The following is a 116,038-nucleotide window of genomic DNA, read 5'->3' on the forward strand; positions in this document are numbered from 1 at the left end:
GGTTCCCAGGCCGGCGCTCAACCCACTGAGCTACACCTGCTCTAGCTCGCGCGGGTTTTTTTTTTTTAAACGTCACAGTAAAACGCTTCCAGCTGCTCAGCAGAGGTAGGACACCTGTTCCCTGACACCTGAAATCTGGGTTTTCAGTTTCTGGCAGACTTGACGAACAGCAGTGCTTTTCAGTAGCGGTAGATGGCGCCAGAGACCACGTTATGTAGTCAAACCTTCCGGTAGTCGTTCCACATTCTTCTTTCTAAGGAACACCTGCCGCAGAGCAGAGGGGTGTGGGGGCCTGCCCTGGGCTCAGAACCTAGAACTCAAAGGCTCGTGGTGGGTCGCTAATCTCCCCAAATCTCTTATGACTGAGGGTGAATGCTAACATCAGAACCCCGCGGTTCCCTCCAGGGCCACAGGAACACCATTCCAGGTCTTAATTGAGTTTCCAGGACCAGAGAGAAAATGAGTATTTGCTCCTGGAATTTGATTTTCTGTCTTCTCACATTTGCCCTCCCACGTCCTACGTCCTCCTGGCATTCGCTCCCTGGATCATTTCGGTTATCAGAGGGTGACGTGGTGATTAAGAGCTCCGTTTCTCTTGTTGCCCCGGCACTATTTTGGGCTTTCTATTTGTAGTACTTAAAGAACTGAGCCCTGGCTGATGCAGCTCGGTGGTTGAGCGCCAGCCTGTGAACTAAAGGGTCGCTGGTCGCTGGTTTGATTCCCAGTCAGGGCACATGCCTGGGTTGCAGGCCAGGTCCCCAGTGTGGGGCATGTGAGAGGCAACCACACAGGATATTTCCCTCCCTCTCTTTCTCCCCCCTTCTCTCTATTAAAAAAACAAAAACAAAAACCTGAAAGGACCCTGGCTGGTGTGGCCCAGTGGATTGAGCGAGGGCTTGCAAACCAAAGGGTCACTGGTTTGATTCCCAATCAGGGCACATGCCTGGGGCGTGTGAGAGGCAACCACACATTGACGTTTCTCCTTTCCTTCCCCTCTCTCTAAAAATAAATAATATTTTTTTAACTGAAAAGAATTATTTGAAACCCACATGCAGGTCGACATACAGGTGAGCCTGGGCAGTGACTGCTCTGTCCACTCCGCCTCCCACTCCCCCCCGCTCCACTCTGATTGCACACAAACGCACACCAAAAGCAGCGGTGAGTGATATAAATATTACTAAAAACAATTCTGAGTACGTGGTGGAGGGGATGACACTGTAACCAATCACTGCCCTCCCCCAAATTAAACTCAGTGCCTTCATGAGACGATGTATCGCTCTTTCAAGCACATCTGCTCCATGTCATTGTCCACCCCAGGCTTTCTGCCAACAGAATCCTTTTTCTCTCCCATCCAGCTTTCTCCCACCTTCATGTTCTAGCAGTTCAGCCCTTGAACTTGGCTTCATCCTCTTTTGGCAAAACAAAACCCTGTAGTTCTGTTACTGGAGGAAGATGGGGACCGGGGCAGGTCTACCAAAGCATGATCCAGAAACAGGATTCTTCCGTGGTGTCGCAGGAGAATTTTGGGGACGTACACACAGCAGGATTTTAAGCCGTAGTGGGTTACTCTACGGCTCCATAATTTTAAGATTCGTTCACATTGTTGCATAAAGTTATTGTTTGTCCATTTTCAGTGCTACTTCACACTTGCTGGTGGAAATAAGCCACAATGCACTTATTTAGAGTAAAGTTTTCACTTCCTCAATACTGATCCACCTTGATACTTGACAGTTACTTGAGTGGCAAATACATTCTTGTAGCTGTGGTTTATCTTTACACCTTTTCGATGCTGTTTTATATACATGTTTATATAAAACGTATCAACTTTGGAGACACCATTTCCCATGTATGTTTGGTTTTCCATGGTGATCTCAAGTCAGAACAGATTTCTAGGGCTGCCGTGCAGGGGGTTGAGGGGTGGGCGCTGCGGACGGGCTGAGCTCCAAGGGGCCATCCCCTCTGTGGTCACTTCCACAGTCTCACATGTCTGCATGTCTCTCCCAGCTGCCCAAGCTGACTGCAAGGACTAGGGGCGCTGGGGATGCGCCTATGCACACGACCCCCGAGCAGTCAGCTGCTTCACACCAGTCATGCTGGAGTTCTCCGGGGGCCACCGCTCGTCTTGAGGGGCCCCCTCGAACTCCTCCAGAGATCTTTAGTCACCTGAGAAGACCTGAAATCTGAGCTGGAGGGAATAAACAACCCATCTGTCTGGAGTGGAAGAACTTCGGATTCTTCAGGATGTCAGGTTTCGTTCATTGAAAAGCCAGAATTAGACCCAGCTGCCCACGTCCACGCCCATCCTTTCGCGCCACGGCAGGGCTTTCTAGGAACAGTCGGGCTGGATCAGGCCCTTGGCCCCAAGTGAAGGGGGAGGCCTAGGAGCAAACTCGCCCTCTGTCTCCCCAAAGACACACCCCTGCAGCCTCCCCGGGAAGGGGCCCAGAGGCGCTGGGCTCGGTGAAGACATGGCTGGCAGCCTGTCACCCTCGGGCTGAGCTCAGCAAGCCACTGAGAGGTCAGAGCTGAAGTGAAGCCCAGGAGGTCCTCTGCCTGCCAGGCAGCAGCAGCTGGAGCGTGGCCCCCTCTCAGCATTCTGGTCCCAGAGAGGCCACCCTACCCTGGTGCTGGTCTGCAGGGGGCCGTGGCCGAGCTCCCCCCGCCACCCCACCCACAAGGACACCTGCGACGAGATGACCCATCAGGGCTGTCACACCAGTCTGCACCCCGCACGCCCACAGCCGCAAGACGTGTGGCCACCCCAACTACCTGCACCCCAAAGAGGAGGTAAAATAAGGCCTTTCCAACCACCTCCTCAGCCGCAGGCTGGCCTCCTGCCTGACCTCCACCGCCCTGGAACTTCAGCTGTTTCCCTTTCTTTGACTGAGCAGTAAAACAGTAACAACTCCAAGTTCACACAGTGGGCCCCTGCCGGGCCCCAGAGCTGGGTTGGGGCTTGTGGACAGGGGCGTGGGGGGGAGGGTAGGTGGAGTAGGTGAGCTTCTCCGTGTGAAAATCAAGGAAAGAATGTCGGCAGGAACAAGTCTCTTAGGAGTATATCTGAGCAACACCGATTGCAATGGCCAGGAAGCGAAACTTCTGCAGCTGAGAAAATCTGAGGACCGCAGCGCAGCCGCTCATCTCACCGGCCCCGACCGGGCAGATGATGCCAGGGGAACCCAGGCACTTCGCTGGCGGCGGGTCAGGGAGGAGGAGGAAGCAGAGCTGAGGATCTCTGAGTTCGGATAGAACACAAAGCAAGGGTACACACACCTGTTTTACACACGGGTGAGTGCACGGGAGAGGTAACACTTAGAGACATAGGGACGGTGTGCCGCAGAGGGGTGGGGGTAGGGGAAAGATGACAAGGTGGCCTCGTGCTCTGGGGCCAGCCCGCACCTTTAGGGGTCTGGAAGAGAAGATCATTGACGTTTTTAAGGCATGTTATTTAGACTCAGCGACTACAAAGTATTTAGACTCAGATATTTAAGATTGAATGTAGCACTAAGACTGTCTTTAAAGTGAGTGAGCAGTCACATATGTTGAAGTCCAACTAAATTTGGACAGAAATGTTCTATGCATTAGCTCTAGCACATACAAAATAACTAAAAAGCGTATCTAGGCCTTTAATAAAACACTTATAAAATATGTCATATCCATAAAGTTTATTTTAAAAAATTGTTAAAAACTAACCATACAGGAATATTTATTAATATACTTAAAAAGTTTGCTCCCCGTGTTGAAGGAAAATACATTAGCAACATCTTCCAAACACCATCTTTATAAAATTAAAACTTCTAGATGCTGAAATGCACTACAGTAGATTCTATAGTTCACACCCTCACCCGCAGGACGGGAGGCCACCTCCCTGCAGCCCACCGCCCAGTGGCAGTTAATGCTCTGAAGTCAGCGACACGCGGTCGATCGTGTCCCGTGACCACAGGCCTTCCAGAGAGCACACACCGCACACGCACCCAGGGGGCGTCCTCTCTACGCAGGGCCAGGTGGTGACTTTACACAAGCACTGGGCATTAAGGACAAGCAGAAGCACACCCCCTGCCTGTAAACATTCACCAAGAGCTTCCAGGGCAGCAGGAGGGACAGCTGCGGCCCAAGCGCCACGCAGACGACACTCCCTCCGCTATTGCTGAGAGTAGGTAGGTTCTGAAGGCAGACGCCGCAAGCCTGACTTGGGTCTGTGAGAAAGTGGGTCTGCACGTGTACTTCAGCCAGTGGTCTGTAGTCCAGAGACTGTGTGTGATAAGCACCATTTTCACTCACTCAGATGCAGAGGTAAACTCAGCAGTACACGCGTGATCGTCAATGTCAGAAATGAAAAGTAACTGCGGGTCTCCGGGCCCCTTCTGTGGGCACACGCGGGGCACACGGAGGCCAGCGGGGAGCGCGCACGCACCCAAGGGCAGAGGCTGCCCGGGGCCGCGTGCGACCCCTGAGTCTGAGGCACAACGATTACGTTTGTCCGTAGATGCTGTACGAGCAGATTTAAGGCTGTGTTTGGCTCTAAAGAGTTCCACCTCCTCTTTAGTACCCTCCCTACACTCGTCTCCCACACAACTCCCAAGTTCATGGGGGGAGGTGAAAAGTCCCCACACACTTTTTCAATAGTATTCTCCATAAAATTCATTGTCAGCATATTTACACAGGGGGAGTGTTCATAATTAAAACCATTTTTTAAAATGCAATCATATTTTAAAATTCTTATTTATCCCAACTTCCCCAGGATTATCCTCATTCTTGTTTCCTGACTTCTGGCCTACTGCACACTTGTCGGATTGTCCCCTCGGCCCTCAGGCAATTCGGACGTTGCTCCAAAGGCGAGCGCCACTCACATTCACTGCCACCCGCTCTGGGACAGGCCTGGCTGCAGGGAGAAGGGGGTGCCCGGCGTGGAGGGGTAACCGGGAAACCCGTCCGGTTGGGCGGGGTAGCTGTCCAGCGCGGGGGCCGCGTGCACCTGCGGAGAGAGGACGTGCAGGTTAGCGGGGCGAGGGGAGGAAGAGCGGTTGGGCAAGGTCAGTCTGCTCGGTCTCCGAAAATTGGTAGGAAATGTTCAGCTTCTGAGGGTGGCGGTGCCCAGAAATGCCATTAAAATATTTAACGTTCTTTTAAAAATTAAGTTCAGTGTGAAACACAAGGCAAAATTTAACCGTCATGTGTAAGGTTCCAATTGTAACCTCTTAAGACTGAGACTGAAAGTACATAAAAGCAGGAAGAACCCACACAGAGGAGACATCCTAGCACCCGTGTCGGAAGGTGCTAGAGGAAGACAGGAACGAGCTGTAGATCTGGGGGGACTCCATCGTCAAACCTGCAGACAGGACGCTAAGAGCCTCGCTGTGCCGGGCTGGGAGGGACCGGCCTGGAAGCCGCGCGCGCACCTGCTGCAGCAGAGCCGGCTGCGCCGCCGCGCCGTGCGGCAGGTCCTGCAGGGCGGGCTGCGCCGCGCTCTGGGAGAAGCCGGGGACGCCCGGCAGGGACAGGAGGCCTGGGAACACGGAGCCGCCCGCAGCCTGGAGTCCGGACGACAAGCTGAAAGGGCAGGAGCACAGGTCAGAAGGCCAAGCCGGCTCCGTCGGTCACACGCGCGCGGACACCCCCGGAATCTCCGTTGGGAGGAGCCGCAAAAGCCAGCCACTTACTCACATGAGGCTACTTTCTATTACAAGGTCTATTATTTGAATTCCATTACGCCTATGTTTCGCATTAATTTATTAAGTACTTGTTTTATAATTACGGTAAAGTACCGAACACAAACCCCAACATCATCTCAGCGGGCGTTCAGACTTCACACATTCACCCCAACACGACTGAAGGCCAAAGAACGTCCTACGTGCTGAGGTTTCAGCCAGACAACCACGCTTCAGCACCTCGGAACATCCCTCCCTGCCCGTCACTGGACCGACACCGAACTGCAGGCCCTGCGGGGGACGGTCCTGCTTCCAGGCGGCCCACCTACCTGGCCTGCGCGACGAGGGCAGAGTTGAAATTGGAACTGAAGGCCGAGGCGAAGCCGGGGAGGACGGGCGCCGGCGCGGTGGCGGTGACGGGCAGCGGCGCGACGGCGGCCACCGTGGAGGGCGCCTGCAGCCCGGCCAGCGAGGGGAGGGCGGGCGCCACGCCGGGCGTGTTGGAGACGGAAAAGCCCGGGTAGGCGGCGTTGGCGGAGGAGAGAGGCCCTTGGGCGACGGAGAAGAGCGAGGGGACGGCAGTGGACAAGTTCAGGGGGAAAGGCGCGGCCGAGACGGGCGCTGCGCCGGGGAGCCCTGAGAGCGCAGCTGCCGTGGAGCTGGGGTGAGGGGTCGCCACGGAGGCGACGGCCGCAGACGAGGTCACTATCAGTGTCCCTGGGAGGGACACTGAGGGACTGAGGGACGGGTTCCCTGTCAAAGGGAAGCTGCTGGTCAGCGAGGTAAAGGGAGGGAGAGCGGTGAACACGGGCGCGAGCGGAGCGGCGGGGCCGTGGGGCGCGAGGGCGACGGAGGCCAGGGGGTTGGAGACATTCACGGGCGCGCTCAGGCTGGGCAGCCCGGACAGGGCGGGATTAAGGCAAGTAGATAGGCTGATGGGCACCGATGTGGACGGGTACGCGTGGCCGAGCGTCCCCGACAAACCTAAAGTGCCGTGAGAGGGGGTCACGGAGTGAGACGGGCCTTTGAAGGCGGAGGGGGGGGGACTCGTGGGCTCCGTTTTGATGGTCACAGGAACGGCGGTCGCAGCGGGGCTGGGCGGCACAGGCTCGGCATGCGGGCCGTGCAGAAGCGGGGCTGAGGAGCCGGCGCTCCCGGGCCCCGAGCTGGAAGCTGGGGCTGGAGTCGTCAGAGGGGACTGGACGGGCAGCGCCGGGGGCGAGGACGTGGAGGTGGCCACGGGGGAGGGCAGGCCTGGGAACACGGCCAGTCCGGGGGCGGCGGGCCCCTGGCGGCCCGGCAGGGCTGAGGGAGGGTAGCCCTTGCTGGGGGCCAGCGCAAGGGAATCTGAGTTGTGGGTGGGGAGCGAGGAGAGTGGGGCCAGCCCACTCGTGACAGCAGCGGGCCGAGCGGAGGAGCCGATTAAACTGGTGTCAGTGGACGTCAGGAAGCCCTTCAAAGCGGACAGAAGGGGACTGCCGACCCCGAGGGGACATGCCACGCTGGGGGCGGCCCCGCCGGTGATCACTGAGTGGGGCGGGTGGGACCCGCTGTGGGAGGCTGGCGGCAAGGGCAAGGGCAGACCTGCGAACACCGAAGACAAGGGCGCAGGGCCCGGGTTGCTGGTGGAAGCGGCCGTTGCGGGCGCAGCGAAGGGGAGGCTTACGAAAGGGGCAGACGTAGAAGCAAAGGCTTCACTGGGAGCGGGTGGGGCCCGAGGGGCGGCAGCCGCACAAGGACCTGGCAGCGGAACGAGGCCAGGAAAAACGGAGGGAACAGGCGTGGACGTGGCACTGTGGACCGACGTGACCGGGGTGGCCAGCAGGGAAGGGGTCCGGATGACTGTGGGGTTTGGCGCCAGCGGCTGCATCGCAGGAGCAGCAGAGGAGACCTGCCCCGGGAACACAGGCAGGACGGTGCTCAGCAGGCTCAGCCCGGACCCGGGGGTGGCGGCCGATGCCGGAGGATGGCCTGCTGCCTTGACTGGGGACACAGTGGGGACAGGAGTCGCGGCGGGTGTGGCGGGGTTAGACCCGTGCGGAGTGAAGAGCTGACTTGCTGGGGCAGAAAAAGCTGTGGGGAAAAAAAGCAAAAATTTACCATCATGCTGAGATGTCAAGTTTTAAATCTAAACAAATGCACAACGCCCTCTGCAATAATTAACAAACACGGAAGACAATCAGTGACAGGGGCAGTGACATCTCCTCCCCTGTACGAACAACGACACACCACGGTGGCGACTTCCACCATGAGGCCCCGCCGCGTGGGCAGAGACTCCTTTCATGGGTCCCAGTTTGTAACAATGCAAAGAATCTATTTTAACTGCGAACGACGTGGCTGTGCTGACCTTCCCTTTGGTGCCACGTCCCTGGAGCAGACCGACCAGCCACGCCCCCTCTTACGAGCTTTCACGACACCGCAGCCCGCTCAGCGGCCTTCCTTCCGGCCTCCGCACGCAGAGCGAGTCCCCTGACTCAGACTTCCGGCGTGCGTGGCCCGTTCCTTCCCGACCCCGACGCCTGCCTAACTCCACGCGGCTTGTCCTCGCAGCTCCGGCGGGGACGGGAGCCCCATCTGCACCCCTCAGAGCCCCCGCGCCTGGCGCAGCGCCCGACATACCGGCGCGGTCACCTCAACTCCAGCCCCGAGCCCGCGGAAGGCTGCCTCCTCGAGGTGTCCGGAATTTGCCGTAACACTTTCGTTCTGACAAACTGTAAGAAACTAACCTAAGCAGTCCCAGGGATGACCTGGCTGTCTTCCCCGAGCCCACAGGGTGACACGCACCCCCCTACGGATCTGCTGGGTGCCCGCCCGCATTGGCGTAGGTGCCGGGTGTGTCCAGTGTGCCCGGTGTGTCTGGTGTACTCGGCATATCCGGTGTTTCCAGGGTGACGGGTATGCCGGGTGTATCCGGTATACCCAGTGTTTCCAGGGTGCCGGGTGTGTCCGGCGTGCCCGGTGTCTCCGGTGTGCCGGGTGTTTGGTGTGCCCGGTGTTTCCAGTGTGCCGGGTGTGCCTGGTGTGCTCAGTATATCTGGTGTTTCCAGTGTGCCCAGTATGCCGGGTGTGTCCGGTGTATCCAGTGTTTCCAGGGTGCCGGGTGTGCCCGGTGTCTCCCGTGTACCCAGTGTTTCTGGTGTGCCCGGTGTGCCGGGTGTGTTTGGTGTACCTGGTGTGCCCGTGTTTCCAATGTGCCAGGTGTGTCTGGTGTGCCCGGTGTATCTGGTGTTTCCACTGTGCCCGGCGTGTCCGGTATGCCGGGTGTGTCCGGTGTATCCAGTGTTTCCAGGGTGTCGGGTGTGCCTGGTGTTTCCAGGGTGCCGGGTGTGTTTGGTGTACCCAGTGTGCCAGGTGCGCCGGGTGTGCCCAGTGAGGGCGGAGAGCGCGCCTGCTGCAGTGACCGGTGGCTGAGGGGCGCCTGGCGGACTGAGGCTGCGGTTTTTAAGCTCCTGCATGGTGAGGGCTCTTCTGCCTCAGCGAGGCCAGGCTGCGCTCGGCCCGGGGGTGGGACTGCAGGGAACAGCCCAGACGTAACCCAAGACACGAAGTGATGGCCAGAGGGCACCATGCGGGCTATAGAAATCCAGCAGTTGTTTTAGAGAAGAAATATGGCAAAGAACTGAAGACCATAATATGTAAATACACAAAATTCAAACTCAAAAGGCCTTTAATCTGCACCATTCCATACTGTAAGCAATAATTTAGTTTTAAGAAACTGACAGTAGCTATCATTTTAAATTTAGAGTACACATGAAAATAGATTTATACTTCTTTGGTATTTATTTTATAAGAACTAGAATCACAACATATGTATAACTATTTCTGTGTTTATAAACAATGTACAAAAAACTACTTAGGCATTGCTGGTTTAATTCCCAGTCAGGGCACATGCCTGGGTCGCAGGCCAGGCCCCCACTAGGGGGCGCGTGAGAGCCAACCACACATTGATGTACCTCTCCCTCTCTTTCTCCCTCCCCCTCTCTAAAAATAAATAAATAAAATCTTAAAAAATTAGAAGCCATCACAAGACCGGAGGCAAAAAACCTACACTCAGAAAACTGTAAGTCACTGATGAAAGACAGAGAAGATACAAAATAAACAGCAGCATCTGGGTAGAAAGCGTCAACATTGCTAAAATGTCCATGTTAGTAGCAAAAGCAGTTTACAGACTCAATGCAAATCCTATCAAAATACCAATGGCATTTTTCACAGAATTAGAACAAATAACCCTAAGATTTATATGAAATTAAAAAAAAGACTCAGATTAACCAAAGCAGTCTTGAGAGAGAAGAATAAAGTTGGAGGTATCGTACTACCTGATATCAAACTATAATACGTAGAGATCAATGAGCCAGAATGGAGAGCTCAGAAATAAACCCACACCTATATGGTCAGTTACTGTAACACAGGAGGCAAGAATGTACAACGGGGTAACAGCCTCTTCAATAAACAGTGTTGGGAAAGTAGACAAGTAACGTGCAAAAGAATAAACTAGATCCTTTATTACACCATATACAATAACAACTCAAAATGGATTAAAGACTTAAATACAACACCCAAACCCATAAAACTTGTAGAAAGAAACATAGACAGTAAACTCTTTGACATTGCTCTTAGAAATATTTTTGGGTATGTGTGCATGGGCAAGAGAAGCAAAAGAAAAATAACAAATGAGACTACATCAAACTAAAATGTTTTACAAAGTAAATCATCAACAAAATGAAAAGATAACCTACTGAGTGGGAGAACACATTCACCAATATACATCCAGTGAGTGGTTAAATCCAAAATATATAAGGAACTTATACAACTTAGCACTAAAAAAACAACCAACCTGATTAAAAAATGGGCAGAAGCCACAATATAATATACAGGTGATCTATTATATTGTACACCTGAAACCTATATAATTTATTAACCAATGTCACCACAAAAAAAAAAAAAGGGCAGAAGACCTGAATAGATATTTCTCCAAAAAGCACACACCAGAAAAGATGCTGAAGGTCCACTAGTCATCAGAGAAATCCAAATTAAAATCACAGTGAGCTATCACCTCACACCTGTCCAAATGGCTACCATCAATAAATCAACAAACAAGTGCTGGTGAGGACGTGGAGAAAGGGGAACCCTCCTGCACTGCCGGTGGGAATGCAGACAGGTGCAGCCACTGTGGACAGCCGTGTGCAGCTCAAAAAATTAAAGACAGATCTACCACGACCCAACAATCCCACTTCTGGGTACTTATCTGAAGAAATCCAAAATACTAATTCAAATATTGGGTTGGCCAAAAAGTTCACTTGTTTTTTTCTGTAAGATGGCTCTAGTAGCATTTGAAACAATTTTGTTAGACTGTATTATGACAGCTGGCATATCAGCATGCATGAAAAAAAGTGATCAAAATTGGTGAATTTTTGTGCAGCCATTTTAATATTGAAGATGGAAGAAAATACACAACATTTTTGGCATATTATGCTTATTATTTCAAGAAAGGTAAAAACACAACTGAAACACACACACACACACAAGACTCGTGCGGTGTGTGGAGAAGATGCTGTGATTGATCGAAGGTGTCAAAAGTGACTTGTGCACAGATGCGCTCACAAAATGTTAAAATAAAACTGGCAATAAAATGAAGGAAAAAAAGTGGTTTGTGAAGGTTCATGCTGGAGATTTCTCGCTGGACGATGCTGCACAGTCGATAGACCAGCTGAAGTTGATAGCAATTAAATTGAGACATTAATTGAGAACAATCAATGTTATACCACACGGGCCATAGCTGACATATTCAAAATATCCAAATCAATAAAGTTATTGGTAAAAAATGAAAAATGTGTCTTTTATTTTACAAACCACCCTAAGCGGACTTTTGGCCAACCACATGGTATACGCATCCCTCTGTTCGTTGCAGCACTACGTTCAACAGCCAAGAATGAAAGCAGCGTGAGTGTCCACAGACAGAGAAATGGGTAAAGAGGGTGTGGTAGGGATATACAGTGGAACACCACTCAGCCGTAAAAAACCCCCACCAAAAGCGAAATATTAGCCTTTGTGACAACATGGATGGGCCTAGAGAGTATCATGTTAAGTGAAATAAATCAGTCAGAGAAAGACAAATACCATGTGATTTTACTTCTATGTGGAATTTCAAAGTAAATGGACAGGCAAAGCAGAAACAAACTCACATATGCCAGGAGTAAACTGAGGGTTGAGGGTAGAGGGGCCCCGTGAAAAAGTAAAGGGATTAAGAAGTAAAGCTTAGCTGTTACCAAGCAGGCCCAAGGCTGCACGCACAGCACAGGGAATGGGGTCAATAAGACGGTAACACCTGCGTGCGGTGCCAGGTGGCTCCTGGACTTACTGGGGGGGGTCACTTCGAAAGTTACACAAACGTAACTTTCCTCTCCTCTACAAACCACTCTCCCCTACACTTGAAGCTAATAGAATATTAAATGTCAAATGTAATGGAAAAACGTTTTTAAAAGCACCTGTTTTTAAATTAAAGCAGTATCTGATATAACATTTTCTTTTTCTCACAAAGGCTTTTATCACCCTATGTGTTTATATCCAAAAGGAAATGAGGCTTCCAGTCCCACACGGTGCAAAGTGACCAGATACAATCCACACAGTTCGACTGCGGTGAAAACTGGGCACATTGGGCTATTTAAATCCAGTCAGTACCTGCATTTCGTGTTGTGTGTGCACCACGTGCCCTGTGAACCTCTTCCAGCAAGTGCTGGTGCGCTCAATTCTCTAACCAGGGGCTCTGCCCAGAGCATAAAGATTGCAGACACACTCCAGGCCAGCTGTTACCAGCGAGGAACAGCGGAACAGACTATCAAACCGACATCAGGTGTCTCTGAATCAACTTTGGTACTTACTTTGATTCTGTGTAGGTTTTGATGGATTGGAAAGGTCTTCATTTTCTGTATGAAAATAAGGAAAGAAAGAAAAGTTGATCCATGCTTTAGTCAAATTACTTACCACCATAACAATAATCAGCGATTGGGGTCAATTAGAGAAAAACCCAGGATATGTAGGTAGGTATTATACTATGTTAGGAAAAACAATGTATGCCTATGGGGGGAAAAGGGAAATCAGCAAAATCATGGTAGTAACTATATATAGAATGACAGGATTATGAATAGTTGATCCTTACCGTGCCCCCCCCCCATTTTGCCTTAACTTACAAGGTTTTGAATGAGCACAGTTATCTCAAAGACACATTTAAGAACCCCTTCTGGAAAGATGGTGGCCTCAGTGTGCCACCCAGGAGGAAGTAAGTGCAGCCTGCCTGTGCAGTGGCAGGAGCAACCATTGTCCCTGCTGAGCGGACAGGTGGCCACTCCTGGGCAGCACTCCTGTGCGGTCGGAAGGGCCCACCTCACAGGCCCCTGCCCGGGGGCGGCACTCTGCGTGAACAGGCTCCGTGCTCAGGCCACCAGGGAGGGCCAGCCCGGGGAATGACTGAGGTCAGTGCGGCTGACCAGCAGACACAGCCTCCTGCACCCACCGTGGGAAAGGGCCTGTCCAACCCACCGTCAGTCACAGACACGGTGTGGAAAAGGTGACCTCTCGTGGCTCAACAGTAACCACCCATGGAGTCGACACCGTGACGGGCCGAAGGTCCAAAGGGAACCCACAGCCCCAGCTGAGTCGGAAAAAGAACACGTCTTGTTTAAGGACCTAGAACAAACATCTGCAGCAGAGGGTGTCTGTCAGCGGAGATCCCACGGAGGAGAGAAGAGCTGCACAACCTTGCAATGCCGACTAAGACACAAGCGGAGAGGGCAAAGACTTTTAGATACAAAAATCTGACTCCAAATTAATAAATGCACAGAATGGTAAAGAATAGAAATAATATTACTTACATTACTTAGGTAGAAAAAAAATCCCATTAAAAATGGCAAAAATACAAAAAAAAAGAATACACAAGCAACTTAGAAGACAAATATAGTGCAAAATAAGAGTACCAGAGAAAAAGAACAGGGGAAAAGCAGTAATTAAAGGGACAATAAGGATCAAGCTTCCTAAACTTCAAAGACTTCAGCTGTCACACCCAGAAGGCCTGCGGAGCCCCAGGACAGACTGGTGGTAAGACCCACTCCCGGATGTCCTAGGGAGTCAGCTGAGCTCCAAGACTGATGACTTCTGGGCTCTGGAGGCAAGGACACATCTCCTGGGAAGCTCACAGAAAGAGCCAAGTTTCTCATAAAGAAAATAAAATTAACTGGGATTGGTTTTTCAACTACAGCCCTGCATATGCGCCCTTCCTGAAGAAACTACTTAGAAAGCTTCTCTACAGTAAGAAAATGAGGATGAACATTTCAGGACAGGAAATCAAAGAACAGAGGAAACAGTGAGAAGCCCTGAGTTCAGAGGCAGAGACAAGAGAACGGGCAGTGTTCCAACAACGTGGAAATGGGTAAGAAAGCAGAGGGACACAAGGTCAGACGGTGGAGTGCCGCACAGCCGTCTGCGGTCTGTGTGTGCTGACAACCACTCAGAATGTGAAAGTAACCACTAGCAATAGTAAAGATAAAATTTTTAAGATGAAGAACTGATACAATTATGAATAAAAAATAAAATGGGAGAACTAAGAACAAATATGTAACTTTTATACTTGTTGGAAATTCCTATTCTCCCCCTCACTGGTTTAAATTAGAATCCATCTAAGTATAATCTATAAATCAAATAAACTAGTGTGAGTGAGCACGCCCTGTGCTCCGACCCCTGGCAGCCCCACGGGCTTACCTGCCCCTGCTGGGCTAGGGGTGTACGCAGGCGGAGGGGGCACACCCGGAGCGATGACACTGCCTAGCGGCACCAGACCTGCATTGTTGTAAGCACCTAAAGTAAAAACATAAAAGAAAAAACATATCGTTTAGTTGCAGTTTGTGGCCAGGAGTCCAAACTATATTAATGCACCTACTAATTTACTTTTGGAACTGTTACATGGTAGAGCTGCTTCCAGGCGCAGGCTCGCTTAACGGCCCAGGCAGGGCAGAGCCCGCACACTCGGCCATTCAGGTGAAGGGCACGGATGGCGCCTTTAAACACCAACTATCAAAAAGGGATTCGAGATGATGTACCAAAGAGAAACCCATGACGATAACGGTTAACAATAATCTGTAATTTAGTCATCAGGAGGAAAACATGCTCAACAAACTCTGGCTGTGGACCAGGACACCGCAGCTGACTGAGGGCAAGTTAAAACCCAGCACGTGTCAGAAGAGCTCAGTTTCCCCAAGAACACACGCTCGTACTTGCTGTCTCCTGAGTGAGAACATAAGGAACCAATGGGAACCTCAAAGGAGTCCTTACTTGGTGTGATAGTTGCGTGGGGCCGGCACGGAGGTATCGGATAAGGAACGGGCCTGTGTGGATTGTACGTGGCAGGAGGCTGGACGAGGGACAAAGCACAGCGGTTAGGAGACAACCAAGGACCTGGTCTGCTGGCAAAACAAGACCCAACCTGTTTCAAAATAGTCAGTGCTAAGAGGCTAAGCACGCCCTGAAAAGCTTATGCTGCTGGACTAACACATGGCACAAATAAGGAAAATGTCTTTGCTTTAAAAAAATGTGGTTCCTGTTAAATTGCAGCCTGCCAAAGACTGCTACAAAGGTGTTATCTTTACTTCAGCATTCAGTCATCTCCCGTGAATGGTCAGACTATGCTAAACAGCAAACGTCTGTCTGACCTGCCTAGTCAATTCAAGAATTCCTCTCTCTCCCTGTGCAACACAGGAAACCCACTAGCTTTTGCAACTTCAGCTACCCAGGAGCCTCCAAAATGTTCCTCAACTCAAGAGGATCTTAGCATTCTCACCCTCTCTTCTCCTCTTGGGAGGAAAAAACCACTGTTTTCTTTAGCATTCGGCATTCTGACCAATCTAACAGAATGCAGACTGGAATTATGAATTCAGTATTTCAGTCTTGTTGCCTTTTGAAATCCACAAATCTTTTGTGTCTTTGATGGAACTTATATAAATGACAAAGAACATTAAAAGAATTGCTCTCTAGCCCTGACTGGTGTGGCTCAGTAGGTTGGGCATCATCCCAAAAAGTGAAAGAATGCGGGTTCAGTCCCAGGCCAGGGGACATGCCTGGATCGCAAGTCTGGTCCCCTGCTGGGATGCATACAAGAGGCAGCCCACCAATGTTTCTCTCTCACATTGATGTTTCTCTCCCTTTTTCTCCCTCCCTTCCCCTCTCTCTAAAAATAAATAAAATCTTAAAAAGAAAATAATTAGTCTCTAGAGAACCAGAGCTGAGCCAAATATTATACTTTTAATGAGAGAGACAGACACACACACAAACATACGCTAATGCTCACAGCTGTCCCCTCGGGGCAGAGGTGCCACTAACAGTTAAGGACCCAGACTCTCCCTGGCTCCAGAAGGGCAGTCTGCACGGTAATGATTTTGCTATGAACACCTGCCACTGGAGTCCTCATCGGGAAGACAGGAGGGACTGCGGATGGCTGTGTGCAGGCCCATAGTTCTTCACCTCCTGTGACCCTTCCATCCACCAGGTGGTCTTCTGTTTGGTCTCTAGTCCAATCAGTTATTACCACTCCCTGGAAAACACTCGACCTGCTGGTTCTGTCCTGTTTCCCTAACACTAATACTAATCAGCCAAACCACAGCTTCAGTTACAGTGAACTCCACACTCCAGACCTCCAAGGAAACAGCTAAACATGGCTGGAGATAAAAAATAAAAACAAACTGTTTTCACTTTAAAATAAAACATTAAATTCACAACGGCCCTTAGTGTGTCTGCCGCCCTAGACCACATTCTGTGGGCTTTTCGTGTATTTTGAACTTCACAACACAGAACTAAATCGATACTGTGAGGAGACGGAAAGCTGCCTGTAAGAGTTGTAAGCTGTTTCATCATTTACTTTTGGCACCTACTGGTTTGGACGGTCCTAGAATCCGCGCAGCTATTCCTTTGCCTTCATTGGTACATTCTTCACCATCTTTTTTCAAAGGGGTTCCCTGTTGTAAAAATAAAATCAAATTAAAAAAAAACATAATTGAGACATAAAAAACAAACCCAGAGCAAAAACCAAACCAAACCCAACCCCTCACTGTAGAGGCCTCTCTCGCCTTATGGCACTGTCCCTTCAGCGCGCTTCTTCCACTGCAGGCTGCCCTCCAGCCACAACAAGCTCACGACCCACTTCACTGAGGTGGCCTGGAGTTGCCCCCCAAGAATCTCTGCCGTCCACCTGGATTCCAGTGAAGGGAAGGACTGAACTCGGTCGGCGTTTAAAGACTGGCTTCCAGACCCAGCCTGCCCCGGATGCGTGACCCTGGCAAGGTGGCACCGCATGCCACGGCACCTCCCACACACCACACACGTGAAGATGAGAAGAGCGGAAGGCAGCCCGTTTCGGCTTCTTCCTGCACAACAGGTGCTCCCAGAAGGGGCAGCCAGCGCTATGGTTCGCAGACCACTCAAAGAATCAGAAAGCACCTCCTTACAGTAGAAACTAGACGGCAAGAAGAGGTGCGCTCTGTGAGCATTACGTGTGAGAGTTTACACTGCACAAGGGTGAGTGAGACCATTTTGCAGAAATGCTTTAACATAGTTTGTATATAACTTTCAACCTGTCAATTAAGTTGCTGACATCATACAATTCCTCTCCTTTGTAGCAGCCCCACCCATTGGCATTTTCTTTAAATACAAGAACTATGCTGAAGTTCGCATTTAGCCACAAGAAGTTTCAAAGACGTCATAAAAGTATGCTCACTGGGAAAACTCCATTAATGCGACTCGGTTTCCCTTTGGGATACGGGTTTCCTGGGATCGTCCCACAGGAAGATATCATAGCATGAGGAGCTTTACAGCCTCCCTTGAAAGCCTACAACATGAGAAAGAACAGTGGTTAAAAAAGAAGCCAGTGGGCCGCATCTGAGAGCCCTGCTGAGAAACGCGGTTTTGGGGACGGCCTCCTGTTCGGTATGTTCTTACATCAGCCAGCACTTAGGCGGTGAACGTGACCGGGCTTAATAAGGAAAGCCACTTCATTTACATGGAGTTATTCATAAGGATAACATAGTTTTTAATGTCACAACCAGTAAACTCCTATAAGAAGATATCTTCCCAATGCGTCTGGCACACTGTGCAGAAAAGTCTATTAACCACTGAATATGCACCATTTCTCCGATGACCAAGAAATAACATTGTCCAACACTACAAACTACCGGATACAGGGTTCAAAACAGTGGGTTATAAGGAAGCTCAAGGAACCTAGTGAGAACTTCAACATCATGAAAAAAGACAGAGAAACCCTAAAAAAGAACCAGATGAAAATGAAAGATACACTAATTGAAATGAATACATTATAGAAAATCAACAGTAGAGTCGATGAAGCCAAGAATCAAACCAGCAATTTGGAATATAAGGAAGTAAAAACACCCAATCAGAACAGCAAGGAGAGAAAAGAATATCCCCCGCCAAAAAAAATGTAAGGAGCCTCTGGGATGACCCCAAGCAAACCAACACTGGCATTATGGGGGTGCAAGAAGGAGAAGAAAAAGAAGAAATTGAAAACCTATTTGAAAAAATAATGACAGAAAACTTCCCTAACCTGGTGAAGGAAATAGACACACAAGTCCAGGAAGTACAGAGAGTCCTAAACAATATGGACCCAAAGAGGCCCCCACCAAGACACGAAAATTAAAATGCAGTCCTGGCTGGTGTGGCTCAGCGGACTGAGTGCTGGCCTGCGAACTAAAGGGTTGCTGGTTTGATTCCCAGTCAGGGCACATGCCTGGGTTGAGGACCAGATCCCCATAGAGGGTGTGTGAGAGGCAACCACACATTGATGTTTCTCTCCTCCTCTTTCTCTCTCCCTTCCCCTCTCTCAAAAATAAATAAATAAAATCTTTAGCCCTGGCTGGTGTGGCTCAGTGGATTGAGCACCAGCCTGCAAACCAAAGGGTCGCCAGTTTGATTCCCAGCCTAGGAGCACATGCCTGGGTTATGGACCAAGTCCCCAGTGTGGGGCACATAAGAGGAAACCACACATTGATATTTCTCTCCCTCCCTGCCCCTCTCTAAAAATAAATAAGTAAAATCTTTTTTAAAATCTTAAAAAAAAAATTAAGATGCAAAAGGTTAAAGACAATCTTAAAAGCAGCAAGAGAAAAGCAGTTAAGTTACCTACAAAGGAGTTCTCATAAGGCTGTCAGCTGATTTCTCAACAGATACTTTTCAGGCAAGAAGGGGCTGGCATGAAATAATCAAACTGATGAAAAGCAGGGACCTACAGCCAAGATTGCTCTATCCAGCAAAGCTTCCATTTAGAATTGAAGGACAGATAAAGAACTTCCCAGGCAAGAAAAAGCTAAAAGAGTTCATCACCAACAAACCAGTCTTACATGAAATGTTAAAGGGTCTTTATGAGGAAGAAGAGATAAAAAATATGAATAATAAAATGGCAATAAATATATATCTGTTAACAACTGAATCTAAAAAAATAAACAAGCAGAAAAGAAAAAGAATCACAGATACAGAGCACGTTCTGACGGATGCCAGATGGGAGGGGCGTGTGGGGCCTGGGTAAGAAAGGTGGAGGGACTGAGAGGTACAGATTGGCATCACAGAGCAGTCGTGGGGACGTAAGCACAGCACAGGGAACGTAGTTGGTGACAGTGTAATAACGATGTGTGGTGCCAGGTGGGTACGGGATTCGCTGGGTGATCCTTAGTAAGTTACACAATGTCTCATTGCTGGGGTGTACACCTGAAACTATATTAATTATGTTAACTGCAATTGAAAATAAGATGACTAAAAAGGAAAAAGAAGTGTGGGCTCAGATACTGCTTCTGCTGCTGTAATTTATGACCAAAGCGAAGTTCTCTACTCTCCCTAAGCTTAGGAGAGGGTGCGCGTATTCAGTGCAATGGGGCTGCAAGGCCCTTGTCCTCCTCAAGCAGGTTTGTCATCACTAATTCAGTTTCCAGCCATCAAAATCCTAAGAAATAACCACCTAGATGACAAATCATGTCTAGGCTTGGACCCGTACTCCTTCTCCCACCCTTAGAGATTTTAAATGAATAAACTGGGATTTTGCTTTATTATTCTTCTGTTATGCATTTGACTAATACTTTTAAGTTTAAGGACAAAGCAAATTCAAAAAGTCAAGTTCCTAAAAACATGAAGTAAAAGACAAAAGCTCAGAGCCCTGGCAAAGCCACCAAGGGACGAGAGTAAACAGCAGGAGGCCCAGGCCAGAGGCCTCCTGGTCTTGGCTGCAGCATTTCCCCCCATTGCAGTGTCCCCCTCACTCAGCGAGGCTCCTCCAGACACAGGCCCTTGCGCTCAGTCCGGTGACTCACCGCAGTTCACACAGGAGTAGGACGGGCACCTTTTTCTTCACCAACACTCAGAAACAGCAACGCACCGCTTACACAGCATCTGGAGGAACTTACCTGTTCAAGTACTCTCTTGCACCGCTTCTTCTCAGACATGTTTATTCTGAATAAATCTTCAATGGGACGAGAATTTTGTGCATCAACAATGTTTCTACAGAAGAAATACAATTCGGCTTTTCACAGAAGCCAGCAACTTTTGTTTACTGCAAGAATATATCTGAGTAAGCTTTTTCTCCACACCAGAGAGAAGTGTGACTAATTGGTGACTCGAAGAAACATGGTATATAAAGATGGTAAGTATAACAACAGAGGTTTATCTGGTTACCTCAAAGTAACAAAACAATACTATAAATCACGTTCACTACTTTGAGTCAGCGAGCGTTAGCAGAGCTACGGCAACAGGACGAGCCCATGGATTAAGGGCATAAAAATCATGACTGACCTCAAGATGAGGTTCTACCCTGTGCTAAATTTTAATTATGTGTTTTGTGGGCATCTGTAAGTACGTGAAGGCATGTGCTATAAACAACTTGCAGGCTTTTTCATTACGCAGAAGAGCAGACGCCTTCCCTCTGCGAGCTTGCTTACATTCACTGTGACCGTTTACTCAACGCTGTGCTAGGTGCTTGTGCAGATCCTACGGTATTTAAAGTTCACACACCTACTAAGTAGGTGAGATCCTTATTTTCACAATTGAGGAAAATAAAGTCCAGAAACAGCAAGTACGTATTAAACACCCCCTCAAAAAAATACCTTGTCAGAATGTGGCAGAACTTACCCAGCTATAAACCCTACAACTGCAGCAGTGAGCCTTTCGAGTGTTCACAGTAGGAAGGCCAGGCATTAATACACAGACAAACCCAAATACACAATTAAACTTGACCATCCCCATGATTTTGTAAGTTATAATCATGCGTGATGAGTACAGTAGATATTTTGATATTAGAATTCACCTTTATGCTTTTATAGATTTTACTGGAGTTCCATGTACTAACATAAATCTGATAATTAACACTGAGTTAAAAGGTACTTCAAAAGTCCTCCAAATTCCCTCCAATGAAGTAAACAGAAAAAGAAGTACTTACGAAGCTAACAGTTCCAGGGCAACTAGTTTGTCTTTACTGAAGGTGAAACAGTTGAGTATATTGACCACTTCTGCTGGGTGAACAGCCACCATTTTCTATTAATGTAAAAGATCATTTTAATTTCAACCTGAGACATTTTCAAACCAGAACTTAACATTCTGGGGTAATGAACAGTTCTTGTTCGGAACATAAATACTTGAGGTGAAACCTGCTTACTCAAAAGCCAGCCCTAACCAGCGTGGCAGTTAAACTGGCCTCTCAGTGTCCCGGTTTCCAATGGAGACCTGCGTTCCCCTCTGTGCCCTTGGTGCTCAGTCCACATTCTCAGTGTGCTCATCTACAGGAAGGCATGCACGTGGGCTGCTTTCCCCAGAAATGTCAAGATGTAACTTACTTGAGCAAGGTTCCCTGTTTTTGAGGAGCCGGTAGAAGATTTGGCCAATTTATAGATGTATGTTACCAGTGGGGGGAATTCAAAAGCAAAGCCAATGTCAGAAGATCAGCTGGAAGCAACACCCAATAGATTCCTAAAGGAGCGGTGATTTTCCAATATTTTTACTCATGCACCACCAAAAGAATTGGTAAAACTGCATACCCCTTGCATGTTTTTAAACTGACATCTAAAAAATTCCCACAGGTTTAAATATTTGCAAAAGATTGATTTCCATATTTATAAGTTTATTATATATTTGTAAAAACCTTGGATACTGATTCAGCTCATTTATAAAAATGTATTACGTAACCTAATTGTCAAAGTCAGTCTTTGGTGTGAAAACAATACAATCAGACTTTGTCAGAAAAGGCTGGACTTAATTTCATTCAAACAAATTCATTATGCTGTGCCTGTGTAGTCTTCTTGGCCCTGAATTTTAAGTCTAAGGTAAGTAGACAGGCAGGCAGCCTTGAGCTTTGCCCGGCTTGCTGGCTGGTAGAACGAGCCAGGCCATGCTCCTTACAGAGGTCTCCACTCTGCTGTCCCTCTTAGGACACCGCCTGGCCTCTCTGGCCCTTGGGGAAAGAACCTTACCCCCAGGAAGTGGGTGGCAGGGAAGACAGCCCACTGTTTGCAAGGGAGAACAGAAGCAGTAATTGAAGAGAAGGAGCACCAACAGACCCAGACACTTTCTCAGGCAGGTTCGCTTAGGAAGTTAAGGATCGCAGACCCCGAGAGCCACCTGCGCCGGACAATCTACAAAAATCACCCTGTACAGCCAGACGCCGTCGGAATGTAGATGCCTCTGTTCTTTGAGACTCCAGGACTGTGTGGCCCACACAGCGGCCATGGGGTACCTGTGCCCATTTAAATTAAGATTAACTAAAAAAATGCGGCTCCTCAGGCAGCCGGGACATATTTTAAGTGCTCAAAGCCGCTTGGAGCCAGTGGCTATCATACTAGGTAGTGCAGTTACAAAGCATTTCTACCATCACCGAAAGGTCATTTGCACAGTGCTGGTCCAGGAAATGCAAGCACAAAGCCATCTGACTGTTCTTCCACGACCAGATACAAAAGGGAGAGGATGTCCAAAAACAGAAGTGCAGAAAAAGACTTAAATTCAAATCCTATGTTTTGCTTGCCTATAAATACTTTCTCTTCGAATGGGCCAATTAAGAACCTATGGTATTTGGTCTTAGAAGAATGGTGTACAATTTAATAGTGCAGTGCATACAATTTAAACTCTACGTTCATTCTAAGGAAAAGGAAGTCACTTACATGTTGTAATGCTTTCATGGCCTTCAGCTGAGGCTCAGCCCAGGAGAAGTATCTCAGTAGATCAACCACCTGCAGCAAGGAAGGAATTGAGCGCTGATGACGATGGGTTTGGAGACATTTCTGCCAGGTTCACTTCACATTCTGAGTTCCTATTCTGTGTGCTCCCTGGGCCCCGTGACGTGGGGGGCGCCCGGCGGCAGGGCTTGCCCTGGGTCCACAGAGGAGCCACGTGCCGCTACTTAAATTAAAATCAGCGGAAATCAATCTAATAAAAATCCACCTCTGTGCTGGCACAAGCCCCGTTTCCAAGAGCTGCACAGCCACGTGGAGCGAGCGGCTCCTGCAGCAGAGCGCAAGGACAGCGCACGGGGCAGAGCACGGCCATCCCCACGGAGAGTCCCGGACAGCACAGCACCGGCTGAGAGGTGAACAACAGTGCGAGACACGGTGACGAGCAAGCACCTGAAGGAAAGGAAGGCTGGAGAAGCCCTGGGCAGAGACAGACGTCAGCCTAAGGACATGAGGATGGAGCCTCCATGCTCGCCATTCCTTTCTGGGGCTCGTGAGGAGCGCCGAGGCGGCCTGCACTGATCGGGCAAGCATTCCCTCTGGCGGGGCAGCGCCACAACTCACAAGTTCTAGCAAGGGCGACCAGTCCCAAGCAAGCACCGAGTGCTGGAACATTTTTTTCTCATCGAAACTCAACAAGTATAGGGTTTGATGAGTTCTGAGACCAACCAGTACTGAGGTGTGACTGTACAGTGAGTGGAAAACTTTAAGAATTTAGTGAGGAGTGATGGTTTTAATCACTCACAAAAGGGTGCTCAGTGGTTAGTGTGGGCCCACTAACCTCTGTTCTTTCACTTGAACCTGGCGGGAACGACACGCACACTCACAACACAGACCCACCCTCGAAAATGTCAGAGTCCCCGTGCGTCACTCTAAACAGCAGGACGTTCTGAGAGCCTGGCAGCCAGGCCCTCTCCCTCCACCACCAGGGACTGTCGGACAAACGAGGGAGCGGGAGTGACAGCCCCTAAGAGATGAGCAGGGCACCAACGTCACATTAGTCTCTCTGTAAGGTCACTACCACCCTGGTTAAAAGCCTCCAAGACAAGCCTCCGAGGCATTCCAGGAAGAAAAAAAGGCTCAAGAAGAGAGGATAATGTAATAAAATCTGGGTTAATGAATTATGTTACTGTGCGTTCCTGAAAGTAGGTCTCAATTATTCTACAAAGCAAGGTTAATGCTGGACACTGGAGTGATATGTGTAGAAAAATAAAAATACTTTTATTCCTTATAAAGAGAAGAAACAGCAAACAAGTAGGATGTGTGCTCTCTAGATGACTTGTTAAGAGTGCACTGCACCTCCTTGCTTTCACAGGCCTGGTTTCCTGTACAGGAGCTGCTTCCTGGCACTTTACCAGCCACAGAACTTTACAAACCATCAAGTCTGATAGAGAAAGAAGGACCTTCACTATATAAAGTAGGCTTAAAGGGCACACCCATAGAAAGTGGCTTAATAAACTTTATAATGACTTTAGCAAAGTGGAACAACCACCGAGAAGTTCTGTAGAAAATTTCACATATGCACACACACAAAAAGAAGGGACGAAGGCTATTCCCTCTGAGAAATTATCCTTTCAAAACTTTTAAATTTTTAGAAAGCACAGGTGATTCTGAAAAGTAACAGCTGAAGAACAGGTGAAATGGCAGCCGTACAGACACGGCACAGAGTGCCTCTGGGAACTGGGGGGGCTGCCGCAGCCTGCCCACTCTGGACACCCTGCGCAGCAGAAGAGAAGGCGGCGCGATACTGACTCAGTCCCCGGGTTCTCCCGCCCTCCCCCAGGACTCTGCTCCAGAAGGACGCTGCTAGTGCCGCCCTGCTTCTCCATCAGACATCCATTCCCCAAGCGTCCCTCTGAATTCATTCAGTGAGCGCGTGTGTATACACAAGCATACGTGTGTTCTTAAACCAGCAAACTGCCCCGAAAGTTAGGTGAAAAGTTTTCACTAAACTGCCAGTGGTCTTCTGGCAGTTACAGAAACTACTTATTAGACACTGTATTTTTTTCCTTATTGCTAAAATTTTTACTTAGTGGCTTCATATAAGAAAACATGTCATCATTTAAGTTTTTTATAATATGTGGTGAATTTTGCAATTATTGACTTATAAATTCTATGCAAATTTGAGCACTTTTGCCACTAGAATTTTAGACATTTATGTATGATACTGTGCCCAGAATGACAAACACTTTGAACTACATTTTTTAAACACTGCATTTTAAAATCATGTTAGCATATGATGTTGTGGTACAAGAGGGTACACCTAAAATACCTAAACTATAACTTCTGTGATATTTTCTACCAAAACTAAAAGCTTCTCAAGTTCCTCCTGAATAAGGACAGCAACAAAGTAAAGCAATTCTCACCCTGACCAGCAGGTAAACAGACATTAACCAGAACATATTTAAAAAAAAAAGACTTTTTATTAAACAGAGGAATACCTGTTCACTAGAAAAATATCCGTGCACGTATTCAATTGCTTTTAATTTGTACTCTGTCAAAACAGCCTACAAAACATAGAAAAACAGCATTAATATATGTGAACCGAACAGCAAAAAAAATGCCCTCACTTTAAATGACAGTAGGGACAGCCAGTATTACCTGTAGACCTACTGTGACACCAGGAATACATTACCTGGTTTCAACTGACCCACATTGATAAAGTCTGAGGGTAACTTTTAAAAACCAATGGTAACTCTCATAATTAGATATGCCTGTATTTTTATCCCATCTTAACAGACTAAGACAATATTGAAGCATCTAATTAGTTGGCATAGACAGCAAAAGACATTTGGATTACAAACCAGAAATAACGACTTAAGTGGCTATCTTGCGTGGACATGATTTCCATCTCAGAACAACTTGCTGTTCCCCTCAGTAGTATTGACTATGTGATCTTTTCACAACTTAGGAGAGAATATGCAAAGTGACACCCTACGGCTTCCTAACAGTAGAAATCTACTGATCCACCTGAACGTGCAGATTATTTTCTCATCAACAGCAGTTAAATATCAGCTCAGAAACAAGTTGTGGCAAATCCCAAATACAGAGTTAGCAAGCTGACATTTGATTGTAAATCTTAATTGGACAAACTGTGTTTGCAAAAGTAGACGTTTCATTCAAAAAAGAACATTCAGTATCGCTGAATATGTAAATTCCACCTCACATGCAAATTTGAAAAGAAAAATGCTTTATAAAGAATGAGAAAAATACACCATTTGGCCTAACAGACAATGAAGAATAACAGCATGCCCACAGGCAATTTTATTAATAATTCCATAAGCTGAAACAAATAGTAAGCACCAGAGCACAAGGTGGCAAATCTTTCCAAGTCAGTCCCGGCTCCTGGAGGCAGGGAAATGCGAGACAATTGCCGGGAATTGTGGGCAGAGGCCCCCTATTAGCATAAGAATGCGACATTAAGTCCTTCCGGTTCTAACTAGGTAAAATCTCACTTCTGCGCTGGAGGTAGTTATGCTCAAGGCTACATTTCTTTCTTTCTTTCTTCTTTTTTTTTTTTTTTTTTTTGCTGTGTGATTCTTTCTGGGAGATAGGCTACCTACAGTAGCTTCAAAAAGAAGCAAAATCTTGGAAAGGAGGGCAAAAAATGTTTTAGAATTCAAGTTATTGAAGCCCATTCCTAAGAGTATGAGTTTAAACTTCATTTGACTTTAAGCGTAACGCCACACTTTTCATTCCGGCACTAACTTTGGCCGACCCGGGAAATAGAGTGCCGACTCAGATCTGAAAACCGGTCATGCTAACAACTACCGTAGTGAAAGACGAGGAAATGGGTTCAGAAATAGTACAATGAATCGCTTCTCCAAAACGAGAGAGCTGTTGATGATTTGTGGAGCCAGCTTCGGAACCGAGGGCTCTCTTCACATAACCTCCCCAAACTCCGCACCGATTGTCAAGACGTTTAAAGCGTTAACATAATTTCTATTTGTATCGTGAAATGTATGGAGACGTCACGTCCTACACTCGACGTTAAAATTCCAACCAGTTTTGCAATCCTAAAACCCGTTATTTTCCACAGGCTGCATGGTGCCTAAAAGAAAATAAGGCATGAGAATTCGTAGCTCATAGAATGATTTAAGGAATTACATGTACTTACCTTTCTAATTTCATCCAGCACCATTTCAAACGACTTTTTGTCCATCTTGACTACTTTCTCGACGTGATTTTGACAATTACACCTTCAACGACAAAACGTTCGTCCCGGCTTAGCTGACAGTCAAAATGTTGACAGCCGAAGAGGAAAAAAACTCCGGAGCAAGAGACAGGATGCGTAGAGGTAGACTACTTAAAACTCTGGGGGGGGGAAATTCTAAAAATGGAGGCATACAAAGATTTTTTTTTATAAAAAACAAAAATCATCAGGCTTCTGCAGCTTTTGCCACAAAGCTTCAGGACACTTTGGGGAAGAGCCGGATCCTCTCTGAGTCCCGCAGAGAAACCCGGGTGTCGGCAGCCAGGGCTGAGCGCCGGTCCCAGCAGCTCCAGGCCAGAGCCGCCTGGGGACGATCGCGAAGCCGCTCTCCCGGGTGGAGTGGCCGGGACCGCGGGGGCGCCCGAGTCCCGCGGGCGGCGAAGACAGAGGGGCCGGCCTCTCCGTCCGCCGGCCTCACCGCCGCGAACCCGGACCCTTGGCCCAGCTGGCGCTCATTCCAGCAACTGCGCCGGCCTTCTGGGGCCCCGCAGGGGCGGGTGGACGGGCCCTTTGTTACCAACTGCACGGCTTCCGGGAGTGGGCTGGCGGCCAGGATCACGGGGGCCGAGTGGAGGGGGACTCCGGAACCCCGCAGCGCCCACTCTGCCAGGAGCCCCTCCTGGCTACCCCTCCAGCTCCCACCGGCTCCTGGGGGCCTTCGATGAAGTCCGTCGCGCCCAAGCAAACTCAACGCTGCGCCGCTACTTAAGCCACTCTTTCCTGAAAGCCAACGGCGGGGGTCCTTGTGTGGGAACGTAGGTATCCACGACACATGCCTGAATACTTCGGAATCGGACGCGGATGAGACCCTGCGCAGAACCTGGCAGGCATTTTTTTGAGGGTCATACTCCTATCACTTGGGTTTGTGTGTGCTAGCTTCTGACTGTTCGATCTTAATGTCAAAGGAATTAACGTCGAGTCGTTACGGCATCGCTGTGGCCGCCCTTATTTTGGCCGACAGAAGTCCTCCGCGTAGGGCCACTTTCCCGGAGGGGCTGGAGAGGGTTAGTTCCCGGTCCGCCCGAGCGCACGTAACACGGGGCGGAGCCCGAAGGCGCGTGACAAGGGGGCGGGGCCCCAGGGACGCCCTGGGGATCCCGGACCGCCCAGCGCTGTGGTCTGTCCGGCTCTCAAACCCCGAACCTCCGAGGAAGGGCGACCGGAGACGAGCCTTCATCCCGGAGGGCAGACAGTCGCTGAGAGCCGCAGGGAACCGTGCGGACGAAGGCTGGACTTGCCCGAGCGCCTCCTCGCGCTTCCTGTTCGGTCATGGCGAGACTCTGGCTCTGCGCGGGGGGCGCGGGCTGCTTGCTTGTTTTTCTGGTTTTGCATTCGCGTCTTTCTGGCTCTCCGGTGAGTTGGAGAGCGAGGAGGTGGCTGTCTGGGGTGTGGACAGCACTTCTGCGAGGCGGCGCTTCCCTCTGCACTGGAGGCGGTGGGCGCACGACCTCGTCTCCAGCGGGGGTGAGCGGGGTGGGGGCTGTCTCTTTGGTTAAAATGTTTGTACACGCGCGGGAGGACGGAGACGTGGAGGTGGACAAGGGTATAGGGTGGATAAGTGGTGATGGAAAACAAAATATAAGTAAATTATAAAAAATAAATTTTGGGAAAAAATGTTTGTACAGAGGGTCCCCGGCGTGTGGTTTTTCCGCGCTGGGATGGTGCAAAAGCGATACCATGCAGTAGACACTACTTGGCACGGGATAGCGCTGTGCGACTCTGCACGGTACCCTGTGTTGTCAGCGTTTGGGGCTCTTGTGTGGTCGGGTCCCTTCAAGTTTATAAACACACATCAGTGTCTTCTGCCGAGAACACGACGAAGGCTTCGTGAGGTAAGACTCGAGATTCATGGCCTAACTGTAGGCTAACAGAAGTGTGCTGAGCACGTGTAAGGGAGGCTAGGCCGTGATGTTCCGTAGGTTTTGAGCAGTAATGCATTTTGGACTTGTACAGTATTTTTAAACGGTGACGGGCTTACCGGGTTTTCCGGCTACCACAACATCCTCAAATAATTTGCAGATTTGTATTTTGGTCATCTTGGTGTTTAAACAAATTAGCCCATTTCTTCCCAATCATTCTGACCTCTGTGTCAGGTGTCAAGGCATGCTTAAAAATAAGCCTTTTTTTCCTCTTCTTTTTTTTTTTTTTTCTACCTACAGTATAAACTGAATCCCGATATTCTGTCTTTATTTAAGGTTTTAAGGGAGTTTGTGTTTCCAATTTCCTGGAGAACTGAGGACGTTCTGTATAGGCTGGACGTGGGGTGGCCCAAGCACTCGGAGTACTTCACTGGAGCAACGTTTTGTGTTGCGGTGGACTCCCTGAACGGACTGGTTTACGTGGCCCAAGTGAGTGAGTCGGGTTTTCTTTAAACACTTGAACACAAAGGAAGCATCAGCCTGTTGTGTTGTACTGCACTAAGTAGCCGTATGTTTTTACATCATGCCAATTATGGAATTTGTTTTTCAAATTGCTTTCAAATGAATATGTGACTTTGCGTTTGATACCTATTAATTATTGTTAGGTTTTAAAGCTGAGTTTTTAAGCGCTCCTAAATTACTCCCTTAACCTTTAAGTTGTGCTTCTCGCTGGCAAAGTAAAGATTACTTTCTTAAAACTGATCCTATATAAGCCATTACCTTTGTGTATCTTCAGAGAGGGGATGACATCCAAAAGGTCTTAGTGTTCACAGAGGACGGGTATTTCCTGCGCGCTTGGAACCACACCGTGGACACACCCCACGGCATGTTTGCAGCCAGCACTCCGCAGGAGCCGGCGGTCTGGATCACGGACGTGGGAAGCGGTATGTGTACCAGCGCTCCAGGAGCGAGTACGGTAGCTTGCGAGAAAGTCCGTCTTTGCCCGTGTTCTTGCTTGTACGTTTTAAAACCAGGGTTGCCAAATCTAATTTGTTTAATGATTCATGAAATCACTTATTTTTAAAAATATCTTGTACTTCTGTAAAATTAAGACGTTTAAGAGGAAGGCATCATTTTTATGATCTTTAACTTGACAAGAGCTTTTTCTTTTTCTTAAAGCTTATTTTTCAGTTTTTCAATGACAGTTTATTTTCAGTGTTATTCTGTGTTGATTTCAGTTGTACAGCACGCCGATTAGACAGTCGTGTACGTTGCACGGTGTTTACCCCGGTATTTCCAGCACCCACCGGGCACCACACGTAGTTATCACAGTATTTTCGACTGTGCTCCCTGTGCTGTGCTTCACACCGGGTGACTGTTCTATGACTGCCAGTCTCTGCTTCAGTCCCTCCGCCCCTTTCACCCAGGCCCCACCCTCCCATCCAGTCTCTGTGTTTAGGGGTCTCTCTCAGTTTTGTTTGTTCCTCTATTTCGTTCATTAGCTCCCACGTATAAGTGAAATCATATGGTACTTGCTTTTCATATCTTCTAGGTCCATCCATGTTATCACAAATGGCAGAATTTCTTTTTTTGTTTTTTTTAAAGACTTTATTTATTTTTAGAGAGAGGGAAAGGGAAGAAGAAAGAGAGGGAGAGAAACATCAGTGTGTGGTTGCCTCTCACATGCCCCCGACTGGGAATTGAACCAGTGACCCTTTGGTTCGCAGGCGGGCACTCAATCCACTGAGCCACACCAGACAGGGCTCATTCTTCTTATGGCCGAGTAATACTCCATTGTACATGTGAACCACAGCTTTCTTATCCACTGGTCTCTGGTGGGCATGTGGTGTGTGGGAGAGGGACTCAGCACAGAACCCCAGTGACTGTTCCTTCAACTCTCTTCCCAGAGCCGTGTGACCCAGCCTCTCCTCACACAGGCCAGGTCTGCTCCTTTTCTTTCTGACCCAGTCTGCTCATGTAACTCTTTTCATTGGTTCCCAGGAGTCAGAACCACACGTGATCTCTTCGTTCTTTCCTTTATAGCCGCTTTTTCCACACACAGATCTGAAGACAGTTTTTGTATTCCTTCCCGTCTTTGAAAGGAGTAAATTCCTTTTAATAAAAACATGGCTGCCAATATTTAAAAAAAAAAAATTATTTACTGGTACTCTATGTCTTTTGCTAATTCTTTAGCAACTTTGGACTTTGCTTTCTTAAACAATGTTTTGTTCTCTTGCTATTGCTACAGGCTTTAGCTCAAGCCTCCAAATCAAATAGAGTGATAAACTCCATTTTCAAGACAGAATTGTAATGTAAGCTAGTTCAGTTATTTCCAGCAAGCTCAGTGTGCGTCGGTTGTCTTTGGAAGTACCACCAGTTAGTGTGCCTTCGAGTGGATATCTGTTAGCTGTTTTATGGCTTTTTCTCTATTAATATTTGATATTTTTGCTTGGAAGGTAAGTGTAACTCAGATAAATTTTAATGTAAGTGAGAAGATGAATACAAGTCATTTGAAGATTTAGTCCCTTCTTAAGGAAGAAAAGTTAATGCGTTGAATTTTGAATTTGTTTCCACTAGGAGAAAATGTAGTTTAAAACATCTGTATTGTAGAGAACTGTTTTGTTGACCTACTGAAATTTGACATCTGCACACGAATGAGTGAAGTAACAGTTTTCAAACATAACTGACTGTTTTCCGATTCCATCCTGACTTCCTTCTGTAAGTACCGCTTCCGCAAGGTCACGAGACTAAACTGGAAGATGATGCGCTAACAGTTTAACTTGAGCTGTCCGAGTGAAGAATCCGTTTTTTAAGTTTTATACGTTTGGATTTAGAATCTATTTATCTTGGAGTGCCTGAGATTTTACTTCATGAGTAGGTTTGTCTGTAACTGCCGAGGAAGCTCAGTTGCTCGTCAGATGAAACACGGGAGTGTCTGAGCCTATGAACTTTTTATGAGCGTTTCCTCTGTCAGAATTTTGCTCTCAGCTTACAGTTGGCCCTTGAACAACATGGATGTGGACTGGGTGGGTCCACTTCTGTGTGGATTTTTTCCCATAAATACTATAAATTATTTCCTTTCATGATTTTCTTAGTAACATTTTCCTTTCTTTAGCTTACCTCATTGTGAGAAGACCATATAACACACACAAACCACGTGGTAATTGTCCGTGTCATCGACGAGCTCCTGTCAGCAGTAGGCTATCAGCAGTTACGTTTGGGGGTGTTAAAAGTTTTCTGTGATTTCCGACTGTGCAGGGTTGGGCCTCTGACACACCTTCCCCACCCTGTTGTTCAACTGCACTTGGAAACCGCAAACGTTGGTACAGTAGCCACATTTGTGACACGTTCATGTCTGTCTTTATATAAAGGATCCTTTGGCCACACTGTTAAGAAATACAATTCCTTCGGGGATCTCGTTCAAGTCTTGGGGACCCCAGGCCAGAGAGGCGCTGGTCTGAATCCCCTGCAGTTCGATAACCCCGCGGAACTGTACGTGGAAGACACCGGGGACATCTACGTTGTGGACGGAGACGGAGGGTTGAATAACAGATTGGTCAAATTGTCCCAAGGTACGTGGCTTAATTTTAAATGGTGTTATGTAGGAACGTCATGTAAAAAGTTAGGTTTAATTTGTTTAATACTTGATACAAAGTTATAACTCTTGTATACAAATCTGTGTAAAGGGCTCAAGTGTGTTACTAGGAAAAAAGCGGAACAGGAGTGTGGAACGGCCGATGATAGATTTGCTTATTCTTCACCCAAAGCAGTGTTTCCTTTGAAATGCACAGGAGGCAGTGAGAATTGTGCATTCAGGGGATGACCGGTCACCCTACCCAGCTCAGGGTCTGTGGTCAGCACCCAGCCCCAGGGCTGAGTGGCCGTGCAGGCTGACGGACCAGCAGGTGTTTTACTGAGTCCCCTGCCCCAAGTCCTCTGGTCTGTTACTGAGGAGATGGTTAAATGCTACTCCGTGGTGTTGATTGTTAGTAAGATCAATAAAATGGTAAAATGAGAAGAGGAGGAAGTACCGTTGTCTGCAGAAGCACGACCAGAGCTGGAGGAGGGAACAGTTCTAGCGCTGAACGGGTTCTGATGGGTGGAGAGCAGCTGGGCGGGGCATCCCTGAGCCTGGGCCACACCAGGGCTGCCAGGGTGGCAGCAGGGCATCCTTAGGAAAGGTGCTGGGGGCGCGCTTTTTGACTAGTAGAAGGTGAGATCTGGGATGTCCTTGGGAACTTATGCTGGGAAAATGTCCCAGGGCCAAGAAACCAAAGATGGAGGCTGACAGCCCAGCATTAATGACATCTGAGGCCCATCCCCAGCAGGTGGCAAGGTGGTGCAGGCGTCCTCTGGGCTGCCAGAGCACCATAGGGAGCAAGGCAGGGTGGGTACGGTGCGGAGGGAAAGGCCCCGTGTGCACCAGGGCGGGGGCCCACCTGGTCCAGGAGCTACCTGCCCACAGGTGTGGGGGGTCGGGGGGAGGCCCAGCAGGCTGAGCCGAGTGCTGGGCGCCAGTCCGGTAGGGGTCCGGCTCAGGTCACATCAGGGCACAGTCTCTCCTCCACGGCGCATCTAAGGGTTTGAAGCTGAAATTTGCCTATAATAAGTGTGTACGGTCTTTTAGTAGGAAAGGGGTGTTATAGAAGCCGTTTTTACAAGATACGATACTCTTATCAGGATGTATTTGCAGTGAGCCCTGTCACAAGGAGGCCGTGTGGTTAATTTATCACCTAGTAACTGAAATTGGTTAGGGACCATTAAAGGAAGAAGAGGTGGGGATAAAGTAAGAGTCAAAAGTTTCCATGAAAGAAAGAGGGAAGTGAATTGAGACGGATTGAATGCAGGCACATCGTCACCTTGTGGCTCTCACAACAAAGGGTACAACTGGGCGGCTTCATGGAAAGGGACTCACCCGCGGTGGCTTTGGCATCCAGAAGTCTGACTTTTGTGGGGCAGGTCGTGTGCCCCTAAAGGCACCAGGGGAGAACCTTCCAGCCTCTTCCAGCCTCTTCCAGCCTCGGGAGGCTGCCACGCCCCAGTCCCTGCCTCTGTCCTCACACGGCTCCTCCTCTGTGTGTCCCCGTCTCAGGTCCCCCTTGTCCTCCTATAAGCACACTAGTCTTTGGCTCCAGGTCCACCCTAAATCTGGGGTCACCTCGTCTCAAATCTACACCTTCACAACCCTTGTTGAGACCCCGTTTGTAGTAGGTGGCAATCACAGGCACCGGGGGCTGGGACTCGGACTTGCCTTTTCAGGGGCCACAGTTTAGCCCACAGCAGAGTGATAGCTGAGCCAGCCTGTGGAGACACCATGTGACTGGCTCAGGGCAGGGGAAGGGCAACACCAAGGAACAGGTTACCTGGCCAGGGAACCAGTTTAAGGAAGCAGTTGACATGAACCCTAAGCAGTGATTTTGAGTGGAGATAATCATTAAAGAAGTAAGTTCATTGCTCAGGACAGAAGGATTTTTTTGTAAAGCCCAAGTGTTAGGCAAATGGGCATATACACAGCAAGCAGGGAATGGGCTTTACTTGAAAAGTTTGCATCCTGTGACGTCAGCTATGACACGCAAGCGCCGAGGCCTTCTCTGTGCTGCCCCAACCACGTGTGCTCTCCACTTACAGATTTCATGATACTTTGGCTGCACGGAGAGAGGGGGACAGGGCCCGCTAAGTTCAACGTGCCGCACAGCGTCACCGTGGACTCGTCTGGCCGGGTAAGAGCGAGGCGTCCATGCGTCTCGACCTGTGTATGTGTGTGTGTGTGTCTAGGTGTGTGAATCTGGGCATGTGCACGCGGACCTCAGGGCACCTGTGCGTTTCTGGCCATCCTGGACGTGCAGGTGTGGGAGAGCATGTATGCATCTGGGTGTGGAACCCTCCCACGGGGCTGGATGCACCCATGGACTCCCTCATGAGCGTGGGAGGGCTGTGAGGCGGTGGCAGGTCAGCCGCCCTTCGGGTCTGGTCCCTTCCTCATAGCTCTCCGCAGCCCCCACCACGTGTCGCTGGAGACAGCCTCACTGTTGCACCTCTGGTTGCCTATATCAGGTGCAACAGTCCCTGAAATGCCATCAGAGTGTGCTTCCTCATTTTACGACAGTGGAGTCTTTACTAACCTGTGGCAGCCAATCGCAAACCTGAGTTAAACCTGTTGTCAGCCTACTGTCATGCTTGACGTGTTACTGGAGTCTCCCAGGCCTCCCCTTCGTGAGCTTCGGCATGTCAGACATCCCTCAGCAGAGAGCAGGCAGAGGCCCGACGCTCCTGCGGTGCCTGTTAACCCTGGCTCCCCCGGCCCGAGTACTGGGGCCCTGCGGCCTTTCTTTGTCCTCCTTCTGTGGCCTGGCCCGGGAACTGGCAGCCGGTGGTGCTCGGCAACAGGGAGTGCGTGTGAGTGGGAGAGCCGTTGCTCCAGACCCTCTGCCCAGCCAGTCGCGTCCCCCGGCTCGGAGGCGCAGCAGAGCGGGCAGGCGCCACAGGCTTGGGGCTCAGACCAGGGCCGTGAGTGGTCCCCCACTGGTTGTAGGCTCCCTCCCAGACATCTCGGCCTTTCCAAACTTGAATTTCCTGTCTAAAAATGGGGCTTTTAATAACCCTCTTATTTTGGGGACTGCTAAGAACTAAATGAGAGATCAGATGAGAAGTTAATGAGAGTAAAGTTGCCTCCGCCCTCCTCTCCCCTTCTTCCTCTTCTCATGGTGCAGAGGAGGTGTCCCCAGCAAACCCTTGCTTTGGCCCTCAGGTGTGGGTTGCTGACCGAGGAAACAAGAGAATCCAGGCCTTTGAGAAGGACACCGGGGCCTGGTTGGGAGCCTGGGACGACTGCTTCACGGAAGAGGGGCCTTCCTCCATCAGGCAAGCGCTTCCCGGCATTTTAAAGTGCTTGTTTCACTTGCTTTATGGGGGTTTCTCCGAAGCGCTAGCTCAGAGTCTAAGATATCTGTTGTCACTGGAGCGCAAGGGGAAGGGCGGGAGACGAGTACACAGAAAACCGAGCTCAGGTTTCCGGTGCCAGGCAGCTGCGCCCGCAGGGCTCTGTGCGGCCCAGGTGGGGGCTGCACCCTCTCTAGAAATGTCCCTGGAGACGCAGTTGGGAGGTTTTTCAGCGCAGAATGAAAACGGAGACCCTGGGCCGATGATGTCAGACCCAGCCGAACGCTGACTCTCTGTCACTGCTGTTTTTATTTGTGACCTAAGTTACCTTTGGCTGTGTCTGCCATCATGCATCTCTTGATCCCACCTGAAAGAATTTGATTAATTTAAAATCCTCTTGAAAGAACCCCCACACTCGTCCCCGCCTTCTCTCTGAGCCCGGCCGATGCTGGCGCTCGGCAGCCCTGCCCTGCCTGAGGTCCTCGCCCTTAAACCCCAACAACGCACAGCCCCCCGCCCCCCAGTCGCCACGTGTCCTTCGCCCTCTGCAGGGTTGTCATGGCCCCAGCGGTGGCTTGTCATCCCTTTACCTCTGTGTTGCATTGTTTCCTCTCCCACTGGAGCGCAGAGGAGGAGAGACCTGGGTGCCGTGCTCACTGCCGTGTTCTTGGCACCTGGTGTAGGGCAGGCGCGCTGGGGACTCAGCCTCTATAGGCCAAATGAGTGAGTCAGTAGTACCGTGAGGGCTCTCTGCTCGCTCTTTGTTGCTGTGTGTGTGTGTGTGTGTGTTAACCACCAACCCAGCATGTTACAAATCTAGACGATGTGCTACAGTTTATCCACCAGAATGGCCAATAAACTAATCTGGGGGGGAGCCTTCAGCAAGCTGGTGCCTGCTGCCTTTGAGCACTGTGGGGATAGCAGTGTTGCGGGAGCAAACACGTATGTGACCTGCACACACACTGATCGTGTGCGACGCCCCCTCCCCCGTAGGTTCACCCCCGACGGGCAGCTCGCTGTGGTGGCCCAGCTGAACCTCAGCCGGCTGCTGTTCCTGGCTGCGCCCCCCGTGGGTGGCATCGGCTCCTGCTTGGTGAGACACTCCATCCAGCTGGCAGATGAGGTCTCACCTCACCTCTTAGACGTCGGTGGGCGGACCGGAGCCATCTACGTCGCAGAAATCGGAGCAAAACAAGTACAGAAATACGTCCCTTGGAAAAGCTAGTTCCCATCCTTCCGTTTCTGACGCTGGTTTGCCTGGAGATCTTTCAGGTGAAAGTTCAAATTCTCAAATTCACCATTTAAGTGCCTAAAAACAATGTTCAAGTGCAAGAATTCAGAATTCATTTCTTCATTTTTACCTGATCTGGTGTCAGAAAATTGGTTTCTATGTCATTAATAGTTGCATGTTGCATTGCCATTTTTGTGACAATTTTACGTGTAAATGCGCAAGGATGTTTTAATGAAAGAAATGTAACTCTCAAAAACGGGAGTCAAAAGAGGCAGTAAGTAACTAGGCAGTAACCTAGTTACTTGTCTCGGTAGACTATTCCTGTGGCAGGGAGAAACAGGAATAAAAGTGGTTTGGGGGGCACTACTGAATTTCTTGCGAAGAACCACAAACCTCCAGGTGGCCCAGGTTACCTCTGATGAACCGCGTGAGAGGCGGGGTCAGGCGGGCTCTGGGCGTGCGGTGCTCACAGGACGCCAGCCCTGAAGGCTCAGAAGCGAAGAGGCCGGGTTCGTCCGGGTCCCTTTGACCAGCTCACGGACCACACAGTGACCGCCCTTCACCTGTGCGGTGGGACTCCGGGAGGAGGAGCCTGCCCCTGACAGACAGGACCCCCTTGGAGCACCACCTTGAAAAGCCGGGGAGGAGAGGGACAAGCGACCAAACGTTGTGGACTTGCCGTGAGCCTGGGGGCTGCCTTTGAAAAGAGCCCGCTCCGGCCCTTCCGCTGTAAGTCAGGGAGGCGTTTTACAGGAGGGGCCTCTCCTGGGGCCTCTGCTCCTTTGAGCGAGAACTCGGTGCGTCCCCACAGTCTGTCTACCTCAAAGGGGCTCAGGACGGTTGCCACGTGCACGCCAAACTCGGCGCCAGCGAAGTGCGTCGTTTCCTGCGCGTCTGCGCTCGTCGTCACCACTGGGGTCGGACGTCGGCGCGCTCGAGTGGAGCCTGTTTTCTCCGTTTGTTAGCGCCTTCCAGCCGCGGCGAGACCCTTGACGTGTTGCCACCTTGCGGATTGCCCTTCCCTCGCTCCGTCCAGCCTTCCTCCTTCCTTCCGGACTCGCGCTCTTCCGGTCTGCACGCGGCCGGGAAGGTGAGTCTCCCAATGGGAAACCTTGTCCTGGCTTCGGAGGCCACGGCGACTGTGTCTGTGCCCCAGATCGGGCTGCGTGGTCCCCAAATGAGTAGCCCGGTCTGCTGCTCGGACGGGAGCGCCGTCCTGCCCGCCCGCAGGAACGCTTTGTTCAGATGTGAAAATGCTTTGCCTTACTGATTTGTTTTGGAAACTTTTTATAAATTCTAATTTTTAAATGTCACTATGCAATGAATGGGCTTACCATTTTTCTAAAAATGTTCTAAATTTCTCAATTTTATTTACCAATAGTAGTAAGTTCTTGTAAATATAACTCACATTTAAAAATTTAAACGCTTTGGGGGGGTGGGGCCGTGCAGGCGCGCTCGTGCACTTAAGTCGGTACCAGCGCCAGGGACTCCGACAGCATCTTACTGGGAAAGGTGCGTGTGAACTCGCCCTTCACCTCGTCCGGTCGGGTTTGCCTGGACTTCCCGTTTCGTTCAGACGTGTCCTCGTGATCGGTACAGGGTTTAGCCAATGCAATTAACTGACTTAGATGAAAGAAGGTAATTTGAGCTGTGATTTTTGTTGCTGCTGTTTCTGAGCCAGGACAAGTGCAAATGTCTCTTTGAAAGACGCAGGTGAACTGATACTGTCATTTCAAAAATGTTTCATTCAATCTTACTGTTTTACACCATATTCTTCGATAATGTTGAAAATATTCTCTTTATCTTGCTAAAAACATTTGATCAGGATTCTAGTAATGTTTCTCAATGTTTTTCCTTTGGAATAATTGTTTAAATGAATGAGAAATGTATTTTCTATTAAAATAAACAAAAGAATTTTTGAAGGAAAAGGCAGTATCACCTGGCTGTCCCATTAGATTTTATTGTTAGAAAAGCATTTTGTAAGGCCTTATTTCGTTGAAGAAATCCAACAAGCACGAACCCACAGGTTGACGCGGAGTTTTCTGCCAATACCATGCTGTTCTGGTGGCCGGGCTCTGCGGCATCTCTTCACTCCGGGCCTGTGGTGCCTCCAGCTTCCTTCTCGTCTCAGGGTTGCTGTGGCTCTTCAGGGTTGGTTGCGGTACCATACAACCCTAACGGTTTTTTGTTCCATTTAAGAAACGCCATTGGGATTCGGATGAAGATTGCATTAAATTTTGCATATTGCTTTGGTTAATGTGGCCGATTTAGCTATGTTGATTCTTCCAGCCCATGAACATGGACTGTTTTTCCATTTCATTGTGTCTTTTTCTATCTGTTGTAATTAATGCTTCGTAGTTTTCAGTATATAGGTCCTTCACAACCTTTATTATGTTTATTCCTAGGTTATTGTTTTTTAAGAAATTTGTTGAGATGTGAAAATGCTTTGCCTTACTGATTTGTTTTGGAAACTTTTTTTTATAAATTCTAGTTTTAAAATGTCACTATGCAATGAATGGGCTTACCATTTTTCTAAAAATGTTTTTAAATTTCTCAATTTTATTCACCCATAGTAGTAAGTTCTTGTAAATATAACTCACATTTAAAAATTTATTTGGAGACCTCAAAAATCAGTGTGAAAGAATCCTGAGACCTAAACGTCTGAGAACACTGGCGTACAGACTAGTCTTCTGTGTACGAAAAAGAAAAAATTATGTCTTTGTACTAGCTTATGTATGCACGCAGTCAGAAAGGATAAATAACCCAGCACCAATGGTTAGGCAAAGAAGGTAGGAGTCTATCCTTTTTATCTTTACTTTCGAGCTATGGCAAACTATTCAGAAAATTAAGTGTAAAAAAAAAAAACAGCTGGGGGCCATGGGGGCAGTGTGAGCGCAGGCGGGAGTGACTGGGACGGAGCAGGACGGCATGCGCAGTGTCCTCCCTGTGCCCAGTGCCCAGTTCGGGCCCAGTGCGTGTGGTAGAGGGGGCTCCTCTACAGAAACGCAATGAGGACCCAGGGACCCTCGCCCACACGCAGACCTGGGTGAGGGCAACGCACACCGTCAGTTTTCTAACAGTCACCCTAGAAGTGTGACGACACGTGCCACCTGTGTGCCCCAGTGGACGTGAGGTTCTGGTGCTCCTAAGGAAAGGGTGCGGCTTCACCCCAGCCAGCCACCAGCACCGGCCCGCGGGTTGCTGGGAGGGTTCTGATGTGACAGCACGTCCCCTGGCGCCTGAGGGATGCTCCAAAAATGGCATTCTGTCCACAGTGCAGCAGGAGAAGCTGAGAGTGTTGCTATGTTACAGAACGGATGGGGGGGTGGGAGGGGCAAATGATGCACTATCACGGAAAGGACCCCCCCTTTCTCTCTGGGGGTCCCCCCCCTCCCCGACCTACTAGGTTCACCTTGCCCACCGCCAGAGGAAAGACTTCTCTCAATGCCAGAGACTGGTGAAAAGGAAAGGAATTATTTAAAAGTTATACAGACTCAGAGTAATGATTAAATGTCTTCATTAAAATACTAAAGTCCTTTAGAATACCCACAGATACACAGTTCTTCCCTCTCCCTCTGCCCAGTCCAGGGTGCCATATCTCAGGAAAAGAAGTAGAAGTCTGTGATTCAGACTCCGGGCACCATCAGCTGAGTCACCACCATGGGGTCCCCACTCTGCCAAAGCAGCGTGGGCCTCTCCCCCTTCTCTGGATGGCTGCCGCGCCTGGGTTTAAATCCCAGCGCCAGTCTTTCTCTGCAGCCCCATTTCTGACTCCTCCTACAATCAGTCACACCTGCCAGCATTCCCGTATTCTTCCAGCTTTACTGGGCTGCCATAGTAAGTCCGGGCAGCTGTGGCCCCATGGCGTGGAGCCAATCTTCTCCAAGCTCTCACGCAGGCCCTGTAACCAGGGGGAGTTGCTTCCCAGTTACATTCTCCGAGGAAGTCACTCCCATCCCCCTGGCTCAAAGCAAGGCCCCAGCTATTTAACATATCCATGAAACCAGTTAAAGGTTATAGGTATGTTAAATGACCGTGCCAGAGGTCAGCTGCAAAGCTGTTGCTGTACAAAGCAGCTCTCAGTGGCCCTGCTCCATGCGTCCCATCCCCCAGCTCAGGCTTGTGGGGGTGAGGACATCCTGTATATATTTTTCTAGTATTTTCTGGACACCCCGAGTTCTGGACCCCATTACAAATCCCTATTTGGGGCCCCCCTCTTGGCTACACCCTGTTACAACTACACAATAATTTTTTTAAAAATGGACTGGTGGTTTGCCTGAGGTGTGTGGGGGGGAGGTGGAGAAATGGTGAAGTTGTTTGTTTTTAGTGTCTCAATAAATTGAATTAAAGACAAATAACACATGCCTTAAGGTTAACACCATTTAATGTGCTGTCATTTTCACCTATACACACACACTTTGCATATGCGAGGAAAATAGGTTCTGCGGGCACAACAGGACCCAAGAGACAGGGAAGCAGTTGGACAGATGGACCGAGAGGGACAGGACTGCGCCCCTGCCTGTGGTGTGTGAGCTCGGGGAGGAGAAGGAAGACGACCCCGGACCACAGCCGATGCAGGAGATCATCTTGGGACACCCCGTCTCTACGGGCCCTGGTGTGGCCGGTCCTGTGGACAAAGGTCTGGACCGCAGCCACCAGCCTCTCTCTTCTCTCTACATCCGAGCCCCAGAAGTTAATTAAAAGAACAGCTACAACACAGTCAGACCGACGTGTACAAAGTCCAGGGCCAGTTTCTCCCAGGTACAGCATTTAAAGCGCACAAGGAGAGAAAACGCTCACTCTGCCTGAAGGAGCTCCCTCCAGCTCTCCTAGGTGCCCGATTTAGGATTCCCTACGTGAAGCAATCAGCAGGGCTGGCACCTACTGAACACAGGGACAGGGGAACAGCACCTGGCCTGTCTCTGTACCCACCTGTGTTTCCTGTCAGGATAGAGTCACTAGTGACAATCCCGAGGCTGCCCATGGGCTTGTCCACAGGGGGTTGGGGGCGGGGGCACACATGTGCCTGAGCTTCAGCCCACAGCCCCGTCCCTCCAGTCAGTGGGCAGCAGGGAACTGGGAGACGTGTGCCAGGCCTTTCAGGGACATAATGCTCTGGTTCTAGGAACTCCCAAGATCAAAATGAATACCCCAAGACAACATTCAAAACTGTTTAATCTCCATAAGTAAGGGATACAGCTTTAAAAACAATTACCATCTGGAAAAACCATTCTTATCGACAGGGTGTGAAATCACAAAAGCAACACTCGCTTGTCAGGACTAGTGGGGGTACACGGCACATGTGGCAATTCTGCACCGGGCCCAACACCCACAGACGATGGTCAAGTTCACCTCCGCTAACTGCAAACGGACTCTGCAGACTCTCCAGTGTCAATGAGTGCGCACACACTGGCCAGGGAGGCAGGCCCTCAGGTTGCACAAGATGCTCCGTTCAGGTCAGCCACAGCAGTGCAGGCAGCTGCCCATGCTGGAGGGCGGGCCCACCACGGCCACAGCAGAGTCTGTGTGGCCACGAGTGTGTGTTACGGGAACAAGGGCCACAGGGAGGTGCGGTGCAGGGGCCTTCAACAGGCTGAGCTGCACTTGTGAGGGGATGTTTTCAAAGCACGCAGGGCGGAAGACAGGAACAATGAGGAGCTTTAACAATTCACGCAGTTAAAGAATTTACCCGGGTTGTGCTGAGCTCACACACAGCTGTCAGGAGTCAACACCAGGCTGGGGTCCTGGCCGGGGTGGGCGGGACCTGGTGCAGGTCACTCTCGTTCTCAGGCCCTGTTCTCCACTCTCCCCAGATGGTCCCGACAGCCCAGATCCCACGTGCCCCACCCAGGCTGCACGCCTCCCCATCCTCGGGGACAGGACACCTGCTCAGGAACAGCCTCCAGAGGCAACCCTGCACCGGGGCTCCTGTACCGGGGCTCCCGCCACGTCCTCCCCGCCACCCTGGCACTAGTCCCTTCTCAACAAGTGGAGGAAGAAGTGGTGAGCGGGCACAGGCGGCAATGAAAACACGCCAAGCCCACACCGACAACACAGCACTCTGAACAAAGCCGATGCACCTTCATCTATGTGTTCGCAACTGTTCTGCCTTCTTCAAGTTGGAAGGATAAAGCCCTGAAACTTTGAGGCTCAAAGTCAACTGCAAATGTGCTGTTTTCCAAGACCACTACCAAAGACTCGAGACACCACACCCAAGAACCTTCTCAGTTTTAAAAGCAGGGACTGCCCCTCTCGGCCACCACGCTGAGCAATCAGCCTTGCTGGAGGCCTGCCAGTCCCAGAGGCTGCGGGCTGTCACACACAGCCTCGGGGACGTCCCCTGGAGGGTCACCAGCCCAGAGCTCTGGGAGGAACAAGGCCAGTTCCGGCTCCTGAGGTTTGGAAGTTCAATCTTAAACCAAAAGCAGCAGTAGTTAGTTTTCTTGTCAGGCTCTCCCTTGCTCCTGCCTCACTGTGCAGCCAGCACAGCCCTGGACAGTGGTCTCTGACGCACCACACCACCTTCTGATGCTGTTCCCAACAGCCGCGTTCCAGTGATGTCCTCTGGGAGCTCCAGGAGAAGCCACCGGAACAAGCTGGCGCCCCAGAGAGTCCGAGTGTCAACCGAACAGCCTTCCCTGTGGTTCTTATGTGGATGAGTTAGAGCTATGACGTCACTACTTTCGAAAGAACGATGGAAGCCATCACTGAGGACGTTCACCGCACTTGTACCGCCTGGCAGTGACAGGACTGCGCAGGGGCATCAGCGGCCTGCACGTCCGGCCCCAGGCCCTAGAAGACCCAGAACAGGGACCCAAGGGCCATTCCCGTGGCGGCCCCGGCCAGCATGCCTAGAGCCAGGTCGCCGTCGCCGCCTGGGTGCCGCTCCCGGACGACGACGTGGTGGGCAGGCTGCTGCCCGTAGAGCCCTGGAAAAGAGAAAACGGGCATCTGAGCAGCGTCAGGTCCCACACCTGGGGGCGAAGACGGCTCACCCAGCCAGGACCTTCCCGGGAGCGGTCAAGGCCCCTGCTTGCTGCACTGGAGTCCCCCCAACAGCCTCAGCCTCCTTTGCACGGCAGGTGTGGGGGGCGCAGCAGTGGGCGCTCCCCGCTCTCCTCCACCACAGGCCACAGGATCAGACGTGGCCTCCTTAGAGCCCCTCGTCACCGCACTGTGAGAAATCCAGGTGCTCGGCTTCCCGAGGTCCAAAGTCCCAGACACGACCAGGGAGCAGAAGCCCAATGAAGCCACGACTCCGGCCTCTGGCATCCACTTTGGTCCACACAGCACACTTCTCGGGATGCTGGGGGCGGGAGAGTGCAGGGAGAGAGCAGAGCCCGCACTCCATGAGTTCAGGGCAGAGCCCCCATTTACGGGGAAAGCGTGTTACAGGGGAACTCCCACAGAGCGAACTTTGAAACCTTGTTACTGAACGCGTGTGGTTCAAGTCTCCAATGGGAAACGCACTGCTGGTTCTCTTCCATACGTGACAACTGTACTAACAGCCAACTGGCTTTAAAACTGTGGAAACACAGACAGTGTTCATTTCCTCCTCTGCCTGCCACCCCTTTAACCGCTCGGCTCCAAGAGGGCGAGAAACCAGCCCTGTGGCCTCATGCGCAAGGGTGAAGAACCAGAGCAAAGCCAGCGGCCACGGAGGCCGACGTCCTCTCTGCACCCCCACCAGGGCGGGCCCCTGCCAGAGCCAGCTGGGGCCGTATGCAGGTGGCACTTACTTCAATTACCTAACTCACTGAGCTTCAGGTAAATGTCAGAACGTGAACGTGAGAGGCTGAACCAAGGCAGGGAACTTGCGAATCACCGAGGAACCAAGGAACTGAGCCCACGATGAAAGGCGGGGAGGGGAGTCCACAATGCAGAGCCTGCAGCTCTGCGCTCGGACCTGCCCCCTGCAAGGGCAGTGGGCATGGGGCCCCCGTGAGGACCTTGGGCCCAGAGGCAATGACAGCTGGCCCACTGCCATGGAGGAGAGTGGACTGAAACAGGTCACTGGTGGGCACAGGGGGCACTCTGTGCACTTCCTAGCTGGCTGACTGACCACAGGTCCCCACAGATGCTGGAGGGTTGTGTGTGTCAGCCCTACGTGCCCACTGGGGACCGCCCGTCACACACTCTCCACTCTGCCACCGGCCCAGGGTGCACCCACAACTCAATGTTGCCCGCGTGGGCCATCGCCCACATCTCCAGTGTGGTTCTGGGGAGCGGAGAAGTGGAGAGAAGCCCATCGAAAGCTCAGTAAAGTCAGCCCCTTGCAGCCTCTACTTCCCTGGCAAAACGGAACACCGCCTCAGTAGTGACCATTTTCGCAGGACGCTGCCAGAAGACGTAAAGGAGAAAGAACATCTCTTCTCCCCTACGAGGGGCCTCTGGGCTGAGGTGCTTCTCCACCTACGCAAGCCCCAGTAACGACCCCTTCTCTCCTTGAGAACAAACGTGGGTGCGGTGGGGATGCTCTGACAGTCACGCCTGTCACTCCGCTTTGCAAAGCATGTGACTCTAAGTGACACTTTAAGAAAAAAGCCCCTGGCAGAGGGCCTCACAGTCTAGGACCAGAAACAACGCCAGCACTCACACCGACCCCTCTGCCGGGCAGGCAGGAGCAGAGGGCGGCAGACTCACCTGCGTAGTGGTACTGGCAGGGGACCGCGTAGGCCTGCCCGTTGGCAGCGTAGACAACCTGCGCGCCCGGCGCGTACGCAGTGCCGTATGGGCAGTAGCCATACACCTGCGGAGAGAAATAGGCCATCAACACACAGTCCGGACATCCAACCTCCGTTCGGAGAAAGGCGCTCGGCGCGGGCGCGCAGGAAGCGAACCTCGACAAGGCAGCGTCTGCGTGTTGTGGGCCGCGGCGGACGTCAGACTCCGGAGTGGAGACCTAAAAGCGCTCCCTCTGAGAACAGGGACAAAGGCGTCCACTCCCGCCACTGCTGTCTACGTGTAACGAGGGAGAGCACACAAGATCTCTCCATGCTACCTATCTGTGCGCTTTCTCCTGAATCTCTAATCATTGCAAAATTAAACTTAAAATTTTTTTTAAAGGCGGAGCAGCAGCGCCTCCCAGCCCAGGGACTCCTCCCTGTAGCACCGGACACTCGGTACCTGCAACTAGGGGACACCCCAAGGTGTCTGGTGTTTGGCATGTGATTTTTTCTGAGGTTTGGTTTCTTTTTTATTTTCAAAGCATTTTTTTCTGATTAGACAAAGAACTTAAGTCAGTCATTGAGTGTAAACTGTAAACCATAAAAACCGCGTGACCAGAGCAACCACCAAGGTCACGACCCCTTTCCAGGCCCATCCTGAAGACAAGCTGTGCATGTGCAGACAGCAGAGCAGTTGCTTTCCGACAGTAAAAGTGGTGTTTTGTTTAAGGAAGAAAGGCGTTCAGAATACATTTCTAATTTCTCTGATACCAGTTCTGTTTTTGTTTTCTTTAAAAAATATTAAGTGGCACAGAGACCCCAGCACCCTGCCGCCCCAGCCCTGTGGCTCGGAGAAGCACTCCCTCCCTACCTCGGGGTCCGGAGCAGCGTAGGCCGTGTACGGAGGGGGGGCAGCCACCGCGGGGCCGTCGTAGGGGACTTCCGCGCCAACATAAGCCTTAGGAGAGAGAGCAGAAGCCAGTGAGTTGCCACAGAGCAACTACAAAGGCTTTCAGGATGTTCCACGTGTCCTTTGTATTTAGCAAATTTTTTTTTAAAAGCCAGAATGTTTCCTGTGGCCAGCAATACAACAGCCCTCAGAAAGGCAGCAAATGGCAGGGGCAAGATCCTGCCCCTCGCTCCCGCTGGGCAGGTGTGGGGGTGCCAGGAGCCCCCACAGCTGCCCAGGCCTTTGAAAGACGGGGCCCACCCCTCAGCCCGAAGTGTGGCCGTCAAAGACGTGCTCTGCACACAGCGTCTGTTCCTTCTCTAAATTACTCCCCGTGGACGAGAAAAAGATGTGTGTTCTTTAAAGGAAAAATCCCCCTAAAGAATCGTCTGGCCCCTAAGCATGTGGGTCATCAGCGCTGATTTCCCCCGAGAAGCAGGTGTTTGAGGAAGGAGGGAGACTGCGGGCTGGCTGGAGCAGGGAACAGGGGCCCACAGTGCCTCTCTCCACTACCCTCCACGCATGCGCTTCTGTAGGTTCCATCTACCTTTTCCTCCCCCGAGACAAAGGGGGCCCCTCTGAAGGAGCACACAGAGGGCAGAGGAAGCTGTGCACACGGCCCTCATCACCAGTGGGGCTGCCTGTGGCCGGGGCCCCCCACAGCCAGAGGCAGGGCTGGAGATGAGACCGAGGGGAAACAAGGTCAATGGACCCGCCGTCCTTTCCGAGCCTACTCTGGGAAGCACAACGGAGTTCCAAGTGTGGCGAATCTCAGTGAGACACGCGTTTCCGGAACACCACCCTAGAACCGGGTCCCCTGCTGGGAGGGGTCCTCCCACCCAGCTCTGCCTGTCCCCTTGCCCCCGGCTCCCTCTCTCCTGTGTGCCACAGCGAGTCCATGGGACACAGCACTGCCAGTGCCCCAGGCCGGCACTCACCGTGTTTGTCCTGCAGTCCTGGAGCGTACACTTCCAGGCCCTGCAGGGAAGAGAGGGAGAGTCATCTGAGGCAAAATCCAACCCAGGGCACAGTGACACCCCCACCCGCCCTGGCGCCAGGGTTTCTGATAGAGCCAGTTCCAGGGCCAGCTGTGCAGCCCCGGCCGCCGGGGCCACTCAGCCGACTCAGTGGAAATGTACACTGAGAATGAGTGACGTAAAAACACGCCTGCAGTACATACTACGTATACTGTGTAAAGCATGCTCCAGGCTACCGCCTTTGCTTACCTTTCCGTAAACGTAGGGCGTACCATCTTGGTTGCAGGGTGGGCCCCCCACGGACCCACCCTACCTACTGACTGGCTACGTCCAGTTCCAGGAGAGGGGCGGCAGTTCCTTGCAATTAAATGTAAGGCTGGTACTATTTTTGCCAGCTTCAGAAACTGACATACGTGTGCGTTTACAGCACACAGATCACACGACACACACGTGTTATAAAACTGCCACAGTAAGTGAACACCTCTGCTTCCCCACCCCCATGATTACCTTGCATTCGCATGTTCTCCGGCGATGACATGGAACATCGCCTCTCTTAACTCCAAGTACCTCCGACAGGGCTGTTCATTCCACATGGGATGCCCAGAATCGTGCTGACCAACCCTGACCCCTCCCCTAAGGCCCAGCCCCCAGCCACCACCCCTACTCTCTTCTCCTGCGAGGTCAGCCCTGTCAAACCCCACATACAAGAGAGGCCACACAGTGCTTGTCTTTCTCTGACTGGCTTCGTCCACACTGCTGCGAAAAGCAGGCTTCTCCCCACCCCCCCGCTGTCGGAAGGAGTGACACCATAGTGTGCGCCCACCTGTCACCCTCCCACAGACGCTGGGCTGTGGGCACATGGCTTACGAACCCCTTCAATCACGCCCCAGTCAGGGAGGGGAGCCCCCGGGGCCTGTACGCTGACACTGCCCCAGCCCCCACAGGCAGGCGGCCAGCAGAGGCAGAGCAGGACCCGTGCACTCCTCCCCACGCCCCCAAGCCACCCTCGAGCCACCGTTCTGCCATCGGAGGGAGGCCCCACCCCCACTCCTTCCCTTCCCGACAACTGGACATTCAAACAGAAAAGGCCTCTTCAAATGAAACACTTCAGAAACAAAACTCACAGACAGTCGTCCGGGCTTTCCGCACAGAGGCTGATAGTCCTCCCCTCTCGGCAAACGACCTGCAGCAGGCAGTCTCTGGGCCTCCCGTCTGGAGGCTGAATGTCTGAACAACAGGCAGAGTAAAGGAATGTGTGTTTTTAAAGGGTTTCGTCTTACCTAAGAGCTCAGATGAGCAAAGGACCAGGACTTCAGAACACTTCCACTGCAGAACACCTTGGTTCTGCTCTACAGAACCAAACAGGCGAATCCCACTCGGCGCCAACGGAACTCCCTGCAGGAAGGGCGAGCAGCCCTCGGGAGGGGGCAACCCCCACGCGGAGACACACAGAGCGGCCCAGATGTTAAAAGGACAAGCCCCATGCAATGAAGGGCATTTACGTAGTAGCGTAAGATACCAGAATGCCTGCTGACTTTATTCACAGGAAGCATCAAGCTAGGTGACCGCTTTAAAAGTGAACTTGGAGTTTCCTAGTGCCTCTGTGGGCGCTGCCTGAGCCATGGAGACCTGGGTGTGAGGGCCCAGCGTGCGGGCGGGCATTTCTCGCAGCAAGCCCTGCCTCACACAGCGACAGCACTAATGGAACAGACAGGACTGCGTGCACGAGCCGTCCGTGAGAGCCAGAGGACTCGACGCCTGGCACAGATGGACCCCTTCCGAGTGAGGGAGGGGACTGCCCGTAAGAGTGGGCTGCAGTCCCGAAGAAGACACCGGCTGTGAGTAACAAACCTGCACTGCCTAGAGGGGCCCCAACGCTCTGGTTCCTGAAAAATGCCCACCACCTTCTCCACGAGAGAGGAAGGAGTGTGGACTGGAGGGTCTGATTCAGAGGGGAAATGAATTTGCTCCACCACCTGGCCCCCACCCTGGTCACCTCTGCCCCAGTGAAGCCCTCTGGGGCCTGTGAGTGACAGTAGGTGGGGGAGGGAGGACCCAAGCCCCCCCGGAACGGCGAGGAGCAGGCGGCGGGCGCTCACCCCGGCACTGGAGCCCCACGCGGAGGTTGATGCAGTCCACCGGCACGTGCACCTTGTCCTCCACGCTCTGCCGGCTCCCGTCGCCATAATAGACCAGGTGGCCATCGGACCAGAGGTCGAACCAGTTCTTCTTCCAACGCTTCAGTATAGTACCTGAAAGACACCGTGGCCGGCTGGCTGCCAGCTCGCCCCAGGAACGGGGGCAGAGGGGACGGTCCTGTGCGGCCCCCAGCTGCCCTGAGCAGCCCATCCGAGTGGCAGAGAACACAGACCGCAGGGGCAGGACACCCACGCGGCACAGGGACAGAGCACAGCCCGCTCCACGTCCCCAGATGGCTTTGAAACTGAACCTCTCGGGGTGACACGGGTTAATAAAGTCACACAGGTCTCAGGTGTACAACTACGTGACACGTCTGTACACGGGGTGGGCAAAAGTAGGTTTACAGTTGCGAGTACGCGAGGCAAGGTTTACCCTGCCAGTGGTGTTATTTTATTATTATTATTATTATTATTATTATTATTATTATTGCATTACTTCCCCACAAGCAACTATAGCCCTCCTCCTGCCCACACCTCCGCTGCACTGTGTGCCCACCTGCAAAGTCCCATCTTCTTCCGTCACCACGTTTGACCCCGACTTGCTATGCTCCCACCCCCTCCCTCGCTCACCACCACGCCGCCGGACACGTGTGTGTCCGGGAGTTTTTGTTTTCCTTGTTTGTTCATTTGTGGCTCCCAGTTTTATGTCCCACATATGTGAAATCACGTGGTTCTTAACTTTCTCTGTCTGACCTGATTCCCTCAGCACGGTGTTCTCACGGCGCACCTGTTGTTGGAACGGCAGCAGTTCCTCTTTTCGACGGCTGAGGGCTGTTCCACTGCAGAGGGGCACCACACCGTCATCCGGGCTGACCGCAGCTGGCTCCACGTCCCGGCCCCCCGCGGATGGCCGAAGCGGCAGGGAACTGGCCGTACATACAGGGGGGCGTGTATCTTTGCAAATGCGTGTTTTCAGTTTTAGGGGGCAGGCACCCAAAAGGCTGGGTCATATGGTAACTGTATTCTTTCTTTTCTGAAGAGCTTCCAGTTTCCTACAGTGGCGGCGCCAGCCTGCACTCCCACCAGCAGTGACTGCGGGTTGTTCTCCCCACGAGCTCTCCCACACGTGTCGTTACCTGTCGTGTGGACAACGGCCATTCTACCAGGTGTGAGGTGGTATCTCACTGTGGCCTCAATTTGCATCTCCCTAACAGCCAGTGAAGTTGGCCATCTTTTCATGTATCTGTTGGCCATTTGTAGGTCTTCTTAGGAGAGGTGTCTGTTCAGGTCCTCCGCCCACTTTTTAACTGGATTGTTTGTTTGGTGTTGAGTTGTCTGAGATCTTTGTATGTTTTGGACATGAACGTGTCGAAGGAGCTGCTGTTTGCAAGTATCTTCTCCCATCTGGTTGGTTGCCTTTTTATTTTGCTAGAGGTTTCTTTTGCTGTGTAGAGAAGCTTTTTAGTTTGATGTGGTCCCATTCATTCATTTTTGCCTTTACTTCCCTTCCTTTGGGGTCCAATTCATGAAACCCTACGACCAAGGCTCGTGAGTTTAGTGCCTGTGTTCTCTCCTGCGCACTGGAGTGCTTCAGGCCTTATGTCCAGGTCTTTGACCCGTGTCGAGATGAGTTTTGTAGACTACACACAGTAGTCTGGTTTCATTCTTTTGCATGTGGCTTTCCAACTTTCCTGGCTTGCTTTTCTCCATCGTCTGCTTTGGGCTCCTTTGTCAAAAATTATTTTTCCATCCCTGGCTGGTGTGGCTCAGTGGACTGACTGCCGGCCTGCGAACCAAGGGGTTGTTGGCTCAATTCCCAGTCAGGGCACACAGGCCTGGGTTGTGGGCAGGGTCCCCAGTAGGGGGCGCACAGGAGGCAACCACACATTGATGTTTCTCTCCCTCCCTTCCCCTCCCTCTAAAGATAAATAAAATCTTTAAAAAATATATTTTCCCATCTACATGTAGGTTTATTTCTGGGCTCTCAGTTGTGTTCCATCCGTCTGTATGTATGTTTTTCTGCCGATACCATGCTGTTTTGATTATTATCGCTCTGGAGCATAATCTGAAGTCAGGGAGTGTGACACCTACATCTCCGTTCTTTTTTCTCAGGATTGCTTCGGTATTCAGGGTCTTCTGTGGTTCCATACAAACCTGATGTTTCTTTTTTGCTCTATTTCCTTAAAACACGCCACTGGGAGTCTGACGGGGATTGCACGAAGTCTGTGTGTGTGTTAACACAGACATTTTCACCGTGTCGGTTTATGGAATCCATGAACACAGAGTATCTGTCCATTCCTTTGTTTCTTTTTCAGTCTTTATAAATAATGCTTTGTGGTTTTCAGTAGATCGGTCCTTCACATCATTAAGTTTATTCCTAGGTGTATTATTTTGTTGCAATTGCAAAAGGAATTTTTTTTTCATTTCTTTTTCTGAAATTTCACTGTTAGTGTATATAAAGACACAGGGAGTTTTGTGCACTAATTTTACACTGTTTCTAGTAGTTTTTGGTGAAGTCAGCCACACCTGTCAACCGCCAGCCTTCCCAGTTTCCTGTATCCTATCAGGCCTCCTCAAACCGAGAGGGGGCATCCACAGCACTTGCCCAAACCAACAAATGAGTGACCCAAACGCCCATTTGACTGGCAGCACCCGAGCTGAGCAGAAACCACCAATCAGAGCCACTGCAGGACGGCAGGTAGAGTCCCCATTGGTGGAGTTCTGACCACGTGTCCCCTGCCCACAAATCGGGAGATGGGGAAGTGGGGGAGTCTTCTGCACACACACTTCTCAGACAGCCAGTACTATCCCCGGTTTCAGGGGTCTGCTGGGGGTCTTGGAACAGGCTGCCTGCAGATAATGGGGGGACTACTGTTCAAAGGTTTGGTTTTAGACAAAAATATACCCTCGGGTCAAGTCTTTATCCCTATAATTAAAGATTCCACATTTCAGAATCCCAGTCCCTCGGCAGGTGAGCCAGGCGCCTCCCACACAAGAAGCAAGGCCTCCCCTCTGACTCATCGGCCCGCCAGGGAGAGGCGGGTGAGCCTCTGGAGGCCGACAGGAACAAAGCCTGCCGCTGCTGCCCAGCTGCTCTCCACACAGCCACCCACGGGGGCTCCGGGGGTGCAGAGAGGGCCAGAGAGCCCTGGAAACTCCCAAGAGGAAACCCAGGGCGACATCGTGAATACGGCTCTTCCCTGTTTTGTTTTTACCCAGATCTGCTTCAGCAGCAGAAGTACGGATGGGGCCCAGGCAACACGGACCCCGCCCAGGGGCCCCGCGAGGTACTCACTCTGGCGCAGCAGCCACCCGCTCTTCACCAACGCCATCGCCCACCTTCGGGAGAGAGACAGGCAGGGTCAGGACTGCCCCAGAGAGCAGGAGGGCCACCTTTACGCTCACCACACTCTGACACCAAACAGCTGGGAGTCTCCACACCGGCAGCCACCTCCCCAGCTCCAGGACACCACTGGACATCTCCTGATTCAACCTGATGCTGACCCTCACCCCCTGGAGTCAGCCTCGGAGCCCTGGGCACACACCTCCCCGCCAGCCTCAGTGTCCCCCCACCCTAGAAGCTCTCGGACCCTGTCCTGTGGGGCAACTCAGCAGGTTCCAGGAGGCAGCTGTTGGTGACTCACCTCCGTGTCCAGCCTCCGTCCCTCCCTGGAGGTCCCAGGAGGGATGGAAAGCTCCAACCTCTCAGCACAAGGCGGGCCCCGGGTTACCAGCCCACCCTGTGGTTCTGGGGCCCTGAGCCCGCATTAGTATGGACTCGGCCGCAGCTAAAGGAGGTGCAGTGTGAGCAGCAAGCATGCCTGCCCCCAGCCTCTCAGGAGCACCCAGGGTTTCAGAAGTCCACACATCTCATTACGTCATCAAATCACAGCCAGCTAGTCTGAGTCTCCATCCTTATCCCCTTCAGGGTCAGCGGAGGGAGGGACCAAAGCCACTTGACCCCACTGGCCACCTGGCACTCACCAAATACAGTATAATCTCAGTGGGGCCAATACAACCCCCACCCCCTCCCCCTGGAGGCTCCGCCTCCACCCCCTGCTCCCCTGCGGAGTCTAACCCCACTCAGCAGCCCATGCACACTAAGAGTTCATTCAGTCCGGGGTCATGTCTGCTCCTGACATCCCCGTTGTCCTGGGCTCTGGCGTCCAGCAACCTCTGTGTCCTCCCTGCGGTGCCCAGGTCAGGTGTGCACAGCTGTTCGCAGGTGCAGCAGCCAGGTCAGGGCAGAACACCGGAAACCAGGAAGAAAAAGTATGATAAACTGAACTCCATAAAAATGAAAGTATAAAGGACAGAAAACGAGGAAAAGGTTCAGAGAGAATGCCTACAGCCACATAGCAGCCCCGGGCTGCGTCCCTGCGCTGACAAAGCTCACGTGGGGCGGAAGCAGTACACCGTCACTGCTCACAGGAAAACACATAGGAACAGGCAATAAACTCCCAACATGCCCAATTCCCTCAACTGAACAGACCAAATTCAAACCAGTCACCAGGATTACCCATCCCCAGGTTGGCACACGTGAAAATGTGGACGCCCAGAAAGGAGGAAGAAGCCCGCGGCGGAGGAAATGCAGCCCTGCAGGAGCACTGCTGGGAGGGGATTCGAACACCTCTCCTGGACCGCTCCGCGAGAACGCCCGCGGGCCAGGAATGGCACCACCCTAGGAACAGACCTTACTCACTCACGTGTAGAGACTCACCAACACGCACCTTCACGCGAAGGCTCTTCCACTAGTGCTGCACAGGCTGGCCCGGCCCCAGGAGAATGCTGAAGGGGCGCCTGCCCACACCCCCTCCCCACCCCCCAACCCCACCCTGCAGGTCCCGGTGCAAACGTGATGAGCCCCGAGGGACAGCTGACACCGCACAACTGCACTCTGGAAGGAACCAGAGAAGCTGGTGCCCCTGTCACGGATCACCAAGGACAGGGACAAGGTGATGCTGTGTATGCTTCAGACAACAGGGTGGCGATTCGGTCCTATCACACCTGTCTGTACTGCTTAAAAGTTTTAACAATCTGCGTGTGTCCTAGCCTTTTATTTTTTGAAATCAACAGATATTAACTGGAGGCTGAGGTCACAGGCCACCTTTGTTTGCCATTTCGGTGTTTCCAAGTGCTCTCCTTCGGGAACGAGGTTGGCAAAACGGAACACCAGCCTAAGCGGGCCCCTCAAGAGAACAAATGAGCCGCCCTCATTTAATTTTTTCCCTGTCTCCATGTGGCTGAATTCTCACCTGTCTCCAAACCTTTAGAAAAAGAGCTCCACAAAGCTTTTAGTTATTGTAAATTCCAGCATCTCCAAAGTCTGGGAAGGTTCTTAACCTCTTGCAATTTCTGCCAGTTCATGCTGCCTAACCTCGCCAAGACAGGAAGTGGGTTTTGCATCCTTCCGCACCTTTCTGCCAGGCTTTTAGGTTCTCAGACACGCTTTTAGGTTCTCAGACACACGGTACCACTGGACCAGACCCGACAGTCAAGTCCCTCCCCTTCCCCCAGGGGAGGCAGGCGCTGCTCCCTGTGGCTGGCAGCCACTCTGTGATGAGGAGGGAACCAGCCTGAGGGCTGGGAACTGCAAGGGAGCAAAATGAACTCTGCTGAGCCACTGACTCAACCCACCTGTTTCTTTCATCATTGAAACTGGGTTGAACTGGTTTCCTGCAAACTTGCAGCCTTAAACATCCTAAAATAATCATTTACTTCCAAAAACAATTTGAGGCAGAGAAATAATACCATCATACAAATATCCTTTGAGCACCTACTATGTGCCCCGCCTTGGAGTAGGACCAAGGACAGAGAAGTGACGGAGCCAAAGCCCCTGAGTTTATGTAGCTTCCACTCTAGTGGAGGAAACAGGTTGAACTCAGAAATTACAAAGCTGGCCGCGTCACCCAGCACAGAAAGCTGGAAGGTGTGTCCCTTCACGCCACATCCCGGGTGTTCGTGACTAACCCTCCTGCCATCGTAACATGAACTCTTAGCCTATGGTTCACGTGAAGAAGAGAACAGCTGGGGACCAGCCCACACTTCACTGGTAGGTGCTGGGGGCTCTGGAGAGACACTGCAAACGTGAAGCCTGCCTGAGACGCGGTCACCCAGCAGCTGCCGCTGGTCACGAAACCAAGTGAACAGCCCAAAGCCGAGGAGGGACAGAATCTCTGTTGTAACTTTTTCTAACCTCTAATGATGCCTGCTACTGACTTGGCCGTGTGTGCTGTCATTGCTGAGAGTCGGTCACATGTCAGACCCGGTACACGGAGACCAGGAGCAGCTCTTCCCGGGAGGGTCCCTGAGAGTCGGGGTCCCAGGGTCTCCAGTGCTCATGAGACCACACGCACCCATGGGGCCAGAGGGAGAGGCAGGGCCCAGGTCAAACCCAAGGAGCCAGACTCCTGTTACGTGATGTTGTGCTGTTCGGAGCACAGGGACAGAACAGGCTTAAACTGGAGTTTCAATCGCTTTGGTTGCCACAGGGCTTAGAGTCAAAGATTAAGAAAGTATGTTAGCCACGTCCTGGAGTCCTAGCTGCAAAGCAAGATCCAGGAGAAAGTGTTTAAAAGTGCACTTTCTTGAGATAATAGAAAAATGCAGCTAGTTTCGCTTAAAGGAATGAGAGCTTAAGCAATAACATCGGTCACAAGACTTTTGGTTTCTCCTTTTGCTTTAAAGATAAGATCACTGACTCAGGCCCTTGAGATCTCCTGCAGAATCTTAGTTCCCCAACCCAGCTGGGTCTTGTGATCACAGTTAGGGGCGATCCACACAAAATGAGGTGGGGAACTAAGTTAATCGGGCTCAGGAAACTGCTGAAGCTTGCTCGAGACCTCGGTCGGCTTCGCCCCGACCCCTAACCACAATCTTTGTATTGAAAGACCCCTGATTAAAAAGCACCGGGAAGGGCTCCGGGCAAGATAGCCGAGCAGGTAGACACTGCACTCACCTCCTCCCACGACCACTCAAAACCACAGCTACGCTAGAGAACAATCACTTAAATAAACCATCTGAAGTCTGGTTGAACAGCAGTCCTATACCTAAAAACATACAGAAGAAGCCACTTCCAGACTGGTAGGAGGGGCAGAGATGCAGCATGAGCTGGCCCCACAGCCACATGGGGCAGTTCTGAAAGAGGTCAAGTTCAGCAGGTGCCAGACACACAAGGATAAACGGAGTGGTGGGGCTTCAGGGCAAGGGCCCTCTCCCAGCATGGCATCGGATGCCACCTTTCCTGTGTTAAGCCCTCCCTGGACATGGCCAAATCTTATTGATTTCCCAGAAGAAACCTTTCAGGCCAGAAGAGACTGGCACAAAATAGTCACAGTGATAAAAAGCAGGGACTTAGAGCAAGACTGCTCTACCCAGCACGGCTATCATTTAGAATCTAAGGAGAGACAGAAGTTTCCCACACAAGAAAAAGCTAAAGCCGTTCATCACCACCAAACGAATATTATGAAAAATGTTAAAGGGACTTCTTTACAAAGGAAAAAAAAGGAACAGAAATATGAATAATAAAATGGCAATAATACATATCTATCAATAATCACTTAAATGTAAATAGATTAAATGCTCCAATCAAAAGCTATAGGGTAGCTAAATGGATAAGAAAACAAGACCCTTACACATGCCGCCTTACAAAAGACCCACTTCAGACCCAAAGGCACACACAGACTAGAAGTAAAGGGATGGAAAAGATATTTCAAGCAGACAGAAAAAAAAGCTATGGTAGCAATACTAATATCAAACAAAATAGGCTTTAAAACAAAGGCTGTAAGAGACATTTATTTTGTAATAATCATGGGACCAATCCAACGGGAGGATACACCCTTTAAACATTTATACATCCAAGTAATACAAGGAAATAATAAAGATCAAAGCTAAAATAAGCAAGATAGAATCTAAAAAATGTACAAAAGATCAATGAAGCCAAGAGGTGGTTCTTTGAAAAGTTGAACAAGGTTGACAAACCATTAACCAGATTCATCAGAAAAAAAGAGAGAGGACCCAAATTAAAAAATCGGAAATGAAAGAGAAGTGACAACGGGGACACCACAGAAGTAAATACAAGGGATCGTAAGAAAACACTGTGATTACATGCCAGTAAACTGGACAATCTAAAAGAAAGAGATAAATTCCTAGAAACCTTCCAAAACTGAATCAAGAAGAAACAAAATCTGAACAGAGGATTACAACTAATGAAATCAAGGCCGTAATCAAAAACTCCCAGCAGCTTCACTCCTCAGCAGGGAAATGCAAACTAAAACCACAACCAGGTATCACCTCCTGCCTGCCAGAACTGCTATCATTAAATCAAGGAACCAGTGCTGCCGAGGTCGCGGAGAAAGGGGAACCCTGGAGCGCTGTAGTTGAGAATGTGACTGGTGCAGCCAGTTTGCCGCTGTGGAAAGTAGTATGCGGGGTCCCCACAAAATTAAAAATGGAACTGCCTTATGACCCAGCAATTCCACTTCTGGGAATATATCCAAAGAAACTCAAGACACTAATTTAAAAGGTAAGTGCACCCCTATGTTCACTGCAACGTCTACAACAGCTAAGACACGGAAGCAATCCAAGTGCCCATCGACGGACAAGCCGATAAAGAGGAGGTGGGATATATTGGGCTGGAACTTTCCTCCGCGAGATCCAAGTGCCCCTCCCATGGGCAGTGGACAAGCAGAGATTCTCAAGGGCCGGGAGTCAAAAGCGTTTGGAATTAACCACTTTCCTGTAGAATTTTTGAAATTGAATGTATGGGGGGGGGGGCGGGGGCTTGGTTAATAAAACTATATAGGTTTCAGGTATACAATTCTATAATACCATCATCTGCATATTGTATGATCGTCCCAACTTAACCCTTTCCTCCACTCATCCTGAAAAACTGGCACTTTTGTTATTCCCTCATTTACGAAGCCTCACCTAAGTAAGTTACTCTACATTTGAGATTTTTTAAAAAACAAAAAACTTAAAAACCCCTGACCTCTTCCGGAGTCCCCAACCTAGTTGGTGAGAGACTCAAACGTGGAAAAAAGATTTTCTCTAAATAATGTGCAATCACGCACGTAAAGCTACGGAAACTGCAAAACCGAGCGCGGGAGAGACGGAGCGCCCAGCGGCCCCACCAACCAACGGGAGGAGAGCGTAGCGGTGCCCGGGTTCCTCCAGAGGCCCGGACCCGGGAAAGCGGCGGGGGCCGGCAGCCCCGCGAGGCGGGAGCGCCGGGACCTGCACCTCGGCGAGCGGGGCGGGAGAGGTGGAGATGGGGAGAGGGCGCGAGCGGGGGAGCGAGACGGACCCTTCCGAGGGGGCGCGGGCCGGGGCACAGCCCACGGCAGTCGGGGATTGCCCAGACCACACCGGACTTTTACCTGCCAATATTCCGGCGGCCAACGTCGCACTCCAAGCTGACAAGGAGCGCAAGGTCGCTGCGGAACCCACGCTCCAGCCGGTCCTCCCACGGCCCCACCCGTCGTGGGTGCGCATGCGCACTCTCCGCCCGCGCGCGCAGGCGCGGACCTGCGGCGGTGCCCAGGCGAGCCTGGGGTTTCCGAGCAGGGAGCGGAGGGGCAGGGTCTGCGCATCCTCAGCCCTGCTTCAGTACGGGCTGAGTTTTCAACGGAAGAGGGGTCTTCTGCACCCTTTATTCAAAGGACCGTCCTGGAGCCGGGCTCCTCAGACGCTCGAACTGGAGTGGGGAGACACAGAAGCTGAGCCTGGGGCCTCCCGTCGCGCCGGAAGCGAGGAATGCTCAAAAAAATAAAGGCGAGGAGGCCCGCGCCGGGAACATGAAAGCTCCCCGTGGCCAAATCTGGAGCAATTGGAGCAACAAAATAAATTACATAGTATTAGATTATAATTTAGAGTGTAAACTAAATATATTAAAGTTCATTCTGCTGTAATAAATGATTAAGTAAATTAATGGTAAGAAGATACATGCTCCTTATCGAATTCTAATTAATCAGACCCCATTTAGAGAAGGTGTTTAATCTCTAACTTTCTCCCGTGTGGGCTGTGCAAGTGACTTCCTCCCTAAGAGTACGTTACAGGGAAGGGGAAAAATAGCTTCATCGCAGGTGGGCACCAGTAATCAGGTTCTTGGTTATCGCAAACAATGAATTGAGAGAGAGCGCGTGTGCAGGTTTATTAAGCAATAGCACACTCCACAGAACATGGGAGCAGGTCAAATCCAAGCAGAGATTGACCCTCAGGGGCCGGAGGGATTCTATTCTAAAAGGACGGATAGTTCCTGGCTAGTTTGGCAGGCTTTTATTGTGCATGTACAAGTAGTTGTATTGCTTTTAAGATACTGTGCATGTGGTCCTCCCCTGATTTTCCTTGATTGCCCACAGGGAAGAGGGTTCCCATAACGCTAATTTATTATAACGCTGTTATAATGAAGTTGGGGTCGTGTAGCATCATCTGCGCAGGTGCTGCATGATTCACCAGGATTCAGCGCTTTTCCAGAAAGTGAGGACAACCAGTCTTAGAACAGGGTCTCTGTCCTGTATCGATGTCCCTTGTCCTCGTCCTGGAGAGCTTCTGGAGTTTCCTCACTCCTGACTATCTCCTGCCTCAGTTGGGCATCGTCTGGCAAAGCGAAAAGTCAGGGCACTTACCAAGAGGCAGCCCAACGATGATTCTCTCTCATTCTTTTCCCCCCTCCCTCCTATTCTCCCTCTCCCCCGCCCCATATATACATATATAAGGAATAATTACATATGTAAAATTATATGTGAAATAATTCCCAAAGAGGTGCAGAAAAGGAGAAACTTTACAGAAGTGAATAGTTTGCAAAATGAAGAACCAGTTTCAGGTAGAAACCGACAGTGTGCTTAAACCAAAACAATCCTTACCCAAAGGCATGTTCATTGATTTTAGAAAGCGAGGGAGGGGTGGGGTGAGAGAGAAACATCTTTGTGAGAGAGAAACATTGATTGGCTGAGCATTTATCTTTTTTGATTTGGATATTATTCTGCTATGGTGTAAGGTATAGATCCACTGTTATAATTTTTCAGATGGGTCTATTTTGTCCCAGTACCATTTATTAAACAGCTCAGCCCTGGCTGGTGTGGCTCAGTGGATTGAGTGCGGGCCTGGGAACCAAAGGGACACTGGTTTGATTCCCAGTCAGGGCAAATGCCTGCGTTGCAGGCCAGGCCCCCAGTAGGGGGCGCGCGAGAGGCAACCATACACTGATTTTTCTCTGCCCCTTTCCCTCCCATCCCCTCTATCTAAAATAAACAAGTAAAATAAAAAGGATTGTATTTATTTTTAGAGAGAGGGGGAAGGGAGAGAAACATCCATAGGTTGCCTTTGGTAAGAGCCCCCGATAGGGGACCAACTGCGCCCCAGGCCCCTGCCCTGGCCGGGGATCAAACCTGCGACCTTTCTCTCTGCAGCGGTGCCCAGCCCGCCACGCCCCGCGTCCAGGGCTCTAATGTGTCCTTTCCACACCGCATCAGTGGGCGCAGCGACACCAGCTTGAGAAGAAACAGTCCAAAGAAGCGTCTGTTCGAAAAGATCAAGGGACACAGACATCCCCGCGGCCAAGAGCCTCTCGGGTTACCAGCCAGACCACCAGCCACCCGCAGGGAGCCACCATCCGCGCGGCTCCTACCGGCCTCTACATCCGGGGCCTCTCCACGCCGACGGGAGCGCGCACACCGCTCCCGCGCCCGGAAGGGGCCGCCGAGGGAAGTGACGGCGCGCCCCCGCCGTGGCGCGCTCCGGCCGGAAGTGAGGACGGAGACCCGTGGCTGCGCAGCTTCGGCTGGGAGCGCGGGCTGCGGAGAGGCGGGCGGGGCCAGGCGACGCTCGCGACGGGGATTTAGCGGCTCAGCCCCCGCGTCGGAGCAGGCCTCCGTGGTGCTCGCCCTTAGTGCGGCTCCAGCGCCCAAGCCATCCCGGGCCGGCGTGCGCTGGCCGTCCAGGCCCAGGCCGCCGCCGCGGCGCGGTGAGTGCGGGCGGGGCCCGCGCGGGGCGCGGCTGCCCGGCCGGAAGTGCGGCGCTTTGTGCAGCCAGCCTGGGGCGGCACCAAGGTCGAGCCCGCAGCCTAGGGTTCTGCGCGCCCGGGAAGGGACCGCGGGGCCGGGCGGGGGTGGGGGGCGGGGGCCTGGGACACGGGCAGGTGCGGCGGCTGCCCAGGCGGAGTCTGCACGAGCGCGTTCTCTCTGGGCCTCTAGGAGGTCGGAATGCCCAGATCCGGAAAATGGATGAAAAACGGGGAAGCAGCGGATTGTGGTTCCTGTAACTCAGGTTTAGGTTTTGAAATTTTAATAATCTTGTGTGTAAACGATTCCCTTTGCCTACCCACAGAGTAAAGATTCCGTTGGCCTGGCAGAAACTTGGTGTTCGCCTTCCTGCGTGAAAGGCTTTCATGTTTTCTAAAGAAAGGGCGTTTCGTGGCCCAGTCTGGGTCAACTTTGCTAAACACAGGTGAAGCTTTTTTTCTTTGATAAAAGTGCGCAGTCTGTAAGTGCGCACTTAATGGTTTGTATGAGTTGATGTTTAATTAAAGCCATACATAAAAATATCCTTGGGAGTTTTGGCATGCAAGAAATTTTTTATCAAATACTTTATGACAACCCTGGTGGAGTTACCATTCTCATTCATTCCTTCAAGCAAGAATTTTTTTTAAATGCAAACGTTTGTCTAGTTCCCACTCCTAAAATTTTCTAGTCATCCTTGTGTATGTAATTTGAGGTTACTTTCCCAAATAGTATATGAAAAACTAGATTAAAAGTTTTTGGTTGTAATAGGGGCCCTTTATAAAACTTTGGTCAGTGTGGATGTAGGGGATTATTTTTGCAGTGATAGCCAAGAATTGAAGAAATCAAAAAAAAATTTTCTGACGATGAAGCTCCTGTGATGCACGTTGTGGAGATTTTTTTTGTCCTAAGCCAGGCGGGCTTGCAATGCATGTTTGCCTCTGCCACCTAGGTTTAGTCGTGGTGTGAAACTAAGGTCTGGTAGAGGTCCCCTGAGGCTTATTTATTTACTTTTAGTTTATATTGTTGACACTTGCAGATGTCCCCGTTTCCCCCCCTTGGCCCACCTCCACCCAGCCCCACCCCTGTCCCCTCTGGCCATCACCCCACTCTCAGCGCTGGGTTTAGGTTCTTTGCCCCTTTGACAGCTGTCCGTTGCAGCTCGCTTTCTGCAGTCCTGTGGGGTGGTGTTTGTGCAGCAGTGGCTAGAAGGCCCTGCAGGGAGCTCCCCCTCTTCCTGCCCCCTGCCCATCGGAATAGTGGGAGGGTTGGGCCCCTCTGCTGGGCAATGGCTCCACCTGCCGCAGTTGCCACCTCTGCTGTCCTACCGGCCTCCTGCATTTGTGAGGATTCTCGGTGAATCCCAGAGAGCCGCTCACAGTTCCCAGACCTTGCCTTGCGTGGCCGGGGCAGGCCCGTTGGCCCCGTTGGAGAGGGAACTATGACGTGGCTTCCTTCAGTCCTGTTACCATGTTCCCTCACCTGTAGTTTTATACTCATTAGGACTCTTTAATCATGAGGAAATATTTATTTTTTTCCTCTAGGGAAGGAAAAGTGTTTTCAGGAAAGGTAACCTCTGGTTAGTTTGGAATTAATGGTAGCTTTTTAGCATTCAGATGCAGTCCTGTGGGGCTCTAGTGGCAAATGTAGGGTGCTTTTTTACTGGTTCAGACGACGGGCCAGGTCACCGGGGAAAGAGGCCTGTGGGGCCTGCCCTTTCCACTGTTTGCAGCTGTGGGCCGAGAGAAGCGCTGCTTTACCAACACTCCTGCACACCTTTCTGTGGGGGTGTCTGTTTCACTCCCCCTGGGCAGTTTCCACCTGGGAACGGCGTCGCCAGGCCACCTGGTGACTTGTCCTCACCGGTTGTGCCGTTCCTGTGCTTCCCTGCCTACTAGGAGGTGGCTCCTATCACCCCACATTCAGGGGTTTCCACGGGGTGCTCCCACCCTGACCCGGGTCTGCGTAGTCACCTGCTGGTTCCCTGCACGCGGCCTGGGCTCCACATCAGCCCTGTCCCCGGTGTTCCTACAGTGAGTGTGCCTTGTACTTTCCCACTTCCGGGGCTTTGGGTCCTGCTTGCTTTTAGAGCTTTTGGAAATACCTCTGTAAGTCACGTTTTCCCTGACCAGTCTCCCTCCTCCACTCAACCCTGAGAACTCTATTTCGTAAAGATTTTGTTTATCCATTCATTTATTTACTCGTCGTCAGAGAGAGGGGAAGGGAGGGAGGGAAACATCAGCGTGTGCGAGAGACATGGATTGGTGGCCTCTTGCATGCCCCCAACAAGGGACCTGGACCGCACCCCAGCATGTGCCCTGACCGGACACCCAGCCACACCAGTCAGGGCTCAGAGCACTGTGTTCATGGCTCTCAGCGCTCTGCCCCGTCTCACCACTACTCACGGGCTGTCTCACAGGCCTCTGCTGTCCAACACAGTAGCCGTCACCTACAGGTGACTGCTCGCTTGAAACACAGACGGAAAAGTAGCACCTTAGAAGCCACATCGACGTGCCCAGTGCCATCAGTGGCCACTGCGTGTTGGCAGAGTGGACACACTTCCGTCCTCACAGAAAGTTCTGTCAGACCACACTTGTCCAGACGGTAAACCCGGGACGGGGGCTGGGACTTGCCTCTGACTATCTCTGCGGCCTTTGCGTCGTGTTTTGCTTGGTTGGGCTTCAGTTAAGGAAATAAAATTAGAGCCCAGCACAGAACAGAGAAATGGGGTTTGGGGAAATAAGTCACTCCTTGAGAGAGATGATAGTTGAACCAGAAAAGCAGGTGAAACATGTGAGGGGTCCTACGACTCTGCTGAAGATGCGCCGAGAACGGGTTAAAAGTGCGGGATGATGGGTCGGCGGTTGCCAGCTTGCTTATTAAGCTGTGGGGTAAAAATTCACCGTCGACTCTCCGGCTTGTTACACGCTCTCCTGTCCTTGTTTCCCTCTCACCCCTTCCCTAGACCTGCGCGGTGCGGTGGGCCCTAGCCACCTGTGAGTCCAGTTAAACTGAAGTTAAATAAAACTAACAGGTCAGGTCTTACGCTGGCCTCCTTGTTGGGTGCTCAGCTGCTCCCTTCAGCGCTGGCCGCTGTCCGGGACAGCGCAGGCCTAGACTTCCCCTTGGCTCTGCTGGTCGAGGGCGTGGCAAGTTTGGCGTCTGCCTCTGGTTCGCAAGGGTGAGAAACAGACGGTCGTTCAGGTGGTGGGTGTCCCAGTCACTGGTGTCCCCAGTGTATTTCTGCTCTGGGTTAGAACTTGTGACAAAGGCTACGGGTGTGACCGAGCACACTTTTCTGTACTGAACTGCTGGGTTGGGAGTGTTCGCCGTGAGTCAGGTGAGCTGCGTTTTGTGGTTTGTCTTTTTAATGGAATTTGATACGTAGAGTTTTGAGGTGTGTGTGGTTTTTCAGAAAGTCAGGGGTATTTGCATCAGATTGGTGCCAGGTGCCTGCCTGCAGGGGGCTACATTCTGGTGGGGGGGGGGCGAGACAAGTGAGTGCCTGTGCATTTTATGTGTTTCTCTTTTTAAAATAGACCTTACCTTCCAGAGCGGTTGTAGGGTCACAGCAAAATCGAGCCAAAAGTACAGGGTTCCGGTGCACTGCCTGTCGCCCACTCCGCGCCCCGTCTGGGCTGTGTTTACTGCTCGGTTTGAGGATGCCTTAGCCCTCACTGCCACACAGGCCAGGGCGACTCACTCACTGGGTGAGAGGCCTGAGTGGTCTTCATCAGGCTCACACTCGCAGATACCTCGGGGATAGCGCTCGCCTGGAGGAGCCTGCTGGGATGTTAGGTTGCCGGTTCTGCTGGGAGATGGTGAAACCCTGGTTGTAGCTGAGCAAGTTCTTGAACTTTTCAGGGAGAAAGGAACGTTGAAGGCTAACAAAGTTGCTGGGCTATAGCTAACTTGTCTTTTAGAAAACATATATTTAACAGAAGCTGTTTAAGAAACACGGAAAAGTGCAAAAGGAACACTAAACCCACCCCTCTAGAGACAGTTACTTTTTGTGTCTTTACTTACCCCAGACGGTTTTCTTTCTTTTTTTAGAGGGTTCTGTTACATTAGAAAGAGAGGGGAAGTGGGGAGAGAGAGGGAGACATCCCTTGGTTGCCTCCCACACGAGTCCAGACCTGGGATTGAACCTACAACCCAGGCCTGTGCCCTGGCCCAGAATCAAATCTGCAGCCTTTTTGGTGCACGGGACGCTCCAACCCAGCAGTCCCCCAGCCAGGGTGAGGGTGCTTTTCTTCCTTTTCTTAGCTTCTGCCCAGCTGGCACAGCTGTGGAGGAAAGCTCTCTGGGCCCTGGTGGGTGCCTGGCAGGGCTGTGCTCTCGCCCCCTGGTGGGGATTGGTTGGCCACAGCTGAGAAGCCTTGTTTAGGGGGAGAAGAGGGGAGACTCTTGCTACCTGCTTATGTGAGACTGGTGCTGGAGAGGAACCCGAGGCCAGGGCACTGGACTCACTGACTGTCTTTCCCTTTTCAGTTCTGGGAGTCATGAATCCTGTGTACAGCCCTGGCTCCTCCGGGGTTCCCTATGCAAACGCTAAAGGAGTCGGTTACCCAGGTAAGGATGTGCAGTCTGTGTTCTCGACTGAACCAGGGGAGCGGGGTACATTCCCACGCCACTGAGAACGCCGAGCTGACATGCCCCGGCCAGGGTGGCTTAGCGGAGAAGGGAATGTGCTGGCTCGCAGAACCGAGAGGTCCACAGCTCCGGTGGCTGCGGTGGTTTGGGACAGGGGTCTCGGGTCTGTTTCCCTGCCTCCCACGCTCGGCAGGACTCGCTGAGTGCTGGTCCAGCTGCAGTCTCTGTGTCCACAGCCCTCCCCTCAGCCCCAGGCAGGCAGCCTGTTCATCTCTATCCCTGCTGTCCAGGTGAGCCAGGTGCCTTCTCTCCTCGGGTGGCCTGTGCTGGGGGTTGGACGCAGTTCCCCTTCCCAGCGACGGGTGGAAGTCTGAGCCACTCACCCCCCACCACCTCCTCAGGTGGTCAAACACAGGCTGTCCTACCCAGGTTCATGTAGTGGGACAGGCAACTTGAAAACCCTGTTGGTTAAAAAATAAAAAAACGAAGTTGAATAAAACACTGAAAATGACACATAACTGAATTTGCAAGACATAGGAGACAAGTCTGCAGGTAAAGAGGAAGGTGGTATAAAAACCACTGTACTTGGCCGTGGGCAGACACTGTGTCCGTCTGGGGCATCTGCTCTTTATGGGTTGACACAGCCCACCTGGGGACAGAAAGTGAGGCCTGGGGCCTGCGAGGCTGGGGCTGGAGGGGGGCTCCCGTCTGTCTGGTCCCTTCAGAGGGGGACGGACACTCAAAGAAGACGGGGCTGAAGCACCCTGTTCCTTGACCCACGAGGGAGCCAGTTTCTCCTCCCAGCTGGACCGCAGGTGCCGCTCTGGAGCAGAGGTGTGGGCGTGGTGACCTGAATGGGGTCCGGGAACCATTTCATACCCACCCACGGGGCTGGCTTTGGTCTTTGTTGTGTCTTACCTGATGCTGCCTACCACCTGACCACGTGCGGGGGCTGGTTCCGACTGCGACACTCCCCGCCTTGGGTGCGGTTTCGTTTGCACTCCCCAGAGTTAGCAGGGGCTGCAGCACAGCTCTCTGGGGTTCCTCGTTCCTGCTGGGGAAGGTCGGGCTGCTGGCAGGGTCGTGAGGTGCGCACCTGTGGCCCCAGCAGAGGCTCCTCAGCACCCTGTGACTGATGAGTCGCAGGATGAGTATCGAGAGTCAAACTTCCAGAGAATGGGAGTTTTCGGGCTTATGCTTGGGTGTTGGGGGGTCATTTTTGTTTTGCGGTGGTTTTTTTGCATTCTAACTCAGTTTTTTCCCAGCATTTTCAGCTGTAGCAAATTATAAGCCCTTACTGATAGGGATGAAAATCACTGTCAGGGCTGTGGCCCATCACGGTTCTGAGGAAAGGTGGCCACTGCAGACACCCCGCAGTCAGCCCGGAGTCCTGGTGATGAAGGCGAGGTGACTGGCCCTGGGGCCCGTCCCCCCCTTGTGGTGACGCACACTCTTCTGTGTTTCTCTGCAGCTGGTTTCCCCATGGGCTACGCAGCAGCAGCTCCTGCCTACTCCCCCAGCATGTACCCCGGGGCGAGCCCGGCCTTCCAGACAGGTACGCAGACCGTGTGCGCTGGGCAGGCGCATCCTGCCGCAGGGAGGGGGCGGGGAGGGGGGTCTGAGAAGAGAGGTTACAGAGTGGGGGCGTGAGGCTGCCATCTGGTTCATGAGCTTGGCCTTGCTGATACGGGCAGTAGGAGGAGCTTCAGCTGCTGCCGCCCTGATGCCCATGCTCCACGCAGGCCCGACCTGAGTGCAGGTGTGGCAGGCACGTCGCTGTGCCAGGCCTGGGTTCACAAACCCGGGCGACTGCTGGAGCCTAGAGGTCGTCTGGCCGGGTGGGCAGGTGGCATTTCCCAGTTGCTCACATTTTTAGGTGCCAGTTTTAAGGGGTTTTTTTAGGACTTTGGTTATAGTTTTAAAAGAAAGTCTTATTTTCTTTGTGAGTTTTCTATATAGTTTTCAAAGTCTTATTCTGCTGTTTTGTTTTTTGTTATTCTTGTTTCTAAAAGTCTCATTTTCTGTGCATGAGAAGGTGTTTACATTGTAGAAACCGGCAGTGAGATCAGAACTGGTTTGTTGGGTGGGTTTCCTCCAAGCCCCTCACACCCCTCTCTGTTCCCTGCACTGGGGTGCCTGCTGCTTCGCATCTGTCCATACCTGTCTGTAAGCGGCCCTGTGGAGGCGGGAATGGCCCGCAGCCCCGTGCACGTGGTCACAGGGCGCCACCCTCGTGGCCACGGCCCCTCTCTGGTCTGGCTCCAGGGAGTCACGGGGCTGTTCTCTCTCGCTAGAGATCGTTGGTATTTTCTAGTACTGGGTGTTAACGAGCCCTGTGGAATGTACTGTTTGGGGGTGAGGGAGCTGGCCTCTTCTAGCACAGCTGTTTCGGCAGGCACGTTGACGTGAGTGTCAGCAGTTTATTCTTCCTCTTCATCCGGTTTGCTCCTCCATGTGCCAGGTGGTGGACACCGAGGTGTGTGCAGCTCCCGGTGGTCACAGGCGCAGCTGCAGCGCGTGCTGGTGTACAAGCCTGTGTGTGGGTGTGCTCTTACGGCAGCTGCACGCTCGGCTGTGTAGGCGTGGCACTATGTCACGTCCCTGTCCTCTACACCCGTGCCGACACGTTCGGTGGTCATGCTGTGCAGCCGGAGCCATCCCCACGCAGTGAGAGGTGGTGGTGTCTGTCTCAGTCGGCAGCAACTGCCCTCCCCTCCGACAGGCCCCGCTGGCTGGGACGCTGCCGCTGCTCAGAGCTTCCCGCAGTCTGACCTTGAGCTTATCTCGTGGCCAATGACGTCAGGAGACTTTCCACGTGCTTGTTCGCCGTCTGTGTGTCTCTGGTTATGTGTTTGTGTCCACCTTTTAGCTCTTCTGGGGGTGTCTCTCCTGCTCTTTCACTGGGGACCTGGTCCTTTGTCTCCTTATTCTGGCAGCCCCCCCGCCTGTGTGTTCGTGCATCAGGTGGGCCGGCTGAGTCTCCTGGTGTCGGCACAGTGGCCTTAGGTCACAACTGTCCTGTGGGGCCTGGCGGCTCAGTCTTTCTGATCACCTGAGCCAGGGCTCCGGGGTGCCCCTTGCGCAGGCTGCGTGCCCCTCCTGTTGTAACTGAGCCTTGTTGCCGTGGCCCTCCAGGCAGTGCTGTGGGGAGACTGACCCCACGAAGCAAGTTTGGAGCTCACTGGGGGATGCTGTGCAGCTGCCACGGGGCGTGTTGGTTTGGGGGCCTCTGAAGAGGGGTCTGGTGCAGGCCCACATCAGCCACTGCCTGGGCTGGGCTGCATTTTTTTTGAAGTTCAGCAAGATTTCATGTATGTCTTCCAGTGGCGGTCAGTGGGTCCGTCTGCATGCCCCTGCAGCTCACACGTGACTGTTTCGTGAGGTTTCCTGGCCGCAATAGCTGCTCTCGGCTGTGTGCCAGCACATGAGGCCTGGGGCCACTTAGCGAGAGAGACGGGGGTGCTGCTTGTGTGAGAGGTTGCAGGGAAGCCTGGAGCCTGAGCTGGGACAGGCCTTTGGTTTTGAGAAGCCACCGGAAAGGACTTTGGATGGGCCCGCAGGTTGGGCAGGGCAAACGGTGTGAGCCAGGTCGGTAGAGGCGCAGACTTGGCTTCCGCCTGCACCAGCACATCCAGCTAGATCTCGGGTGGCGCCAGGTGGTGGTCCTGCAGGTGAGCTGTGACTCGGATGTGTTTGAGGGGCTCCGGGTGCCGAGCCCCCTGCCCTGCCGTCTCGCCTGGAAGCCCACCCTTACTTCTGTAAAGCAGATGTCAGGAAGTGAGGCTGCAGAATGGGTGCATGCTTTTCGTGCCGGGTTGTGTTCCTCAGGACAGGCGGTTTTCTCCTGTTTCTCTGAGAGCACTTTCAGTGCAGCTTTCCCCTCACTCTTACTCCTCCTCTCCAGCTGACCCCCACCGCACACACCTTCTCGCACCTGAAGTCTGCGTGCGGCTGGAGTCAGACCCGGGGTGGGGGGAGGGTGTGGCACGGATGGCCTGCAGGGCTCCTCCCTGTGTCCAGCGAGTGTGCAGGTGTGTGGTGAGATCACCAGGCTTCTTTGTTTCAGGCTACGCCCCTGGCACACCTTACAAAGTGTCCTGTTCCCCCACCAGCGGGGCGGTGCCGCCGTACTCCTCCTCTCCCACCCCCTACCAGACTGCGGTGTACCCCGTGCGGAGTGCCTACCCCCAGCAGAGCCCCTACGCACAGGTAGGCCAGGGTGCCCCACGGGGTGCGGTGCGGGCCGGTTCCTGGGCTCCGACGCGTGGTACAGCCCTGCTGCAGGTGCCTCTCCTCCTCCTCCCACAGCAGGGCGCCTTCTACGCCCAGCCCCTGTACGCAGCGCCCCCGCACGTCATCCACCACACCACCGTGGTGCAGCCCAACGGCATGCCAGCGACCGTGTACCCCGCTCCCGTCCCTCCACCACGGGGCAGTGGGGTCGCCATGGGCATGGTGGCCGGGACCACGATGGCCATGTCAGCAGGTGAGTCGGCCTGGTGGCCTGGTGTCTGGTGGGAGTGAGCAGAGAGGGGCTGGCTCATTGCTGCCCTGACCCTGGGCCTTGGCTTCCTGTGTCTAGATGGGTGTGAAGGGACCAACTCTTTGGGGCAGGAACCTCCTCTTCCCTCTTTCTTTCCTTCCCTTCCTCCATGCTGTAGGGAGGGGGTGGGGGGGGTCACAGGGCCTGACTGAAGGGCGCAAGCCGTGAGAACCGCTGGGCGGCAGGAGTGGGGCAGGGCTTGTCCCTGCTGGCAGCGCTCAGAGCCTGTGCAGAAGGGACTTGCATTCTGTGGGGCGGGCCCCGGGGTGCCTGCCTGTGGGACAGGCTGCTTTGCAGGCAGGTTGTGGGTCTATAGGAAAGCTGGCCTTGTGTCCCAGAGAGGACAGCCAGCTGTGGAAACCCTCCAGCGTGTTCACTGATGTCACTCCCCAGGGAGAGCAGACCCCCGCAGATGACAGCCCTCCTGGGGCAGGGAGCTGTCTGGGGCAGGGCTGGGTGCGCCACGCACTTGGGTTCCCGTGGCTGGGAGGGTCTCAAGAAATACTCTTCCCTCTGTTTGTTGTACGTTCCGTGAATGAAGAAAATCTTGCCAGAGAGAAAGGGGCTTCTGTTCATTCTCATTTTGTTGCTTTCCCCGCACTGACCTCGGGAGGCAGAGGTGCCTGCGGCACAGAAAGACAGTGCGCTGGGTGGGTGTGGGCTGGGGCCCGGAGGGAGGGGGTGCCCAGTGAGGCTCGTCTGTCAGTGGACTCGGGTGATTGCTCACTTTCCTTCAGGCTCAGGGAAAAGCACGCTTGTCTCGGTGCACCCACGCACTTCAGCAACTTGGGCTCTTCCTCCACCCTCTTCCCGTTACTCGGTATTGCGTTGGCCGTGTCTGTGTGCACAGGTCAGTCCTGTGTGTGCACTCACACTGTTCAGGAGCCACTCTGGAACTTTCCCTTGCAGACCTGAGTGAAGCTCCGCCCCCTCACACACCTCATTCTTCTGCCCCACCCTGCAGCAGGTGTCCCCTCGCTGTCCCCGCCCACTGACTGCTGGATTTTCTGTGACTGGCCTTTTCACTGCCTGTAATGCCCTCGAGGTTCATACGTGTTGTAGCGTGTGGCAAATTACTTTTTTTTCTTTTTTCTGGATTTTATTCATTTATTTTAGGCAGGGGAAGGGAAAGAGAAAGAGGGAGAGAAACATCAGTGTGTGGTTGCCTCTCACGCACCCCCTGCTGGGGACCTGGCCTGCAGCCCAGGCATGTGCCCTGACTGGGAATCGAACCAGCAACATTTCAGTTCACAGGCTGGCACTCAGTCCACTGAGCCACACCAGCCGGGGCAAATTGCTTTCTCTCTCAAGGCTGCAAGTAATATTATTTATTTTGTTGTTTAGCGTTTCATCTGAAAAACGACTGAGCGTGCTGACCCGAGGTTTCCACAAGTGCACTGTGCACGCGCTTGCTGGGCGTGCGCGCCTGCGCTCTTGCGCAGCGGCGTCTGGACGGCCCATCCCCTCCCCGGGCCTCCTTGTCAGAGGCCCCTGCAGCCTGCGCGGGGCCCTGCCCACCACGGAGACGCTGCTCTTCCTTCCAGGTACCCTGCTGACGGCCCACTCCCCGACTCCTGTCGCCCCCCACCCAGTCACCGTGCCCACGTACCGGGGTCCAGGAACGCCCACCTACAGCTACGTTCCCCCACAGTGGTGATCACCGCAAACGTAAGTGACCGGCCTGAGCTGGCTCTTGATTGAAGTGTGTTTTTCCCTGTGGAGGACGGCAAGTCTGCTGTCCTGTAAGCTCTTGTGAGAAAAGTGCCCCCCAATTTTTGACCCGAGGGCAGTGCAGCGTTTAAACGTGTGTCCACGCTGGGGCTCCACAAGCAGAAGGAAGAAGGCTCCACGGAGTCCCTGCTGTGCACACTTGTGCCCGTGCCTGCTCCCTCCCCGGCTCCGAGGGGTCTCAGCCGCTATGGGTGGGCACGCTTCCTGTCCTGTGTGCAGGGCACCCTGTGACCACGTCTCCCGCCACCCCCAGGTGCAGGATGGAGCCGGGCGCCGCGTCTCGGGTGCCCCACAGCCGGTGCTTCAGGCCTCGCGCCTCGACCAGGACTCTCCTGCTGCTCTCGACAGACACTCAGCTGAGCGCGGCCAGGCCGGCCCTGTGGGCCTCGGCCCCTCTCTCCAACTAACTGTGGGCGGGTCCTAAAGCAAATCCTGCTGGGGCTGCCTGGCGACGTTTTTAGCTAAGTGTAGCGATAAAAGGGGGCATTAATGTACTCTGAAATCATATCTAGTCGAATGCATGTTTAAAACACACAAAGCTTGCTCAAACTACCTGCAGTGACTGGTGCAGAACCATCGTGTGCAAAGCCCAGAGGACCGGGGGCTGGGTTACACTCGTCTCCCTGACGCGTGGTGTGTGTGTGCAGGCTCACGGTTGGAAGTGTCACAGTGCATGTCTTCATGGGGCATCTGGCATCTCCTAGGTGACGCTTCACCCTTTGGGGGCGTGTGGTTGCTGGTTGGAAACAGGACGTCGGAGTCTTTGCCACCTGTGTCTTTCCCACTGGCTGCCTGGGCTCAGCCGCTGGGACGGAGCATGGAGGGCGGGTGGCAGCCAGGTCCAGGGGCTCCCCGCCTTTCCACTGAGGCCGGAGGGGTCAGTATGATGTGAATATTCTTAGCACACGACCACGAACGGTTGACTTGTGTGGCCAGGACACTCGGGAGCGAGCAGCATTCTCCGGGCTGCTGTGCGCGTTCCTGCTGCAAGTCCCTCACTGACACTGACAGGGCCTGTGTGTCTTCGAGGGGCAGGCCTGCGCGGGGTCACGTAACTTCCCTGGGGTGGAATGCAGGTGAAAGAAGCCAGTGCGCTTGGAGGGGGTGGCGGTCTCTTCTTGATTTAGCTTAGAAGATCACCTGTCTCCTCGCTGCTGAGAGATGTCTGAGTTCCCCGAAAACCCCTGTGGGCGTGGCTGCTCTCCCCCCACGGAGACGGCCGAGCCCTCACCTGCTTGTGCTGCAGAAAGCTTCATGTGTGAGCACTCGGGAAGCAGAACAGACCTTGATGTGATGCAGATCGCTTGCTGTCACGAAGTGGGCCGTTGCCATGTGGGCCTGCACCCCTGGCGGGGACTCACCCTCGGAGACCCTCTGAGGCGGGCGTGGGAGGCGCAGGGAGAGAGGCCTGCAATCTGCGGGCCTCCTGCTGACTCCCCAGCTGCTGAGGGTGCTCGGCACCCAGCAGGTGAGGGTGTGGGCCGGGCAGCGCCTGGCGCCTCTGCCTGCCTGCAGGAGTTCCTTAGGGAAAGGATTTTGTGGTTAACATATGAATGTTGTACATAAGAAACCAAGGGGGGGTTCGTTTGTTCGTTTTTGTTTTGTTTTGTTTTCCTAAATGGGCTCAACTTGTATTGATGGGAGAGTGTGTGTTCCCAGAGAGCGTCAGAGGGAGGGTCAGGCAGGTGGGGGTGCCCCTGGTGCCCCCATCTTTGTTTCAGGCGCTGGGTGCTCTGGCTGAGGGGACCCTTCTTTTCTGGCGTCTCTGCCAGTGGGCCAGGGCTCAGGCTCTGGGCTGGCGTTCAGCCAGATTGGGAGTGGGGACACCTCGCCCCTGAGCCTTTGGTAAACTTATTTTTTATAGCAAGTATTCTTTGTAATGTTTTTTCACATTTTACTTTATAAGAAGTTTAGGGATGTTTTTGCATGAATCATCGTAAAGACAAGACTCCTTATCTCTGATGTCTGTTAACATAGCGTGTTTACTGATAAGTACTTTAGATTGCTTCATGAGCACTTCACCTGTGTGCGTGTGCGCGCACATGCGTGTGCACTTCCTAGCTCCTGTGTTGTGATCCGTCTATCTGTCTGCGGGGTGGGTGGTCTGTCAGCAGGTGCTGCGGGCTCCAGGGGCCTGGCTGACCAAGTGACAAAGAACTCGGCCTCTTCGGTTTAGTGCAGCAGAGAGGACAAGATGGGTTTTTAGAGATGCTCTTGACAGCCCCAAACAACAAAGCGGGGGCGCGCCGGCCGCGGGCCATTAGTTCGGTGGACGTGGCTCCAGGCCTTCCCCTTACGTGAGGCTGGGCTCAGACTGCAGGAGCCCTCTGTGCCCTGGGACACACCGCACTCGGGCAGGACAGGAAAGGCGGGTCTCAGCCCGCAGGTGCAGTCGGGATGGGGGGACGGCCTGTGCCTTGGGGGTGACTGGCAGCATCTCTGGCTCCTTGCAGTGACTGGAACTCGGAGCAGAAGTCCTGCTACAGACGGGCCTGACTGGGTGTCCCAAGCACGATCGTGGAACGTGGAAAGAAGCTTTGTCTTTTGGTTTTTTCCGTACGTGACATTCCTCATTCGAGAGTCTTGCGGGCGAAGGGTGCGCTTCCAGTGGCGGGTGCTCAGCGTCACGGTGCTCTGTGCTGGCTCGTGGCCTCCTCCCGAAAGTGTCTCTGCTGGCGTCAAGTGAGGCTCTGGCTGGGGGGCTCAGTGTCAGCAGTGGGCAGGCGGGGGCCCATGAACCGGCCACCTGAAGACACAGTACATGGGCGGGGGGGCTGCCCTTTGGAAACAGTGTTACCCTGACCAGTTAGGCCACCCCCCAACCAGGCAGCAGGTGCCCGGTTGTCACCGCCCGAGCACTGCCCACATGGGACTGGACCCTGTCTGGCACCACTGGGGGCAGGGCCTGCGGTGGGGCAACTTCTGCTGCTTCTCTGGTGCTTTCAGAGGAGGGGGTGTCTCCAGAGCAGAGTGTGGTGGGCTCTTGGTCACGTCTCGTGTGTGCGTGTGCCCGTAGGCTCCACATCCCCATCCCCGAGCTTCCCGCAGGGGCAACCCACCTGACTGAGCGGGCTGCGGACAACACACCCCAGAGGAGGGCCTGGTCTTTCAGGTAGAAAGTCGCAGAGTCGGTCTTCCGTGTTCCAGAGGATTGGCCTTTCTCCACCCTCTTCGTTTGAAGAACAGAAAGCCTGTGCGGTCCCTTTACAGGAGCCCCCAGGACTAAAGTCAGCTCACCAGGGACCGGCAGAGCAGAGGTGGACATGGCAGTGTGGGGCCCCGAGGGAGCAGTGGGTGGGTGTCCTGCAGGGCATGTGCTTCAGAGGCGACGGGCGGCCCAGGCCAGGGCCTAACAGGGCTGCTCTGACAACCCCCTGGAGGACAGACTGACTGGGAAGTGGTTTATTTAAAAAAGTTTTTAAGTGATTTTTAAATACTGTTTTTTAGACTGTTCTCTGGGTGCATTTTTAAGCTTAAGCCGGTGCCGTCTTCCAGCGTTGGTGCGCCCTCACCCTGCGTGGGGCGTGGGCGGCAGCCAGTGCCAGCTCTGGCGTGTGTGCACTCACGCCGTCCCGTTTTGTATGCAGCCCGATGAGTGGGAGAGCTCAGTGCAAAGCTGTTAAAAGCACGTTTACTGTAACGAGAGCTATGTATTAACACTGCGGTTTCCAATAAAGATTGACTCGTGTTGCGTCGCGGTTCCCGTCGTCTTTCCCTGTGGGGTGTGTTGGGGTGGGTGCTTGCCTGGGCGCTGGCGTCACTGCTCAGGAGCAAGGACATCTGGGGGTTCTGGGCAGCAGCCCTTGTGCTCGGCTGCCTCCCAGCCACACGCCCTTGAGCTTGGCTGTGTGCCAGGGTGTGTTGAGACCGGCACCCCCAGTGGGAGCAGGAGGATGGCTGCCCCGGCTCTCCCGGCCCCATGGCCCTGGTCCTCCTGGGAAGACACCTTCCCCGCAGAGTTCAGACCGCCCTCCCCAGACATGCATGCCACCTGCAGCCACACCCACCCCAGACTCAGCCAGGGGGGCAGGGGAGCTGGCCGCCCCCACCTGTACAGCGCCCCACCAAAGCCCTGAGTGCACCCCCCACCTCTGGGTGCCCCTGGGGCAGGGACATGGATAGGAGGGGGAAGGGCACAGACCCCAACAGAAGAGGCGGGCTGCAGCCAGGGGCGTCTCCGTAAGTTTCTTTATGAAACTGAATGTGGGTTTGGGCCGGAAGGAGGCAGAGCCGTGCGAGGGACCGCGTGTTGCTGCTGGGGCCGGGCAGGTTGGTGCTGGGCCCAGGAGCTCCATCCTTATGGCTTCTCATGCTCCCCTGGGGTAAGGCCACCTTCCCATGTCACTGTTCTGTCTCTGTGTCATCGGAAAAGCAGCATCCCCACAAAGGAAGAACCGGTTCTGGAGCCTGCACACAATTGCTGGGGGGCATTCCCGAGGGTGTTTGCTGCTGGCGATGGACACACGGCTGACGGGTGGGGGTGCCAGCAGCTGTGAGAGGAACTGGGGGACCAGACAGGTGGGCTCCAAGGCCAGGCCTAGTCAGACCCAGATTCCTGGTTCGCACCCCCGCCTCCCCAGTGTCAGAAGGCTGCTGGGCTCCTCCTGCCCAGAGAGACCAGGAGGAGGAGGCATGATAAGAGTCCAGAGCAGAGGACCCAAGTGGGCCGTCCTCTGACGCACCTCTGCCTGGCCTGGCCTGGCCGGCAGTTCCTGTGCCGGGGCTCCTGCCCCTCCAGCTGGCATCTCCTCTGTGTCCATCGTGGGGCAGAGCCCGACGTGTCCTGGAGGCACGAGCCCCTCCCGCTCTTAGCCCTGCTCTCTGGTGGTTTGCAGACTGGGCAGAGCCCTGGGGGTGGGGAGGGCTGGGGGCAGCTGGCAGAGCAGGTCCAGACAGTGCGGCTGGGGGTGCGGGCTCACTTGCGGAAGGGGGCCAGCCGGCTGATGCTGTGCCAGAAGGTGGACGGCTTCCGCTTGGGCTCTACCAACAGCAAGGCCTGCTGCCGGGGCGGGCTGGGCAGTGCCAGGGGCTTCTGGCGCGTCAGATAGTAGGGCCGGCCGAGGGCTAGGCAGGAAGACAGCAGGGTTACACAGGCTCCTGGGGAGCAAGTAGCTTGGGGTTTGGGGGGAGCATGGAGCTGCCTGGAGGCCAGACCCTCAGTTCGAGGAGCAGGGCTGTGTGTGAGGGAGGTGGCTGCTGCAGGGCTGGACACTAGGGGCAGGCGGGGCAGCCAACACTGACACACATTCCACCGCCTGGGCCCCTTACCAGCCCCTCTGGGAGCAAACACTGGTGGGGGCAGTGGGCCCTGGGCCCAGCTGGTTTTGCTCTGGGCTCGGATGAGGTAGGGTCACAAGGAGGGCGAGGCTGTGTGGGGTGGGAGCACGGCACCAGCGCCTGCTCACCTTTGGGCTTCCCGGCCACCTGCAGCTTGCTGGCCTTCAGCATGGCCTGCTTCCTCTGCCCCTCAGTGATAGAGAAGCCTGGGGGGTGGGAGGGATGGATTGATGAGCTGCCTGCTGCCCTGCCCTCCTGGCCTGGGCTTCCAGGCTGGCACAGCCCCTGTGCACCCTGCCCGCTTCGTGGTGCTCCAGGACCCAGCATCCTGCTCAGCCCACTGGCCTTGGCTCCAGGCAGCCACGGGACCCCTTGGGGCCCCTCAGGGCCTCATCCTTCTTGCCCATCCCCCTGTCTTTCACCTGGTCTCTGGCACGGCCAGTATTGGGTGCCCTCTCTCTCTCCACTGTGGAGGCCACGGGCCAGCCCAGCCACTGCTGAGTGTGAGACATGGGGCACATGCACAGGATGGGGATGCCGTGGGGACTCCCTGCTCCTGTGGGCTTTGCAGGCCGGTCCTGCCTCCACCCGCATTCTCCCGGGGCTCCCCCACGTCCCTGCCCGAGTGCCCTGGGGTGTGCATGTGTGCAGTGGAAATAGCCCCCCAAAAGGCCAGCAGGCCCATGCCCTGGGGCTGAAATGAAGGGTTACTCTGCAGCCTCACAAACCCTGAGGCCCTGGGGCTGCAGGACATGCTGTCCTAGCCACCGGCTGTGCCCGCCACCCAGCACGACGTTGAGGCCAGGCCCTCGGTGGGTGGGGTTGCCAGTGCGCACCTGTCTCCTGGTCCAGCCGCACCTGCTCCCTCTCCCTGGCGAAGGCCTGGAGCCAGCGTTGCTTCTGCTCTGGCTTCCTGGCACACAGCAGGAGGCTCTCGCCCTCGGTGCCGCAGCGCAGCCGGAAGGCATGCTTGACGCTCACGTGTAGGTCCCTGTCCTTGCAGTCCCCCACGTCCACCACGTCCAGGCCTCCCAGGTCCACCCGGCCCTTGTAGTACAGCACGTCCCGGCGGAGAAGGTCCTACAGAGACAGCGGGAGCCGCTGGCCAGCCTGCCTCTCCGACCTCCTGTCTCCAAGGCCCTGCTCACCCTCCTCGCTGGAACTGGAAGAGCTGGTGGGCCTCCCCCCATGAGCTCACGAGGGCAGAGCGGGCCTGGTGCAGCCCCAGCTGTGCACTGGGCCATGAGGAGGAGCCGCCTGCCACCTTCATCAGCCTACCAGCCGGCCCAGGGCCCTCCAAGGGTGCCTGCAGGTTCGTGGGGAAGCAGTGCGGCTACAGGTGTGGGCCGGGGCCCAGCCCACACAGCACAGAAGAGCCCCGGGGAGACCTGGGCTCCCCAACCGGGCCTGAGGGCCAAGTTTGGAAAGAGGGATAAGTAGCTGCACAGAGGAGGTGGGAAGTGCTGGAGCGGAGCACCCAGGGCTCAGGGTGGTGGAGCCAGGAGAGAGGGGTGTTGTCAACAGCACGGGCCCTGGTCAGGCTGGGAGGGCCCCCCACAGTGCCTGGGCCACCCTCACCCTGGCCCACAGGGCAGCCAGGGAAGGGCCTGCCATACTCAAGACCCCAGGGACAGGGACACCCCTATGTGGGGCTTTTCTCTGGGCAGCTGCTTCCAGCCCTCAGGCCCCTGCTCCCCAGCGGGGACAGCAGGTCGGTACCTTCTTGCAGTAGATGAGCTGGTGGTCGAAGAGAAAGAACATCCTCTGCTGGCTCTTGGCTTGTGGCTGTGTGACAAGCGTCAGCTCCCCCGAGTGGATGAGTTCAGAGCTCCGGACCAGGAGGTCTTCCCCCTGGGGACCCGCGGAGAGCCAGAGCTCAGTGCCCCCACCCTGGAGCTGAGAGGGAGCAGCAGGCCACAGTGACCATGAGGAGTAAAAAGGTGGTTTGAGTCCATGGTCTGCAAAACAGGGCCCCACGGCAGCCTGCGGCACGAGCCATGAAGCATGGCCGACCCCAGTGAGGTGTCAGTGAGACACTCTGACGCTGGGCATGCAGGACGGGACAGAATGTGAAACGTCCCACTAACGCGTTTCTGCTGAGGACGTGCTATTTCTGGGTATCGCTTAGAACGGTCACGTCAGCTCCACCTGTCACTCTTCCTCTTTCGAGGAGGCTGCTGGAGCACACAGGCCTCCCTGGGGTTCCCTGGGCCCTGGGCTGGCCAGTGCCGCCCTCCAGAGCAGTCAGGCGTGGCTGAAGGGTCCCCCCACCCCCACACCGAGGCTGGCCTTATGGGGGCCTCTTTTGGAAGACCTCCGTCCTCCCCTAACTTCAGTGTCCGAAGTCCCATCATAGACTTCAAGCTTCTGGAGGAAGTGCTGCCCCTTTCAGGGTCCCCCGGGAGTGAGTTTGTTGGGGTTCTCAGCCAGGGCTGGCTTCAGAGCTAACCTCCAGAAAAACAGAAACCAAAATAAAACCCGCAGGGGTTCCAACTCTATTTCTAGGGTGGGGCCCAGGAAGCTGTCTTTTCATACCATTTCATGGCTAGTGGGTGGAGGTAGAGAAGGGACAGGAATGTCACCGTTCAGGCCTCTGTGCTGCCGTGGAAGGTGGCATAGGCGGGTCTGGGGGGACTGTGCAAGTCAGAGAAATTGAGTGGGGCTCCGATGGGCAGTGACCCATTTTTGCTGATGCTCTGGCCAGCCTGAACCCTTCTGTTGGGAGTCCCCAAACCTGGGGGTCTGGCCTGTCCACTGAGAGCAGAACAGCAGCTCCTTGGTCGGGGTGGCGGGCCACACTTAGGGAGCAGTGTCCCGCTTCACTTCGGCGGCTGCGCCAGTGCCCGCTCTCTCCACCAGGCCAGCCCGCTGGGCGGCGGTGGCAGCAAGGGCCAGGCAGCGCTCAGGTGTGCCCCCTGGGTCCGATCGGCTTCCCTGCCCCTGGCTCTCATTCACCAGCTCCTGGAGCACAGCCCCTCCTGCGTTCTTCAGAAGTGAGTAGGTTTTAAAGCAAGTGGCCCAGCCCACAGCACTTTCTGGAGCCCCTGGCCCTCACCTCCCAATCCTCCACCGAGCTCTGCCACTGAGCGATCTTGTCGATATTTTCAAGCCTCCGTTTCCGCTCATTGATGAGCCGGGCCACCTTCTTCATGGCATCTAAGGCAGCTTCCACGTCTTTGAAATCCCTGCAGCAGAACAGACTTGCTGCAGTGCCGAGAAGTGCCGAGCACCTCCTGGGGCCCCACTTGGAGCTGCTTCCCCAAGGCTGGGCCCCTCAGCCTGCCATTGTCTGCACCTGTCAGCCTGAGGGCCACACAGGGCAGGACAGGCTCCCCCCTCATGCCAGCAGCAGCTGGTGAGAGCAGGGACGGCCTCACTGACTGTCACCCAGTGCCCGCAGGGGCTCCCCGCACAGCTGCCCGCCTGCCTGCCCAGGCAGCCCCCTACCGGTGCTGGGGGTGCGTGTACTTGAGCAGCTCGGCCAGCTGCAGCGGGTACTGGCAGATCTTCTGCACCGGCGTCAGCAGGAAGCCGTCCAGGGAAATGTCGATCATCTTCTGCAGCAGCCGGCAGGCCTCAAAGAAGTAGGTGTACTTGCTGAGTCTGGTGAGCCGGGAGAGCTCCAGGCAAGCACTGGGGTGGTTGTTGCAGTAGTCGGAGTAGATCTGGAAGTGTGCTTGCTGGGGGCACAGCAGGTGGTCAGGGGCTGCCTCTCCCGTGGGCCCGTAGGCACAGGGCGGGAGTGGGGGGCCTCACTGCACCATCTGCACCCTTTCCCCACCCCCTCATGGATCAGCACGAACTTCGCTAAGTCCCGCCTGCCCGGGGACACCAAACACTTGCAAACAGCAGCGTGTGCTGACCCTGTGCAGGGCCCTCAGCAGACACTTGGACAGACACACAGTCAAAACTCAGTGACTCGGTGGTAGTGACGAAGAAGGCCCAAAGGAGAGGGCGAGGGGATTGAGTGGGTGCCAGGGCCCACTCTGCCCAGTGTCCTGCTCCTCCCTCTCTGTTTTGGCCTCCTTTTCCCTCTTTTTTTTTTTAAACCTTCATCTACCAGGGGCCAGAGAGAGGCCGGGCCAGCCACATGGCGAGTGACCTGCGGCATCCTGGACTTAGGTGGCCACGGAGGACAACAGCCGCTGTGGCACTCACACCAGGTGTGGTCAGTGGAGGGCCTGCGCCCACTGCCCGGGGACGGTGCCCCGAAACCACCTGCACTCAGGCACTTGGACCCCCACATGCTCCTGCGGGTGCCCAGACCAGGCTGCCCCCATTCTGCCGCTGGAGGGAGGTGGTGGGGCCTTCCCAGCACCCCACAGGGTATAGCCAGGAAGGAGCCCATGGTGTCCCCAGTGGGCTGGCTCGGCATCCAACCCACCACTATCACAGGATGGGGTACAGCCTGTGCTTCCTTACTGGACGAGGTAGGAGGTGTCCCTCTAATCTGGACCAGGCCAGGGGACCTCAGCTATGTGCCAGCTGGCGTTGGCCTGGAAGGAAGCACTAAACTATACACGCAAAATCCCCAGAACTCCCTAAGAACAAACAGCCCATAGGCACTCAACAGCCAGCCAGCCAGCCAGCCAGCCAGCCAGCCAGCCAGCCAGCCAGCCAGCCTCCCTCCCTCTGCCGGGAGGAAAGCCTGGGCCAATCGCAGGCCCCTGCTCCAAGGAGCCTTCTGGGCTGTGGTCTGTCCCCGAAGAACCAGCGACACTTATACACAGTGTTGAAGGGTGAGGACTTTTGGGCAGGTGAGGGAGTGGAATCTGGAAGCTTCCTGGGGAAAGAGGAGGGAGACTCTGGGCGGCAGGTGGGCGGGGCGCGCTCACGTGCTCCAGGAAGCAGGCGCCCAGCTCGCTCAGGTGCGGGCGCTCCCTGTTGAACCTCTGCTCCAGCGCCTGCGCAAAGGCCGTGTGGCACCGGTAGATGTCCTCGATGTTGCCGAAGATGGTGCGCAGCTGCTCCTCACTGAACATGTCAGCGCGCTTGCGACACTGCCTGATGTAGCCCTGGGGACAGGGTCGGGGTCAGGTCCCCTCCGGCCCCACCGTGCCCGCGCCGTGCGCTCGGCCTCACCTCGCAGATGTCGCGCAGGTGCTTGATGTAGTCGCGCTCAGTGCTGAGGATCTCCCGGATGACGTTGGTGCGCATCTGGTCCCGGCTGCTGCTCTGCGTGCCCGCCCCGCCGTCCTCCACTCCGCCGGCCCCGGGCCGTAGTGCCTCGTCGTCCGCGGGCTCGTCCTGGTTCACCCGCAGCTGCAGGCGAGACGGATGGTCAGCACCCCGCAAGCCTGGGCTCCCCTTGCGCCACCCGGAACAGTGCTGGGAGCGCAGCCACAGCAACCTGGCCGCGACTGGCCTGTCTGGGACCAGCCTTCTCTGTGGGCGCCCTGCCTGCCGTGCCCCGCACAGGGCTGGGGACAGTTTCTGAGCCATGCCTGTCACACTGGGCTCTCTGGGGACCTGAGGGAAGTGGACAAGTGGACAATGACCGACGTTGCCAGCTTTCAGACCTTAACTGAGAAAGGCCTGGGGTGCGGGGGGGGGGGGGGGGGGGGCACAGCTCCGGGAGTCTGGGCTGGGGAGGTAACCAGCCGGACTCCAGGTCTGGGGTCTCTGCTCCCTATCACCCGGCCTGGCCTTCTGGAGTCTGCCCCTGGACTCGTTCCTCAGGCACCAGAGGGACCCAAAGCGGGGCCCTGTGAACTGTGGGCCACGGACTTCACGCTCCTCGCTCCACGCCCCGGTGTCAGCTCCAGGGTCACTGTGAACCTGCACCCAGTGGGTCCGGCGGGGTGCCCCCTGGTGCTTTAGGGAACACCTGCAAACCCGGGTTGGTGGTGGTGGGCAGACACGCAGGCTCCCCGTGGAGGGACCCCCACACCTCCTGTCTGACCCGGCCCTCTCCTGCTGCTGGGACCCCCTGAGGGTGGTGGGAGGAGGAGGAGGGCTGTCACAGCTGCCTGGCCAGCCATCCCAACCCCCACCCGGCCTGCCTGCCAGCCCACAGCCCCGAGTGTCCAGTCCATGGTGTCCAATGCCACAACAGCTTCTGAGCAGAACCAGCCAGCTCTCTGTGGGCCTGGGGGCCATACCCGCACGAAGCCAGCTGGAAACCAGCCCTCGCCATCGGCCACACGGCCCCACCACCACTCCCTGTTGGTGGCGTCCATTACTTCCACGACGTCCCCAGCCTTGAAGCCCAGTTCCTGGTCGTCCATGGTGACGTGGTCCCAGAGCGCTTCCGCGCAGACCACACTGCCATCGCTGATGAGCTGTGGAGACAGCCAGGGACAGCCCATCAGTGAGGCAAGGCTGCCCTGCCCCTGCCCTCTGCGCCCCACCCCTCAGCAGCCCTGGGAAGGAAAGATCCCTCTGAGCCGGCGCTCTCTGGGGAGCAAGGTGGTGCTCTGGGCTTGCCTGGAACGTCAGGGCTCATGGGGAAGTCGGAAGGGACCTGGACCACTGGAGCTTGGGTGAGCGCAGAACCTGACAGCCCAGCACACGGCTGCTGCCCTGTGAGGGTCCCCCTTCCTCCGTCCCCCTCCGGCCAGCAATTAAACAATCACCCCTCAGCTTCATCACTCATCTCTGCTCTGCTCTGTGACGCTGGTGCTAGGTCACCGCTAGCTGCATTCTGCTGGGCCTGCCACTCCCTGTTAGGTCCTCCTCACATGACATTAGAGGGGACCACAGAGCTGCCGGGATACTTGGGGGTCCCCTGACAAGCCACAGTGCTGTCTCACCCAGGTCCAGCGGCACCCCAACATGGCAACGGCGGGGGCCGGTCCGCAGTTCATTTTGAACGCTTGCAGCACCAGTCTGCTGTTCTCCCACCACCCTCCTAGGGAACCCCAGCTGCGCAGCACCCCTCCGAATACGAGGTCCCAAGCCCCCAGGGCTTCCCGTCCTAATGACCGCAACCTGGCCCCTTGTGACAGACCCCGACGAAGAGGCTCCTGTGCAGCTGGTTGCCAGTCAGCCGCCTGATGCCTGGCTAGCACCCTCTGCTAACTTCTCTGTGCAGCAACAGCTGATGAGGGTCCGCCTTCCTGCGTGGTTGCGGACCCCCATCAGGAGGCCCGGGGTGTGCAGGGACCTCATGTCCCATCCCCAAAAGGTGGGCAGCCGGGGTGCTCCCAGCGCCACATCCTGTGGGCTGACAGTTGCTGTCCTGCAGTGGGGGCTCAGTGTCTACTCCAATAACGAGGAGGCTCTGGGTGCTTAGGGGGCAGTTCCGGGGACCGTGTGGCAGGGGAGGGCCGTGTCCCTCTCCGCGGGGACCGAGTGCAGCTCTGGTTTTCTGTTTCAGTAATAGGCTGGCTCCCTGGCTCAGAGCAAGCCTGCTGGGAAACCACCTGTTCTTCACATCTTCTGCCCCACACCCCAGTGAGACCACTCCTGGGAAGCACTCACAGCCTACGTGCACACCCGCTTTCACCAGGGCTGCAGAGTCCCCAGGCCCCCCAGAGGGCCCTGGGCACAGGGCACTGTGCTGTTCCCAGGAGGCAGCAGGTCTCCTCGAAAGACCATGCACCCACCCAGCTGGAAACACCGATTTGAACGCGTCCCTTCTGCAAGGACACGTGGCCCAGGACCACAGCTCCTGGCTGCAGTCTGGACGGGGGAAGACGAGAGGGCTGAGTGAGGCCCTGGAGCGGAGCCAGCCTGTAGCAGGCAAGGAGCCCAGTGCACCCTGCAGGCCTTGGGGCTCTGACCTGAGGGCAAGAAAGCGGCAAGGGGCTCAAAGGCAGCCTGCCCCTGCCGCTGCGCGCGTCCCCTCCAGAGCAGAGACCATGGTGAGCGTGAGCCAGGACAGAGGGCCGTTGTAGCCTCAAGCACATACAAGCATCAGGACTTAAATGCTCTGCGTGACGAGCCACCGAGACCGTGGAGCTTCTTGGGTAAACTGAGGCTTGGGTCCAGCAGGGAACAACACTCCTTGTTCAAGCTTCGTGGCGTTGGTCCTGGAGAAGTGGGGTCCTAACACTCCCCCCACCTTGCTGCCCAGCCCCTGGTGTGCCCCTGCCCGCGCACGCTCACACGCTCGCCCATGGACGCCACACGTGAGGCTCCTGAGACCACGCTGGGGGTCCCGTCCGCCCTCCACTCACAGCAGCGACGCACATCTCCAGGGCAGCTGCACACTTGCCCTTCCTGGGGGGCTCCTGCCTGGCATGCACCAGGTCAGGCACCACCCCACCCCAGCTTTCTTCAAGAGAGCGCGAGCTGAGGCCCCTCTGGTACCGCTCAGCGCCCCCTCCCCCTGCATTCTCCTGCCAGCCCTGCACCGGTGTGGTCCTGCGTGTTAGGACAAAAGCCCCTTCTCAGACCCTCCTCGCCAGAGCTGGCTGTACCCCAGAAAGCATGCCGGACCCCGACGGTTTCCCGAGCCTCCACCCTCAGGACTGGAAAGTCACCGGAAGTGCCCTGAAGGCGCAGGGGCTCTGGGGGTTCAGGACACGGGACACAGCGGGCCACAGCAACCAGACAGCCAGCCTCTGCACCCAAAGGGGACATCGAGACACGGTCAGCCCCCAAGAGACCAGCCGGAACGTCCTGCTCTGCAACCACCTAGTAAAGCTCCCAGCTCCCACCCTCCCTCAGAGCTTCGCACATCTCCGCACACGACCCTGCCCTCCCTCGGGAAAGTAAAATAAAAGCCTTGCCCCCGCATTTTCTTCTCTTGGTGAACTTCCCAGCCGGCCTGGCTGACCGCTGCAGGGAAGGGCAGGAGTGCAGCACAGACACAGGGCTTCCCAGAGAGACGCGGGTTCCCTGCGCCTGTCACTGGCCCTCACGCCTGTCCTGGTAGTCACCTGGAAGCCCTTGGTGGTAGTGGAGGGATTAGTTGCTTTTGTCATTTTGTCACTGCATCTGGCCAGCATCAGAGGCACTTGGTAAACACACAGGCAGGAGCAAGTCCCCTGTGTCCCCGTGCTTCATCCCCCTGGGGGCCCCCAGTGACAGCGTGCTGGTCACAAGGCTCTGGTGTAGACCCACGGGCAGGGGGCACTCGGATGAGTTGGTGCGACAACAGTCACTGTGTATGTGATGTCACCGAGACAGTACAACTCCCTGGGCTGGAGGAGCGTTCTGCCTCCAGGACAGCCCAGAGGCCGCCAGGGCCCACGCAGCGTGGGTTTCGGTGCAGAGACCCATCTTTCCTGGCTACTGTGTCTAAAGTGCAGGTGCCCAGAAGCCAAGACGACCCGCGGGTGGAAGGGGGAGGATCAGGCTCACTCGTGGCTGGGCGGTGACGAGCAGACGCCGGCCCTTAGGTGTGGGGGTTTATGCGGGGCAGGTGAGGGGCTGTGCTAGGTGAACTCGTGCCGCTGAGATTGTGACAGGCCCGGGGAAGCCGGACTCTGCCCCAGAGTGCCCCCTGAGGACCACCCGCTCTCCTCCCACTGCGCCCCATCTGGTGAAGAAGTGCAACTGCAACCGCAACCTGGGGATGCAGCTCCCAGGCGCCTGAGCCGCGGGGCTGGAGGCAGTTCAGAGTGCGGAGTGGGGGCGCACCAAGCAAGACCACATATCTTGAGGCCAAAAATGGAGAAAGCCGGTAACACGTGAAGAAGAGCCCGCTCGTCTTCCACAGACAGCTCTTACAGCCACACAGGAATGCAGGCCCGGGGCGCAGTTCCCAGACACCCGCAGCAGCCGCGGCCAGAGCAGCACCCGCATCTCCAGGCGCCCACGGCGATGCGCCATTTTAGCCACGCGTGCGCGCACACACTACCGATGCCAGAGGGAAGGACCCGGGCACATGGGCCACCACGCCCCGGAGTCTCTGAACGCCGCATTCCCCGGGTCCGGGCGGTTAGGGTCACAGAGTCGGGCGCAGGGAGTAGGCGGACACCGCCGAGCAGGGATGGAGGGGGAGACAGACGCGGGGTGCAGCGGTGCGCCATGGCGGCGCCACTCACCCGGAGGAGCCGGGCGCCGGGCCTTGGCGGTCAGCGGAAGGCCAGCAGGAAGACCAGCACGACGTTGATGAGGACCAGGAGCGCCAGCACGGCGAAGACCACCACGCGCTGAGCGCCGGGCGGCAGGTTGCAGCGCAGCACCGCGCGCAAGGCGCTCCCGGGGGCCGCAGGGCGATGCCGGGCCTGCGGGACCCTGGCCATTGCACGGGGCCTCCGCTCGGCGCTAGAGATCCCGCGGCGCAGGGACACGAGTGAGCGGAGCCAGGAGCGACCGGAGGGGGCGGAGCCGCCTTGCTCCCGGCCAGCTCCTTCTGCGCAGCCGGCACGTGCGCGCCAGGGCTCCCAGCCCCAGCCCGGCACTGAGGCTGGGCGGGCGCAGGGCTCTGACCTGGGCGACTCCGTGGGAGCCTCAGGGAACCGGGATGGCCAGGTACACAGAGGGTGGCTCCCGGGTGCCGTGGGTCCTGGCAGACACAGGCGTACCTGAGCCAAGGGGAGGGGCCAGGGCGTCTGATTCCTGGACCAAGAATGCCTGTGGCCCAGACTCCGCAGAGGAGTCCACGCGGTTCTGACAGGACAGGGAACCGGCGCAGCCCTCAAACCACACGGCGGGACGGGCCGTGGAGCCAGGATTTGCACTCCGGGCGGACGGAGGTGCTTCAGAGAGGCCGCAACTCAGGATCCTGTTCGCTGACCCTGCCCATCAGGGCATCATTTTGTCCTTGCAGAGAAGCAGCTGGCTTCTTTAGCTGCTGACCACCCCGCCCCTGGTTTTGTTGCGGTATAATTGACAAATAAAAATTGTGTTTATTTAAGGTGTGAGACTTGATGTTTTGATATACGTATACACGTGGTGAAATGACCACCACACTCCAGCCGACCTCCACACCCACCCCCTCAGCCCTATGGTCCTAGCACATTTCAGGTGCACAGGACGGCCCTGCTGACGATCCGATCGTCACCATGCTGTGATTACATCCCCAGAACTTATCCTTCCCACGCAACTGTTACTTTACACCCTACCCTGTGGCCGATTCCTCCCCATTTCCTCCCTCCCCGGGCCCCTGGCAGCCACCATTCTACTCTCTGCTTCTGAGTCGGACTCAGGTTCCACACGGGAGAACACCCAGGGTCGGTCTGTCTTGACGTGTCCTGCTGACTTTGCTCAGCATAGTGTCCTCCTCCAGCTCCATCCATCTGTTGTGACAAGGGGCAGGATTTCCTTTGGTTTTGGTTTTAAGGCTGAATAGTATCTCGCTGTACCCATGTGCCAGGCCGTCGTGACCCGTCCGTCTCTCGGAGGACATGCACTGTTCTGTGCCTGGCTCACTGAACGCCGCCGCCTGGACACGGAGTGCAGCTGGCTCTCCGAAGCTCTGATTCCATCTGTTTGGACGTCACATGGTAGATGTTTTTCGCTTTTTGAAGGACCTCCACGCTGTTCTCCACAGTGGCCGCACCACTCAGGGACAGGCACTGCCTGCCCGACCCCCAACGGCCCTGCACCTTCTGCACCGCTGTGCTCGGGGGCCGGGGCGTCACCCAGCACACATTAAACACCCAGCACGTGAGTCACACACATGCAGCACACACCTGTACCCATCACACCCACACCCGCACACTGGCACCCAGGCACCCACACGGGCACCTCGCTGTGGCCCCCCTGTGTCCGCTGCTCTTCAGGCCCCAGGTTTTGGGTTCCCTCCTGCTTTGGAGACTGAGAAGTGATGTCCCCTGAGGTCGCTACGAACAAGAGGTGGCCACAGTCTAGAACACAGCACTCATGTGTCCTTAAAAACACCACATGCGAATACGTGGTTTCAGAGCAAGCCCACACCACTCAGCGTGGCTTTCCTCTGACTTCTGTTGTTCCCGTAACTTCCAGGTAGGGGGCCACATTGAGTGCCAGCAAGCCTTCCCTCCACACGTTTGAGATGGCAGGGAAAGCCCACGGAGCCAGGAGCGCACAGTGGGACGTTTCTGCTCCCGGAAGACCCAGCAAACTGGCCTGTTGGTAGAGAGCCAGCACTCTGCTTCCTGGGGCTTCTCACTCATGAGTCTCTGTCCAGCTGCCCACCGATCAGAGCGGGGCTGCCTGTCCCCAGTACCCCCAACCCCCAGGCACAGCAAGCCTCCTGCAGTCCCCAGCAGGGCCCAGGGGCTGCACCCACCAACCCAGAGGAGACGGAGGCCTGGAGGAGGGAAGGACTCCTCGAGTGTTCTCCACTGGCCAGGGGCCCAAAGGGGGTCAGACCCAAGGAGGTGGGCCCTCAGCCCAGGCCCTGTCCTTCACGCCAGCCAGTCCCTCTCAGGACACATTTCTGGGGCTTATTCTACCTGGGGATCAGGAAATGCTAGTGGGTCTCAGAAGGGACAGCAGCCTGGTGGGGCAGCCAAGTAGAGGCCCAGCCCCCACCCACATCAGCTTGCTGCTTCCCATCCCAGGAGACGGCTCTGCAGCACCCTGACCCAGTCTTCCTCTGTGAGGTGGCAGGTCCTGCCCCCCATCCTGGGGGGCACGCCGTGGGTCCAGAGAAGACAAGGACCCTGGGAAGCCCTGGGTGCTCTGAACAGAAGACAACAACCCCACCCTGTCTGCTCAGTGACCTCCAGCACCAAGAGGGACCTTTGAACCAAACAGGACACAGATTCTCCATACGACTCACAGTCTAAAGGACCCACATTTCCCTGGGCCAGGTGTCTACAGAGCCGTCCTGGCTCCTGGCTTTCCCTGTGCAAAGCATCTCAGCAGGCCAAGGTAGGCCAAGAAAGGCAAGTAACCTGCAGGCAGTTTCCATAGCAACAGCAGTAAGCTTTGAGCTCTCGTGGTTTGGGAAAGCAATCAGTGTTCCCTGGCCTCATCTCTCGTGCTGCCCAGATGACTTCTAGGAGGGTCAGGAGCCCCCTTCTTCCAAGCTGAGCTTCTCACAACCGGGATGGCTTCCCAAGTGCTGCTCAGAAGGACAGACCAGCACTCTTCCATCTGTGGTCCTGGATGTCCTGCCTGCTACTCTGGGTCCCCTGCAGGCCCAGAGGGCACCAGGGACAGCCCTACCCTTGGACAAGCTCTGCAGGGGGACTCCCTACCCTGGAGGAATATCCCAGGCTGAAAGTGCTCCGTGTGCTTCCAGCACAGAAACCGCAGACAAGCAGGCTGGCAGAGAGTGTGGGAGCCACCCAGACAGCGGCCAGTCCTGCCCAGCCCCACCTTTCACCCCCAGCCCTGCCCTACCTCGTTGATGGCCAGCTGCTCGCCGCCACCACCAGGGTGGCTGTAGTGGTGGCCGGAGCTGTGCCCATCCTCGTAAAGGTCCTCCTCACTCCCGGTCTTGTCGGCATGGATGGCCATGTCCAGGGCTCCATCGGGGATGGCTGGAAGGATAGAGAGACCAGTTGGCAAGGAGGAGCTGGCGTTGGAGTGGAAGGGGGACACCAGCAAGAAGACATGAAACTTTTCAGGACAAACGCTCCTTCCTTGAGAGCAGGGAGAAGACCTGAGGCTAGTTCCTCAACCCCCGTTCCTGCAAACACGCGGTCTGGCTGAGAGTGCACTGGCCGGCCAGTGTCCACGCCCACTGAGCGTGGGACCACACGTATCTGCCGCGGCCCATGCTCCGTGTCCCTACCAGCTGGATCCAGTTCAAAACCACTGACCAATGAGCCATGTGGAGTATAAGGCCCTTCAGAAAAAGGCTAGCAGTTTATTATGAAATGAAAAAAATAGTATGAAATATATGTGGATAGTATATCCACACAAATATACATTATATACATGCAACTGCAGTTTGAAAAGTAATAAAATAAACACGCATGGTACTTCTCATCCTGCGTAAGAGAAATACCAGAATATTAGAATTCAACCTCCAGCATATCCTACTCCAATCCTACTCCTTCTGTCTCCCTTAGAGAAATATCGAATACTCCCAACTTCTTATAAATCCCATGCTTGCCTTTGTTTCAGCGTTTATCTCCGTTGAGCTTTGCCTGACTTGATTTCATGCAAATGGAGTAACTTGTTGGTTTTCTTCCCTGACCGGCCTTTGTTAAGCACCTGCTCGAGTAGCTTGGGTTGATTCAGTCTCTCTGATGTGCTGTCTTGCCTGTTACAATTATTTCAAACTTTGCCTATTGTTCCCTGTGTTGTGCTGCTGCTACCGTGAAATAGGAGCACAGGGGAGTCTCCCCCGTCCGCCAGGCCTGCGGCAGGGCCAGGTCCTTATAGGTCCTTACACTGGGCGTGCAAAGAGCCGGCAAGATCATTGAATAGAAGAAAGGCCCTCCCCAGGCAGGCAGATGTGCCAGAGAAGTCAAAACGGTGCAGGGGGAGGTGCTGGACCAAAGAGGCCTGTCCATCTAGCCTGGGGAGGGAGGGATTGGCTGGGAGGTGGACCCACCTGAGGTGTGGAAAGTTTGGGAAGTTGACTGGTCCTTTTGAGAAAGCACCTGGTCCATCTCAAGCCCAAGCTAATGTCATCCCAGGGGAAAAAGAGAGGGTCACTGCTATGCCAAACTGTTCCCCAAAGCTATTTTACCAATTAATTTTTTTAAAGATTTTATTTATTTTTTGGACAGAGAGGAAGGGAGGAAGAAAGAGAGAGAAACATCAATGTGTGATTGCCTCTCACACACCCCCTACTTGGAACCTGCCCTGCAACCCAGCGACCCTTTGATTCGCAGGCTGGTGCTCAATCCACTGAGCCACACCAGCCAGGCCTATTCTAACACTTTAGAATTCAGTATGTATGAATGCTCCCACTCCGAACATTCGCAATCAGAAACCTCATTTAAACTAATGTTGGGAGGCGGCTACAAGAGAGAACGCTCAACACACACTACTGACCCCAACTGGAAAAGATGCGCCTTCCACCTCAGACGGGAAGTGATAGGACCTTTTCTTAGCAGGAGAGAAAGAAAAGCCCTCCTTGCCCAGTAGTGGCTCAGCCCTTGGGAGGCTGCTGTAACTCAGCCAATGAGAAGTCACGAAACTTCAAACTTTCAGCTTCCTCCAAGAACTTTGTCACCACAACCCCTTCCAAGTACAGGAAAGAGGTTTGTCTCCTTTCTATGCACTTAGCTGTGGTTTGCCATTAGACCACATGTCCCAGTAGCAATTTTTCAAAATTTATTTTAAATTAAATTTATTGGCCTGACATTGGATAATAAACTATACCAATTTGCAGTTTTAATTTTTTTAATTTTTTAATTTTATTTTTGGTTCCAGAGAGAGAGAAAGGGGGAGGGGGGGAGAAAGAGAGAGAGAAACATTGAGGTGAGAAAAATATCAATCAGTTGTCTCTTGTACGCACCCAGCCTGGGGGCCAAACCTGGGGCCTAGGCATGTGTCCTGACCGGGAATCAAACCCTCAACCTTTCGTTATACGGTAGGACACTCCAACCAACTGAGCCACACCAGCCAGTGTCAAATTGCAGAAGAAAAATAAAGAAAAAAAAGCAAGCTACCACAGCTGTGTGTACATCATGGTAGAAATCAAGGCAAATGAATTATTAGAGATAAAGAGAAACATTTAATAATGATGAAAAGCTAATATTAGATGAAGATATAGCAAAATCTAAATGTGTATGCTCCTAATGACATAGCTTCTCTCTGTGTAAAGCCAACAGAAAAATTAAAAGTCCTAGCGGGAGATTTAGGCGTACTTTTCTCAGAATTGATAGAACAAGCAGAAAAATAAGTACAGCAAGAAGGTTTGACTTAAATACCATACTCTGTACTCAACAAGGACAGCATACGTATTAACTTCAAGTATATATGAAATACTACTATGAAAATAAACCGAGTTTCAACAAATTTAAAAGGGTTGGAATCATGCAGATTTTTTTTGGTCATAATGCAAGTCAGTCAGAAATTAATGACAAAAAGCTAACTAGAAAATCCATATAGTTATAAATTAATAATATACTTGTAAATAACCCATAGGCCACAGAAAAAAAGTATTTCAGTAGAAATTAGAAAATATTTTGAACTGCATGATTATTACAACACTATAAAAATCTCTGGAATGTAACTTAATTTGCTCAAGCCTGTATTTGGACAGAGAAAGGGCCTCCATGTCTTTATTTTAAGCCTGCTCATGATTGATACTTTATTTGGGTAAAGAATTCTTAGCACCTTGACGTTCTTATTCTCCTGGCTTTCACTGTTACTGCTAATCAGCAGGCTTCCAACCCGGTGTCATTCCGTGGTGGGCAGACTGGCTTCTCTCTCTCGAGTTGCTTGTCGCATCTCCTACTTGTCTTTGGCGTTCTGCAGCTTCACCAAGACGAGGGGCGAGCTGTGTCTGCTGAATTAGAGATTCACACCTTTCATCGATTTTGGAAGCCTTGTAGCCACGCATCCTTCAAATACGGTCTCTCATCCTTGAACACATTTAGATAAATGAACGTTTCTAAAATATACTGAGCTCTCCCTAGAGACTAATTTTTAGGTGATTTCCCAATTTAATCAGTATTTAATCTTTTTTTTTTTTTTTTTAACCAACTCATTTACGTTCTCAGACCGAATGAGTTGATGTAAATTTAACCCTCTGTCCATGTCAGGTTTTAATTCTCAAGGAGAGTTTTTATTTTTCTTCCCCAGAACCCAAAGAGCAATAGCAGGAGTCAAGTGGGATAAAAAAAATGCATTTGCTGATAATCCAGCTCTTAGAAGGTCTGTTTTGAGTAAGGGTTTTGGTTCCATCTCCCAGCCTTGCGGAGGTACAAGACCTGATCTTCCTTCTGTTCCCAAGTGGATAAGAACAGCTCCAGTGGCTATGTTTTCAGCAAAGCGCCCCTCTGCTCCCATCGGCTATGGTATCGGATGGTGTGACCACAGCTCTGGTCCTTCCGGCCTCCTGGCACCAGCACCTGGGAGTCCTCTTCCATTCTGATGAGTTCAGACGAGCGACAAGGTAACACTTGCTGTACCTTAGGCACCACGCGGCGAGGTCTCCAGCAGACAAGTGTTTCAAGTTCATCATCTTGCCGAATCGAGAGCTGTCATTTTCTCTTCACCAATTCAAAATAGACCAGCTGAGCTACAGCTCTGGCGGCTGCCAACTCACCGGGAGGCTAATGAGAAATTAAATCTGCATTTTAACAGGGATATCATGAAGTCTTGCTGTGAAAAATGTCAGACTGGTGAACTTCTTCAATTTTTTTTTTTTACCAACACCTAAAATACTTCTACCTGCAAAGGTCTCACACACCTCTTTCTGCTGTTTATCACACAAACTCACGCCCCCACCCAGCACAGAGAAACAGAACTGAGCTCAGCAGACAGAAGGCTAAATTTTGGATATCGTCAATTTTCATTAGGGAAAAAAGATAATAAAACTAACTGCTATTAAGGATCTGGTTGAACACCTAACCAGCTCCTACCCAGAGGCCATTATTTACGTGGGCACCTCTCCTGTGCCTTCGCCTCTCGCAGCCACAGCTGCCGGGGCGACAGCCTCAGTTTTACGTGGTACACACCCACCGTGGTCCTTGGAGAAAGCAGGAAAAAAGATTAAATACTCACTCAGCATCTACTAGGTGCCAAATACTGTGTTGGAAACTCTCCACTCAACATGTCAACCCATTAAGCATCATCAGTTCTGTTTTAGAGATGAGAAGATTCAGGCTCCAGATTAGACAACCTGCCCAAGGCCGCGCAGTTCGCAGGCTGGGCCAGGGTTTGATCTCAGGTGGGTCTGACCACGGGCCCCCCACCCCGGCCAGAACGAGGAGCATCGCAAGGCGAGGTCAGTGCCCGCAATGGCCCTCACTTTGCTGCCAGGCCCTGCGCAGGGGCTGTGCTCCCGTCACTGGTCATGGGGCCACTGGAGCACCATGCAGACACAGCCTGAGACGTGTAGAGAGCACAGAAAAGCCGGCGTCCGCTTGCTGTGTGGGGGAGATGGGTGACGCCCTGCCGCTTCGTCAGGGCCCAGGAGGGGCTCTTTCCCACATCACCGCCCCACATCCGGGCAGACAACCCGGGACAGGGTCACATGGGGAAGAAGAGAAGCCAGCTTCAAAGACTGCGGACTTGCGGAAAGCAGAGGAAGGGGGACAAACCGGACACAGGGAGGCACCAGGAGAGCCAGCACTTGCGAACAATTATGATGCACCTACTGACAATTATTCTCCTAAAAGTTCACCCATCCCTCCTGGCAAGCTCCTGTACAATGCTGTTTTCCTGGGGGAGATGGCTGCAACCTACAAACAAGGCAGATGGCCCTGGCTACTGTGGCTCAGTGGGTTAGGCCTCATCCTGCAAAGAGAAAGGTCACGGGTTTGATTCCCGGTCAGGCCTGGGTTGTGGGTTCAGTCCCTGTGTAAGGGAGGCAACTACCTGACCAATGTCTCTCTCTCTCTCTCCCTTCCCCTCTCTCTAAGGATTAAATAAATAAAATCTTTTATTAAAAAAGTTTTTTAAAGGAAGCAGACGCACTGATGAAACGAAGTGTGTCCCTGGGTAGGTGGCTGCATGGTTTTGTACCTGGCTTGTCGGATGACAAAGCATGCCTCACTGGCGGTGCCTGAGGGAACAGGGAGTGCTGGGCCTGGCGCAGCGTAGAGAAGATGCCCAACGAGCGTCCTTTCCCACCGAGGCCTGCCCATGGCGGCCTTTCCAACCACCTCTCCTCCCCTACATCTCCCCTGAACAACAAACCCGAAATCATCTTCTAGACGTTTTTTAGAGAGAGGGAAAGGGAGGTTGAAAGGGAGAGAAACGTCAATGGGTGGTTGCTGCTCGCAGGCCCCCTACTGGGGACCTGGCCCACAACCCAGACATGTGCCCTGACTGGGACTCGAACCAGTGACCCTTGGTTCACAGACCGGTGCTCAATCCATTGAGCCACACAGCCCAGGCCCAGGGAGAGTTCTTTGAGTGCCTATTTTCCCCGTCACTCCCAAGCATAGCAAGTAGCTACAACAGTCCCGTTCTAGAAGAGTGCGCAGCTCAGGGCTTAATTCTCCGGCGGAAACCGGCTGAGATAGGGCTCCGTGGATCCACCCAGCTCCACGGGGCCGCTGGTGGTGCCCCGTACTGAGCGCTGCTGGTGACGGGTGGGCGTGGAGGCAGAGGGTAAGGCGGCGATTTGGAATTCTCTCCCCACAGCCCCTGGGGTTGGAGAGGGGCCGGCGCGCCCGAACACACTTGGGACGCTGCCTAAGCGCTCGACCACGCCGGGGCACAGGTGCCCCGGGTCTCCCGTCAGCAATTCCCACGTCACGTGCTGTCCACCCCGACGGGCTCTGAGCGCCTGGAGGAGGGGCGTCTACCTCGCCCCCACGCCCCGCCCGCCCCAGGCCTCCCTGCGCGCTGGGCTGTTTTCTCCGAAACTCACCCAGACTGCCGCAGGGCCCGCGGCTGGTTTGGGGTGTCCCGGGATCTCAGGGTTGTCTAAACACCCAGGTCTGGCCATCTCCATGCGCCTGACCCTGCCCTGGGCCGCAGGAAGGAGCGGGGGCACACGGCCCCCCGCCCCCTGGCTGCTGTTGTCGAGTGGAGCAGGTGAGCCTCCCGACTCGGGACGGGGGAGGAAGGGGTCATCCCCGGTTTGCTTAAAGCGCCACTTCGGCGTTCTCTGGCCCGGAGTTCTGAACTGAGGGGACTCTGCTCAAGCACCCCCCCGACCCCCGCAGAGGGGGCGAGCGCCCGGAGCACGATCCTGGGAAACTCCTCGCTGGAGGAGCCTCCCGCGGCCCCGCCATTCACCTCCTCCGAGTCCCTGCGTGGGTTTGGGGACCGGGCCGGTGCGCGTCTCGGTGCGGGCCCTTCACGGCGCCATGTCCACCGTCCACGGCGCTCTCAGGGCCCACGCAGGGCCCTACACTCTACTCTTCCAGACAGGGCTCCATGTAGCCTGGGCTCCGGTGGGGGCGCAGGGGGCGGGTGCTCAACCCCGCAGTCTGCATGCCCCGTCCCGTAGGCCTGGCCGCTCCGGCCCAGGCACCGGCAGCGACCTCTCTCCACCGCCGCACGGGGCTCCGAGGCGGTCGCAAACGCGCCCCCAACCCCCGCGGGGGCGTAACGGGGCATCACCCCCCACTGCCAGCAGCCCCTGCTTCCCTTTACAGCTCCCACTGTAGGGGCTCAAAACGAACTTGTTGAGTGTTTCCAAGAAGTAAAATATGAAGAATCCCGTTTAGCAACTCATCAAGGGGCACCCGTCCTAAAAACCCTCTGGGCCTCCTTGCTTAATTAATATCTAGGATCCAGGTCTCGCCACGTGTGCGCAGGACTGGGCCCTCCCGGGAGAAAGGGGAGCCCTAGGCGTAGCGCAAGGCCCCGGGGGGACACGTGGCGACCCCGTCCCGGGGAAGGTGAGCTGCTTGTTTCAGAGGGTCCCGGACCAGCGCCTCCTCTGGGCTGCGGGCCTCAGACACCCTGAATCCGGTCCCCTCCGGGCCAGCGAGCCCTCGCCCCCTCCCCGCCGCCCCCCGTTTTACAGAGGTCACGCGGCTGCAGCCCGGGAAGCCAGGCGCGTGCTGTGGTCGGGACCAGAGGGCGACGGCACCGAGTCCCAAACACCCTGCTTCCCAGGGGACAAGGCGCCGCGCCACCGACGGGCTGCCCCGCGGTGCGTAAGAGCGACGCGGCGGGAACCGGGAGCCACCGGTGGAAGCGGGTGAAGGAAGGGCCGGGTGGTGGCAGGTGGTGGTGCGAAATCCGAAGAAACCCAGGAGAAAGCATCAGAAGGGCAAAGGAAGAGGAAGCAGAGGGGCAGAAATGGGCAGAAGCAGAAAAAGGGAGTGCGCGAAGGAGGGGAGACAGCCCGGCGGGGAGAGGGGCTCGAGAGGCGCGCGGGCGGCGCGGAGGCGGGCGGCGCCCTTACCCGCGGTGGCCGAGCGCAGGCTCTCCAGGCTCCAGGAGCGCGACCGCGCGCCGCGCAGGCCCCCGCGGCCGCCGCACACCACGCCGCTGCTGTCGGAGTCGGAGGCCGGGGACAGCCCGGCGCTGCTGCCGCCGCCGCTGCTGCTGCTGGTGCCCAGGTCGCCGCTCGTCTGCCCGCTGGACTCGCTCGGGCACTGCTGCGCCCTCCTGCCCGGGGGCTCGAGCTCCAGCCACAGGCTTGCGGGAGGCTGGGCCGCGGGCCAGGGCGCGGGGGACGCGGCGGCGACGGCGGCGGGGCTGCCGGGCGATGGAGCCAGCGAGCCGGGGCCCGGGCCCGGGCCGGCACCCGCACTCGCGTCCTCAGCGCCGTCGGAGGGCGAGGCGCGCGCTGGCGGCCGCGCGGCGCCCTCGGCTCTGTCCTCGGCTGCATCCCCGCCGCGCGGCCGCAACTCCGGGCTCGCGGACATCGTGGGGCTCCGCTGAGGAGGCTCCGGCGCCGCCGCCGCAGCTCGGACTCTGCGGGCGAGGCCGGGTGCCCACCCGGCAAGCGCACCGGCTGCCCGCCCGCTCCCGGCCGCCCCGGGGCGCTGAGCGGCGCCGGCGGAGGCCGCGCAGACCGGGTCGGCACGCGCTCACGCACGCGCGCACGCAGACCCGGAGCGGCGGGCGCGGCGTGGGGCCCGGGGAGCCGCCGGTCCTCGTGCGTGGGCGTCCCGCCGCCGGCGTTTGCACGCGTGGGGCACCGCAAGGTGCTCCTCGCCGGGGACGCGCAGTCATCCCAAGGCCACGATGGTGAGTGGAGCTGGCAGGCCCTCGCTTTTATTCCTAAGGATGCAGCTCCGACCCGGCGGGCGGCGCGCCCAAGCCGGTCAGGCGGGAAGGTCCCGGGTGGCCCAGGGTCAAGACCCGGCCGGGCAGCCCTGCGCAGCACCCCGGGGCAGGGAGCGCGCTCGGCCGGCGCGGGCGCGCGGGGAGTGGGAAACACCGGGCAGCGGCCTTCCTGGGGCGGCCTGCCGTGCAGTGAATAAGAAGCCGCGCAAAGGAACGTCACGGTCCCCGCCAAACGACTTTAGAAAGTGTCAGGGGAAGTCCGGTGGCAGGCACGAAGGAACCTGGAGCCAGGGTTTGGGAATATGGGGACAGGAAAGGGAGCTGCTGTCTCCTCCGACCCCCTCCCGACACTCGTGAGTGCCCTGTGGGTTCTTGGAGCGTGTGTGCCTGCAGACGAGCTCGAAAACCAAGAAGTACTCGTAAGAAATGCAAAATCTGGAAGGCGAAAAACAGGGGAGACGTGGTCTCACGTCGGAGGTGGGATGCGCGAGGGGGAAGTGCGAATATGAACTGACCAGGGCGCTGAGCCCCGCCTCCCCACCCGGTCACTCCGCCAGGCCCTCGGGAGAGGTTTGGTGAGGACGAAGTGCGAAGCACAGCCGCCTGGAATAGGGCGGCTCCTGGAAAGGCGGTCACTCTCTCCTCTTCCCTCCTTTGGGGTCCGTTTCTTACAGCCCATCTCCTCCCCTCAGGCGCGTGGGCTCCTGCCTCTGAGCCAAACGCAACCTGCGTCTTCGTCGATGTCTAGGTGTCGCCCCTGGCGTTGAGGGTTCTCTGTTATCTCCGCGGTGAGTATATTAATTCCTGCCCCCACCCCTGGGGGGCGGGCTGGGACCGTAGCGGGCAAACCCCTCTGTCCAGTGCTGAGCTCTGTGCCAGCAGACGGCGATACCAACGGATGGGCACTGGGGGGCGACTCAGCCATGTCTGCGCCTCAAAGGCCCTCCCTCGGTGGGCGGACCTGGGGGCCCTGTCCTGCGGGGAACAGCAGTTCTGGTGCGACAAAGGGACCCCTATCTCCAGACCACCGTGGGGCGGCTGCCCTCCCGCACCACTGCCCCTCGCGGGATCCTGCACGTAATTCCGGGACCTAACGTCGCGCTTGTGTTAGGAATACTGTATTTCTTGAGAAGATTCCTTCGGCGGTTACCAAACACACCTCTTCGGAACTTTGCTTGCCGACGTACACTGCTGAGCGCGGCCTGAGCGCGTGCACGTGCTGATGGGAGACGGTCGTGTTCGTCCACAGATCTGTGCGGCCGGCGCCCCGGAACACAGTCCGACCCGGGGCTCCAGACTCCCGCGTGCGCTGGGGCTGGACGGTGACGCTCGCACGGCACCTTTTGCCAACTACCCTGGCTCTCTACGGGACTTTAGTGCCACCGGACCGAGCTCTGGAGAGTCTTGAATGCCCGTACTCCCCGAGTCTGGAGAAAGCACATATTTGGTAGAGCTACTTTGTTTCTGCAGCCCTGTCCGAGGCCTTTTGTCCTTCTCAAACACCAGATTTGGCCTCTCTCTCAAGCCAGCTGGATGCTTTTAGGCAATAAGTTTGCCCCTAACCTAATGCGCGACCGTTCAAGACCTGGCACCCCACGTCTGTCCTTCCCGGGGAGACTGTGAGCATCTTCAGCGTGCCCAGCCCCTCCTGGGTTAGTGTGCACGGCAGCGCCACCCTGGCTGCCTCTGGGGCCCGGTTTGCTTCTGGCACAAGACCCAGCCCTTTCAGGCACCAATATGTGATACGCTGCTTTTTGCCTCAGTTTCGGAAGAGGGACTCTGAAGGTGGCTATAAACCTCCAGAAAGAGGCTGGCCCCTCTGAATGGAAAGCCCCCAGGTCCCTGGACTAGATTAGAGACAACCCGCTGTGGTTACTTCTTCTGCGAGCTCTGTCCTGTAACAAGACCCAAGGGCCGGTCAGTAGTTCCGCTGGAATCAGATGAATGCAGCCAGGTTTGGGGTTCCATAATGGAATGTCCCCTAGGCCAGGAGTTCCCTTCCTCTGGATGGCAGGAGCCCTTCCAAAGTGAAGGGATAACAGACTGTGTTCTCTCTTTCTCACCTTCTAGACAACGTTAGCCAACAGCCTCTCGCACTTCCTGTCCTCCCAGCCAAGGCGGCAGAGTGAGAAACAGCGGGGAGAGGGGCACAGGACTCACCAGGGTCAGCTGGGCGCTCGGGCCAGCCCAGGCGGTTCAGTCCTGTCGGGGCACTCTGGGAGAAGGGATGGCTTCTTCTAGGGGCACTCAGAGACCCCGGAGAGGTAACGGTCATCTTCCTCCAGCACTGGGAGAGGAGGGAAGGGCCGAGAGCAAATGAAAAGAGATGACACGTCATTGCTACATTTCTCTGACTGTTCCGGGCTTCTGCGTTGAGCGGAGCACACGGCCAACATGCAAATGGCTCTGGGAGTTGCCATGTTCACTCCGAATCTATGGCAACAAAGGAAAGCTGCTTCTGAACTCGGCCATCTACAAGCTGGACGCCCAAATGTGGCAGCCGGGGCCGTTGTTCAACAGCACGAGTGAGGACTGTGGAGAAGGTCCCCAGACCCGGACTCTACCCCAGCTGGCGGGTCGCACAGCTGGACCTTCCTCCCGAAGCAAAGCTGTTAGTTTCAGCCGCGGCATATTCTCTTAGGGTGTCAGGGAAAACTCTTGCAACTCGGGACAGGAAGTGCCACCTCACACGTAGAAGGATGGAAAAGCATATGCCACACAAATTCTAATAAAAACAAGACCTTGAATGATTATATTGATATCAGAGTAAGAAAAATTACCAAGATACCGAAGAATATTAAACAACAAGAGGGTGAATTCACCAGGAAGACATAACAACCCTAAGTGTGGATGCGCCTCCCCACAGACCTTCAAAATACAGTCTCTGGTGCAAAAATTGATGCAACGTAAAGGAGAAATGGGAAGTCCACAGTTAACGTTGGATACTGCAACGCTTCCTTCGCGGTAATCAATAGAACAAAGAAACAGAGACAGAGCGAGGGGACAACAGAGGACGTGAACGACCCCCTCAGCCCACTGGGGTTAGCGGACCACCCAACGGCGGGACACACGTTGTCTGCAGGGGCACCTGGGCTGCTCACCAGGAGAGACAGGCATGAGGAGAAAAGCAATAATAACGATAACACATGTAAGAGGATTGGGAGCATACAAAGTATGCTTCCCTGATCATAAATTAAACCAAAAATCAGTAACAGAATGGTATTCGGGAAGTCCCCGCCTGCTTAGAAATTAAGCAACATACATCAGAATAATCCACGTAGCTTCCCTGGCTGGTGTGGCTCAATGGATTGAGCGCCGCCTGCCACCCAAAGATCGCCAGTTCCATTCGCAGTCAGGGCACCTGCCTGGGTTGCGGGCCAGCTCCCCAGTAGGGGGCGCGCCAGAGGCAACTACACAATGTTTTTCTCCCTCCCTTCCTCTCTCTCTAAAATTAATAAAATCTTTAAGAAAAAAGAAAAACGATAGGATGCATAGTCATAGAAAATTAAAACCTCTATAGAGGGCATGACCGTAACCATGTGAAGTAGTATATAAGCTCGTTTATAGAAAACGTAATGCTATATTAAAATGACTTTTAGGGAACTGGGATAAAACAGCGCTTGCTCCTTCAAAGCGCCGCGCAAGGGAGAAATGGGCCCACGGCCTGAGTTCCCGGCAGACGCGGACGGCCACAGCCTGCTTTCTCAGAAGCCGCCACCAGAGGGAGCCCTGGTACCTCCAAGGTGAGTCTCCTGTGCTTTGCGGCCCAGGCTGGTCCCCGCAAAACACCTAGGTGTTAGAATTACAATGAATTGCCAGCTCCCGCTTGCCGGTTTGCAGACTCCAAGAGTCTGGTCGCACCTCGTGTTGATGAAGGTGGGGGGCGCGGGGCGTGCAGCTGGGCCATCTCCACCTACCTCATCTAGCAACACGGCCCTGTGGCTCCCTCCTCCGCCCCCTCCAGAGGTAAACAGAGGGGTTGGTGGGGGTCCCAGTTAACTCACCTCATTCCGGGGAAGGTCCCTGAGCGAGCGCGCTGTGCCCGGACGCCGGTGACGCCGGCCTCTTTCCCAGCTGTCCTTCTGGTGCTCCAGGTCCAGCGTCTGCTGAGAACAGAGGTGGCTCGGGCCAGCCTGGTGGGTCCTGGGCCTCTCAGGGGCTTCCGGGCTGCCATCTGCCTCGCAGCAGCTTCCGAGGAAAACCATGGAGGCGGCACTGCCCCTGCCAGGGTGGCGGAAGTCTGCCCGCTGGGGCTTGGGGCCCAAGGGTTTGCTGGGCGCACCCTGGTGTCCATAGGCTAAGCAGCAGACAGAGGCAGAGGGGGCAGTGTAGCTGACCCTGGGCTGCTGGGCACGAGGGCTGGTGGGCGACATCAGCCAGGGCTTTTCAGCAAAGACACCTGCACGTAGGTTCCTACCCCCGTCCTGGGGGCTTACACAGGAGATGGTGGGTTCACTTTTCCTCCTGCTCTCTGCACAGACCAAACTGCCGGGGGAAGGCAGGGGTGCCCAGTGGTCCCCAACAGCATGGATCCCCTTGTCCTCCAGCTGCTTCTCACAGTGGCTGTTAGTCCCTGGGGCAGGCGGGAGGGGAGTCAGAATTTCTGGGCCTGGACCCGGACTCACTAAGGAGGGCCGCTGGGGGCCTCCTGCAGCCTCGCTTTTAAGAAGGGCCCGCCAGGAACTCTGCAGCCACCCGCTCCGTCCCTTCGGGCCCTGGGGGGAACCTGGGGAACTTTCATCCGCGTTCTCTTTGCTTGCAACTTTGGACTCAAAGAAACTTGCAAAGGTCTTATGAGCTATGGCGAGCCTTGCCCAGCGCCTTTTCTCTGGGGTTTTGGGTGTCTTGGCCTCGGAGCTCTCTGAGGACAGCCTTCTGCTTCTGGGGTCCTTGGGTGTCTCCGCTTCCCCTCCGACCAGCCCTGCAGCCCCCTCACCTGGGCTGTGTAGGAGGATCTGAGTGTCCCCGGGCGCTTGCACGTGGTGCAGAGGTGAAGGCTCCCCGCCGGATGCTCCCAGCCCACCGGCCACAGCAGTCGGCCTGTCTGCACTGCGCTCCGGGTCTCCCTCCGTGCCCAGAGCGCCGGCACCCGGCTGCAGTGGCTCCTGCTCCTGGGAAGCCTGGTGGAGCGGGCAGGCCCGTGGGGATGAGGCCGGAGCATCGCTGCCCTCAGGGTCCGCGCCGCGAAGCGTGCCCACCCATGCCCCTTGTGTGTCCTCGGGCGGGGGGCTGGGTGCCTCAGCAGCAGCCCCCATGTCTGCCCCAGTCCTGGAGCTCTGGCGCTTCCCAGGGGGTTTGTCCTCCAGAGGCCCCTGGGGACAGGTCTCTTCTCTGCCCTGCACAGCGCAGGCCACGTGCACAAGAGTCCCACCGTCACCTTCTGGGCTGCGGCCTGCAGGCCGCTCGAGCTCAGGGCCGCAAGTGTGTGATGTCCCAGCTGTGAGAGGCTCCCAGGGCACCGCTCCAGCACCTCGGGGCGATCGTGGCCTTTCTCCCAGAAACTCACAGGACCGAGTTTCTGGAAGCAGACCCGCTCCCCTGCGCGTGGCCTGAAGCCCTTTCTGTTCAACAGCGATAATAATGAGTGCGTTCCTGCCCCGAGAGGACGTGTCTGCCCTGGGCTCCAGCGTCAGGGACCGGGCCAAGGGTGAGGCAGCCCCCTCTGGCCCCTGATCACACCCCCGGTGCCTACAGCTGTGGGGAGACGTGGCTGCCAAGGTTATTTCTGAAACACCCTGCAAGGCGTTGTTCATGCACTCGGGGTCTAGGCCAGTGGCGTCTTCTGCCTCCTGGGAAGTGCGCGTTGTCCTGGATTTCGGGGTGGCCTTGGGAGCATCTGCCTGACCACTGCCCCTGGAGCACCTGGTTCCTTCTGTCCTGCACACCTGTGACCACCTGTTACTAGGATGACGTGAGAACCTGGGCCCTGCAGGCAGCTTGCTCTTCGTGAGAACACACTTGGATGTGTCATCACTGATTTGGTTTCCTGCCTCAACCGCCACATCCCCGAGGTGCTTCTGTTTCTTGGCAGCGTCCGGGGCAGGGCCAGCACCTGGGGGCCCCCCTGGCCTGCTTTCTGGGCTGTGTTCCGACTTGCACTTGGCAGGGGGTGGCACTTCCCGTGAGCCGAGGCTCCCCGACTCTGCAGCAGGGAGTGGAGGGACTGGGCAGGGCCCAGGATCCTGTCCCAGCAGGTTGTCCAGCCAGGGACCCTCAGAGAGTGTTTCCTGAGAGGCCCCCCCACAGCTCCAAGCACTGAGCCTGCACCTATCCTGCCAACAGGAAGCCCTCCTTCGGGGGGCAGGAGGCACCGGGGACACCTGGGCAGGAGCAGGGGGCAGGGCGGTTTGGGGCCTTGTATCTCCTTCTGCTTCTGTTCTTTCCTTCAAATAAGGCCCAGGCATCATGAAGTTCTGTCCTGGGGGGTCCTCAGAGCACCGTAAGGGACACCCCGTGATGGACTGGGCCCTGGACAGCGTCGCTGTGGGCCAAGACCAGTGCCCTTGGGATGGCCCACTCTCGTCGCCAATGTTTTCTGGGGCGCTATGGCAAAGCCAGAGCCGGGCGTGCAGGAGGCAAGATGTCCCTGAAGGAAGCCGGCAGGGGCCATCCCGGCAGGGCCGGGGGCCTGACACGGCTGCGTTCACTGTGGGGCCCCAGACGCTTATCTTCCTCCTCCTGGCTCCCAGGGGGCCTGCACTGCCTGGGTCGTAGATAAGTGGCCAGCTGTGGCCTGGCTCACAGCTCCAGAGGAGGCACGGCCAGACGCCCGGGAGGCCCAGACAACCCTCAGACCTGGATTTTTTAAGAGAAATGACAGAGGCTCTCCTGGGGGCCTGGACAGTCACCTGCTTGGCTGGCGGGAAACGGCAGCCACCCTGCAAGAGGTGTGGAGTCCCGGTCAGCAAAGGCCTCTCTGGGCTGGCCATGCGGTCCTGGACCTGCCCTGCCACCTCCTCCACATCAGCGGGGGCAAAGGCTCAGAAACCACTTTTGTAAGACTCTTCCTGGAAGTCAGGGGATGGATCTCAGTCTTCCTCTGGGCCAAGCCCAGGGACACCTGTCGAATGCTGCTCCCGAGGAGGTATGGTAGCTGGGCCATCAGGGCATCCCCAACATGCCGCTCTGTGCCCAGGGGTGCCACCTGGAGGGGGGCAGTTTCCCCGGTCGGGTCACCAGGCAGGGACTCTGTTGGAAGCACTTTCAAAGCAGCCGGGTTTTGTGTCCAATTGTCTTTCGAGCTGGTGGGACAGTGTCTCAGAGTCATCGCCGTCTCTTTCCTGGCTCCATCCCTGTCCCTCGGGCTCTGCGGAGAAGCCGGAGCTGCTGGTCTCCGAGCTCACCTTCCCTGGCAGGTGCGCACCTGGCTCTGGAGTCTGAAGGGCAAGGAGAGAGGAGTCTTAGAGAAGGCTGGAGGCCGTCTGCACATGTGTCTCCTGGGAGGAGAAGGTTCAGAAACATCTCATTAGCTCCCCACGTGCCCCTGGGGAAAGACGGGACATATTCAATAGGAAGAGCTTTGTGTTATTAACAAAGAAGCGTGAGAAAGCCCAACCCAACAGGAGGGGAAGTGGGGCGCACAGCCAAAGCAGCCGGTGGATTGAGGCGTCAGACCCTGCTGCGGGAGCGTAGGCCGTTTAAGGATAAATGTGCCGCTGAGTCATGACCAAATCCCATCCCTGCCTCGTGTTTTCAGCAAGAAAGAATGCATTCCTGTTTGCGTCGGGCTCTGTTTGTGCTTGTGTAACCAGCTGGGTGGACGTCAAGGCTCTTGCACTTAGAAGTGTTTTCTGAGTTAGGTTTGCTGGAGCAAAAAAAAAAAAGAAAGAAAGAAATACAAGAATTCTTGAACTTGCAAACACTTGTGGAGATGTTATCGAAGCCCAAGACAGCGTTGAGAACAGGAAGAAAAACAGAACTGCGCAAGACTGGCAGATTTTCCTTCTCTCGTTTCCTAATCAACCTGGTATATGTGAATTTATATGCATCCATTGACGGGGCCACCGGGTTGGGGGGGGAAGAGGGGGGAGCTGCAGATTGACGGGTGGTGGTTGCAGGGGGGACACATTTGTCAAATGCACAGATTTGGACACTTTACATGGAGGCAGCTTCCGCCGTGGTACGTGAGTGAACAGACTCATCCCTCCCCCCTTCGGACGTAGAAGCCAAATGAGGTTCAAATTCACAACTTTTGGGGGGTGGCATCGGAGAGCTGAGGTTGCAGAACAAACTACTGGCCCAGAAGGTGAAGACAGAAAGGCGTGTGCAGGGAGAGAGGAAACCCAAACACCCAAGACCAAGGTCAAGTGCCCTGACGTCAGCATAGCTGGAACCCTGAAGAAGAGAGAGAGAATAGGTCAGAAAAGATTTTGAAGCAACAAGTCCAAGAATGTCCCCAAACTGGCGAGAGACGTTCATCTACAGAGACACGAAGTTCAAAGAGGGAATTAATTTCCAGCCGACCCTCCACGTAAGGAGTGGCAACATTCTTGAGGCGTCAGGAAAGCGACAGGGACCAGAACTTGGCTCCGCACAAGGAACGGAGGGTGCGAACGGGGAATAGAAGGGAAGCTCCTCAGCTGACGAAGGGAAACTACAGAACAGACAGACAGACAGACAGGCCAGAGCTAACAGGGTGGAAAGCCAAACACTTCTCCTTACGGCCTCTGCAAGGCTAGAGTGTTTTCTCTCCCCACTCTTACTCAACATTGAATGTTGACACCCTAGCAAAATAAGACAATTTAAAAAATAAGAGGAATACAGATTAAAATGAAGGAAACTAAATAGTTCGTGTATGGTTTTCCATGTAGAAAATCCCAAATAAACTAAAAAAAAAAACCCTACAATTAATAGGTGAGTTTAATGAGGTTGTAGGGCACACAGTCAAGAAACAAACAAAATTGCATTTCTATATACGAGGGGTAAACAATTAGAATTTGAAATTTCAAAACAGCAAAAAATATAGCCCTATGAATAAATCTCATGAAATCCATTAGGTGCATATTCAGGTATTTCATCCGCGTGCATTTTTGATCAGCACCTGGTGACAGAAATCAAATACGACCTAAGGAAATGAGGAAAATATGGTGTTTATGAACTTAAAGTCTTAATATTACTTAATATTAAGTATACTCAGTAGTAACACTATTACTTAATACTACAAAGAACCCAGTCCCTCCACTTATTTCTTTATCCAGATTATGTATTTATAAATAATTTCCTGAATTTTATTTATCCAACACGAATAATCATAGCATTTTTTATAACACAAAAATAAAGGAGTTATCCCTAAGCCCCTACTGATATGAATACGTGGCTGAATAAATTAAAAACAGGGAGAAGGGAAAACCCTTCCTCATCGAATAGTTCCAGTTAGTAAATGCGGAAGGAACAGCGGACACAGGAAATGGCCATTAGAGAACCCGCCGGAAAAGTGGCTTCAGGGACCATCTGCCCACGGTCGCCAAAGTCACGTGTCCGGAGGGGTCGAAAGGCTCCCACTCGGAGTGACCACCCGTGAGAGATTCTAACTTAAGGGAAGGTCCCGCGATGGGACTTGTCTATTGAAGCACTGTTTGCAAAGCCTAAAAAAGGGAAACTGTGTCCGACAGGGTGGCAGTGACCGAGCAAACGAAGCCACATGTCCTCAGTGGGAGATCAGACACCCAGTTACCAGTGGATGAGACTCATAAAAATGTGGAATGGAGAATTCCACGTCCTCTGTAATTATAAAACATTTTAAAAATACAAAGAAACTGAAGTTAAATATGCCAAAGAAACAACGTTTTTGGTATAGTGAAAATTATTTCCTTTCTACTTGCCACATAAGGTGGTTAAATTACTTTATAATAGAAAAATGTTTGGAACAACTTACTTCCTTCTATAACTATGACTTGTAGGTAGTTTTGTTAATAGTTCCAAAGGACTTCAGCGGCAGGAAAAGGGGCCACGTTCGTGACTCTGTATTTCCCCACAGAGCTAAGTTTCCAGGCCTGGCACGCAGGACCATCTCGATCAGTATGTGCTAGATTTGCAATCAATTGATAGGTTTTCAATATTCACACCTATAGCTGTTGCATCAAGGTAAATGCAGTGTTGGTTTCTCTCCCGGTAACAGCCCTGATTTTATTAGTCGGGAGCCTAGGCCCCCCAACCCCATCGCCCTGCCAGACCAGTGCCCCGAGGCCTTTCAATCACCGGGTTTAAGCAAGGTCCCGAGTGCGACCCTGAAAGTGAACAGGATGAAAGAGAAAACCACTCGTCGCAGACAGTCCCCAAGATGCCAGCACAGCGGGACAGGTGGAGCTGCTGGGGCTGTGAGCTCCTGCAACCATGGAAACGGTTCTTAATGACGTGACACCTGTGTTACCACGTGACCCAGCAGTTCTGCTCCGGGGCCTTTATCACAAGAAAATAAAGCTCACGGCCACACCCACATCTGCAAGCAAGTGTCCCCAGTGGAAGTGCTGGGCAGAGCGCGCTGGCAGGTCCCCACGCGCTGCATCCCTGGCATGGCCAGCACCTCGGGGACGGCCCCTGGCCCCGGAGCCGACTTGTCTCTCCAGGTCGAAGCTGCACCTGCGGAGCCTTCTGCCGGGCAGAAGCCGAACACCAAAGGCCACGTGCTCCACACTCCATTTATGTGAACCCCCCCTTTTCTTAATCCTCACTCAAGGACATGCTTCTTGATTTGAGAGAGAGAGAGAAACATCGATCGGCAGCCTCCTGTGGGAGCCCCGACCTGGATGGACCCCACAGCCTGTTGGTGCCGGGGAGACACTGGGACCACTGAGTACCCGGAGGGCCGTTCAGGGGAAACTGGAAAGAAGGGAAACGACAGGAAGCCGAGGCGCGGCTGCTGGAGGCAGGGGCGGGGGTTTGCGAGGTGGAGGCGGAGGGGACTTGTGCCGGGAACAGAAGGGTTCTGGGTAAGAATGGTGGTAGTTGCACAACTGTGCATTCACACTTCTTAACACTCATGGAACTGCACACGTGGGAACAGTGAGTCCTGCTGTATGTGCCTCACACCAGAGCAAAGCTAACCCTAAATATTCATGTGGCAGAGCCCTCCACCCTTCCTTGGGAATCCCTACCCCTGAGCCCACCTACCTCCGCAAAAAAAAAAAAAAAAAATTCACACTTTTATCTCTAGGATAACCAGGAAAAGAATCGGAGAGGAAGCTAAGGGAGAGGAAAGAGCCCCTTGAACAGCTGCATGCCCAGGGCAGGGGAGGCCACTTGGGGGACCCCAGACCAGGGATCTGGGGAGAAGCAGCAAACCTGGACTGGATGTTATTGTTTAAGATTCTTACCAGTCTTCCCTTCATAAAAATACTACTTTTTTAAAAAATTAGAAAGGCAACAGATGCTTCTAATGCAAACAACGGGAAGGAGGCAGAAGGATATGTCACTATGCAACTCCCTCCCCATCCCCCTCTGCGCCCTCGTCCCTTGTCCCGATGCAGAGGTGGTGGTGGCCACCGTCAGGTCACGCCCTCACCCACAGCTGACCTCCTGCGACCTCTTCGGGGACCTCACGGTTCTTCAGTGAGAAGAGACCGAAAGCCACTGCTGGGCTCAGGCTGAGCTCCAGGGGCTCAGTGTTCACACACCGGCCCTTTGTCTTTATAAAATCTCCTCCCTGGAGGGGGGCCGCCCGCCCAGACCCCGTGGTCGTGGAGACAGGTCGGGGTGGGCAGGGGTGAAGCACCAGAGCGGGAACAGCAGGCAAACATCATTCCTGCCATTTCCGTTTTTCGGTTTAAGCTCCTTAAACAGCCTTTCCAGAAAATAGTGACGCCCACGTCAAGTCGACCTGCTATCCACAGCCTGCAGCACGCAGACCCGGGTCCAAACACTGAAGCGACACCCACAGATCACACGTGTTCACAGCGTGTCTGTCCATGCCCTGCCTTGACCCCCACGGGCTGTGGTGGGCACATGCCCCGCCAGGGCAGGCTGTGTTCAGAGAACAGTACCAGGTCCATCCGGAGCTCATCAAAAGTCCCTTCCCGGCCCTCAGATGGTCAGAGCGCTGTCCCGAGACTGAAAGGTCACAGGTTCGATTCACAGTCAGGGCACATGCCCAGGTTTCAGGTTCGGTCTCTGGTCGGGGTGCGTATGGGAGGCAACCAATCGATGTTTCTCTTTCACGCACTTGCTCTCTCCCTCTCCCCCTCTCTCTCTCCCACCTCTTCCTCTCTCTCTAAAAGCAATGAAAACACATCCTCAGGTGAGGATTAAAAAACGAGTCCCTTCCCAGACAGAAGACCACTCTCCCCTGTTAGAAACACCGCGGTCCTTCCTACCTGCTGGGTCTGCTGTCCCGGAACACAGGCAAGCCGAGGTGTGGCTTCCTCCCGCAGGGCGTCTTCCCCGGAACGAGGGCATGCCTAGACCGGGTCGGGAGGGAGGGCCCACGAAGTGTGGAAAGAGGCTCCAGGTGTTTGCAAAGCTGACATGTGCTTTCTGCGGCCCATTCTGTTCAGGCTGATTCACCGGGTGGGGCCAAACCATCAGCACAGGCCTCCCTCCCTCAGCTCCCCCCTCTCCCTGCTCCCTGGGCCCGAGTCTCCCCGCCTGCTCAGGGTACCCTGCCCGAGGGGCCGACCAAGCAGCTGGGCACAACCTGACGTGCTAGTTCCCGAGGCCGTGCTCGGTCCCCGGCCCTGCGGCTGCGAGTTGGGCACCAGGGGCACGGTTTGCAGGGACCGAGACTGGATGCTCTCCCCAAAATAACAGCCTGGAGGGGACCACCGTCAGTAGCCGTCACTTTATCTCTGGAGTCGGGCGTGGTGAAGCCTGGAAAAGGGATTGGCCCAAACTCACGGAGCTGACCTGGCCGTAGAGGGCAAAGCTGGGGGGAGAAGACAGCTCTTCAGTGATCTGATGACCTCTGCACTGCATTCCCACGATGTGTCCCCCGGGGTCCCCGCCCCTCCTCCCACACCGGCACAGGGGCCACGGAACACCGGGTGACAGCATGGCTGCCTCTGTCCTAGCGTCTGTGTCCTGCTGCAGGCACAACGGCCCTGCACTGGGTCTCGGGCTCTGCTGTCCTCGCCTCGGTGCACTGGAGCCACCCCGGGGAGCCACGCACCAGGCCAGGCCCGCCCCCCTCTCTCAAAATGCTTCCCTGGGACACGGTGGCCGGCCTGTAAGAGCTGCCGGCACATCCGCGTGAGCCCCTTCGCAGGCCCTTCCAGCCCCCAGCTCCCCCACCCTGGCCCAAGGTTGTCCCTGAAACCAGCAGCCCGGCATGGGCTCACCGCAGTGCCGCCGTCGGGAGGCTGAGGCCCATGTTGCCGCTGCCCTTCTGTGTCTCTCCGAGCAGCTTTCTTACATCCTCACCCAAGGACGTGTTTGCCGAGTTTAGAGAGAGAGAAACTTCGACGTGGGCATCTTGGTGGTGTACCTCATCGTAGAGGACAAGCTTCCCGTCTTTTTACCATTGAGGGTGATGTTAACTGTTGAGTGTTCAATAAATTATCATTTTGAGAAAATTTCCTTCTACTTGTGCTGCATTAAGGAAGCTTCATCATGAAAGGGTGCTGGACTTTGTCAAATACTTTGGCTGCGTTAATCGAGATATTCAGGCTCTTTTCCCTTCATCCTATTAATGTGGCATATTCCACTGCTTGATCACTGTGTGTTAAATCATCACGAATAAAACTTGGCTCGCAGGCCGGCCGGCAATCCACCGAGCCACACCTGCCAGGGCCACACCCGTGATCTTTTCCAGATGATTCCAGCATCTGCGAGTGTGATTGGGCCGATGCAGCTTCAGCCTTCAGACTTCGTGTGTTCCTGCCTTCAGCAGGTTTGGTTTTTTTTTTTTAACAAAACATAATTATATTTCAATACACGACTTCTGTCCAACCAAAAAATAAAGCACCACATGAAAATAATAAGAAAAAATTCATTTGCAACACGTGACAAACGGTGAACATCTTCGGTCATAAACGAGCCCTTAGAAACCAGTGACACAGAGACACGGAATCCACGGGAACCGGGAAGGAAGCAAATGAAATGACGCAGGTGGCGATTAAGGGTTAGGAACGCAGGACGGAGCCCCAGCTGGTGTGGCTCAGTGGATGGAGCGCGGGCTGCGAACCAGGGGTCGCCACTTCGATTCCTGGTCAGGGCACATGTCTGAGTTGCAGGCCAGGTCCCCAGGGTGGGGGGCACGTGGGAGGCAGCTACATATTGATGTTTCTCTCCCGCTCTCTCCCTCCCTTCCCCTCTCTCTAAAAATAAATAAAATCTTTAAAAAAAATTTTAAAGGAAAAAAGAATGCACGATGTCTGAGCTGAACCGTGACCAGAGAATCATTTCTCTCTGACACCACCCTGCCAATAGAAACACCACTGTCCAGCATTTCTCCGCTTTGAATGGTGCCGTGCAGCCTGAACTGCCACACAAACACCAGGAGACAGACCGAGGAGTATCTACGATGGCGGGAAAGCGACAGGTTTTGTCATTTCCTTGCTGAAGCCGGGTACGTCGCAGAGGGCGACAGATGCTAAAATGAATGGGCTTTTCATATTCAGGTCAACCCGGCAGAAGGCTGGGCTGCTGTAATATCTGCTACAGAGGTGAGCACCCGAGGCTTCACGGCGCTCGAGCGCGGTCACTGTTCTCTGAGTCCTTGTGGCTTTTTGTCTTTGGTTCTTCGAGAGAATCTCTGCCTCTGTCAGCTGTGCTCCAGCCTTATCGCCACTGCGGGTTTATTAATGTGGAGATAGGGGCGGGGAGGGCACTCAGGTCTCAGCTTTTCCTAAACCTGTGCCTTGGGGGTGGGGACAGTCCCTCAGGAGCCCTACCAGGGGGGTCTGACCTGCGGCCCACAGGCCCCATGCGGCCCAGGATGGCTATGAATGTGGCCCCACACAAAACTGTAAATTTACTTAAAACATGGTGAGATTTTTTGTATGTTTTTGTTGTTGTTTGTATATTTAACTTGTGGCCCAAGACAACGCTTCTTCTTCCAGTGTGGGCCAGAGATGCCACAAGGTGGGACACCCATCTCCAGGCCCTGCCACTTCCAGTCTGTGCCCTGCAAGTCTTCCCCTGGAGACCGGAAGGCGGAAGGGGCTGTCGGGCTGGAGTCCCCCCTCCAGTTGGAAAAGGCTTCGGCACAGTCCTGCGGGGAAGGCCCTCCCGGGTCAGGGCGCAGGGTCTGGGGGCATCCCGGGGGTTCTGCCCACTCACCCCCTGTGGGGCCCAGGGGGAAGTCGCCTCTGCCCAAGCCCTGAACACGCAGCGTGGCTCCTGGAGGAGAAGCCTGTAGAAGGACAAGCCCCCCTTTCACGATCCAGCCCCCAGATTCTTACTGGGCCTGAAAGGCTTTTAAAGAGAGGTGAAGGGAGAGAGAGCAAGAGAAACATCGATGTGAGGAACATAAGCACCCGCACTGGGGACCCAACCCGCCACCTCCCGGTGGTTTACTGGATTAGGCTCCAACCAGCTGGGCCACACCTGCCGGGCACAGTTTCTGGCATCTGGCGCCTTCTGCTCCAGGTCTTGGTTGCTGCGTTTCTCCGTCTCTCCAGGTTTCAGGGAAGCTGCTCGCCCCGAAGCCTCAGACGGGTCAAGAAAATCACTGACACTGTTTGTCCAGATTTTTCTTGTCGTAAGGATGGGAATGACCACATCTAAGGTCTCGCATGTGATTTAAAACAACAAAAAACCACCTTTCCCCTCCCCAGCACAGAGGTGTGTGGTATGTCCGTGTCTGCCCAGATCCCAGGCTGTGCCCGTCAGGAGCCCCCTCAGCCCCACCCCACAGTCCTGCTGCAGAGCCCAGGCCCCTCACTGTTAGCCCCCGCAGCTGCACTCCTGCTGCCTGGCTCCTGCCAGCACCCCTCTGTCCCCAGTGTGCCAGCCAAAGGTTGGAAGGCACAGCCCCCGGGCTCCGGGTTGAATTGCAGTCCCCAGCTGACCCCTGTGTAACCCCAGGTGAGTTGCCCTGGCTCTGAGAGACAGCTGGACCTAGTTCACGGGATGGGCTTTATATGGTACAAAACCTCCTCTGACCTCTAGGGCCATGTGGCAACGAGAGGGTCAGAAGTGACCGGTGTTGTGGAAATGCCTAGCCAGGCCTCTTCCCCCCCAAGAACCAGAGCTAGGCTGGGCCACCTGGGGAAGGGGAAGGCAGCCTACTAGGGGGTGTGGAGAGAGAGATGGATGAGGGAGCTGGGGCCCTGGGGACACAGAGGAAAGCCACACTTTCCTCCCCAACCTCCCAGCAGGGTGCCTGGCTGGCCTCTGCTAGGACCCCCAACCCCCACCCCACCCTGATTGCTACGAACAAGAACCTCAGGTGCTGGGATTGTCCAAGAGGCTTCCTCACCCGAGAGCCACGGGGCCAGCGCTCCTCCCAGGTAGGTGCAGTCCCAGGTCCTTAGTTCTGCTGCCCCATTTGGGGGGGGTCACTGCAGAGCAAGGCCTGGTTGCTGTCCTTCTGGGAGCTCTGGCCTGGCCGGGTTCTCCCCAA

General features: G+C 54.5%; 6 protein-coding genes across 17 annotated transcripts; 2 read left to right on the forward strand and 4 right to left on the reverse strand.

The window, feature by feature from the left end:
* Nucleotides 1–3,650: 3,650 nt before the first annotated feature.
* Nucleotides 3,651–27,903, reverse strand: PROSER1 (proline and serine rich 1). Of its 3 annotated transcripts, none has more exons than XM_053916594.2 (13): nt 27,015–27,903; nt 25,339–25,404; nt 22,829–22,897; nt 21,118–21,212; nt 20,090–20,183; nt 17,404–17,514; nt 16,562–16,645; nt 14,970–15,048; nt 14,400–14,495; nt 12,527–12,571; nt 5,978–7,721; nt 5,330–5,550; nt 3,651–4,975 (listed from the first exon to the last, which is right to left on the reverse strand). In XM_053916594.2, the coding sequence occupies exons 1-13, from the start codon at nt 27,057–27,059 to the stop codon at nt 4,809–4,811; spliced, it is 2,916 nt and encodes a 971-aa protein (XP_053772569.1). In that variant the 5' UTR covers nt 27,060–27,903; the 3' UTR covers nt 3,651–4,808. The 3 variants fall into 3 exon arrangements, with proteins under 3 accessions (XP_053772569.1, XP_053772570.1, XP_053772571.1); XM_053916595.2 differs by having other exon boundaries at nt 5,400–5,550; nt 27,015–27,897; XM_053916596.1 differs by lacking the exons at nt 22,829–22,897; nt 25,339–25,404; nt 27,015–27,903 and having other exon boundaries at nt 20,090–20,235.
* Nucleotides 27,904–28,132: 229 nt separating this feature from the next.
* Nucleotides 28,133–41,637, forward strand: NHLRC3 (NHL repeat containing 3). 2 transcript variants are annotated; one of them, XM_045200712.3, is made up of 7 exons: nt 28,133–28,463; nt 29,306–29,458; nt 29,766–29,913; nt 32,341–32,541; nt 34,598–34,689; nt 35,680–35,830; nt 36,842–37,029. In XM_045200712.3, exons 1-7 carry the CDS (start codon nt 28,380–28,382, stop codon nt 36,880–36,882), a joined length of 870 nt encoding a protein of 289 aa, XP_045056647.2. In that variant the 5' UTR covers nt 28,133–28,379; the 3' UTR covers nt 36,883–37,029. The 2 variants fall into 2 exon arrangements, with proteins under 2 accessions (XP_045056647.2, XP_045056644.2); XM_045200709.3 differs by having other exon boundaries at nt 28,138–28,463; nt 35,718–35,830; nt 36,842–41,637.
* Nucleotides 41,638–42,236: 599 nt separating this feature from the next.
* Nucleotides 42,237–59,324, reverse strand: PLEKHB2 (pleckstrin homology domain containing B2). 2 transcript variants are annotated; one of them, XM_024568239.4, is made up of 8 exons: nt 59,187–59,324; nt 53,105–53,148; nt 49,771–49,923; nt 48,796–48,898; nt 47,633–47,672; nt 46,617–46,703; nt 45,723–45,828; nt 42,237–44,008 (listed from the first exon to the last, which is right to left on the reverse strand). In XM_024568239.4, the coding sequence occupies exons 2-8, from the start codon at nt 53,139–53,141 to the stop codon at nt 43,872–43,874; spliced, it is 663 nt and encodes a 220-aa protein (XP_024424007.1). In that variant the 5' UTR covers nt 53,142–53,148; nt 59,187–59,324; the 3' UTR covers nt 42,237–43,871. The 2 variants fall into 2 exon arrangements, with proteins under 2 accessions (XP_024424007.1, XP_024424014.1); XM_024568246.4 differs by lacking the exons at nt 47,633–47,672; nt 48,796–48,898; nt 53,105–53,148; nt 59,187–59,324 and having other exon boundaries at nt 49,771–49,857.
* A 2,209-nt stretch (nt 59,325–61,533) lies between these two features.
* Nucleotides 61,534–76,363, forward strand: FAM168B (family with sequence similarity 168 member B). Of its 3 annotated transcripts, none has more exons than XM_053916801.2 (7): nt 61,534–61,771; nt 66,297–66,377; nt 67,870–67,953; nt 70,465–70,607; nt 70,707–70,884; nt 72,486–72,609; nt 72,926–76,363. In XM_053916801.2, the coding sequence occupies exons 2-6, from the start codon at nt 66,308–66,310 to the stop codon at nt 72,596–72,598; spliced, it is 588 nt and encodes a 195-aa protein (XP_053772776.1). In that variant the 5' UTR covers nt 61,534–61,771; nt 66,297–66,307; the 3' UTR covers nt 72,599–72,609; nt 72,926–76,363. The 3 variants fall into 3 exon arrangements, with proteins under 3 accessions (XP_053772776.1, XP_053772774.1, XP_024423986.3); XM_053916799.2 differs by lacking the exon at nt 61,534–61,771 and adding an exon at nt 61,935–62,073; XM_024568218.4 differs by lacking the exon at nt 61,534–61,771 and adding an exon at nt 61,935–62,073 and having other exon boundaries at nt 70,710–70,884.
* Nucleotides 76,364–76,481: 118 nt separating this feature from the next.
* ARHGEF4 (Rho guanine nucleotide exchange factor 4) lies at nt 76,482–111,906 on the reverse strand. 6 transcript variants are annotated; one of them, XM_045200663.3, is made up of 13 exons: nt 111,852–111,906; nt 103,548–106,919; nt 101,704–101,830; nt 91,117–91,256; nt 84,051–84,230; nt 83,032–83,211; nt 82,785–82,964; nt 81,397–81,629; nt 81,005–81,134; nt 79,669–79,800; nt 78,786–79,029; nt 78,078–78,155; nt 76,482–77,736 (listed from the first exon to the last, which is right to left on the reverse strand). In XM_045200663.3, exons 2-13 carry the CDS (start codon nt 106,470–106,472, stop codon nt 77,588–77,590), a joined length of 4,698 nt encoding a protein of 1,565 aa, XP_045056598.2. In that variant the 5' UTR covers nt 106,473–106,919; nt 111,852–111,906; the 3' UTR covers nt 76,482–77,587. The 6 variants fall into 6 exon arrangements, 5 of the variants coding, with proteins under 5 accessions (XP_045056598.2, XP_024423997.2, XP_053772772.1 ...); XM_024568229.4 differs by lacking the exons at nt 101,704–101,830; nt 111,852–111,906 and having other exon boundaries at nt 103,548–103,623; XM_053916797.2 differs by lacking the exons at nt 101,704–101,830; nt 103,548–106,919; nt 111,852–111,906 and adding an exon at nt 98,714–99,179.
* On the reverse strand, nt 87,915–88,478 carry SMIM39 (small integral membrane protein 39). The gene has a single exon (XM_053916802.2). It carries the CDS (start codon nt 88,083–88,085, stop codon nt 87,915–87,917), a length of 171 nt encoding a protein of 56 aa, XP_053772777.1. The 5' UTR covers nt 88,086–88,478.
* Nucleotides 111,907–116,038: the final 4,132 nt, after the last annotated feature.

The sequence above is a fragment of the Desmodus rotundus genome, chromosome 13 (genome assembly GCF_022682495.2).
Source record: "Desmodus rotundus isolate HL8 chromosome 13, HLdesRot8A.1, whole genome shotgun sequence".
Taxonomy (NCBI): domain Eukaryota; kingdom Metazoa; phylum Chordata; class Mammalia; order Chiroptera; family Phyllostomidae; genus Desmodus; species Desmodus rotundus.

Bases quoted from the DNA above. Each gene is read 5' to 3' on its own strand.
- PROSER1 (XM_053916594.2), bottom strand. From the start codon at position 27,059: ATGGACAAAAAGTCGTTTGAAATGGTGCTGGATGAAATTAGAAAG. The intron at 25,405-27,014 runs GTAAGTACATGT...TATGTTTTGTAG, and splicing joins TGCTGGATGAAATTAGAAAG to GCTGTTTTGACAGAGTACAA. The intron at 12,572-14,399 runs GTAAGCCCGTGG...ATTTTCATACAG, and splicing joins CCCTAGCCCAGCAGGGGCAG to AAAATGAAGACCTTTCCAAT.
- NHLRC3 (XM_045200709.3), top strand. From the start codon at position 28,380: ATGGCGAGACTCTGGCTCTGCGCGGGGGGCGCGGGCTGCTTGCTTGTT. The intron at 29,914-32,340 runs GTATGTGTACCA...CTTTATATAAAG, and splicing joins GATCACGGACGTGGGAAGCG to GATCCTTTGGCCACACTGTT. The intron at 34,690-35,717 runs GTAAGAGCGAGG...TTTGGCCCTCAG, and splicing joins CCGTGGACTCGTCTGGCCGG to GTGTGGGTTGCTGACCGAGG.
- PLEKHB2 (XM_024568239.4), bottom strand. From the start codon at position 53,141: ATGGCGTTGGTGAAGAGCGGGTGGCTGCTGCGCCAGA. The intron at 49,924-53,104 runs GTGAGTACCTCG...GGTGTCTTTCAG, and splicing joins CGGGTGGCTGCTGCGCCAGA to GTACTATACTGAAGCGTTGG. The intron at 45,829-46,616 runs GTAGGGAGGGAG...TTCTCTCCGCAG, and splicing joins ACGCTGCTCCGGACCCCGAG to GTGTATGGCTACTGCCCATA.
- FAM168B (XM_053916799.2), top strand. From the start codon at position 62,010: ATGCCCAGATCCGGAAAATGGATGAAAAACGGGGAAGCAGCGGATTGT. The intron at 66,378-67,869 runs GTAAGGATGTGC...GTTTCTCTGCAG, and splicing joins TAAAGGAGTCGGTTACCCAG to CTGGTTTCCCCATGGGCTAC. The intron at 67,954-70,464 runs GTACGCAGACCG...TCTTTGTTTCAG, and splicing joins GAGCCCGGCCTTCCAGACAG to GCTACGCCCCTGGCACACCT.
- SMIM39 (XM_053916802.2), bottom strand. From the start codon at position 88,085: ATGGCCAGGGTCCCGCAGGCCCGGCATCGCCCTGCGGCCCCCGGGAGC.
- ARHGEF4 (XM_045200663.3), bottom strand. From the start codon at position 106,472: ATGGCCAGCCCAGAGAGGCCTTTGCTGACCGGGACTCCACACCTCTTG. The intron at 79,801-81,004 runs GTGAGGGCCAGG...GCGGGTCCCCAG, and splicing joins GCTCGGTGGAGGATTGGGAG to GGGGAAGACCTCCTGGTCCG. The intron at 79,030-79,668 runs GTACCGACCTGC...CTGTCTCTGTAG, and splicing joins AGCTCATCTACTGCAAGAAG to GACCTTCTCCGCCGGGACGT.